The sequence below is a fragment of the Argiope bruennichi genome, chromosome 5 (genome assembly GCF_947563725.1).
Source record: "Argiope bruennichi chromosome 5, qqArgBrue1.1, whole genome shotgun sequence".
Lineage (NCBI taxonomy): Eukaryota > Metazoa > Arthropoda > Arachnida > Araneae > Araneidae > Argiope > Argiope bruennichi.
This window is the reverse complement of record NC_079155.1, coordinates 128,641,460-128,767,527: the sequence shown is the minus strand read 5'-3', so window position 1 is coordinate 128,767,527 and position 126,068 is coordinate 128,641,460. Positions and strand designations below refer to the sequence as shown.

General features: G+C 29.2%; 4 protein-coding genes across 6 annotated transcripts; 2 read left to right on the top strand and 2 right to left on the bottom strand.

Annotated features, from left to right (window-relative positions):
* Window positions 1-7,512: 7,512 nt before the first annotated feature.
* Window positions 7,513-14,442, bottom strand: LOC129968579 (gamma-aminobutyric acid receptor-associated protein). Of its 2 annotated transcripts, none has more exons than XM_056082607.1 (4): window positions 14,302-14,442; window positions 13,866-14,115; window positions 9,827-10,024; window positions 7,513-7,771 (listed from the first exon to the last, which is right to left on the bottom strand). In XM_056082607.1, exons 2-4 carry the CDS (start codon window positions 13,965-13,967, stop codon window positions 7,700-7,702), a joined length of 372 nt encoding a protein of 123 aa, XP_055938582.1. In that variant the 5' UTR covers window positions 13,968-14,115; window positions 14,302-14,442; the 3' UTR covers window positions 7,513-7,699. The 2 variants fall into 2 exon arrangements, with proteins under 2 accessions (XP_055938582.1, XP_055938581.1); XM_056082606.1 differs by having other exon boundaries at window positions 14,208-14,351.
* A 296-nt stretch (window positions 14,443-14,738) lies between these two features.
* On the top strand, window positions 14,739-28,792 carry LOC129968578 (50S ribosomal protein L20-like). 2 transcript variants are annotated; one of them, XM_056082604.1, is made up of 5 exons: window positions 14,739-14,900; window positions 15,542-15,652; window positions 23,974-24,051; window positions 27,239-27,304; window positions 28,620-28,792. In XM_056082604.1, exons 1-5 carry the CDS (start codon window positions 14,814-14,816, stop codon window positions 28,722-28,724), a joined length of 447 nt encoding a protein of 148 aa, XP_055938579.1. In that variant the 5' UTR covers window positions 14,739-14,813; the 3' UTR covers window positions 28,725-28,792. The 2 variants fall into 2 exon arrangements, with proteins under 2 accessions (XP_055938579.1, XP_055938580.1); XM_056082605.1 differs by lacking the exon at window positions 14,739-14,900 and adding an exon at window positions 14,956-15,094.
* Window positions 28,793-30,584: 1,792 nt separating this feature from the next.
* On the bottom strand, window positions 30,585-80,263 carry LOC129968163 (endothelin-converting enzyme 2-like). Its single transcript, XM_056081984.1, has 18 exons — window positions 79,186-80,263; window positions 72,487-72,549; window positions 71,850-71,966; window positions 64,920-65,006; window positions 64,692-64,816; window positions 64,155-64,258; window positions 61,278-61,408; window positions 58,547-58,648; window positions 52,933-53,004; window positions 51,383-51,486; window positions 49,429-49,487; window positions 49,292-49,343; window positions 46,835-46,902; window positions 45,894-46,018; window positions 44,282-44,347; window positions 41,299-41,394; window positions 40,065-40,141; window positions 30,585-30,839 (listed from the first exon to the last, which is right to left on the bottom strand). Exons 1-18 carry the CDS (start codon window positions 79,927-79,929, stop codon window positions 30,740-30,742), a joined length of 2,292 nt encoding a protein of 763 aa, XP_055937959.1. The 5' UTR covers window positions 79,930-80,263; the 3' UTR covers window positions 30,585-30,739.
* A 24,749-nt stretch (window positions 80,264-105,012) lies between these two features.
* LOC129968408 (cilia- and flagella-associated protein 58-like) lies at window positions 105,013-119,700 on the top strand. The gene is made up of 6 exons (XM_056082265.1): window positions 105,013-105,636; window positions 107,430-107,791; window positions 111,060-111,234; window positions 117,027-117,260; window positions 117,967-118,907; window positions 119,322-119,700. The coding sequence occupies exons 1-6, from the start codon at window positions 105,013-105,015 to the stop codon at window positions 119,698-119,700; spliced, it is 2,715 nt and encodes a 904-aa protein (XP_055938240.1).
* The last annotated feature ends 6,368 nt before the right edge of the window (window positions 119,701-126,068 follow it).

The window sequence follows — 126,068 nt, the reverse complement described above, 5'->3', positions numbered from 1 at the left end:
CAAACTCCAAAATTTGAAAAATATCATTTGCTACTACTTCGCAGAATTAAACTAGGAGAATTTGGGGAATACAAATAATCCTATATTGTTAGCTCAAAATGTATCACGTATTTATATAGTTGCATCAAATTTATGAACCTTTTTTACGAATTTTCTTCATTCTACGTATTAAAGTGCTTTAAATGACACACGAACAATCTTCTGGTATAATGACTTAACATGGAGAGTATTATGTAACAAAATGTCTGATGAACGTTGTTGCTGTACTTTAAAGCACTTCTAATTACTCTATCTATGTGCTTGAGTCATCTATTCCATTTTCACTTATGAAAACACTGAACAAGACTTCTTTTGTGTAAGTTGATTTTTACAATACATCTCAGTTTCGATGGTTGGATCAGATTTTGTTTACAATTGTCAATAAAATAATTTGAATGCTAAATTGAAAGAATACAAATTATAAATTTAACACAAATTCGCAAACAAGAGCAGAAAATTCGATATTAATAGGTGACTGGTTATGAACTTAATAACATTAAATGAAATTTAATTTCTAAATAGAACTGCAGTCAGCCCAACGAAAATTGCGTAAATGTTATTTCAGTCGCAATATTCCAAACGTTTAAACATGCGGCGTATAATGTTCCATGATAAAATCCTGTTGTTATAACTAAACGTGAATTCTAAAAATCAGAAAAAAAAAGTTTTTTTTTTCTATTGAGGGTGTGATAATATAGGTTATAGGTTGGTTACATTTCATAATCTTGTAACAGTTTCTGATCTACACTTAAAAGTAGTCTGCTGCCTCCTCATCTCAGAGATGACTGACATCATAGATAATACTTTTTCAAATTTTTCTCATGTAATTAATAAAATGCAAATGTAATGCAAAATTTTTAAAATGCATTATATGAAAATATCCATATTGAGAAAAAAGGGCATAAAATATAAAAAACACCATCAAAAGAAGCAACTGCTGCATTGAACTACAATACATACTAAAGACAGGCAGAAGCTCTAATTCCGTGGCGTAGCACGAAGTTCCGCCCAGGACGCCGCCCTCTTACTTAGCTATTTAAATCTAAAAGGCTTCAAAATTTACAGACATTTATAAAAATACAGGACTTTTCGGCTAGAATAAAGTTCTTATTGTGCAGGATAAGGTCACATATGTAATTATCACGCTTAAAAAAATAACAGAGAATAGAATATAAAAAACATAGATCAACTTCGAATTAAAACTATAAAGGTACATTTTTACGGTACAATTTTATTAAAAAATTAATAGAATTAAAAATAAAACATTTTTAATTTTTCAATAAACGTTTTACTGAAAAATTAATAGTCTTTAGCTAAAACTTGACTTATCTCCTGTTTCTAAGAGTAAACTTTTATTACACTATTAATGCTTATGGCAATCTCTATTGCCTTCTACCTTTTCAACAATTTGTTCACAGATTTCTGCAGCATAAAAATTTTATTGGGTGGTGGAAAAAAATATTGGGTGGAGGTAAACAAAATTTCTCTAATTATCCTTCAAAATAACATAAATTTCATACTATATTGAATTAATTAAACATTTAATATGTAATTTAAATTTAATTATTCGCGAATGATAGCAATTTTTATGGTGTGGGTAACAAGAATTGTACGAGCTAATGATGAGAAATAATAGAAAATGAAGAGAGAGAGAATTAAATGAACATAATTTCAAATTAAATATAACGCACGGATAATGTAAAGCAATTTTCACATTATTTAAATTTTATGACAAAACTAGCTGGTACCAGGAGCGTTGCTGCCTCAGAAGAAATAATTTTGGTTATATCGCTTGAAATTTTAAATAGCTATCTTGTTTAATTAGGAATAACAGAAAAATATTTATTTTCTTATCTGCACTGAATACATTCATTGAAATTTAATGATATATAAAGAAGAAGTACAGGTAATATTTATTCAATTTTTTTAAAACTTTATTATTTAAATGCTTTTAGAGTAGACAATGTTTTATGTTTTTCCGTCTTCAGTATAATCACATAAATTTCTTGGCTGTCCGACTCGTGAGCATCCAACATTAATTCCTTATTCAAGTGCTTTCAAGTGATTCAATATAATAAGTGATCACTTTATTATCACTTATTATAATCTTGATAATAAGTGATTACTTTATTATCACTTATTATAATCTTGATAATAAGTGATTACTTTATTATCACTTATTATAATCTTGATAATAAGTGATTACTTTATTATCACTTATTATAATCTTGATAATAAGTGATTACTTTATTATCATTATAATCTTGATAATAAGTGATTACTTTATTATCAAGTGCACCCAACATTACTTTATTATCATTATAATCTTGATAATAAGTGATTACTTTATTATCAAGTGCTTTCAAGTGATTCAAATGCATCCAACATTACTTTATTATTCAAGAGATTTTAGAGTAGATAATGTTTTATGTTTTTCCGCCTTCAGCACAATCAAATAAATTTCTTGGCTGTCCGACTCGTGAACATCCAACATACTCATAAGAAAAACACGGATTTTCTAGGTTCAGTCCACACTTGAAATGATTGACCTTGCGGCTTGTTGATGGTTATCCAGAATGTCAAATGAGGAACTGCAATCGTTTGAAGTCAAAAGGCATGTCGATGGGAATGCGTACATCTTCCCATTCGGCTTTCTGTTAAGAATAGTTGCCTCGATTCTTGCTGCTTGTTGGTCTTCTGATTCTAATGCGCGTGATCAGGTAGCACATAAACGTTGTCTTTCGATTCTTGCCGCATGTTGATCGTGAGATTCTGAAGCACGGGAATTTGCAATTCATAAACGATCTGCTTCATTGCTCGCTTGTAGTTCGTTTGTTTGAAAAGCACGAATTGGCTTATTTCTACGTGCAGAGCTGGAAGATTTATTAAGTGAGAAACGTTTGGGGACATATTTTTTGTCGAAGCAATCAACACGATATACGTTTTTAAAATCGAAATATCGTTTGTCGCTTCTCTGAATAAATAGAAAAATTACTGTTTGCTCTGGAAAATTTCCATTATATATAACTTAACTTGATCGGCATCGATGATAATAATTCTATTTTATATGTGCGAGATAAACTCTGAATAATATGTGCGGTTTGAAGCAGACAAAATATTGTGCACCATGAATGGCACCACCCTGTGTTGATGACAATTCATTAATGAAGAGACAGAAAAAAAAAAAAAAATAGTGCTTGCGTGAAATATTTTCGATTTTATTTCACTTACATTGATTGCATCAATCATAATAATTTATTTTGTTTGGTATATGTGCGATTGACTCTGAATGACATCTGTCGTTTGTCAATTTTAAAATATAACCTTCAAGCAAGTGCAATTAATATTTCGGCAAAGTTTCATCGGAATCGGTTGAACCGTACGGCAGCACATGAGGTACGAACAAACAAAAATTCATATTTATATATTAGATAACATAACAATCTAAACAACTGAAGATGATTTTTAACTTATTATTAAGCTTGATTATTGAATGATATATATATGTTAGGAATTAAACTTATGTTAATTTAATAAATATTGTTGAACAATATATGAAGGGAAATCAATCAGACCAACTGTACGGCATACGAATCTTTGAGAAATCAAAGAATTGATATCTACAGTTTTTAGATATTCAAGAACTTCCAATTTTCATGACATTGAAAATTTCCGAGCAGCCAATGATCCTTTTTTTTTCATATCCCGTGCAAAAAATAGGCAGTCTATAAAGAAGAATGTAAAAAATAGGAGTATTTGGGTCAATAATGAAAAAAATCCAGCCAGACATATAGGATCTTTGTTACTTGTAGATTTCGATGCAAGATATCATTTCTATTGCTCATCCAGCAGTAACAGAATTCTCTAGACACCTGTTTCTCCGAAAATTCTTAGGAAGTTCCCCATTCATAAAAAAGTTGAGGTATAGTTCCTTCGCTGGCGAACTTTCGAATAATATATATATATATATATATATATATATATATATATATATATATATATATATATATATATATATATATATATATATATATATGCGTTAGATTATGCAAGAGATTCAAAATCCCATGCGATCTTTCGTTATGCTCATTTTTCAACAAAGGTAAAACCTTTTTTCCCTTTGTATTTCATTATTCAAATGAGTCAAAAGTTTACAATTTATTTTTTCTAATGGATCTTTTTTTTTTTTTTGGAATAGATGAACAATTTTTTCCCCAATTTCAGTTTTTTTCATAAAAAATTTCTCGTAAAATATCTTCGACAGCAGAATGGCCGATTAGAGTTAAAATCACATATCCAATTTCGGGCTCTTTTTTTCTTATTTCAAAACAGAAAAGAATAAATTCAATTGCTTTGTTTGAAGGATTGGTTGAATGTTTTTCAAACATTGGACTATACTTGTTAAGATCAGCCAGACTCTGAAGGAACAATGCCAAATGCAAATGCATCCTTACAAGAGCTATACGAATAATCTCCCCCACTCTGGATTCTGCTTATAAAAATTATGGAAACACAATAAATGGCGTAATATTATCTCCAGCTGCGGGGCCCATTGAAAATTCTTTCATGCTGACTTTCTCCCAAATTACTAAGTCCCTTTTCTTCTTTTCCAGTTGGTTGAATTCTCAAGACAAAACCAATAGTTCAATCAAATTATTATGAAGTCAAAATGTGAAAAATTTTAACATTAAGCTATTAAATTGGTTCTTAAGTATAGCCTCTAAATATGCCTCCGATTATGTTAACAGATTAGATGTGGAGGGAAAATCGGGGTTTCGCTTTTAAATAAAAGGCTATTAATGCAAGAGGAAAAAATTTTATTCAAAAACAGATATTAAAAAGGCTTGTACAATTAGCTGTTGAATGTTAAGGTAGCTAAATTATATCAAAAATAAATTTTAGACGTTAAAATATAGAAATATAAAATTTTAGATTAAGATTTTTTTCTTCGAAAAAACAAGCAAAAAAGTTGTTAGAAAATGATTATAAGTACTAATTCGTAGACAGGGGGAAAAAATAATAATACTATTCAAAAAAAAAACTTATGATCTATGATTTCAAATGGTATAATAATGGTTGAATATCGGAAAAAAATGGTGAAAATAAAATTAAATGCCCATATATCTTACTTAGTGGAGATTGGTTTTCGAAAAACGTTACACAGCAGTGCTTCCAAGTGTAAATCATATTCAAAAAATGAGTTTATACGTATTCATTGTGACAAAATATTCATTTTAATGTTTACCTCTCTTCTCTTCTGAAAATTGACTACAGTATACTCCCGAATATGGTATATCCTCATTAGGTCGAATAACCGGCCTAATGTGGCGGATGGACTAGACGGATAACTAAAAAAGCCCTAGTTATATGAATTCATTTCCTTGCCACCATTATCAGAAAGACAAAGTTTTTATCCAAAATTCACTGTTATAATACGCATTTTCTTACCGAGTACTAAAGCCCTCCATTTATCTCACTGTGAAAGCAGCCGCAACCCGATGAATTATAGAATTTTCTTGCCGAGTTAAAATAGAAGGTTCTGTACTGGTAGTATGTATATATATTTATATACTGCATTGCACGTTTCAAGAATTTATCAGAGAAAAAGAATGTTAAAGGATTATGAACTGTTCACATTTTGACATAAATTCTGTAATGCCCAACTTGAATGCAGGAAACAATCAAAGCATTCATTTAAGTCGCAGGCCTATCTTAAAAACTGGCTCAAAATGATTTTATTTTTCGCTGATAAATGATTACATAGATATGAAAGATAACCTAAATGAAATGATATATGAAAAGATAACCCTAAGGTAAGAGTCAAAACTTAGTTTTTAGGTTTTGAAAAAGTCTTTAATACACACCTTGCCTTCCCTCATTTAATTACGATGAAAGAAAACTAATCCGGAAATCGGACACCCTGGAATGTGCATTATAATGCCATCTGAAATCATGCAGCAACATTTTCAGAACTGGAATTTTTTCCCCTCTTTCTTTTTTTCGATCCACAAATCAGAAAATGATGAAAATTTCGTTTAATTTTCAAGGAACCCCAATACAGAAGAATAAAATTCAAGATGTTTTCAAAGACAATAGGAACCTTGATTCATTGTACATGTGGACTTTCCTAATGGAGACCCACAATCTCATAATGCTATAAAAATGTAATTATCATATATATGTACCTTTTAACTGCATTTCATTTGATATTGTAATTTCACCTTCAGTTTCCTCAGGCAAAATGCACAAAACTTTCTAATGAAGAAAATCACGAGATTAACTACTTGATTGAGCAAGGAAAATTATTTGAATTTGAAGGCAACAGTGCAATTTCTTATTAAAAACTAGCCGCATTTGGCAACCAGCCGGTTCGCTAATCTTAATGTTCGTTAAAATTTTAATAATTAAATATTTTATGCAATTCCTATTTTAATAGCTTCTTCATTAAAATATTTTAAAACTTCAAATTTGGGATAGTCATATAATTCACTCATAATATTATAAAGGCCTTCAGTCATAACGTAATATGCATCTCTCTAATTTTCTGTTAGTTCCCGTACAATTTATACTTTAAATTGAAGTGGAAAGGATTAATCTGCAATTAATATAGTAATACTTTTTTACGGAAACAAAGCATTTTTTTGTAATATGAATACTGAAAACAGAGTCACTGAGCGTTTAAACCTTATAGGAACTAAAGAATATCTTTCTTAATTTATGTAATATTTAAAGAATTTGTCAACAAAATTTTCTCAGATTCATCATGACCAGAACGATTAATTAACAATGTTTAATTTTAAATGCATCAAACATTAAGAAAATAAACAATCGTTTGAAATAATCGGCCGAAAAATGTTAAGCCTAGCCTCATTAGAGTGGGAAAAAACTGAAGCCTTACTCATTTGGCGGTGGGGAAAATGAAACGATTTTTTGGCGGAAAAGTTAGTTTTTAATTAATAATTAAAATTCTAATTCAAAAAAGGGACCCCAGGTTCACATTCCCGACCTCCAAGGTATACATGTACCAAATTTGGTAGCTTTAGGTCAAATGATCTGGCCTGTAGAGCGCCAACACACACATTGAGCTTTATATAAGTATAGATTAGACAAAAATATGTTTTTTTAAAGCTTAAAATTTGGGAAAAAAACTGCATATCAAATGAATTGATGTCATTTTTTAATTTAAATTTTGAAAAGGAATGAAAATTGGTAATACTTTTTTTATATTTTGGGGTAATACTTGTGTTGCGTATAAAACTTCAATTTTATAGTTTTGAATTACATTAAAAAAATTGCTATAAGGTACACATTTTTTTCATCCTCCAAAGCATGCAGTAGCTTTAGGTAAACAATTTGCTTTGAAAAGTATCAATGCTTCCTTTTTTCTTAATCATTAGTAGAGATTTTTCTTAACACCATTGCTGTTACTGCAAGAAATTATGTCTATTAAAAATGAAACAAAAACACAGGATACTGATTTAAAACATCCATTTTAATCAAAACAAAAGAATGTAGGCATTAAAACTGAACAAATACACAGGCGAGAGAAAAGACACATTCCTTCAATAAAATTTATATCTGCAGCCTTATGGGAAGGCCTGTAATAACTTTCAAGTGATATTTATACAAACAGAAAAAGAAAGTAGAGAAAGTACATGTTCTAATTATCCTTTCCATACACACTCTCGTCACTATATGCTATATACAGGAAGGAATCCTCTTCATGGTGCTCCTAAAGAGAGAGAGAGAGAGAGGAGAGAAAAAAAAATGATCAAACTAATATTTTTACGAAAAATATAAAAATACTACAATTTGCAGTATCTTAAGGCACTTTATTTATTCAGAAATTTGGAAGTAAAAACAAACTCACTTTTAAACTTAAAAATTAAATATATCATCTGTATACATTCTTTGGTAAATGCTTGAAAAAGAATAATCCAAAGCTAATTTTTTAAAAAAAATGTTTACATTTCAAAATGGTGTAAAATTTATTTTTACATTCATTTAAAAAATATTTTTGGAAGCTACGGTAGAAAAATAAAATTTAAGTAAAAATGTAACAAAAAAAAAAAAAATCTATCTTCCAAAGTATATATGTACCAAACAGTACAGCTGGTAGAGCAAGCACATATGTGTGTGCGGATTCCACACATAAAAATTGCATCTGGCAACCTTTTTTGCTTTTATTCAGGACAAATACCAGCCGGACCACAGAATACTAAATTATCACTGCAGGTGAATTTTTGAGAATTTATCCCCTTCTACCAATTTGAAAAGTTTGTTCATCAAGTTAGTCAACTGTGATGGAAGTTATTATCAAGATGTTTTTAGTATCCAACCATTTCCACATATTGCTGATAGTCATCCAAAATGGTCCAAGAATTTCTAATTTGAAATTAATAGTTGATTTTAAGTTGATTAATAGATGAATCAAACTATTTTATTGTAATTTTTTACTGCACTTGGATTTCCAATCAATACATACTTTAGGCACAATTCATTTCAATCACAAAATCTTTGAAGCAGCATTCAATTGTTCAGGGGACTCCTATTGGGATTTATTATTATTTATAGACTTGGAGTCACTGGATAAGCTTTTTAAGTAGAATCAAAATTATGTGAGGAATTTTAAATTCTTAATCAATTTTCATGTCAAATATTCATATACAATTTATGAAATTTTGTGTGGCATTAGAATGTTTTGTTTCCAAAATGATTGCAATTATGGTCAGTGTAGTTTGTCTGGTACCAACTACTATTTCCAATAAGAGCTTTATTCCTCACCTCTCATTTCAGAATACAGAATCTAAAAAAAGCAGCTTTAGTATAATTAAAACAAATAATTACAGAATTCTTTTCACAAACGTATTAATATTAGCAGTATTCTATGCCAAGCATCTAGGAACTTACATCTTACTCAAATGGCGAAACCAATATTGCATTCAGCAAGTTTTAAAAAACATGCAAAATACTATACAAAAACTTAACATGGAATTAAGAAATTCCAGTGTTCAGGTGAAAAAGAAAATAATAGCACAATAAATTTAAAATAAGACATTTTATGCAAATATTATTATATATATATATTAGCATTTTTTACATTAATGGGATCCAGACAAAAAAGAAAAAACCCATATCAAATTTTTGTGATAGTAATTAGTACTAATATAATAACAGCAACCTTTATTAAGGTACTGCATACAAAAAAATAATAAAACTGCTAAGAAGTAATAAATAATAACAGGTATAGTAAATTAAAAATTACAAAGCTTAAGAGAAGCGTACAATTAAATATTATTTATAGATAACTGCACCTGAAATTATAAAATCAACAGGTTCAGAAAGTAAATAAAACATAATTTTCAAAGCAATTTTTTTAATTGAAAAATTACCTATTCATAAGCAAGATTTGTTAATAGCAAGGCTTTTTGAATATATATATATATATATATATATATATATATATATATATATATATATATTTCTATGATACAAAACTGTGAAATAGATGCAAAAATGCATTTTTGAAATCTATGCAAAATCTATGTCAGATTGATTTACTTAGAAATTTTTTAAGTGTCAAATGTTAAATATATGTAGAGAGGAAACCGAAATCCTGAATAGACGTTTTTTTTTAAGATCCCACAAGGATCTTGAAAAATAATTTTAAGAACTCTGCATTGAATAAAATCAAACAAGTCAAGATGAATTTAAACAACTACGATTCAAATTTTATATTAAAAAAGCCATCATCAGCAATTTTTTTAATTGATAACTATTGTTTTACCTGGTACAGGGTGCCCATTGATGCACTGGTGGGAGGAATGGCATTATTCACAAAAAAGAAGAGGGCATCTTCTGGCCGTAGATGAATGCGTTTTCGAATCAGGAAATAGAACTGCCCAACAGTTAAGTCTGAGGGAACCAAGTATTTCTTCTTGTCCAAATCTCCTATACGTGCTCTGGGGGCTTTCTCAACAATTACCTGGAGAAGCAATATTTCAAAGATTAAAAAATAGAAAAAAGTGAGTTACCAAGAGAATTAGATATAATACCAGGAATTTATGAATAAAATATGAATGATTTAATATAATTATACGAACTGTAATATTAAAAATAAGTTACAATAAAGTCCCAAGCCAGATATAGCAGATATATCTCTATGAGGAACGTGTTTAGATAAAATTTAATAAATTAGTGAATTTGAAAAATTAAAGGAATAACAGCAAAATGCAATGTTTAGAGAGACTCAATAGAGGTAGACTCGGTTGTTGCAATGCTTCAATCAGGATGATTTTTTTTTAAGTGCCAAGGAATAACAATGGAGTAGATAAAGAAAGAGGATAAAGAGTAAAGCAGTTCATACAAAATATATTTTTTAATGTTTAAAATGTATATATGATTAAGAAGTCAAAATTGTGAAATAAATCGTCCACAATTAATATTTTGTAGTTATCACCTTCCATTCTATTTTTTTTTAAATCACCCTTTAACATAGCATATATCAAAATTCAAAATATAAAGAAAATGTTACAGAATAAAATTTCAAACTATGTTAGTTAAATACTATATTAAAGTGAAATTATTTTAGTATAAAACCATGACACAGGCAACAATAACATGACTGATAAACTGAATTGAAAACAAAAATCATGTTTTAAGGAGGCAACACTTAGTGTTTTTCAAAATTCATTTCTGACAAAGAGAAGGGGTAAAAAAAAAGGGGGGGGGAGCTGTACTAGAAGAGCACACTGTTTTCTCTAGACTTCTGAACTAATATTCAGTTTTTCAAACATAGGCAGAAAAGCAAGACCTCACAGCATCATGTAAATCAGAAATTACTATTTTGAACAAATTCAAACACACGATGAAAATTAAATATTTTTTTCATACACTTGTAGCCAACACTAAAATAGAAATATTAATGCATATAATCCTTCTAAATAAACAACCCCCCCCCTTTTTTTTTGTAAAATCATATATGATTGGTTATCATTAGACTGTCTTTATAGAATTTGCCAAAAAAGAAATTACAGTATGATAGTCAAGATTTTATCTATAATTCTAATAAACACTGTCAAACTTATAAACAGAATTTTTCATAGGTTAAAATAGCATACTGTTAAAACTTCATAACAACATAAGAACAACTATTCAAATTAACACTTGTTTTACCAAATAAAATAAACTATACAACATCATTTAAATTAGAACAAATTTGCTGAAAGTAATAGCAAGTAAAATAAGTCAACACTACTTTTTTCTTTATATATTAATTCTTTGCAATTTATTAAGAATGCATGTTGTTGTTTCAAAATAAAATAGATGTTATACACAAGGATACTATCCTGTATTAAAATGAAACATTTCATTCATTTTATTTAATAGGAAAAGTTCACATTTATTGCCTAGTCATCAAATTCACAGGATGATTCTCTATATGCTATAAAAATTTCTACAAGTTTCAGTTATTTTTAAATTTATATATGAATTTATTTTCTATCACTTATTAATAAGTATTTTCATCCCTCCCATAGTTAATCTTTTGCTGTATTCTTCCCTCCCCCACCAATCACTTTATAGAAATTAACCTAATTTCTTATCATACCTACCTTTGATTAAGTAAGAATACATCTTTTCTCTATTCAATATCAACAATGACTAATTATTTAATATCTATAATATTAATAATAACAAAGACTTTTCCCACACAAAATTTCTAAAACTTATAGTGGCAACAAATGTACTCTGAAATGTTTGCAATTTATTTCTTTCCAAAACAAACCATGTTTAAAAATACAAAATTTGTATTATATATATATAACAATTCATCAGTTCATTGACTGGGAGAACATGTACTATAATTAATAATGAGAAGACTTGCAAGGGTGTCTTATTATTTACTTAAATTTACATCTATTCTAAATGATCCATACAAATAGTGCTAATAATACAAAAACTAATTTTTGAACATTAATAAATTATACAAGTCTAATTTAGTGCATTCTGCATGAAAGCAAACTATTTCTTGCATACACATTACATAGATTTTGTAAATGAATTTTGTCTTTTTGATCTTAATGTAATAAAAAAGACAGTATTAGCATGAAATTCACTCTTTTCTCAAATAGCTTCTTTAACTTTTCTTATAATCTTCACTAGATTTCTTTCAATGAACTATATCAAATCACAGTATGTCAAAAACAATAATATATAATTTTATCCTTAATTCTGTAGAGAATTTTTTTTTTCAGCCAGAAGTAGATAATCTGTTTAAAATTTACTTATGGAATATACTATCATCATGTCATCAAAGACAGCAATTGCCCTGTTGGACATACTGTAGAAAGCAATTTCCTTAAGTTTTCTCAAATCTCCTGCATTTTCAGCAATATTATGCAACATGATTAGCAAAACAGTACTTAATTTTCCCAAGGAACATAATTGATAATTGTCTTTTTTTCTTTTTGTAAAATAAAAAAGGGTATTTTGTGGTGCTTTTCCTTTTATTTCATTAAATTTAGAAGCAGATTCAGCTTTTTTCAGAATTCTTCTAATAACTAGACTATTTCTAACTGATCAAAATTCTGTCTATAAATTATCTAAATAAATACTACTGCATATTACTTTCACAACATTTTCATTTATAATATTATAAAGTTTAATGTTAATGATATAAAATCTCCATCACAGGTGCAGAGAACATTCTTGAATAAACTTGTTAATTCGCTATAACTTATAAAGAATTACTTTTCATTTATTACCAGCACTTTCAACAAATTTCCAACAATGCCTCAAATGGAATATTTTGCATTAATTAATTGCTCAGAGAAATTGATGAACTTTAACATTATATGTAAAACACCTTTCTTGCATATTAAACCAAATTTATCTATTCATTAAATTTATTAATACATTAAATTTCAAAAGCAAAACTGAAAGTGATTATAACTAATCATTAATTTAAAAATAGATGCTGAATTAACAGGAAATTAATTACAAACATTTAATTCCAAAAGATATTTAATAACCCTTCTCCAACAGATTCGTATTTATTGCCAAAGAAAATCATAAAATTCAATATTGGTTGGGTAACAAAATCCATTCTAAAAAAATCTGAGTTTTGCTTTTGATGATTCAGTGATATTTAATGAAACAAAAATGCATAACAGGAAAAAAAAAAAATCAATGTATTTAAATTTTGCATTCACAAAATACGAAAAAAGTAAAATATTTATAGCTACAATAAAGTAAAATGAAGAAAAAATTCAGTCTTTGTAATATATTATTTTAATCTGTAATGAAAAACGTAATAATACTTTATATATTTTCAAATCGTATTTACGACATGATTGCGCACATTCAGAATTCTTGCATTATATGCAAGATAATATGCATTATTAAAGTATTTTTTATCCATTTTTTGATTACAAATTTACGAAGAATTTTTAAAATATGTATACAATGGTTCTCCAATGCATAAAAGCAAACAGAAGATTCTCAAAAAAAAAAAAAAAATCATAAATAAATAAAAACAATAATAAATCTGTTACGTAAATCACATCACAATTCAGAACATAGAAGAATTACTTAACTTATGAAAAGTTTTAATGTGAAAATGATAGTTTAAAAATATAATATTTCGGATAAATAAAATCATGCAAAAAATTTTCTTAATTTTTTTTTCCTTTTCATGAATTCAAGGACATTTATATTAACAGCCATTTAAAATAGTTTATATGCAACAAGAATAGCTGCTATATTCCAGTCGTACTAATATTAACCAAAAGTGACTCCTTCGAATTCAAAATAAACAAAATACTTACGGGCACTCTATCAGGATATTTCCTTCGTATTTTCTCACCTTCAGCTCTCCTTTTTTCAAAGGGATGTTCTTCTTTGTATTGGAATTTCATGATGGCTACCATACGTCGTCAACACAAATATAAATTTAAATGGTTATGCTTACACAATAAGAACAATATAAACTGCTAATGGCGAAATTTACATTCAAAACGAGAAATTACATTCAAACGAGATTCCCGTTCTGCAGCTCGTAACAAGACAGCAGTTAACCTATGGAATAAGAAGAAAAGAGTTCGTATTATAAGAAATGATAAAAATTAAATACTAAATCAAATCAACATTGCAATATGAGGTAAACACACCTCTTTCTATTTTATGAGTAATTTGAAAGTCAAAATTATCTATTAAATAAACAGAAATATAGATTAAGAATTGCGTCAACTGGCGTAAACTTACAAACCAAAAGTCAGCGTCACGTTCCAATGATTTGATTATTTGAGAATCGAAAGTTGTAGTACGGTTCGAGATTTTCCTTAATCATATGATGTACTAACACTCAATAAATATCTTACTCTATTCTTTATGAAAAAACCATTAGCTTACGGTAGAAAGCGTCAATTTCAATTCATTTAATCTTAAAATTACATATCAGAAAACAAAATTCTGTGTTCAGGATGTAAATACGATAAACTTTTAACATTTATCATTGAAATGAAGTTGATTATACTTTATAAAGAGACCTTAATAAGACAGAATTTGTTTACGAAAAGAACTATATTATAGGAAATAGAATGTTCACAGATAGAAACATAGATAAAATTTTGTTACATGAACATCAAATACAATCATTGCAATAAATATCATTGTTTAATATTTTTTAACTGTGACCATATAATATTTGTTTTGTGCTACAGTAGAAAATAATCCGGCATGAAATATATTTAAAACATAAATAAATAAATATAAAAATGGTTTTCTTATCGATGATTAATTATGCTACAAAAAGAGCTTTCGATAAATCTTTTAAAAGACAGAAAATCTTAAAATTGACTGCGGTAATTCATATATCTGTGATTCTATATTACTTTAATAATTTTAATCCATATCTTAGAAATTAGTATCTATTAAAGAGAATGGATATTTAAAAATATATATATAGTTTTCTTGGTGATAAAATAAAATACGCGTTTAAAAGTTTTACATATATCGACCTTGAATGCCTATAAACTTAATGGTAGAACGGGATGAGGTAATTTTTGAAGTCACTGTATTAGATAAATTTATAATTGTGACCTTTTGTTTTTTAAAATAGGACATTGTATTACCAGATTGTGCGATACTGTTTTTGTGGTAGTAATATTTAATGTTGGGTGTTTATGTCTTAAATATATGTATTTATATACTTATGTGTTTATTGAATTATTTTATTTGTTTATGGGAAATTTTATTTCAAACTTTATAATTATATTTATATATCGATTAACATGTTCGCCCAAGAGTGTATTTTAAAGCATTTAACATGTTTATATATTTATGCTTTTCTGAGTTCTCTTCTAGTAAAGAATATTTTTTTAAAAAGTATCTTTGTACTTTAAAAATTATTTTAGAGGTATTGCAACTCTCTTGACGAATATTAATTTATTTTTATGTAATTGCTTGAATTTTTTTAGCTGTTATGAACTTTTTTTATATTTAGAAATACTTTGGCCGTAAAAGAAATTGCTACAGTATTGCCATAAAATTTCTACAAAAAGCTCTAAAGTACACAACTGTAGGAAGAAAAATAAAGCCAGCATATCTGTATCAGGTAATATTTTTTATATTTATAGTTTTTGTAATTGTGACAAAAATGTCTTTTTTTTTTTTTTTCAAATATGATTCATTTATAATATAAGCCAGGACTTGTTAAGCTTTTCTCTTTATAACTGGCTTTTTTGAGAGAGACAGAGAAAAATTGTAAACTTATTTTTAATATAAATGTGTTTCACTGTGATGCATGTTAATTTACATTTGAAATAAACAAAACATATTAAATAATGATAAATAACTAAAAAATTATTATAATTTTTTTAAAGTCTTTGCTGACTTCCTTATGCAACATATCTCCTCCCTTTATAATGTATGATAATAATTAGCAATGAGAATTAGAGTTTTTCTGATCACATAATTAACCCAGATTGGGCTTCAGGAACTTTCCTCTTCCATTCATCTTTTTAAGAGCAAAAGCTGTAAATGTATTAAGTAAAATAAAAAATGATATATTTTAAATTGATTAAAAAAATTATAAGAAATAATGAATTTTTTTAAAAGTGATATGAGAGGATTTTTAATTCTGTAATTCTCTTACTTTCTACATGACCATGTTTTGTGAGTTAAGTCAAAAACACAGTTGTGTCTCAACCCACAGTTTAAGAAGTCTTGCAATACATAATTTGATTGAGGATTTGAATTCATAATTTAACATAATAATGTAGACTTTTTCTAATGTAACCTTAATATATTTTTAGTATTTATGATTCTAGTATTTCTAAACTTGATTATGCTAAGAATACTTTCAGTTCATTGTCAATCTAATTTTTACTTTCCTGCAATCTTTGAGACTAGATTAATTATATAAAAATAAAGTTTTTATATATTCTTGTAAATATTAAAAATTCTCTTTTTTTTTAATGCTCGACTGTATCTAAAAGATATACAGTGGCTCAAACAATTGAGAATACACCTTACTTTTTTTTGATAAATCCGACTTCCAACATAAATAACACATTTCCGATAAGTACAAACATGTTTTTATTTTTTACACGTAATAAATGGTTTAATTTAAAGTAAAAATAAAGAACAATTAATCAAAAATTTCTAAATTAAAAAGTTTTAGAAGCATTTTAAATACACACATGCGGATTTTTTCCTCAAAAAATTGAATATATACCAATGAAATTTTTTTAATATACCGCATAGAAAGAGTGTGTCAATATTTAGTTGCTTGTCTTTTGGCTTTTATAATGGCCTCTAAATGTCATGGTACTGATTCGACCAATTTTTGGTGCTATCTGAAGATATTTCACCCCATTCTTCTTGTAATGTTTTAAATGGGTTTTGTTTCTAATTCTTTGTTTTTCGAGTGTGGCCCACAGATATTCAATGGCATTGATGTGGGGGTACTGTGATGGTGTGTGTAATTGCTGTTTACAATGAAAAAAAAACAACACTGGATTTTGATGTTGCTTGCATTCTGTTTGGGGTCGTTGACCTGCTGAAAAAAAATTTCCATCTAAACTCAAATTTTTAGCACTTTCCTTTAGATTGCTGTGAAGTATATCCAAGTAAACCATATGGTTTATAATGTCATCTATAAGAACTAAATTCCCTACCCTGGACAAAGCCATACAATCCCAAACCATAACAGAGTCACTACCATGTTTAACCGTAATGTCACCACCATGTCTAGGACATAAATTTTTTGGAACCAAAGCACTATTAGGCTTTTCCACACGTTGTATTGGCTGTCGCTGCCAAAAATATTGAATTTACTTTCATCAATAAATTCTCTCATTTCTCCCAAAAGTTAATGGTCTTCAGTTGATAAATTTTTGCAAACTTCAAACGCTTTTTCTGAATTTGCAAGTTGATGAATAGTTTCTCTATAACAATTCCACTTTTATATACAGCTTGTCTAATTACATTTCGCACAATTTCAGCACTTACACTTCTGTCTGTGATTTGAGAAATTTCTGCAGCAAGTTGGATGAATGAATTTCTGTAGCAAGTTGTTTAGATGTTGGTTGCAGCAATCTAAAAGAAAGTGTTAAAAATTTGTATTTAGATGGAATTTTGTTTTTTCTGAAGAAAATGACCCCAAACACACTGCACATAACATCAAAATGTGGTGTTTGTTACGCACACCATCACAGTACCCAGACATCAATGCCATTGAATATCTGTGAGCTACACTCGAAATAGTGGTTCAAAAACACAAAATTATAAACAAAACCCATTTAAAACAAGTGTTGCAAAAAGAATGGGGTAAAATATCTTCATATACCACCAAAAATTGGTCAAATCGGTACCGCGTCGTTTAGAGGCCATTATAAATGCCAAAAGACATGCAGCTAAATGTTGATACTTTCTTTCTATGTGAGATATTACAAAATTTCACCGGTGTATTCTCAACTTTTTGAGGTCAAAATCTGTGTATGTTTATTTAAAATGCTTCTGAAACATTTCAATTTAGAAGGTTTATTATTATTATTATTTATTTTTACTTTAAATTAAACCATTTGTTACGTGTAAAATTAAAAACATTCTTGCATTTCTCAGTAATATGTTATTTATATTAAAAGTCAGATTTATTAAGTAAAAGTCAGTTGTACTCTCAATTGTTTGAGCCACTGTATATATATATATATATATATATATATATATATATATATATATATATATATATGATATTTTAATATGTATATATATGATACTTTAAACTCTAATTTCAATTCTGATCAATTTCCAAAGTTTAATCGTAATTCAGCCCATATTAACTTCATTCTAAAATATTCTCTTATTTTCTGATCCATTCCACTTTTTCTATATAATTAATTCAAGAGAAACTTTGTAAAATGCATAAGTCAGCAATTCACATGCTAAGGGTGGAGGGATAAATAAAACTGCCCAGCAAGCACATTCTTTAAAAAGATCCCTGTGTTTCCCTTACCAGAAAATGACATGTGTGAAAAATCCCAAATAAAATCTCATGGTATACAAGACCTGGGATAATTAATTTTTCTCTCTTTTACGCTAATCTGCTCTTGTATTGTGCTGTGGGCGGATGTGCCTTGTCCATGCCTCTTGTAAATAAATCTCACCTCCCGGGATGAAATAATATGAACTTAAAATTCAAGGTGTCTTTCTGTCTTCGAAACTGCCTTCTGCTTTCAAAAAATTATGTCTACACACATGCATGCACGCACATACACACACACACATGCAATGTGATGACTACCAAAATAACAGAATATTGGATGCATTCTTCTTCCTTTCAACTTTATTGCTCACTGAATTTGGTTGATTTTGTAATGAAGAAAATTGTATGTATTTAAAAATCTGTCTGCCATTACTTGAATCAAATGACCAATTTTGATATCGAGGTTGCATACTCGGTTTTGTATATATAAGTAATATTAGTTTCAAATTATGTATGTTTAGATATATTACATATGGATTCGATCCAAAATTTGATAGATATCTACAATTCTAATGGTAAAACTATATGTTAAATATAATCCATCTGGCTCTTTTTATTTTTGAATTATCCTTTTCATATTCACATGAATGGAGGCACAAACAAACTTCTCACATAAATGATGTCACCTAAATTTAAAATCCAGACCTGTGATGGTTTTCCACTGTTTTGTGACTGGATAGTTAGAGGGGCCATAAAATCTATTGCAATGCTAAGCTGGCAGTACATTTTTTTGCATTATAGATATGTTCACAAAAAATAAATTTCCTTTAAAGAAAAATAAAAGAAACATAAAAGAGGAATGAAGGAAGAATCTGAATGAATGTGAGGAGAGTTAAATGAAATGTAGGAAAAATAAGCAAAAATGGAAATGCAAAATGATAATAAATAATTTCAACAACAGTAATACATAGCAAATTTCTAATTGATTTCTAATAAGCAGTATTATATGATTAGAATATTCTAATTAACCAAAAGAGGTGTGGCACCAATCTTTATATTCCAAGATAATAATCCAAATGCTTTTTTCCTGGAGCACTTAGTTGGATTACAAAATAGACAACTGCCTTAGGACCCCAGAATTTCCTTTAATGGCATTAGAAAAAAAGCATTTTCCTTGGGCCATTAAATGAAAATGTCTTTACCTTTTTTTAAAAAAAATTATTTACAAGAATATTAAACTTGAACATATTTTAATTAAAATTAACTTTCATTTAAATTTTAGAAAATTTTCTAAGGATGTATTTATTTTAAATGTGCTTGCCAATCAGTGAAGTTTAATTTGTTTTAGTTGTTTAATTTGTCTGATTCTCAAGCCAGAAATTACCAACTAACATAAAATAAAGTATGAAAAACTAATTTCTTAAAAAAAAAAAAATGTCAATTGTACTCACTTTACAGAAAGAAAAGTATGACATTGACTGCCTTTGACCTTGCACTGAGAGATAACATTGTCTTGTAAAGATTTCTGTATATTTTTGTTTCCTGTTTGTCCACATTCCCATTACAACTTTTAATTCTCACATAATATTAACTTTTTTTTTTTTTTTTTTGCTAAAATTTTGGAGATAATTAGTTTCTGGACATCTTCTAAAGTGTAGAGACAAACAAATGCAGTTTTTTAAAATTAAAAATCCATTTGTTCTCAGTTAAATTTATATTTCACATACTAGAAAGGGAAAAGGAGATGATAATTTAAATTTTGATGTTATCCTTACATTTGCATTCATTTAATATTTTTTTAAAAAAGAAAACATTCATGATTTTGTTTTAAATTTTCATAATAAACAAAGAATGTGTCATTATCAGAATTCCCCCAGAAATGAACTTTCTCAAAATACACAAACAAGAAATCTTAAGACATATCATCTTAGACTTATTCATGGATTTTCAAGATTATTTCTGGTATTAAACAATATTAAAAAATAAATTTCATGATATAACTTTCATCAAAATATATATTTAAAAAAATTATGAACATTTTATTATTTTGGTGTAAAAATCACATGGATATGTATTAATGAAGAGGAAAAAGTATTATTATTTAAAGGGAAAAGTTTTTATTATAGAGAATCTAGTTATGCAAATATTAGCATTTATGAAACTGTTATTTTTAGTAGGTTAATTTCTTTTCTCATTTCCAATTAGATTCGAAAGTTTTCTTTTTTTTTCCTTCCTGCAAATGATATTTAGATCCACAAAGATATTGATAAGCAGTAAGTTCAATTAATTATATTTAAACAAAGAAATATTTGTATTTTTGAAATATGCATCACTTTAAATATAGATATGTGTTATACATCAATATATGTTATGTGTAACATGTTAATAATTGCATTATTCAAATCTGAAATTATTGCAAGAAATTTATGAAGTGACACAGTCTTGTGATTGAATACAAACAATTCTTTCCTGGGAGGGGGGGGGAAGCTCAACAGCTCAAGGCAGGGATAAAAACAAAAAGTTTTTTTTAAAAATCAAAGCAGTTTTCTCATTATTTTATTATTTAAAATTTTTCTCATTATTTTATTATTTGACACTGATTTTATTGTATTAATTATTTATGTATAAATACCGGATTAAAAAATTTTTTTTTATCTAAGAATATTCAGAAAATATGAATTGTTAATAAATAATCATAATAAAATAAGTAAGATAAAAAAAAAATTAAAGTCAGTTCCTACTTAGGTCAACAAAGAAAATTTTTATTTTAATTGCTTTTTATTAAATAATTACAATTAATATAAATATGTGTATACATATGACAGAATTACAATATTAAGTGGCAAAAGAGAAAGCGAATTTCCTTGCAATTGTCCACTTTCTTTTCTATATATGGTATCAGAGTATTATTTTTGTTTCTTACTATTTATTCGCTTTCTATTTGTTTTCGTTTCAAATTTATGAAGCTGATGGTGGTCTATAATTTCTCATTCTATCCATCTCTTGTAATGCTTCATTATTGTAAGGAACCTTTCCAATCAGTTTCGAGCAGTCCAGTTCTTCAATTAATAATCCATCTAATGATTTTACACAATTCAAGGTGACATATGCTTGACCTGCTGTGAAGAATTTTCGTCCTAGATATATTACTACATAATCTACAGAGCTACCTTGCATCTTATGTACTGTTGATGCCCAGGATAGTATTAATGGTAGCATTCTTCATTCAGCAGGCGTTGACAGGGCGGGGGAATTGCACTGATATTGGCTCCCATATAAAACTAAAATAAATATAAAATTTGTTATTTATGCATTTATTTCATGACATTATGAAATATGATAATTTTCTGTAAGTGAGGGAAAAAATTATATGTGGTAGTATATACAGTCGCTCCAAGCCAAACTCGGACATCAGAAGAAAGATACTAATACAGTCAAAATTTATAAACTAAAAATTATAACAAACACAGTTAAATAAATATTTCAGTAGAAAAATAATTGCATAAAAACAAATAACAAAAATTATAAATTTATTCATTTTAACCAGAAATTATGGCAAAAAACAAAGCACAAGCCAAACTCGGACAGACAAAAAGATTTTGAAAACTAGTTTAATATTTCAAATAAATTATTATTTTGTATGTAAGTCTTTGTTTTTTATAACCATTTTAAGACATTTAGGCATAGATTGCACACATTTTTCACAAAAATTGAGTTTAATATTTTCTCATTCCTGCAACAATACTCTTTTCAATTCATCTTTACAGGAAACGACGTATTCCCAGACTTTTTCGTTAAGGTATTCCAGTAAATTTCCGATGGAATTTATATTAGGGTTTTGGGGTGCAATGTCCATGAGGTGAGGGCAATTATATAGAAGCCATGAATGCACTCAATAAGCTTTATTTTATGGATCATTGTTCTGATGAAATCACCAGTTGTTGCCAAGAGAAAGTTTCAGCACACATTATTTTAATATTTTTCTTTAAAATGCCGTGGTATACATTCTGATCCATTCTCCTTTCAATAAAATGCAAAGTTCCAGGACCAATAACTGAAAACAAGCCCCTGGCCATTACTGATCCACCTACATGTTTTACAATTGCTTTCAAATTTTTTTTGTGCGAAATTCCTCTTTAGACGTTTTTCAGACGTAAGGCTTGTTACCGAATCCAAAATTGTCGAATTTGCTCTCATCAGTAAATAAGACATTTTTCCAAAAAGAAAAATGCTTTTTTTTTTCTTTCACATTCCTTGCAAATTTAAATCCTTACTAAAAGTGATAAAAAAGCTTTCAGAAATGGTACGAAGAAAATTTTACATACTATCATTAAATATTGTGACCAAGAAGCAGAAAATGGGGAATTAAAATATTCCTGAAAAAATTTAATAACATATAAATAATAAACATTTTAATATAAAAAAGTAATTCCCAAATTTTATGAACATAAATTTTTTATTTATTCTTCATAATTTAATGTTTATATCTCTTATATTAAATGAAAATTGCTCTGAAATATTTTACTGTGCATTAGTACCTTTTTCCTTCTTTATTAATAATTATCTATAATGTCTCATAAAACTGCAAATCTTCATTGTTAAATGTAAACATCTCCTACTTTCATCTTTCCGCTGAACTCTATTTTGTCAAATTAAACCCATCCTAATACATGCGCAAAAGATGGGAGGGTTTACAATCGGTTGTCAAACAGTATTTTATCACTTCTCTTGATTGTACTATGCAACTTTGTATTCACAGTCTAATTAATATATATATATATATATATATATATATATATATATATATATATATGGTACTTTCCAAGATATAATTTTTAGTTCATAAGCCTCATTTAACGTTGAAAATATCATTTTCCATAACCCTTAACTCTCAAAATTATCATCAGAATTTCATAAAATATTATTGACAGGTTAATTTCATTACACGAGATCAATTCAGTAAAAAAATAAATAAAAAAATTAATGGTAAAATTTTGAGATAATTGTTGAACAGTTGTTCATTAAGGGCTTCAGAAACAAAAGGTTCCAAGTAATTTTTAAGAAAAAGTTACATACATCCAGCGTTATCCATGCAACTATCACATTTTGAATAATTTCTTGGTAAACTCTTCAAAAGTAGTTTCATGCAAAAAATGCCTCTGGAATAATGAAAAAAAAAAAAAAAAAAGGTTTTGCTAATGCCTGTATAACGATGCTTCTTTTCATGTTACAGTTTTCCCTGAGAGTTTTTTCCATTGTTCAACTGCTATTTATGCTAGTAAATAAAACTTAAAAGAATTTTTAATTGAAATAAATTTTTAATATTTATTATATAGGCAATTTAATGAAACGGAATTTGCATATAAAGTAAGAATTTTCAGTGTTTCAAAATATCAACAGTGATCTTATTATTGTGTTTTTACAACTACCTTTTATTTTGTTAAATGTAGTTGAGATCTACAAGAGTTGGGGCTGCTGCTTTGGAACATGAATTGGATTATTTTAAGTTAACTCAGAATTTGACTAAGGTATGTATTCATTCTAATGGGAAATAAAATATTTTCCACATACAAAATCAAATAGAAAGTTATTTTTATAAAATGTTGATGAAATCCATAAAACACTACATTAAACTACTGCTAGTGAAATTATTGGATGAACTGTACAGTTTCTCACTTTTAAAATTATAGATCCCATCCCTTGAAGCTTAAAAAACAAAAACATCTGGTATTTCATATATTTTTACAATTTATCCATTTTTCTTTCACTATTTTAATGCTTGGATATTTGCATGGTTGAAAAACTTACAGGTTTCATTGGATTATTAACTTGACTTGTTTCAGGTTTGTAGAGACAGAGTTCTGTAATCAATTTGGTTCTTATTTTTTGATATCTTGGAGTTTTGTATTCTTTGTACTATCCATCAAATACAATCTTCAAAACTAATTTCTACTTCATTTAAAAAATTCTATGAACTACTGAGGTTTAAAAATTTGATATAATTTCAAATAATTATGTAAGTTAATTTATCTTCATACATATCTGTTCATAATAGTAAACAAAACAAAAATAATTTTAAAAATTATATAATAACCAACTAAGATTTTTTTCATTATTTTTAAAAACTTTATGATATATATATGTGCATTCATATTTTCATACAATTTTATGTAGCTATTCAAAAATATAGTTTTGAAAATAATAACTATTTGCTATATATTACCAAAATTCAAATCTTTAAAGACTTTAACATTGTCTACATGCAATTAGTCCATTTATTCATTGTATGTCACTTTGGAAATACATTTAATTTTCTAAAAATTATAGATGCCTTTCCATCTATAAAAAAGTCAAACTCCAAAGATGATTTTCGGAATCCCAAACATCTATGTTTGAGATTTGGTCCAATGTTACGGTGATTTATTTGTTCCATTTGATGTGTGATGACAGTATGGTCTCTGCACCTATGGATAGCACTTAGAAATAGTCAATTTTCGTCTCTTTAAGGTTGCAGTAAAAATATTTGGGATTGCCGCATTTTATGAGAAAATTTTTTTATTCTTACGACCATCTTAAATTTAACATGAGGAATTTTGAGAAAATTAGTGAATTCTGGATTTTGAAAAATAAAAGAATCTCGGATAAATCAGGAATGTAATCATCACTGATTACTCTTATTATTTTCGAAGTATGATTCCATATAAATGGCAACTGCCTTATCATGAATTGGGGGAACATTCCACCTCAAGATTCCATCTCTGTATTTAATTATAATAAATAACTAATGAATCAATCATTCAGCCCCAACCGTTTGAATGATTCACTATATATACTATTTGTTTGTTTCATATGAAAACATATCCTCTAGATATATCATAATAACATAAATATTTTAGATGGTTCACCTAGATTAATTCTTCCAATTAAATATTTTATGTAATTTGGTCTCAATAATTTCATCAAAATATTTTTAAACTTCAGATTTTAATAGTCATATATCTCTTACTATAAACGATGTGCAGTGAACAAATGGAAAAATATGGTGACAGAAAATCGAATCCTTCAACATTAGTCTTATGAGCCCTGTGGAATATTTTTTAATAATTTATGCAAAAATTTAATTTAAAAAATTCCCATTCAATTAATAAATGTTTTCCGGAAAATAGTTATGAAATCTACGTTTTATACAGTCTTCCGATTTTATGAGTCGTATTCAGTAAAATGACACACTATCAATTCAATCTTCTGAGACAAAATCTGACTGACTTATAAAGCTTTGAATATCATTATTTTAGGACAATCAACAATTTCATTACTTCAGGCCAGTCAGCTTTGGACGGTGATCGGAATGCATTCTTTGAGAGATGGTTAATGTAGTTGTCTGAAACTGTGCGTTTTCACAAGATCCTTTCTTCAAATAATCAAATTTTCGTAATTCGATTATTTTTAGTCGCAATAGAGAGGGCCTTTCTTTCCTTTTAAAACTAGCAATCTTTGGCAACCAGTTTGTCTACCCAGAGACTGTTAAATATTAATGTAACATGCATATTTTTTTCAAATCAACTTTTTTACAAGATTGAAATGCATTAATTTAATTAAATAAACCAAAGCAAATAAATAGCATGTGCATATTTAAAAGTGTATATATTATGAAATAAAAACTGGAGTAAAAATCCCGCTTCAATAATCTTGAAGTAGGAGTTTTTTGGACATTAATAGTGTCCAAAGAAAGCATTTTTAGAAATTTTGTTTTAACACTGGCAAAAGTAATCCATTGAATGTTTTGATGGATGAGTTTGAATTACATAAGGCTAAAATTGCATGCTTCACAGGAACGTTTTTAAAGCTACAGTTAATTCAACGTTTCAATGAATCAAGCTGACAAATATTATTATAGCTACAAAAAGGTACCTGTGAAGCAGTCTGATTTGCTTATATTTGACTGTTGTCGTTCGAAAATACTTAATAAGAGTAATTTCTACGCCATCGATACCAAGTTCGAGAAGATGAGATAGCAAATAACAAAATTGCAATGGTATTTTTCTTTCCCTCTCTTTTGACCCTGTACATGAACCATTCTATTGGTAATCAATCCCATAACTTCATAGCATTATTGTAAATATCCTGTTAATCTGTCTTCTATGAGTCTTGTAAACTTCAGTTATTAAATTACACAAAAATCTTTCATTTTTAACTTTCAAAAATGGAAGAAAATCATGTGATCAGATAGTTCATGAATTAAGGAAAACTGTTTAAATTTCAGGGGAAGAATGTAATTTATTATTGGAAATCAGGCAAAAAGAATATTTTTTTAAAAATTGTCAAAATTCAGCAAACATTCACATGACTATTAAATTTATTTTTGTGCGATAATATGTTCGGAAGTTATCACTAAAAAATGCCAAAATATTTAATTTTTAATTAATTAAAATTCTATTAAACATTTCAAAAAATCGCCCAAGGTTTACAATCCCAACCTTCAATGTATATCTGTGCTCAATTTGATAGTTGTATGTCAAACAATTTGGCCTGTAGAGCATCAACACATACATTCATTTTTATTTTTAATATAGATTTTCATTCCAGCATCTCTTAATTTGTTATTTTCTAACTTCTTATTACTTTTTAACAATTTCTCTCTAAGGATGTCCAAAATTAATGATATCAATGAAAGGTATATAGAAACGTCAAACTACAATGCTCATTGTATTTCAGAGTGGACTTCAATTAAAACCAGTTGACTTACAAGATCTTGCCATATGGGAGCCAAGAACTTTCAAGGTAATGTTTCATTTAACAATTCTAAGTGCTATTACCTTATCTTTACTTTGAATTATGAATTGTCTTATTTTCAAGTCTCCTTGTAATTAATTATTGTTTAATAATATATGTTAGCAAAATTAATCCTTTTTTCTTTTCTTTCCAATCTACATTTTTTAATCTACCAGTCAACCTTTAATGTGATGTCCAATTAAAATGCCTCAAAAATGTTATATTACAAAACTGAATTTGATAATTTTAGTTTTGTATTATTTTTATAGTTACTTGAGTGATGGTTTTATTGTGTTATTTTTAATTGGGATATTTAATCTTTCGAAAATCTTCCTTAATGCTCACAGTTTGTAAATATTAAGTCTATTTCTGAGCTAAGCATTGACCTAAATGTCAAACCAATAGATGAAGTATATAAAGGTAAGGGTGAGAATTATATTGGTTTATTTATTAACATATTATAAAGCCATGAGGCCCTGGTAGTAAGATCTCGACTTCTGGACCAGAGTCGAGATCTTTCAAATTCATGTTTTATCAAAGAACCACCATTTAAGGAAAATGAAATGTCCCCTCTTGGTGTAATGCATACAATTAAAAGGTAATGTCATCGCTTGAGTAATAATTTACATGGATGAAATTTGGCATCCCAATTATAGATATGTGTTAAATTTTGCCCCAGATGAAAATGCATATTCAATTATGATCTCAATTAAAAGTTGACCTTAAAATATTGTATATTGTGGAATTATACAATCACAAAAAGGCTACTCAGTCCCCCTCGAAGACATTTGGGTAAATCTGAATGATCAGAACGAGATTGCATTGGGGGAACTATGTTTGAATCCTACGGGTCATAACCAGCCATGGTAAAACCACTACTGCAGGAGGTATTTCCCAAAATCAGTATGGACAACCCCAGATCATATCTGTACCTACCAGAGTGGTGAGAACCAACCATCTTGCCGGAAGTTTCTCATTTCCATTTATGAAGTGAATCCCGGTAATGGTGGTGGGGGATTGTCGAAGTATATAAGGAATTCGATACAAGTACATTTCTCTGCCTCATCTCAGAAGAGGTTCAAATATCAATTTAGATGTTTTTTCTTTGATGAAGCAACTTAAAATGAATAGAATAAATTTGGTGTTTTGTCCTGGATGCAATTTTAGGAATATGTTTCGGATGTATTAGAATATCTTAGTTATTCATAAGATATAAGATGTTTTAAATGGACTTAGATCTGGAATCAAGCTTATTCCATGTTGTAATGTAAGGGCCACAATACTTATGAGTTAAATTTATTATTATGTTTCCTTTTATTTTCAGTGTCTCTCTGATATCGCTAAAGCAAAAGAGAAACTTGATGCAAACCCAGAAGTGAGTGAAAGACTTCAAATACCCGAAAATGTGATTACTAGAGGAATGTTGTAAAAATAATGATGTAATTATGTTCTTATGCTTGTTTAGATTCAAAACTGAATAAAAACATTTCATGTGTCTTTTTTTTTTGAATTTTACTCTTAAAAACTATCTAATTAATTTCAAAAGGCCAGAGATGATGGTTTCCAACATGATTGAGTCTGATAATTTGTCAATATTTAATATCCTCCCACTTATCATAGGCTTTGGATGAATGGGATAACTCCGAATGTACAATTATGCTGAAATCAAGTTTCAACTACTGAAGTGCACATACAGTTATTAACTAATTTTAAGCCTTTATTCACTATAGATTATTTTGAATTACAATATCCCATGCAAAGCTATTAACCTTAGGAAGCATTTATCGATTCAGCGAGTTGTTGATGGTGATTAAAAAAGTGATTTGAACTAGGAATTGAAATGGCTTACTTGTTAGAATCACAGGAATGGATAGAGAACATCTTCAGCATTGAAAGGTCTTTTCGAGATTGTTGCTTTTACAATGTTTTTTTTTTTTTACTGCAAGCCACGGCGGTGAAAAGCATTGGTTGATAATTGGCATGCCGATTTTCAACTGCCACTAAGTGCAAGGCATCTCTGGCAGATTGAGTGAATTAAAAAATTCTGTTGGATAATTAACCACTTCACCTGCTTCTACAATACAACCGATAGGCTTGTATGTGACTGCCTTGATTCAAATGTTAAACTAAATAATATCATTAAGCTCATAAATGTATTTGCTCTTGACCGCAAGAATAGCTTGCTTACTCTGTCTATTGTGACTCTTGTAATTTCTTTGAATATTGGGAAATACTTTCTTTACCAATTCCTCTTTATATGTCACTAAAATGCAGAATTATGACGCAATGAAATTCATCCTGAGATCAGATCAACTAGCATCATTCTATTCACAATTTCTGGCAACTGATATGAGAATATTTCTGCTAATCAAACGTTCTGCAACTCGATATTTGTTAATTACATCTTTATGCGTTGTCATAAAGTAAGGGAAAGTAGAGGCAAGAATTTATTAGATCTGGTGATGTCAATCAAGGAATTACAGGCAATGTTTACCTGAAATCTCCTGCAAGCAATATTAATGCATTCCCAAATGATCTGCTGTTTCTGTGCAAACGATTTTTAATGTGCCATTGTGCATTATATTCAAATAATAATTTTGAATTTCTGATAATAATAAAAGAATACAGAAAATAAAAAACTTAAGTAAACTTCGGGTATTCCTTAAATTTTTTTAAACTCTGACTTGGAAATTTAATTAATGGAAAACTTGAGTAATGTACTTAATTTCTATGTTGATTAAGAAACACTGAGAAAGGTTCAAAATTATTTTCTATATGTTTCCTATTGTAAAGTGTATGGAAAAATGGGCTCTCCTTGATATTTTAGAAGGTACTAAATTATTCCAAAATCATCTATACCACTCTTGTTCAATATTGTAACCGGGACACGTTCCCACACCATGTGTTTAAAGCCACTGAAAAACTTCACAGTTCAGGAAAATTATACTTTGTCATGAAAAAAATATATAAAAGTAATTCTGTTGATTTAAGTTGTTGGGTTGACCATTTGAAATAGACTACAATGGTTGCTTCTGGATTTTGGACCAGATAAGGGAATCGGGAAGCTGTAACATTGGTTTCGGTATTTAAATAAAACAATTATTAATATTTGAAGACTAAGTTAGATGTATTTTAAAAACGGGCTGTTAAAGATTAAGATATATCAGGAATAAATTTAAAGAAAGCATAAATAATATTTTTCATTCAAATACTTGCAACTTCTCAGTCTAGATAACTGCTTAGTTGGGAATATGTCAATGACTATAGGTATGCTAGTAAGAACTCGGACTATGGATGGATGAATTTTTTTTATTCATGATATGCAGCAGAATATTACAACAAAACATTACTCAGTTTACATGACAATGATTCCACTCTATAAAAATAATTTAAGAGTTTTATAAAAATAATCAAAATTTATAAATCAAATACAGTTTAAAAAATTCACCACACATTGCAGAGCTGCTTGGAATTCATGGGAGAACTCCTCGAACAAGAAAAGACACTAGAGAATTCAGACAGTTGTTGCAATGTCCCCAAAACCCTACAAATATCAAAATGGATTATAATAGAAAACACTTATTGATGTATTAAAAATAAAATTTTTAGTCTTTAATTTATAATGCATAATTATGCACATTATGGAATCTTGATTTCAGTTTTTCTTTGATTTAATCAATCATATAGTATCTAAATTTAATTAAATAAATTAACTAACTGGTAATTAAGTTCTGAAGTATTAAAATACTGTACCATCATCAATAACACATAAAAATCAGATAAACTGAAAAATTGATTACAAATTCTATCATTACAAATATGAAATGAAAGTGCTAAAAAAATCGCAAACAAGACTAAATCTTTAAAATCATTAGGTTATGCTTTTTAATATTTTAAATGATTTAAAAGTTCTTGAAACTTTCCATTTTAGCTAAATAATTTTCTTATGGTACATTTTATCCAAATGAAGAAATACAACCTTTTTTGACTTAATATTTGTACTTGGCAGTGAGCTATGCCAAATTCATATCTCCATAAAGAATGGATTCACATTAAATGTAAACTCTTCCTTATTCAACTTATTATTATTGTTGTTCTCTCTACTGCTAAGAGTTTCCTGTAACTTGGCTCTCTAACAGAAACTCCCCGAGATGAATAAAACAAATTATTTTGATTAGAGTATAGAAAGTTATTGCATAAATTGGTAGTAATAGTTCTTGGTATGTGCAGTCATTAAATCTGAACAATCTAGCTAAATGTTTAAACTAAGACATACAATTCTCACAGATTATACAACCAAATTAGTTATGGTAATAGATTATTCATGGATGAGAGAAAAATCACAAACATTAAAATAACATTAGATAAGTTAAAAATATAAATGCTTAGATAGCTATAGAAAAGGCAAATAAATGTTTTACTCAGAAATATTTATTATAAAAATTGAACAATTTTATGTTTCTATTACCTGCAGTAAACTAACTAAATAAATGAAAGAAGATACCATTAAAGTGATTCTTTTATTCAATTCTATTAACTGAAATAAAATAAACTGAAATTTTAATTTCAGTGTACAAACAAATTTACTCAGACTGTATGACAATAATTTTATATCTTTTACTGAGATAACAGAACTAAAGAATGAGAGAGTCAACTTTTTAAATAGTTCTTTTAATAGTTTGCTCTAACAGTAAGTAAATAGTTGCTAAATAATAGTAAGATTATTGCTCAGGGTGAAAATATTTTCATACCTAATTTAGCAATTTTCTCACCTATATATGTACTACATTAATAGTCAGTTAATTTTAATGTTTTAGTTGCATTAGTATCACTCTAACTAAATTTTTGGATGAGTAAAGAATAATAAGTGGGTTGGTAGAGGGGAGAAAGATAGCAAGTAATACACTATATTTTTGCAGTTGATTTCGCTCTTGCATGAAACTTTTTAAAATTATTTTTAACAGATTATTTGATAAACAAATATTACTTGTGCAGATTTATATATTGTGATGAAATCATTGCTACAAAAACTGCATGAAAAAAATCCTAAAAATGTTTTTTTTTAAATTCATCCCGCAGCTTTTTTACGAAACTAATGGTGCCCCCTTCTAAGACGAAAGGGGCCCGTTTCCATTCCCATTCACCGGAATTATAATTTGGCATTATCTTTTCACTGTCGCAAGACAGGGGTTCATTCACATCGATGAAACAACTTTGGATTATTTTACAAGTTTGGCAGCAAGAAGGCAACATTCGATTAAAAAAAAAAAAAGACTGAAGACGTTTTGTTATCTAACAGATGGTGAGTGTAACGTTTTTTCTTTATAAATTTACTTTAAAAGAAATGTATATATTTTAAAACATTCAGTTGTCATTCCTGCATGGAAGATGAAAGGAATAAATTAGTTTATTTTGTATCCTTGATTCTCGCCAGAGAAGGAAGGCCAAGCAGAAGTCTTGCTGAAACAAATTTTTCCGAATAAGAATTGGATCGGTTCTTCAGTTTGAATTCTCGCCAAAGAAGCAAGACCAACCAATGGCCTTTGAAAGTTGCATTTCTCTCTGCGATTTACGAAGCTCCAGTATTCTCACCAGAAGAAGAAGATCAGTCAATGAACATTGAATTTTTAGAAATAAACATCGATGTACGTAGATAAAAGTGAATTTTGGCAAAGTCATCATCTGATTCTGTGACAGAAAAATTTTTGAACTCTAGAAACCTGCTGTCTTAGCAAACCAGTTCTGAATCGTGGCCAATTCGGTCTATAGTTACAATATTATATTGTTGCTATTGGCGATAGGCGAGGATCGAACTCGCAACCTTTGGGTTCGTAGCCGAGTAACAAGACCACTAGACAAAAGAAATTTCTCATGTCTCGTAGCTGTTATCTGGCTTATAAAGCGTCACCACATTACTCCCCCTTCAGTTCGTCGGAGGTGAGACGAACGATTTTTTGTCCTGTTTTTGCTGTTATTAGTGGTGATATATTGGCTGTTGCGCCTTATCCATTTCTTTTTTTTTTTTTATTGGCTGATTATTTATCAGCTTCATTTATTTATTGGCTGATTTTTTATCAGCTTCATTTATTTATTGGCTGATTTTTTATCAGCTTCATTTATTTATTTATTGGCTGATTATTTATCAGCTTCTTTTTTTTAATTTTTTTATTGGCTGATTTTTTATCAGCTTTTTTTTTCACTTATTTATTTCTGGTAGAGGGCGCCACAACAGTTGTATGAAGGTTTTTTTTTTTTTTTTGCATATCACGTCCGGGTCACCAATGTTGCTATGGGCGATAGGCGAGGATCGAACTCGCAACCTTTGGGTTCGTAGCCGAGTAACAAGACCACTAGACAAAAGAAATTTCTCATGTCTCGTAGCTGTTATCTGGCTTATAAAGCGTCACCACATTACTCCCCCTTCAGTGCGTCGGAGGTGAGACGAACGATTTTTTGTCCTGTTTTTGCTGTTATTAGTGGTGATATACTGGCTGTAGCGTCTTATCCATTTTTTTTTTTGGCTGATTATTTATCAGCTTTATTTATTTATTTCTGGTAGAGGGCGCTACAACAGTTGTATGAAAGTTTTTTTTTTTTTTTGCCTATCACGTCATCGGGTCACCAATGTTGCTGCTGGCGATAAGCGAGGATTGAACTCGCAACCTTATGGTTCGTAGCCGAGTAACATGACCACAAGACAAAAGAAATTTCTCATGTCTCGTAGCTGTTATCTGGCTTATAAAGCGTCACCACAATATAATAAAGTGCATATAAAATTTGCTTTGTGAAAATCCTTTTATAATTTGCATTTTTTAATAAATTAAGTCGCAGCAAATTAATGAGTTATTAAATAATTTTTATAAATAGTTGAAAGCTAAATCTTTTCATGAGTTATATTCTTTAATAACATTCACGAAACATTAGAACGTAATTAACGTATAAAAACCTCTATCTATCTATATAAAACGCTAACGTACGAGACACAGAAATCTCCTTTATTACTTACTGTCGAATGGCAATAGCTAAATATAAACAAAAAAAAAAATCACACGAATTCCAGACAGCTTCGTTGACTATTTTAATAGTTGCACTGATTCAACGTGTCGCATAGCTAATTAAAGGAGCTGCAAAATATTATTAGAAATGGTTCGCCGTGTCATCCAAAATATGCATTCAGTCCGAGGAAAGAGGATATGAAAGAAATAAAACAAATAGGCTTCAAACAAAAAATAAAATCGAGCGCAAAAAATAGACTTGAATGGTCAATGAACTTAGACACCAAATGGATATTAGTTATGACTTGTCTACGAAAATTGATGTTGATATCTTTCATTTCCGCTCCCCCCCCCCTTCCCTTCATAATATATAGACTTTTATAATTTACAGTAAGCTCTGATTCAATTGAATTCATGTTTTCTAGTCGTATTAAATAACAAGGGAAAATCTTTTTTTTAATGCATTCCATAAATTATTTGACAATCTAAAAAGTCAATAATCTGGGTGAACATCACTGCTGCACTTAATTCAACACTTCACTTCACTAATTAATGAAGGTGCAAAATGTTATTAGAATTTCTGAAGTGTGAATTTGATGTTTCATTAAAAGCTAACTAACTAAACTTCACTAAAGAAATTTTCTTTGAACTAGCATTTTCGCGTCCATCCATACATGCAATGACATGTCGCAGAGCACATTGTCTATATTCCACCTTGAAAAATTTTATAACACCACGATCTGATGACTGAAGATTTGATGTATTCAGAGGTGCAAATAGCAACATTTGCGAGTTGAGCTCCGTTTGCATGACATACCGCATTCTCTAACACAAGGAGAATTTTTATGGCTTGAATAATAATTTTTTCATCGAAGTTTACTAGTCATTCTTCAAAAACGGATGATATTATTCATGATTTTTTTGTTCACGTACCACGACACACCAAGACGGTTTAAATCTCTTCCTTTAAAAACCTAGGTTTTTAACATCTCCAAATGACGAGGGGCTCTTTCTCTCCAGCTGCCCTCACACAAAAATAAATGGTGAGCAATTCCTTCGGAATTTTTCCACCTTTTGGCTTCTTGGGATTTCTGAATCATACTTTTATTGGTAAAGCGCAAAAAGAGTGCCGTTTCATCCATGTTGAATATGTCCTTGTCATCATATCCAGCCAAAAGTGGAGGAAGACGCTCCTGCCAATCTTCACATGAACTGAAGTCGACATCGGCCGCTTCCCCATACAGTAATTGGAAAGTGATGTTATGAAATCTGTCCAGTCACCCATTGCTGGTTCAGAAATTTTCAATGCCCAGAACATCCACAAGTTCTTTTATTTTGTGTTGAATCATACGTCCACTGACAGGAATTTTCTTTGCACGAATAGCTTTAAACCATTCCCAAACACTCATTGATGTCGACACATTTTTCGTGAACCACGAAATATGAAGTCTTTATATCTTCAAAATCTAATCCTTTTCTTAAAAGATTTTGTTGATTTACGTTCTTCCATAGTTGAATAATTCAGCTAACTTCCTCGCCGATTTTCTGTTCTCATACTGACGCAGAAGAAGGCATTTACTCGAGATTTAGAAAAACGCGCATTGCCAGCTTTGCAACTCATATCAACGAAAGAACCAATAAAAGATGCATGAATGACATTTTTGTTCCAAAATTATTCGGAATCCACTAATAACCAATTGGAAGCAAGGAGTACAAACAGGCTTTCTTAACTGGACTTTGAACGTTTCAGCTCATAATTAGAAACAGGGATTACATTTTTCTGAAAAATGAGATGGGTGAATCTATGTAAGCAGCTATTCAGAAGGGGTTGGGTTCTTAGGAATTATTTTAACACCTTTACTTGATATTTATAAGTGAATGCTGGCTACCCAAATAAAGACATTGTCAGGATTTAAGTTAAATATTTTAAAGTCTGTTAAAAATGTGAACAGATTTTTAAAATATCTGTCTTTATATTTGCCTAAGAATTCTATTTAAATAAATAGTTCTTAAATTATTCAAACTATTTCTATATTATATATATAAACAATGAATCAAAGAAAAAGTTGAACAGCAGGCCTATATGATTTCATCTTTAATAATTTTGTACTATATTATACTTTTAAAATAAAACAAAATTCAGAAGAAAGACAATTACAAAAATTAATTAAACAGCATGATTTGATTTCAATAATGCATAAATATAAATTATAAATTTAAAGAACATTATGATGATATCACTTTTGACAACAAAAAAAACTTGCACATTTATACAAGAAATTAATTTCAGACAAAAACATTTAATATTTCATGTGATGTCCTTTGGCTGCTGTAACAGTTTCTAATCTCTTATTCATTAAAGGGATCAACTTTTCAGTGAAGTCTTTTGGTATACAATATCATATATTCTGAAGAGCACTTTTTAGTTCATTTTTATTTTCTTCTTTCGTAGTTTTTTGCACTATAAACAGCCACAGATACTCTATAGGATTCAAATCAGGACTTTTGTGGAGGATGGGCAGTACTTTATGTATGTTATATAATAACCATTCTTTCACGATGCAAGTGTTACGCTTAGGATCACTAGCTTGAACCAAAGAATAGTTTTTATTTAAATTCAATTTTTCAGCTGTGCCTGGTAAATTCTATTTTAGAATATTCAAATACAGCATTTTGTCCATCTACCTTCAATAAACAGTAAATTTCCAAATCCATTAGCTCCCATTGTACCCCATAACATATCACTGCCACCATGATATTTAACAGTTACTTTTATATTTGCTGGTTTTAGTCTTGTACCTTCCCTTCGCCACACAAAGTGGGCGTCATCGGATCCAAATAAATTAAATTTTGATTCGTCAATGAAAATAACAGACTTCCAGGAATCTTCAGGTTTCCCAACATAGTGTTTAGCATGTTCAAGACGTTTGTTCACATTTCTGGCAGATAAGTGTGGCTTCTTTTGTGGTGCACATGCTCTACATTCCTCAGAATGTAAAAAATTCCTCATAATCTGTGCATGCACATTGATAACAGATTCCTCCTTCAACTCTCTTGCTATCTTTCCTAATGAAATTTTCGGATTCTCTTTAATAAATCTCAGTATTCGTCTTTTTGTTTGAGTCAAAGAAATCTTTTTGAGTTGATCACTTAGAATTAGGTCTTCGCAAAATTCCATATCTTTTATACGTATTAATTATGTAATGCACTGTTGAAAGAGGCTTTTTCACAATATCTGCAATATCTCTTATACTTTTCTTTTTACGGTTCTACAATTAAGTTTTTCATGTCTGTAGAAGTTTTCTTTTTCGCCATTTCCAAAAAATTAAACCAAACAAAATAAATTAAAATAACTCCAACTCAAATCTTTGACTTGTGCCAAAAAATACTCAGTGAGCCTTTAAACTTTGCATATAGCAACGTACAGTGCAAATAAAATAAATGACGAGTGGTTTTTTTTTTCCTCCAATGAAAACCTCAAAATTTCTTCTTTACATTATTTTAAAATTAGATGCAATATTTTATTGAATTACATTAAAGCTATTTCAATCTGTAGAAGAAAGTACTTTTTTTTTTGTTTGATTTTGAAAGTACAACTTGATTAAAAAAATATTGAGTAACAAAATGGATTCTATTTGCTGCACATTTTTTTTTTTTTTTTAGTTTTTATTCACCACTTTGAATTATATATATATTAATCATTTTATGCTTTAACTATGTTGAAATCTATGTAAAATAATTAAAATTATAAATTAAGTGAGCAATATTATAATTCATAAATTGAAAGATATATAATACAATTTTAACACAATGGCAAGAGAGAACATAATAAGTAAAAAGCAACCATTGCTAATTCAATCTCTACTTTTTCATTCTGTTTCAGACTCATATGATGCATTTTCATTTCGGAGGCCACAATTTTACACAATCGACTAACATAATAACACATCATAATAAATTACAATTCAGTATAGTACAGTAAAATCCTTTTTATAGATTGTTTAAAGGATTGTTCTCCAAAACGATATATTAAATGGAATAATGATCAAACACGTAAAATACTACAGAGGCTTCATTGTAAGTGTTTTTAAATCAACTTCTCCCATGTTCTATATATCTCTTTTAAGAATTACAAATTCATTCTGCTGCATTCTTATTTTCCATAGATTGTATTTTTCTTTATCAAAACATAAAAGTTTAAAAAATACATTTGTCACACATCATTAAAATAAACTCTTCACCATCTAAAACGCTAAAAATTGGTTTGAGCAATTTTTCAAGTTGCAACAAATATGATATAGTAAGTATTTCATACTGTCCCTTCTGGATTAACAATCCAGTATTTTAATAAACTGCAATGCATATTGTTGAAGAAATAGGGAGTGAAAAAAAAATCTTTATGCATTATTCTGGAATCCTTCCCCAAATTCTTATTTTTTGTTGCTTTCTTTCTAGATACATCAGGTAAACAAACCTTTATAACCATGTTTTCGATTTATCATATTCAACATCTGAGGAAACTCTCCAGTCCAAAAAAAGTTTTCTTTGCACTTCTTGAGAAAATTAAGCACTTTTTGAAGACCCTTTTTCAAATTTAAGCACTTTTAAGAAACTTAAAACAGCCTTCAAATTTAAACATTTGTCATGATGACATGCATCTTAATTTCAGCTACATCAGATTCTACTACAGTTCCCAAAGATTACATTCATATAATTTCAACTATAATTATTAAAAAATAAGCGAAATCAGCCACCAAAGAAGATTTGAAATATATCTTATTTTTTAGATAAAAAAAAAAGTTTTTTTTTTTTTTTTTTTTTAAACTTGAATGTTAAATTGTTAGTCAGAAAATGCAAGCAAAAATTAATGATTCAAAATGACTGCTGGTAAACATCCCCTTATGAACTCAAAAGGACAAGTTTTAACTTTTACTGGTAATAAATATCAGGCTTTAAGACAGATTTATTTATTTTTCTGTTTTATAGATTACAGTTTTTAATTGATAGCAGTAGATTTAGGGATAAATATATCAAGTTTTGTAAATTTTACTATAAAATAATATTAAAATCCATTTTTTTGCTTATTTTTTCAGGTAATTTTCATATATATCATAATTAAAAGGTTTTTTTAACAGCTATATAAACATTTTTTTTCAATAGGAAGATTTATTTAAAAAAGCAAATTGTGCAGTTCTGCATGCGGCTAACTAAACTTCCAATATTACACCTTATGCCTCCATTTCTAGGGTGTATATATCAAGAAATAACTTTTTTCCTTCTTTGTCTCCAATTGCTCATTTCAAAATCACAAAACAGTAAAATACACTATTATTGAGGTATTGTCTATCTTATAAAAAATAATCACGTGGAACAACCATGACACATGTAAACAAATCATTTAGATTCCTTCTATTTGAGTTCAAAAATTTTTTTCTTTTTTTTGACTTCTTAGAAAAGTACAGCATATATATCATGACAATAGTTTTAAATTACAAAATGTAAATAATATTTTTGGAACCAGCTTAAAATTCTAATAATTTACAAATTTCGTCAGAAACTAATAGCTACTATATCACAAAAAACTTGGATGATTAGACATGGAATGAATCAGTTGCTCACAATAAAATATACTTAAGTGAAGAAAAAGGGTCTTTCAGCAATAATTTGAATAAAGGTTTCATTATAGCAAACAGTTATACAACCAGACATTTACTTTATGGAATATAAACTTATTAAAAAATTATGAAAAACAATATAAAAGATATATTTATTACCTTAACTCTTCAGGAAGCTGCATACTTGAATCTTGCAATGACATCAATTTCTCAGGTTTTATAATTTGGCACAAAGACTGAAGAAAGAAAGAATGTAAAATATCTTTTTAAAAAATGAAATAAGAGAAAAAAATAAACGTTTCTAGCACAGGGAGGGCTGTGACCTTATTTCAAATATCAGAATTACCGAAAGTAAAAATCATATATAATTTTCAGAATACAAATATGGACATACACACATAGATGTACAAACATATTTCAAGATATTTATTTAGTGAAACAAAGAGTAAATAAATAAAAAAAAATCACAACTTTTTTTTGTTTGCTATGAATTAATAGTTTTTTAACCATTCTGTTTTTCAACATTTTTTAAAAGTTCAGCTCATCTTTCTTTTAAAGGAATGGATGTTTAAATTCTGGTAATAGCTTTATTTTCTTTTTTTTCTAAGCAGATGAAAATTTTGGTATGACAAATAGACATTTTAACAAAGATAATGAAAATTCATCTTATTAACTTTTAAGCATATGAAACTGAAGTGTACATATTAAACAAGTTTTAAAAATACAAAACTGCAAACAATAATAATAATAATGGAGCATAGAATATATAGGTTACAGTTAAGTTGTCCAATTATTCAATAAATTATTCTAAAATAATTGTTATAGATAAAATCCATTTTTGAAATGATTTTTTTTAGATAAAAACTTAGCAATATTTTTCTGTTTAAATTGAATAAGTAATATTTCATAATGAACATTGAATTTATTAGTAATCAAGGATATTTTACATTCCTTTTGGTACAATTTCATCCATTTAAATAACCTTTAAATCATTTACTTTCTCTATAGCAAAATTTGAGAAAGATAAGAATACATTATGGAAATCTAGAAATTCTTGAATTAAGAATTTCAAAGAAAGAAAAGTCTAAAATTCTAGACATTTGGATTATATATCTTGTATACCAACAAATTTAGCAAATGAATCACAGCCATAAAAAATTATTCATAATTAATATAGTGGGCATTACGTAAAAACAAATTTAGTGTTAAAAAATCAGAAATAAAAACAATTTTTAATTTTTACTTCAATTTTATCAAAATAAATTTGAACTGCTGAAAATTTGAAATTAAAAATGTTTAAATTAGACAATTTCCATTATATCTACTGACGGATATCTGCCGAGTACTTCTGTATTCTTAAATTTCATAAATGTAATCTTCAAAAATAAATTACCTGAGCATAAGAAATGAAGAACAATTGTTGGTTATTATTGCCCAATCCAGGTAGCTCTAACATTTCCTTCTCCTCTTCAGCATGCCGCCTGTAAGCCTATCAACAAATAACAATATAAAATTAGTAAATATAAATACTTTACTATCAAAACCAAAAGCACATCATTAAATGGGAAGGATATGTTTTTTAATGCTATAATAAAGTCACCTTAATATGAATAAAAAATGTAGAAACATCATAAAAGAAAACAATTGCTATAATAAAGTTATTTGAATTACTAAATCATTTATGAAAGTTAATAAAATCAGCTTTTAAAAAACATAATGTATGATTTCTCTCATTATTTCTTAAACTCAAATTCATAAATATAAACTGAGGAAGAAATGTAAAAACACCAGCTACAGAAAAAGTGAAAATATAATTGAAATCATAAATAAAAAACAGTAGATTTAATGCTTATAATAAGCAAAGTTCCTCCCTGAAGATTAAACTTTATAATGTCAAATTTCAATTAAGTTTTTTTTTTTCTTTAAACAAAAAGGAATTGTAGTGTTTAGAAATGATCAGACTATAAAAAATTATCACATTTTACTTCAGAGGTTTAGTGAAAGACATTTTCAAACATCTCATATTTCAAAAATTCAATAAAAACTTACTTTTAATATGTATGTAAAAATAATTACATTTTTTAAATTTTAGCTTTAAAAAATACAGAAAAAATTGGTTATATATTTTATGAAGAAATGAAAATGACTTGACAATTTCTAGTCCTTGTAAGTAATGGAACTGGTTTATGAAGCTAAAAAGACACCAGATATGTAGTTAGAAGTAAAATGAAAATAAAAATGTCAGTGGAAAACTTTTAAAAAATTATTTTTGGAAGTTAGTGTAAGAAAATATATTGCATTGCCTCAAAATTTGACAACGTTCAACATATGAAGAATCTTATTGAAAGAACTGCTTTACAGTTTAATATAATTTAAAGCAAAGAAGTTATTTTTTTAAAATCACAATGTGAACAGAGGTAAAATCACTGACTCAGCAAGCTGATGAAGCAATTATGTTGTTTTAATTTTCATTGCAATAAAAATCATTGTTACAAATTGTGTTCAAATTTAATTTTTCAAAAATGAATAAAAGTTCATTCATTCAAACAAAATTGATATTATGGAAAACGAATTTTTTTAAACATTTTAGACAGTGCAGAATTAATTTTTATGTGATGGTATAATTTAATGATATAGTGAAAACACATTAAAATTCTATTTCTTTTTTCATAATTAAACTTCCAATGAAAACTTAGCTTTTAATATCGAAGAAGTAACTTTCTGCCAAATGCTTGTTATTAACTTCAGTGGTTTAAGTTGCATGTGTTGTTCTGTCAGTTACAACAAATCTTTATATGTATAAAGGTTTTATATGTAAATTCTTTGGGGGAAAAGGAATCTATAAGAACTACAAAAAGAGAAAAAGAAAGAATAATAAAAAATTATAGAATCTAATCCATATTTTTTTTTAAAAAAATTATTCTTTAAAATTTATTAGTACCAGATAAAAAAAAATTAAAAATTTGTCCAACAGATAATTTTCAAATGGTGGAGACATTTAAAAAGTAAATTGCAAAAGAAATTACTTGAAAACTTATGGCTTCAAGCTAAAATTTCATCATACCGGATGTTAACAATCAACTGACATAATTACAACTACAATGAATTACAGACGTACATTAACAAAGGATGATTGGATGTGTAACATAATAAAGAAGATTCTCTGTAAGTGTTATTAGAGTGTCTTCTCCTATGTTCAATACATTTAACTTTTAAGCACATCAAATTTATTGTACTTTATGCTTATTTTCTGTTGATCGAATCAATTTGCATATTTTTTAACAACACAGAAAAGTTTAAACATATAATTATTAGACAAAATTAAAATAAATTCTTCACCATCTAAAATACAAAAAATTGTACATATTTGTGTCGGAACGATTTTGACACAGTGCATATTTTCTACTGCCCCTTCGGGGTAACCATTCAATCACTTCAATAAAAGATGATATTCATTGCTGATGAAAGAGGAAGCAGGAAAAATGTCGGCCATTAAGCTTTATCTTCATATGTGTTGATACCAATGGATCTATCTTATTCTGAATTTTTCCTTTTCTTGGTTTTCTTTCTGGATACATTCGGTACACAAAGCTTTAAAACTGTACTTTCAATTCATTGCATTCAATATCTAAGAAAACAAGGACACACAAAAAAGTTTTATTTGTACTTCCTGAGAAATTCAGCACTTTTTAAGGAATGTTCTTCAAAATCAAGTACTTTTAATATGCCTAAAAACGTTCTCAAATTTCAGAGCTTTTCATAGTGTTACAAACCCTGTGATTAATTATCAACTTTTAAGAAAAGACACAATGAGAACCAAGGAGAATATCTATTAGCAGAGTTATATTCATTAATAACTATTCAAAATTGTGTAATTCTCTTCAGGATAAGAGATATTAATTATATGAAGTACAGATCAGTTTGCCACTATTCTACACAGAATAGGGCTACAAATCAAACTCTGACATGGCATATTTTTGAATAACTAATGGCAGCTTTATAATGTATGAAATGATGAGGAAAAGATTTGATTTTAATTCAACTTTTCCACACACTTGTGCATTCATTTGTTTTCTTGCAAAATCTTGAAATTATACTGAAAGGACATATTGCATATAATATCTTTTTATAAACTGAAAAGACCATATCACTCATTAGTAATACAAGTTTTGTATCATATCAATCACTGCAACTTTAATAATTGTGAATTAGTGAAATCAAGAAGTTTTTTTGAGATAGTTATGATAGATAATAGAATAAGAATTACACAAAGCTAAAATTTATATTTAAAGTTCTTTTTTTTTAATATTTAATATAAGTCCTTGTACATTAAACAAATTTACATTTGTAAAAAATTTTAAAACAAAAAAAATTACTTCATATGCAATCTTTACACCTCCAATATCTGCTATCAAGGAACCAATAGTGAGTTCTGGCATGGCCTGCAAGTAATAAACACACCAGCAGTAATTATTATATTCAATAATCTGTCACAATAGACATACATTAATAATGAAACATTTTATTGCAATACAAAAACTGAAGAAGAAAGTTAGAAGCTTTTAGATCACGTTTCTTAAATGTTTTATGCATGCAGCCCATATCTGTTTGGAAATAATTTTCTAAACTCTAATATTGATAACCATTTTTATAAATCAAAACATCAAATGACAACTAAGGAAAATTAACTGTTTACCAAATTTAAGATATCTTTTACAGCAAAATTTTTTTTCAATTATAATCATTTATATATGTTGAAGAATAAGAAAAATAATAACATAGCTTAAGAAACAAAATATAGTTTCAAATAGTTCAAGAAATAATTATAATATATATTATGTGCATGCATGTGCATATAATAAGTACATTTTAATCATATTCTTAAAATTAATACTTATGTTTTTAATTCAATATCATTTTAACATTCTGAGTTATGCATGTTTTTGTTCACTTGGCCCTGAATCTATATGCATTGAAAATAAATATTTTCTGACTTAAATTTGAGGAATCTCATTTCGAAGTTTAATAAATGGCTATATATTCCAATAGCCATTTATTTCGACTTTCTGTCTGCTAGTTCAAAGTGCTCTAAGCAATGGTCATGGATTTAACCATTTTTTTTAAATCCATCTAAAAATGCAACATATTCCACAACATCATGAACATAATAAAGATTCCATTTAAGAACTTCCTTTTCAGAAAAAGCATTTCACTTACATACATGCATTTTCAAAGGATTTCAATAATAAACCAAAAAACTCAAATTTAAAAAAGAAACTTAAATATCACTTTACATTTATTGCACCAAGTTATTTGTTGTTTCAATTTCTTAGCATTTTTCGAAAGTTCAGTTTGCAGTTTTTTTGAATGACATAGGCATTTTAGCTCTGGAAACTTCAGCATTTATATAGATATTTATTAAGTGCTTATATTTTGCATGAACACAAAACAATTTGATAAAATAAGAAAACAGGCTTGTGATTTTATCTTCCAAGCATTACAGGTGAAAATTAAAATGAGCGTATTAACTAATGTAAGAGATGGAAAACTGGTAAGAAAAGGATAATAGTTTGCAGAATGTAAAAACTTTATTTAAGATCTTTATTTATTCAATAAAATATCCTACAACATTCCTCCTAAATAGGAATTTGAGAAAGATATCAAAATTCCACTGAAATTTTTATAAGAATAAAGAATGTTCCTAATCTGTATAACATTTATATTATTAATATTTAAGCATTTAAGATATACTTTAATATAATATTAATTTGATTAATTGAAAAGGCAAATAAAATTAAATTGCTAAAACTTAATTTATGTAAAATAATTGTACATTTCCCAAATTCAGTTCTTAATGTAAGGGGGAGGAGATCTGAATTCCAGATCACAATCACTTTTGAGGAAAAAGAAAAGAATGTGTGTTCCATGATTGCGATATTTTCCTATATGATCCATAATTTAATCAATAATACATTAATTGATACTTACGTTTACACCCTCCAAAGTGTAATTTGATAATATTTTTTTCAAGCATGATTGCTTATTTGAAAAAGATACAACAGAGTTGTTGCTAACCCACTGTCGAAGGGTACCATAAGCATCATAATTGATTCCTGTAAATGTAAAAATAAAGCATATTTTATCAATGTGTCACACTCAGTAATCACAACAAGAAAAGACAACTTTGTAAGAAACATGCATTTCTTTAGGATTCAAATGGTATTCACATTCTAATATTTTATTTTATTTAAGGGTACAATTTTAAATAATTTCTAACTTTTATCTCTGATAAAAGAAATATTTACATACTAAACTGTAGTGAAGAGTGAATGTAATAAAACACATTGTATACAATTTTGAAGGATTCAAAATATATTTAATCTAAGAAATGGTAAAAAATTTAATAGAACTGTTAACAATCTTTACAATTATTGTAGAACTCTGAAAAGAGTAAACACAATACAATGTATTATATAAAAAGTTGTAAAACAGTACCTTCTTAAATAATAATCAGACATTTATAACTCTGTTTCTTTGTAATACAACTTTACACATAAAAATAACAGCCATAGCATGAAATGAATATGACTTTCATAACAGCTACATATGTTACATGCTACCTATGCCTTTGATAATGTGGCATGCTAATTTAGATAATAGAATGCCCATTCAGATGTTGTTTTTGTCATTTAACTGCACTTTAAAATAATAAAAATCTATTCCAGAACAGTCTTACAGCAATTTCAAAATATAACAAAATATAAAAATATCTTAACAAATGGCCACACACAAAAATTATCTTTTAAAAAATACTTTACATAAAACTAAAATAAATAAATATAAATAAATAAAATAAAATAAATAAATATAAATGAATAAAATAAAGTAAATAAATAAAAATAAATAAATAAAATGTGGGTCCAATTTACCTTTGTCATCAAACACTTCTGCAAGTTTATTAGCAACATGAGCAGCAAGAACTCCATACTTAACAGCTCTAAAATAATTTGATTAATTCTTTCAATGTACTTGAAAAAAAATAACTACTCAGTGATTTAAAAGCAGTTTCTAAGCCGTTTAATATTAAAATATTATGGAGATTCTCATATTTTTGTGAGTATGTAATGACTTTTCTCTTTATAATTTTGAGAGAATTAAAAAAAAAAAAAGATTTAATATTAATGGAATTTTCCCATTTGTGATCTGAAATTATCATATAAGAGTACCTTTCTTCATATATTTTAGGATATGCTATTTTTCTTTGGGATTAGGTACCAGGTCAGAGAAGAGATTCAATTGAAAATTTACCACATATGCAGACCTAGTTAATATTTTATTGTCATTGGCTAAATGCCTGCAATAATGTAGCATAATATTTTGGATAAAGGAATGCCCATTCAGATGCTGTCCTTGCCATTTAATTGTACTTCAAACTGAAGATTTTTGTTCTACAACCATCTTATTCTTGCTTCAAAGTGTTACATCATTTCAACAAACTTTACATCCATTAAAAATAAAAATTTTCCTATGGTTTGGTTTAGTTAGATTCCATAATGCAGAAATCATGTTTTTGACAAGTTTCATCAATCATATGATTTAATATAAGTCTCCACATATCCTCACTGTTTGTTCACAGCCTAAAAAATTTTCATGCTTTTCATAAGTACTGGACAAAAGACTGCTTAATTTAACTTTGAAAATAAGCTTTATACTGTTAGGAAAACATATTAATATTAAAAGTTCCAAGTATCAGACATAATATTTTCAATTACACAATGTGTCAAAAAAAATTTTAGGAATGGGTCTAGATATCTGCCTTCTTCAATCAAAAAGTCAGCTCATTTGTTAAACTACTCAAAAGATCCAATCATTCAACAGAAAAGCAAAATTTTTCATGCTGATTTATTAGGATAGAACAAGGCTAAAATTAAACATAATTCAAAGCTTGGTAAAAATACCTCGAGCAGTAAATGATAAAAAAAAAGTTTATAATGAGTTTTCATTCAGTAAATCAAAACATGACATGATTTCTGAAACATGACTGTTTTTTGTAGGAAGAGATATGCTAGAAAATGAAAAGCATATCAAAAGACTAGTTTCATTAGGACACTAGGAGATTATTATAAAAATGCATGATTTTACACCAAAGTCGCTTTGTATCACTAATAAATATCACTAATTTGTATAGCATTAATAACACCCATTTAATAGTTGTACAAATTTTTGCTGAATTTTAACAATTTTTTAAAATATTTTTTTAACCCAAATTCCATCAACAGGTACCAATGTTGTCTTGAAAATTTAAACTGTTTATTTTACTTCATCAAACATCTAATCACATGGTTTTTCTTCCATTAATAAAAATTAAAGAAGAAGGATTCCATTTAATATTTGGGTGGTTTACAAGACAAAAAATAAAGTTATAAGATTGCGAAATTTGGAAGATAGATGAACCGGATATTTTCTTTTTTAATAACACCGTGATGTCATAAGACCAGTCCCCATTAGAAAAGGTTCATGTGCACAATACAAAAAGAAAGTAAGACACGGCTTTAATGTCAAACAATTTGGTGAAATCATGTATATGAAGTTATATCAAAACAATTTTTCTGAAAACAAATATAATGAATATTCTAGACAAATAAAAGCTGGTCACTTGAAGCAATCAGTAATAAATAAATTTATTAAAAGCAATGATTAGAAACACTACTATAAGTGCATTAACCACCTTTCACAAACAGCTTATTTGATGAGGCATCAATAGTCCGCTTATTGATTGTGTCAAATATGAATTGAATTTCTTATGCATAAATTGAAATTCATGACTCAATTAATTAAGTATTTTTAAAATTCAAATGGTGGCAGACACCTAGGCCATAATATTTAACTAGGCTTGTATCTACATTGCTCATTTTGTACATGATCATGCCGAATGGAGTCAAATACACACACACATAAATAACCAGTTCCGCTTTTATTTAATTGTACTTTGTTAGAAATAAATTCATTTTTTTATTTTTATTTAATATTTTCTTTTGCTTGTTCCTTATTCATTTGATTCCAACATTTGATTGGAGCAGTGCATATTATGCTCAACATTATGTTAGCTAGATTGGAGCATGTTAATGAAAGAATTAAAATGAAACAGATATAATTATTCACCTCTCTAGATATATTGCCTAATGAACTTAAAATCTTAGAAGGCATTTATGAATACAGATCATGCACATAGACACACACACACACCAAAAAAACGAAAACTCAGAGAATGTAAACTTAATTGCAATGAAAAGTATACAATTAAATATTTAAAAAATACACAAAAACATAAACAGTATCAGGTTTTAAACATAAGTTTAATATTTCAAGAGAAAGGGAAAACTTACAGTGGCGCATCTGGGTCAAACAATGGAGTATCAAATAAACCAGCAGGTACAACTAAAACAAAATAAATGATAATTAATAAAGTGAATTTATGGTATTAAAATTTTATTAAATTGCTGATAAAGAAAATTCTATTTACTTAATTGATTGCCGGTGTACTTATAAACTACAGATGCCTCTTGCGGATAAACAGTCCAACTAAAAATAAAACAAACTCATTATAATTCCGGTACTACCTTAATAGAAAATTAACTGCCATAAAAGGTTCATTGAGAGTTATTAAATACTGCATTAAAATTAATTGCTAAAAGTATTATTGCCATTAAATATATCATTGACTTTGAAGGCAAAGTAATTTTTAATACAAAGATGCTTTTCTCAAAACAATACTTTGTTAACTCAATAATATTTGACAATAAAAATTGCCAAAAGAAAATTTCAAATCATGTTTAGTCAATCACAACAGCATTTCAAAACAATTTTCAATAATATAATTAAACATTTAATAAGATAGAGACAGTTCAGATGTTATACATACATAACCTTTCATACAAGACTAAAAAATATTACTCTGTATTGCAAAATATTTTAGAACAACAAAAAATTATCTTACTTTCTGCTAGCCAAAGGACAGATTTTTTTATCTCATTAGCTATTAATAAATTTGGCAAGAAAGTGAATTAAAGTTAATTCTTTAAAAATTAAATGATAATTCAATTCTTTTAAATTCAAATGGAATATTAAAGATATAGTGCAACTCTTCATTGAAAAGTTCAGTACAAATGAATACTTAAAAATAATTCTGGATCATTTAAAGCTCAATGATTCAAAGATGGTTACATCAGCATTTTGGACAGGGTTGCCACCTGTCTAATTCCCTGTGTTATTCCGCTATGTACATGCAATGTAAGAGACAATATTTGAACAGCACTCATGTGATAATAATACTGGAATAACAATACTTTATATTTTAAATGAGTAGAAAAAACAAACATTTTCACCAATTGACGATACTGCAGTCATGAATAAAATCAAACAATTGAATTTGAATACAGTTCAAAATAATTATTACTATAGAAGTAATAAAACTACCAACAAGCATGCTATGCACCTCAGACCCAAAGTTTGAAATCCTTGTAAACTGTTTTATTTTATTATTATTATTTCTTATACGTTTGTAAATTCCATACAAAGTTATTTTCGTTTTTCTACTGTAAATACTTTGGCATTTAATAAAATTCCAGTAACATACCAATCAAACCATTTAGTGAACAAAATGGTTATGGATACAGGAGTATGAGACTACGTTCTGTTGTTCTGTAAAGCAATAAATCTTATCTGATATGCACCTTCAAAGAATCAGTTGCTTTTAACTTTCATTCAATGGTGGGATGAAATTTCTAGTTTAAATAATACACCAATTTGTTCTCTTCTACAATTATGTTACGTAATTACGATGTTTATCTTTACCTTCAAACAAATTTTATTTGCTGCCCCTTCAGAAATTTTGAAGTATGAGGTATTATGCATTTTCACTAGACCACAATCCAGAATTAGAAAATACCTATATGCTGCCCTCAAACTTGAACAATTAATTAAAAAGGGATTACACATATCTCTTAATTTTCTGTAGTTATAATTACAAAAACATTTTTTTCTAATATCAAGAATATTATTCAACCCCCCCCCCCCCCACCACCACCACCACCAGTGAATGCTATTATAATACTTTAAAAATGCTTCAGCTTTTTAAACTTGCTACATTTATAAGACTATAGTAAAATTATGTTTTCTATCTCAGAAATACTTAATTTCAAAGTAACAACTGTATTAAAAAAAAACCTCAAGTGATTATTATATTTATTTATAGATTGCATTTAAAATTTCAAGGGTTTTAGAAAACTTATCTATTCTAAGAAATGAACTCTAATAAATAAAAATTATTATTATTATTATTATTTTCATTTCTTGTTTGTTAATGTTTTCTTAGTTATTGACTATAAGAGCAAAAATATCCATATAGCAAAATTTCATCTTAAAAATTTTAAATTTAACTTTGAAAATAAACAAAGAGAACACAATATTTAATATACCTATAGTCTGATAAAGCTTTATTTTTCAACATCTCTTCTTGTTTCTTATGTAAGAAATAGACTCCATCTTTAATGTTTTGGAAGTACTCTGCTTGTACTTTTAACTATTAAATATAACAAAAAGAAATTATTAGAAAATCAAATAGTAAACATCATAAATAAAATTATTTGTTAAACAGAAAATCATTCAATTTCAAAAAAAAAAAAAAAAAAAACTTTAGGTTTTTATTAATATGTTAAAAAGATACAGAAATATTTCATTTTATTATTTAAGTAAGATTTTGAAGCTCCACTTTATAAAATTATGTACATAAAGCAATAGAAGAATAAAAATAAAGAATTAGTGGACAGCTATAGATCAAAGATGAAGAAAATAAAAATAAAGAAAAAAGCAGATTTTTAGAGAAACATTAATGAAATTAAAATAAACTTACAAATGTCAAACCTTACTTAATAAGCACCTCTCATAACTAGTGATTCACATTAGGAGCAACACAAAATGTAAAAAAACTCCCATGATGATGCAAATGCAGTGATGTTTACAAAATAAGTAATGAGGGAGCATTTTAACATCACATGCATAATTCTACCTCAATCTCAGCATTAGTCTGTGTTTGTTGCTTATCTGCCAATGTTTTATTATTATTATTATTATTAACAACATAACTGCTAAATCTATAGTTAATTAAAGTGTCAAAAAAAGGGGGGTTGCACTTTGGTAAACATTATTGTTTTATACTGCAATATGAAGGGTAAAATATAAGCATAAATACATATATAGCCACCACCTGCATTCTGTACCACAACCAAAAATTGTCCAGAAATTTCATAAGAAAATTAGATAATGAAAAGAAGAACCTTCCAGTGAAATTAGGAAGATGCTGAAATCATGAGAAATTGCTAAATCGCATGTTGAGAAGAGACACTTTAAGATGGAAATTGTTATGTATATATTGCATATCATGCATCTCATATTTGAAAATTTTGAAGTGTAGACAAATGTCTTTAGATAACTTTCTTGTAAAAAAGCACGTAAAATAGTAAATTATATTATTATAAATTTGTGTATTTTTTAGGAATGGCATGTTGTTTCTGATTTTATAATGATTCTGAAAGAAAAATTTGTTTCACTAATGAGTGTTTCACATTGGGTGTAAATTTTTGGAAAAAAATTTTGCTCCTTAAATGAGGCTCCACTGCATTTTTTGTATAAACAATTTTCTAATAAATTTATATAGTAATGAAAATATCTAAAACTTGTCATTTTACAAGATTTAGATGTTTCCAAAATATTTCATATATATATATATATATATATATATATATATATATATATATATATATATATATATATATATATATATATCTCAATCTCAGATTATAATTGTATTGAGCAATCAGAACACAACTGCATTATTTAAAAGGATAATGCAATTTTATACACAGAGAACTCTTTTAGGTGATTAATATAGTTTTAAGCAAGATTTAATTAACTGATTTCACATCTCATACTTTTTCTTTCTGTTGCTTTAAAAACTATATATACTTACTTCTTTGTAATAAGCTGTAGTATGGTTACGAATGAAGTTTGGATATCCAGCAAACAAACCAAGAGATCGAATCTGCAAGAAAAGATAATAAAATATCAAAACTTTTAGTAGCAAACAAAAAAGTTTTATAATCACAATTTAATGTGATTATGGATGAATGTTGTTGATAATATGAGCTAAGTCTGAAATACACTAAATAAGATTCTAACAGGTTCAAAAATATTTGAATAAAATTGATTTTCAAATGTTAGCAACTCATATATTATGTAAATAAACTAAGGCATAAAAAATATGCATAGTTAATTAAAAATATAAGAAAATGACTCATACCAATTTTAATTATTAACTAAAACAGTATGCATGTTAAAGGACAACTTTTAAGAGCTTAACAATGCTAGAATATATAATGAGTTTTGAAAACTTACTGAATATTTTTTGTTGCTGTTAAAATTTATTAATAAATGGTGAAGATACATTTAGAGATTTGAAAAATAAAAATTTCATGATACAGAAACCCACAGTTAACTAATATCAAATACTGAAACATGATTTGCAAATTTTATTAAATAAACTCTCTCACCTTTTTTTGTCATAGTTTTTGGTCAAGTTCCTCAACAAGAATTAATAATTATATTTGAATTGATTTACTGAAATTTTCAGCAGAAAAAATAATTGATTATGGCCCTGTAAATGACCTGATGGAAAGTGGGGAATAATATTTAAAATTCTAAATTCAAAGTGCAATTGACTGTAAACAAACATAATTTATTTGAAATATCTCATTAAATAATTTTGGTAAAATGTTTATTGGTCTCAAACTAAAAATAAATAAATAAAAACAATTTTTAACAACACATTTTAAATTACTTTTATAACACTAAAAGTCTTGTCAATTTAGTCTGTATTTATCAAAGATTAAAAATAATTTTAAAAGACAAAAAAATTAGTTAAAAAAAATGTAAAAAGGGAATGGTATCAGAGTAGATATTTAAAAGGATTCCCTTACATAACAACCCTATTAACTGCCACGATCCTCCCTTGGGGATTTTGGAAATTTACATACACAATTACATATTTGGCACCAAAAATATATGTAGTACACTGGACAATTTAATTTCATTCTATATATATCAGTCACTATTGCATGTAGCAGAGAGTGTGTATTTTGCACTTCATTTCTTTACAACAAGCAAACAAATTTAAAATTCATGTGTAAGTTGAACATAATAGAATTGTCATATTTGGAGCATTATATTCTTGGTTTGGTTCTTATATCATAATGAAATATTGTACATAAATATATAATTTCGATATTATAGTAATGATCTGTTACTTACTCAGTCTTTTGTTTTTTATTGTAATGATTTTACTGATCAGCTGATTAATTTATAACAATACCCTTTTTCAAAAATATTTTCAAAACAAAACATAACATTATTACGTTACACAACTTTTTGAGCATATATATATATATAACTTATCTGGCCAAACATTTTTCCAAAAGAATTGGCAGTTAATGGGTTAATATTTGGATGACATGGAGAAGTCAATAAGTATGAAGTAAATTATTTCCTTTAGAAAACTCTGCAATATAACTAACCATGCTAAGAAATGTAATTTTTAAACAAAAGCAATTTCAACAAAGGCATTTTCTGGAAGTACAAAAATGCTCCAAATCAGCAATCTTTTTCTTCTTTCAATTCCTCTGGTAAAAAATATTTCTGATAAATATGGCACAATATTTAATTAATAAACCAAATTTTAATGAGATTTTAAGACACATTATCAAAATTTAGAATTATATAGAATGAAAATTAATAGTTTTTTAATATTCAATTAACAATTATTCATAGAATAGGGTGCATAGTGAGAGATAGATGTAAAAATTAAGCACTATTTAAACACCTCAGCAAAAAAAAAAAAAAAAAAAAAAAAATTAAGCATACTTGCATTGATATATAAATTTAAGTATTTTCTATGCACGGGATTTCTTTTTTTACCTTATAATAAATTATTTTTTTATAGAAAAATTTTAGAATTATCTATTTTTAAAATTTTTTTAATTGGAATCTTTGACATAAAACAACTTTTCAGATTTTAATTAAAATACTTAATTCAGATTATAATCAATATGATATGGGAATTCCAAAAATGGTTATCACTTTGTCTAGAGGTTGAATCTAATCTCATTTCAAAATGAGATTTAGACAATAATTAATACAAGAAAATTCTGAAAATTTTAGTTAAGAGCAAATTGAATAGAATCCATATATGTTGCAAACATTAAAGATTCAAATAATTGGCAAATTGGACAAAAAAAAAAAAAAAAAAAAATTGGTTCACAAAATTATTTTCGTAAAAGATTGGATAACTTCTATGCTTTGATCATTTTTATTTCCTTATGTGTACAGTTCTAAAAATTTACAAGTAAAAAGCAACTGACATATTTCCCCCCTCCCCGAATGCTAAACTCAAAACTTAACATTAAAATGACAAAAATCTAACAATATTATCTTGTATTGATGTATTAAATTGAAAGAACTAAAACATACAGCTTTTATTTTCCCTTTAATTTTTATTAAAGAAAAAACTAGATTATATAAATATTTATTTGGATAGAAATAATAAGCATAGGAACAAGAAAAAGGGATAGAGAAATTATTACAGTAAATTTTACTATTTTGGAAGAGGACGACATCCATAAAATTTGAAAGCTGATAATAGCAGCTTTAGATATTAACAGATATGAGCTATATGATATAATATAGATATAGATACAAGCAGAGCATCATATTTGAAAGCTGATAATAGGAAAATTTTCCTACTACTATTTCTTTGGTTAGAGCAAACTTTCCAAGTTTTGAGTTTCAGAAAATACTCACTATATACATAAAACCTTTAAGAAGGTAAAAAAATTTCATGCAATATAGTACATCCCCCAGTATCGGTTCACGACTCTCCAGCCTAGTTTTCTTTTATCATAATTAAATGAGAAAGGCAATGTGTTTGCATTGACAACATTACCAAGGCATTGGAAGCGGTATCTGCTACAATCCTCTTACACATTGTATGCAAAATACAAGTTGTGACAAGAAAAGAGCAGTGTTCTGCTCTTTGATAATCATTTTGACAGTGTGTAACAGACCTCAATTGTTTCTGCTGTTCCTGATTATAACTGCACAGTACCTAAATATTCGTTTGATTCATTCACAGTTCATACAGCAACTGTTCTTGGAGTATGCTTAATATTTTAAGTGTACCACAATGAAATTTTCAAAATGGGTATAAGTCACCATTTTGGCTTGCAGCAATGCAACCATCAATCACAAGCTTAGGTTTACGATAATAGAAAAATCTGAGAAACCTAGAGCTTTTTCTTAAAAACTTCTGGAATCACTATCCATATCATACAACAACAACAACAACAACAACAATAATAATAATAAACAGCTTTTATGATTTACTGGCCACTGCCATGTTTACATTCTCAGTGGCTTGAGATAAATTGAGAGCTTAGTACTCAATAAGAAGTGAGAAATATGTATTGTAACAGTGAGTTTTGGTATAAAAACTTTGTCTTCTGATATTGGTGGACAAAAAATGAGTTCATAGAACTCAGATCTATCCGGTGTTTTGTTATCTGACCTGCCCTTCTGCCACATTAGGTCGGATATTCGGAAGTATACTGTATATTCCTTGATGTTATGGCGAAAATATGTTAAAATTTTTTATTTTTTAGACTGAATTTCTACTTAAAATTTTGCCATGCCATTCTAGCCAAAATTTTCTACTTAAAATAGAAAAATCTGAGAAACCTAGAGCTTTTTCTTAAAAACTTCTGGAATCACTATCCATATCATACAACAACAACAACAACAATAATAATAATAATAAACAGCTTTTATGATTTACTGGCCACTGCCATGTTTACATTCTCAGTGGCTTGAGATAAATTGAGAGCTTAGTACTCAATAAGAAGTGAGAAATATGTATTGTAACAGTGAGTTTTGGTATAAAAACTTTGTCTTCTGATATTGGTGGACAAAAAATGAGTTCATAGAACTCTGATCTATCCGGTGTTTTGTTATCTGACCTGCCCTTCTGCCACATTAGGCCGGATATTCGGAAGTATACTGTATATTCCTTGATGTTATGGCGAAAATATGTTACAAATTTTTATTTTTTAGACTGAATTTCTACTTAAAATTTTGCAAAATCTGTCCTTAGTGAGTCACCAACATCCAAAAGATAAAATCCTGCTAAATTTCACATTCCTAACTTCAGTGGTTTAAGCTGTGTGTTGCTCTATTAGTCAGGTAAACTATTATATATTGACAAAGAGTACCTCCAAAGAGAAAGAGTTTCAAAAAGAGAAAAAACAGAAACATTTAAACTATATGATCTAAATAATAAAAGGTTTTTTAAAACCTTTTTATTTCTTTTACATTTTAAATATCAGACCTAGTAGAATTTTTTAAAAATAAAAATGGATTGAAAATAATAATGGATCATTTATTGAACAAATTTTGTTCAATAAATTATAATTTTCAATGGAATGGGGACATTTAAAAAAGTACACCACAAAAGAAATCACTATTATTGAAAACTTGCGTTTTCAAATTAAAATTACATCAAACTGGATTTCATGCAGTCGGTTGAAGTACAATTGCAATAAATAATTGTACAGTAAAATCCCTTTTGTAGATTGTTCAAAACAATATATTAACAAGAATGATAATTTAATGTGTAGTGTGTTCAATAGGTTTTACAGTAATAAGAGTAAAAACAGTTAAATATCATACCTTTCATGTGTGCTTTTAGGGCATCTTCTCCCATGTCTGATGTACCTATTACTTTTGCACATTATACTTTATTTTTACTTCTCATTGATCAGAGCCTATCTGCATAATCTTTACAAACTAATTAAAAGTTTAAAAAAAGTGACCAGGCATAATTAAAATAAATTCTTCGCTACTTAAAACATTTAAAGTAAAAGAAGTTCCAAAATTTTTTGAGTTGCAAGAAGTCTGGCATATTTTATTCTTTCAGAATAACTTTTCCAATATTTCAATAAGTGGCAATGCCCATTGTTAAAGAAAGAAGGAGAGGAAAAAATGTAAATTAAGCATTGTCGTAATATGAGTTGAAACTACTGGATTCCCATTTAGCAAATTCTTCCCTTTCATTAGTTTTGTTTCTTGATATATCTGGCAAATAAAGATTTATGACTGTTTGGAATTTATCATAGTTTGAAGTAAAAGGAAAAAAAGGTGTGTTTTTTTTCCCACTTTTAAAGATCTTTTTCCAAAATTTAAGCACTTATAAGGTACATAAAAATAAATTTAAGCACTTTTCGTGACATTATGCACCTTGTAGAAATACAAATTAACAGAAAACTACAGAGTCAGCAAAGTGTTTCATTAAGTATCACAATTTCCAATATTAATCACAAAATAAATGGCTTGCCTCAAATGACATGTCAGTTTACTAAATGTCAGCATAATGTGAATATAGCATTTGGGGATAGTTTTAAAAACAGAACATTCATAGAAAAGAAAAAAATATATATATTCCAACATATATAAATCTCAAGATAGATGGGTTTAGAACTTACCTTCATTTGAGCTTGTTCACGCATCTCTTCATCATTCAACCAAGGAATGTGTCTAGCTACCTCACTCAATGCACCAATAAGCTTATTAAGGTACACATGAATCTAAATTAAAGAAATACATTAACTTTCTTATATAAAATAAAATAGGAAAATAAAAATCACATATAATGTTACAGAAAAAAGTTCATCAGAAAACCTTAGAAAAAGTTGAGTAAATTTTTCAAATGTTTTATAAGAATATCAAAAGATTTTCTAACTAGTAAATATACATAGATTAAAATGGCATTCTTTCTCCTTTCAATCCATTTAATAAACAGAAGCACACAGAAAACAAGAATTTCAAAAAAACAAGAATTGAAACCAAACTTTTTACTTTTTGCAGGTGGAAATGAAATATTAAAAAAATATGCTGAGCTAAAATACAATTTTTAAAGACTTAAATATTAAGCATTACAATATAGTGACATAAAATTCAAAATTATGATGCCCAAATACAACTGAAAGTATTTAGAAAATAAAGGAACAATGGCATTGTAAACTCCATAATTTCATTCTTAATTTGAATTATAGAATTGAGCTAAACTCCAACCCACAGAAAAATAGACTATAAAATAAAATAATGAAGTTTTAAAAAGTGCATCATCAGCAATTTTTTAAAACTCGATTACTACATTTTTGAAAACTTGATTATTAATTATTTTTTCTTTTATGTTTTATGAAAACAATTGCATATCAAAATATACATTTTGGAAAGAGATTGCAGAATAACTTTTTCATCCAGATGTCACTTAATGAGGAAAAAAATGCTGAGTAATCTTTAAAAAGAGCAATTCAGATGATAAATAAATCATAGATAGAAATAAATAATAGATGACAAACAACTTTTATGAAAGACTTGTTCAACACAACAAATATGAGAAGCAGGATCCTTTCTATGTGCTATATATTTGAGTTCTGTTCTTTGAAAATGTTCAGAGCTTTTTCAGAAAATTTATAATATTCTAAGTATGAGAAGGCAAGAAGTGCCAAGAGTTGTGCTCACCAAAGAAAACAAGTAAAAGGTTTGCAAGGTGCTCACAAAGTGTCTTTTCAATTTCAAAAAAAGCAGTTGATGAGATATATTAATCAAATTTGTTTCCTGTACACAATCATTATCAAAGTTTGCAATCACATACTCTTGTGAAACTTTCATAAAAAAGCAAACAAAGTAAAAAGTAGTTATTTTTTAAGAACCATCGCATCATGAAAAACAAAAACAAAAGACAGTAATGAGCTAAAAGATCATTTCAAAATTTATTTTAAAAAGATTTTACTGTCTTGATTATTACTATCATGGTGGAGCAAAAATGGCCTTAAAAAAGTAAGATTTTAGTTTAGTACTAGTGAAGGAAAGTAGCCTTTTAGGTTCAAAAAATATATTAAAAAATTTGGATGCTATATTAAATTGTCTTAAGGTGCTCAAAAAGCTTAAAGTTTGTAAAAAATTTGAAAAAAATATAAACTTTGATAAAATATAGCATTACAATTGGAAAAAATTATTAATTACAAAATATAATAATAATAAAATATTTTTTAATGTCAAATTTTGTTTCTTGCTTCTGCATCCTTAATGATTATAAATGCTACAACTGCAAAATGTTTGTTTCTACTTCATGTTTTGAATGATTCTAAAAAACAAAACACTTTCTTTGTTTGTTTCTTCAAAATGTTTGCTTCTACATTAAATAAAAAAAAAAAAAAAAAAAAAAAAAATTGGCATATTCACAGGTGAGTGAGTTCTTGCTATTGTGAATCTGGTTGGTTTGCCTCTTCTTGTATAGAACACTTTTGTTCTCTAGCATTGTCACTGTCACCAGTAACTATCTCTGACATACTAGTATTTTTTTGTCCGTTCTTGATTAAACTTAACTATTATCTGTAGTTCTTTACTTTTTCTTGCAGCTTTCTTCCTCAAAGTGCTTGTGGTAGCTATATCAATATTACTTCAAAATATTTTGCTGTTAGAGTATTGATATATAGAAACTATTGTTCCATAACTGGTACTTTTTTATTTGTACAAGTATTAAAATTTACACACTTACAGTAAAACAATATCAAATAAACATTTAGCTTCTTCTCTAAATTTTATAAGGTTGAAATCAAACTTATCTGACCCTTTTTTGCTTTTAGATTTTAATAAATTCTTATATTTAACATGATAGGTTTTCATCATCTGTAAAATTCTTTTGCTAGGGTTGTTGTTCTATTTTGGGAACTAAAGCATCACATATTTCACTAACAGAAGGATCCTTCTTGGAAGCAATTTTGTGGTTACATCTAATATAATAGTAGCATATCATAACAGATTCGTAAGTAAGCAGTTCAAGCAAATCACTAAACTTCCCAAAAAATAAAACATTCTAGCATTTGTTTTATGTTCACCAATTTATACTGAGCCATTTTTACTTACAACAAAGCAAGCAAACTAACAAATCAGTTACGTTAATCTGTTACACAATAGACAGAGCGAAGTCATCAATTCAACTGATTAAAAATTATTACGAAACTTGAAAATTTATTAATGTTTTCTTCTTCTAAATAAATTCAACCAATTCTGATAAAATCCAAGAAAAATTAAAGAACAGTTAACCATCACAATTGCCATTATGTTCATCCATTGATTAGACACCATACAGAAAGGTATGCAAAAAGTTACAGCCATGAAATTTATTACATAAGGTCAGTTTCTTACCTTATCAAATTTTGACTGTGGAAAGTAGTGCTGAACGTACATGGCTCCTATTGCGTGGCCTAAAAACTTACTAGTCATTTCAATACAAGCTTCCCAGTTATCCTCATACCTTAAACCCAGATCCATTGTACCTGTAATTAAAATAAAACATGGTATATAGGTCATGGCATAAAAAACATTGTCATATTACAGAACGACTACAGGAACTGTGAAAAATATTTCCCTGACTTATAACTATTAATTATATTAGAGTACTGGGTTTTTCCCTACTTAAAATTACTGTATTTGTACAATATATATTACTAAAAACACTTTCATGAGCTATTTAATATGAAATGATATTATGATTTTGTATATATTTGTATTTTGTATATATTTGCATATTTTGACATATTGTAGCAATAAATATAAAAATAGTATAATTATACACACTTAATAGTATACATTTTAGAAAAGATTTAAACAAGAGAAACAGTCAAAATATTATTTGAAATATCTTTAATAAATCATAAGAAATTAATTGTTCTAATAAAAACATATGATTTTTTAAATGATTATAATTTTTTTTAATTTCATTTATTATTATAAATAATGCTAGACAAAAAATACCAATTTAAAGAAAATAACTCCAACAACAAATAGCTATTTCTTGCTTATTACAATTAAAATGAATTTTTTTAAAAAAAATTTAATTATTAATTTCAAAATTAAAACATCAATTATTAAAATACTAATACAAAACACTTGGTTTAAAACAACCAGTCCTGCTTTAAGTGAATTAAAAAGTTTTAAAAGCTTTTTTGACAAATTTTTGAAGCCTGCAATTTCTTTCTCAGCTCCTTAAACTCTCTTTCTGAACTGCCCCAAGAATTTCTTTCTTTCTTTTATTTTTTTAAATATTATTTATATATAACTGCAAAAAAAAAAAAAAATTAAACATTACCTGAAATAATAGTATATTAAATAAATGCATATGTCTTCAAGTAGAGGAAAAAAACTCTTCACTTATTACCCTAGCATTTAATAAGATAAGGGGGGAGGGGGGAAACTCTTCACCTATTGCCCTAGCATTTAGTAAAGTACAGATCATAAAATGTAGGACTCATCATTAATAGTTATAAATAGTGAAGAGCCTGAAACATCTATTCTAAGAAACAATAACAAATGCCCTGGATGTCACTGAGAAATTTCCCCCTCTTTCATTAAATGTGATTGATTGAAAACCCAAGGGGAGTACTTTGTTCATTAGAAGCACTTAGGCATATGTGTTTTAGGGACAGGGAGGGGAAGGGGATGAAAAATCTCAAAAGATGTCTGAACACACATTTGCTTAGAAACAAAACTTTTAAGTGGGGTTCTCTTTTATATATCAACTTTTTAAGAACTAGGCTATCATTCTGGCATCTGAAAAGGCACATATTTTTTTATCCCTGTGGGGGAAAAAAAAAAGTGTTTCAGTACTTTAAACTACCTAAATTCAAATATCTCAGGAATGAGAGGGGAAGGGTAGATATTGATCACTTATAAGATGCTGTCTAATTCAATCACAAAAAAATTAAGAATTCAAAACAAAATAAAACAAAAAAAAAACATTCTTGCTATCCTTATACAAACCATTTAATGCTTATTTAATAACAAACATACATTTTCGAGGGGAGGGACAATTTATAAATTTGAGTATTAGTTTCTGCAATTTAAAAAGAACCCTTTTCAGATTTTCACATATTTCTTGATATTAAATCCATTTTCCACAGCCACAGTGCCATGTGACAACATGAGAATTATTTTTACAATTGCCTGAAAATCAGAAAATTCTTTGAACCTCAAAACATTAAAATAGAAATCACCCAAACTAGTTTCTTCATTAAATTAAATGTTATTATGCACTCTTTATATGTACTTTTTAATTTTTTTCAAGGAAATTTCAAATTGGATCATTGCAATTCTGAACATGTAATGGAAATATTTTATTTGAAGTAAAGAAGTTGAAGGAAATCAAACATTTGCTTTTCACATAACATAATATAGTTTTTCAATAAATATAGATTTAAACAAGACACAACTTTTAGAATAGCACAATTTTTGGACAAGCATTCATATTACTTATATATATATATATTAATAATACTTAAGTAGATTGTAATCACTATTCAGATACCAGTATTTTTCCTCTCAATCTGAGAAATTGAAATTGGTAATTTATGTAGGAAAAAAGGGATATGCTTTTCATGTTTTTTATGATTTATCAATCACATTTTTTTCTTTTTTTTGAGTTATTGTGACAATTTTTTATTCTAAAAATGTTTTAAAGAGATGAAATTTTTTAGATGGAAAAAAAAAAAAACACCTAATAAATATGAAATTCCCTGTTTTATAGTTGTTTTTATTAATATTATTATCTAAAAAAAGAATTTTTCCTTAAATTTTTCCAGTTTTTCTAGTGTTATGACAACTCTGAAATATTTGATGACTAGAATTTGTCAAATATGATAAGAATGAAAGCAATGATGGAAATAATAGATGTTTGTTGCATAATAATGCAATCAAATACGTATATTGGAATGTGTAACAAATCTACAATGTTTTTTTACCTTCTCTTTCCTCAGTTATTTTAATAATTAGCAAATTCATTTAAAAAAGTCATTATAATTATGCAAGTTAAATTTATACTGTTTTTTCCTTCCTTCATTTAGGGGGGGGGGGAGAAGGATATTTAGAAAATTGATTTTCAAAATGCTCAGATGAATTATATATAATCCATGAATGTATTTTATCAAAATGCATTACTAAATTATTTTATTGGTGAGAAATTTTAATAAAAACTACATACAAATAAAATATAAGGGTATTAATAATATAATTTTACATATAAAATACCTTCAAATGTTTGCTTGAATTTATTGGCAACCAGTCGAAATTTTGAAGATGAATAAGGTGCAAATGTGTGCATCAATCGCCACATGTAATAGTTGTTTAAGACACTATTGGGAAAAATAAAAAATTAATTATTATGGTTTAGTTAAAAGATGAAAGAATATATATATATATAATAGTTAAAACAATAATAGCAAATTATAAGTAGTACTTATACTGTGAAAATGCTAAAAGATTTTTTAATAAAATTATTAGACATATAAGTAAGTAGCTCTCCACAAATACAAAAATGACATTTTGTATTTTAGTGTATTTAATGATTTGCATTGCAAATTATTAAATATGCTAACCTTAAGTAATGAAACTAGCAAGTAATAAAATATTTTGGAACACAAGATTGTTGTACTTGACACAAAATAGAAAAATTAGTAAATTAACATTTACACTTGGCAAAGATGTGCTGTCTGTCTAATGAAAATGCAACAAGAAAATAAATTTATGACAAGTACAACAAAATTTATTAATACTGTTAAAACTTACGTATCATCTGTTGATGAAATTATTTCAGAAATTTTATTGAAATAATCTTGAGACAGAACAGCAACTTCAGTATCAGGTGTGACTACATTTGGGAAATACATCTGTAAAATCTCAGTCCATGATATCTATAAAAAAAAAGAGATAAATATTCTATAAAATTAAGCAATTATCAATATATAATTTAAAAAATATACACAAAAAAATGAGGAAAAATAATTATGAACCCACACTATGAGATAGTTGATCTAAACGTTCCAAAGTCAAAACTGTATATAGGTCTTTAGTATTCCTTAATGTTTCTGGTGTTGGAAAGATCTGAAATAAAAGATTATTATTACAATTAATTAATAACTTGAAAAAAAAGCATTTAAAAACCATTAAAATATATTTCAGTAAAATGAATATAATAAGATGCCTCAAATTCTTCATCCGATACCAAAATTACAACTGCTGATAACAAGTAAAAGATTTGCATATCACTGGAAAGAGCACCAAGTTTTGTTTTATAATAATGAGGGATCAATTAGATGCCCCCAGTGGGTGGAGAGATCTTTAAAAAGCTACCAAAAATATTATGAAATGAAAAATATTATGCTATGAAAATCATGCCCTGAAACATGAACTAAATGAAAATATTTTAGATAGAGATGCACTAATATTTCAGTTACAGATTCTTCAACTTGACAGATGATATTAAGTAGAAATTAAGAATTAAATTAAACATAAATCAATGAGAGTAAAAAGCAATAATACAAAATAATTTAATAAAAAAATTACTCAAAAACAAACTCTCACTTTTTAAAAAGACAAAGAAGGAAGGACATGAATTTATCCCTGGGGTAAGACAATGTTCAGAGTGGGCAAACAAGGGAAATCCAAAATAATCATTAAAATACCCACTCACAACTTCCATGATTCACATGGTTAACAGCAGTTACCATAATCTTATGATAAATATATAGTTTTAGTTGATTACCATAACCTCTGTGATAAATAGTATCAATAGTATTATTCATCTAGAAGCAGAGCAAAAATAATGCAATCATTTCAAACATTTAATAATTCTATAAATTAAAATTATTCCTGCTCAGAGTTTCCGTTGAAATTCCATTGTACAGAATTCTCTATTACTTTTCAGATAGCCTGGATATATTTGCTGATTATCTTTAGTAATAGCAATAATCTTTAGTAACTTTGCTTTTATTATTATTATTTGTATGCTACATCTTTCCACTACTACATTCTTGTAATTGCATTAAATTAAATAACTTGAGTTTGTTTTACTTTGCACTTGCTAAAAGGGTGATTAGGCAGGTTTTTAATGTTTCTGACATGTATCTTGTAATACATAATAAAATGATGTCTCATCTTTTAATGAAATGTTAAATCTGCAGTTTATTATTTATAGATTGTTAGAATTAAAATAAACCAGTACTTAGCCATTTATGAACTACTAAATCCAAATTCACTAGCGTAATAAATTAAATTCTTACAAATGTTTTAAGATGAAAGAATTGCAATTATAATGTTAAGACTAATGGCATCTCATATATGATTATCTAATTTTTCAAATTAGAATGCATGCATTATAAATGCAATAACATGGCATCTTTTTATTAAATTTCTAAGAAACTGTAACCAATTTTTTGACTTCACAAATAAATAATACAAAAATACTGACAATTACAAGTAGGTATGATAGCAGATGAGTGGTGGTGACTACAAATAATGTTATCAGATAGAAAATGGAAAGATGTTCTTTGCTGAAGGCATAAAATTAAATTAAATCTTTTGGAAAAACTGCATTTAAAAAAAAGTTTCCCACTTATATTAATGTAGGAGCTATTTGTACATTTAGTAGCGTATTATTATTAAATTTGATATTAGTATTCATGATTTTACTATTTATTTCCAAAACAATTATCTACAAAAATATTTTATATGCAATGTGACACAATATTTTTAAAAGTATTACATAAAAACAGCACATGTTAAACATGTAAAAAACATTATTTTTGTATTAATGTTATTACGAATGTTTGAAAAATTATTATTGCAGTTGGTGAAGTGCAAGGATGACCAATTAAAAAAGAATAAATTTAAACTTGTTATTCTTTCATATTAAGAAGACATTTTCCTTCCCCTCCCCAAAGGTTACGATGTTTTCCCCTTATTGCCCCAAAGCTTTCATTGAGATGTGGACAGTATTTTAATTGAGTACACATGGAGTTATAAAATTTGTCTTCCAAAAAATATCTTCACTGTTTGTTACAAAACCTTAGTCAAATTTCTTACATCATTATTGGCAATTTCACCATCAAATATTCAGTCCTTGGTGCTTCCTGCCTCAGTACTGTTGAAGATTTTTTTCCCCCTGAATCTTAACTGAAACTGACCTTAATATATTAAATATATACATTCCCTCATAATCTTTACTAAATTTGTGTATCACCAACTTATCATTTTTGTGGTCCATTATGATCTTTTTGACAATGATCATTTCCCAATTCTGCATTCAAGAAACAAAGCACAATATTTGTGAAAAAATTTAATTGTATAAAAATCTAAAATTTTCTACAGCATCAATTTATATATTTATAAGATATTTATAAATATATAAATTGATGTTGTAAAAAAAATATTTTTTCCTTGAAGTTTTTTTTTTTTTTTTGAAGACTTTTGCAAATCAACTCTTAGTTCATACACTTCAAATTCAAAAATCCACACTCATTTAACTTTTTCTTGGAGAAATGATGGTTGTAATTTCAACTTCAATTCCAATCATAAAAATAATCTATGATTTATCAGAAATCATTTTTTACATCCCTATTTGACATTATAAACTATGCACTCAAGTGAGAAATCTCACTTCAAAATTGCAATTACATCATTAGAACAGAACCAAGGTAGCCAACATTTCTGCTGTTTGAATTTCCCTGTGTTTACCAAGTTTTTTAAAGAAATTTCCTAGATTTTTTTATAGAGTATCTAATTTCCTATGCAAATTTACTTTATTTTCTTTATTATTGCAAAATACATTCCTAACTGTATCTCAAAAAATTTTCAACTCTTTTAACTAAAATCAATCTAAAATAACTATAATGTTCCCTTAAAAATTATGTAAAGTCCTAATATCTTTCTTTTCTTTTTCCAAATATATTAATCAACACCAGAAGATACATGCCCATTTAGACTTAGATTGATTTTTAACCAATCAGTCATATCTCAGAACTCATTTAACCAATCAATCATATCATTGTCAAATTTACTCACAAAAACTGCAGTACAAAAACATATGCACATTGGCAGAGTGCTTAAGAATGAAACGATTTGTTTCCTTCTAGTGTGTTCTTCCCTATCTATAACTGTTTACCAACACACAAATCAAAATTGAACAATCATTTTACAAAAAAAAAAAAAAAAAAAAAAAATTACAAATACAAAATGAATATCCACATTAAAATAAGGAAAATGCTTCAGTGATATCAAAATTCCACTGAATTTTAACCCACCAACTATAATAAAAAAATTGTCTGAATGCTGGGAGAATGCTTAACCCGTAAAATAAAATGGAAAATTGATCCTTATTGTCAATTTTTTTTTCTTAATTACATTAAAAAAAAATGTTTTAGAGGTGCAAATTTCTAAAAAGACAGCATGAACAATTTTTGTAAATTTTTGTAGCAAACAGTTTCATATACATCAAAACATACAAAAATAAATGGTGCCCATCTTTAAAAAAAAAAAAAAAAAAAAAAATTTGAAGAAATTACAAGAGAAATGTATACCTATAATGTATCAAATAAATCAATTTCTTGTATTTAATATTATTTTTAAATTATATAGCTTTCTATGGAACGTATGGAGAATTTTTACAAGAGCATAACATTTAAAAAAAATGTTAAATGAAAATATTAGCAATAAAGTCCATATCATCCACCCATACAAAAAATTTAATAAATAAATTTCCATAATGTTCAAAAAATAAACAAAAAAAAATGTTTCAAAAATTTTAATTCCAGTTTAAATAGTTTTGAATATTAATACTGAAAATTCATACTTTCACTTTTGCAAACATAGTATGATCAATTCGAAGGAAAAAATAGCTTCATATATATATATATATATATATATATATATATATATATATATAAATTTCCTTTTAAATAAAAGAGACCCATTAAAGCTTAAAATCTTATCAGCAGTTTGGCTTTAATTAGACTGTATTTTCCTCATAGAATGCAAAATAATTTAAACAAATTATGTCAATAACTAAACATTGTGGAAAAAAAAAAAAAGCAAACAAGAATTTTGAGGAGAAATATATATATATATATATATAGATATACAATAAATTAACTTTGGTGATTAATCTTTCTTTCACATTATAGCTTCAAATGTTAATTTAACCTATTTTACTGTACCTAAACTATTGTGGCTAATACTAAACATAGCCTCAATTGCAATTTGATCTATAAACAATAAATTAATGAAATTACGATACCATCAAATCATCATTGTAATACCATAAATAATGCAAAAAATGGGATAAAGAAATTCATTGGTTTTTTTTTAAAATATTAGTACATAGAATATAAATGTAAGGCAAATAATAAACTCGCTAATAGATTTGAAACAGCCAGAACAATTTGAATTACAGCCTAGATGCAAAAGTGTTGTTCAAAACTGAAAAAATTTCCCAAATATAGCACTGACGATGCTACATACTCAAAACTTTGATCCCTCAGAAATGTAAATACAAACTTTCTGCAACCTGGTTCATAGGCAGAATCACAGATGGCCACTGTTTTAGACTATTTTTAAATGTTTAATTTTCTTTAGTTGCCAATGATATTTTATTCTAGTTATGAAAAACACTAGAGAATTATCTTTTTTGATAAAAATGACGGATTTATAAAAAAAATTGCAGTTTTATGCTAAATTCCCTGTTTCTTCCTAATCTTCTGGAATTCCCTGACAATTCCCGGTTTCCCAATTTAAGAAATTCTTAAAGCTATCAAAAACAAATTATTTTTCTATTGGTAGGAGAAAGAAGAACTCTAAACTACTTTAACAGAAATATTTTCACATGAGTCAATCTTTTTGAAATAGTCTAAAAGGAGCATGCTTGTTGAATATTTCAAAAAGATACTCCTTTTTTTTTTTTTTTTTTAACAAATGACATATTTGAAGTCATTCATTCTTAAAATGAATACCGAAAGTAAACTGATGATATTCTGCAAACTGGTAGCAGCTCAAGTTTCTTTTATCCATAGAAGCCTTTAGTTATGTTTTAATAAAATAATCTAATAATATCGAAAAATTGAAGTAATTCTTTTCTCTAATATTAGATAATTTCTTGAGGTAATTTTAAAATAAATGGTGCTGAAATTTTGTAGGAACAAAATGAGTAAAACTGCATTTCACAAGAAAAGTTTAAAAATTTCAGATGTATATGAGTTAAAGTAAAAAAATAAATTCCTCGTTTTAACTCAATAACAATTGATACATCTATTCCAAAATATTTTCCAAACCTTTTTATATGCCAAGATAAATAGCAACTTATTCATTGGACTCAGAAACACTTCCAAGAAAAATTTCCAAAATTGGTTTGAGAAAATAAGAACATAAGTATAAATTTTAAGTATGATCAAATAATGTGTATCAGATGATTAGAATATTAAGGAATTTTGAAAATAAAATAAACTAATTTAAATCAACCTTCTTCTCATTCAACATTGAAAAAGAAATGTTAATTTGGTAACATGGTACTACTGAGAAGCTTGAATTTTTTCCAAATAGGAATTTAAACATACAGTTTAATTTAATATTAGATTTAACATGATTAAGACCTAACAGTTAGTAAATAGCTGGAAAAATGCCATGAATTTGGTGATGATAATAGTATTGATCTCAAGCATAGAAAGTAATTTCTTAAAACAAATTCCAAATAAAATTATCCATATTACTATTAAAGGAATATTGCCAACTTCATGATTTAACAATTGCAATATGGTCAAGAGAAATGGATAATACCTTAAAATGGGATTTTAAAGATGGGGGGAGGGACAGGAAAGTGTTTTCCAGCTCTTTTCTTTCTGTGAAAGTTTCAGATTGCATTGCTGTTACTTATTTTGGTCTTTTCCCATGAACAGTAAGCCTGTATGTTACGAAAATCTCTAAATAATTGAACAAAACAGTAAGGATTATTAAAAACTCAGTAAATTAATAGGTGAATAAAACCCAATTTAAGCTTGCGAAGACATACTAACACAAACCACAAGTTTTGAAGCAAAAAAGTATCTTTTGTCAAATTCATCACAATCACACTGTAGGCAAAAGAATTATGAATTTACTGATAAAACTTAATTGTCAGTAAATTCATGATTCTTAATTAGGGTTGGATTAAGTATAATCAAACCCTAATCACTTATTGATACAACACATATACAATCTCATATACAAAAGTAAATCTATAAATACAATAGACAGATCCGTATAATGGAAAATATTCAAAAGAATGGCAGATAATTTTTGTGCTTTATAAAATTTCAGAAGGAAAAAAATCGAATCTATCACACTCTATACTGCTAATTACTATTAATTCCTCATCATTCATATTAAATTCTAAATTTATCTGATTAAAGAAATACTAAAAATTAAAGTAAACCTTTTTGTAATGCCATAAGTAAATCTGAAGACTGAATGCAACGAAGCATTCTTATGTTTCATATGTCAACAGATTTTAAAGTTCAATATACTTGCAGAAAAACATGTATATGCAAAGCTACTAAATACTTTTTAACTATTTAATATTCAATATATGGCAACTCATCTTTTTGTTCAATTGATATTATGCAAAAAATTTCAACACTAATGTGTTATTGGATTGAAACTATATTGTCCACTTTTTTTTTATAGATTGTAAGAGATAATGAATTTTAATTTAATGATTCACTCACAGTTTGACTTATGGTTTCTATAATATGCAATTAGTATTAAAACTTCTAATATGCTAATGTCACATAGTGATTTCAATTTTTATATAACCAAGAAAAATGTCACTGTTTTAGAAATTAAGTTATAACTTTAATATTTAATAAACAATGCTTTAGATGCAATGATTTTTACACACTAATAATAAAAATAACTACTTACCTCAGCTATTCTTCTTTCATAATTGAAGACTTCTTCAGCAAACCTTCTAGCATCAAACAAATTCACATCCATTGTTTGTATAGTATTCATAATAAATTCCTTATATGCCACAACATACTGAATAAAGGAAAGGTTAATATTATTATAAAACCTCAATTTATAAAATATGTCTTAAGTTTATAGATTCATCAAAAAATAATATAAAAATAATGTTTCTAAATCTATTGAGATATAATTTTACAGCTTTCATTCTACAAAATAATAATAATAATTTAATTTATCAAAATATATTAAAATTTAATTTGCAAATATAAAAATAAGAAATGAGAGTTCACTAAAAAGGTTCAATTATAAACTATTCCATAAGAGATATCAAGGTTCCATTTTTTCACTAAATCTGAAACTACAACAAATTTAAAAGATTTTAACATTGATCTTTCTTATATTCAATTTAAATTCTATTTTTATATATTAATCACATGCCATTGACAAAATGTTAGCTTAACCCCATGTCGGTGAACACAAAATAACTTGACATTTTTTTTGCATTTTTGGGGTGATCAATCATTGGCATGTGATTATATAGAAGTGTCGCATATTCTATCAAAATAGGATAAATAATGTTAAATTCAAATACCTTGTCATCATGAGGTTTTGAATAATAATGAGGTGAAGGTAAGCCAAGACCACTGGGAACAAGCTGAAAGAAATGTTTAAAATGTAAATATTCAAATAATAAAATTTAATAGCTTGAATCGCACATGTCCTTTTTCTATAATATTTATTTAGATTGACTATTTATATATATATATGTAAAGATAAAATTTTGCAATTGATCTTGCACTTCAAGATATACGTAAGTTTTGAAATTATGAATACTAAAATATTTTTAAAAACACATTATCTTAATACTTTCAAAAATTTTAATTTACCGGTTCCAATTAAATTTAGTTTCTATATATGTGAAACCATTTTTAAATTGTAAAATTTTTAAACTGATCTGAAAATTCCATAATAAATATAATAAGGAATTATAAATTTAAAACTAAAAAGTAGGAAATAATCTAGTATATTAATATTTTAGAACACTAACAAACTTTGTAATAAGCTGTTTTCTGAAGTTACTAATTACATACAAGCCTTAATATTTAATTGCCATTAGAAATTGTTACTTTTTTCCCAATACTAGACAAATAATAATAATAGCATTTTAAATTTCCAAGAGATGCAAGAAATATGAAATATCAAGAAAATATCGACTAAAGGAACAGAATAAACAAAATAATACCTGTTATTCTACCAATTATAAAGCATGAACAGACATTTTTCATAAACCTGACTACCTTCCATTTTGTTATATCAAGTCTCCAGCAAAGATTTTATTCTAGACAATTTTTCACCATTCTGCTACTTTTATTTTGTCAAAAAATATTCATTAATTATAAAAGTAGAAATATAGAGACTAATTTTTAAAAAAAGGTTAAAATGCAAATAAAAAAACCTTTAAAGTAAAAAGTTAGCATAAATAAAAATGGAAATTGCAAGATGGATATCAATATAATTTTTCCAAGAAATTGAACTTGCTCATCCAGACCTTGTAGCTATCTGCTCATTTAGCCATCAGTTGGCAGCTTTCTGAATTTTGCTACCAGGAGAGAAACTAATACTTACAAACTATTTATACTTTATCGTTCAATACTTACATAAAAAAAATTTTAATTGGAAAATAAATGAGTTTGATAAAGAGGATGAAAACATACTTCTCCAAGTTTTGTATAAAATCATAGGTTTGTCAGGAAATATGTGAACTGCATTCTCATACAGATGGATGACAACACTATTCAATTTATCTGGTTAATGTATGTTTAACATAAACTTAAATTATCTGATGTTGAAATTTTTATGGAGAAATATTTTAACTCATAAGAAGCATATTAAGTTTTGTACATCAATGTGTCTCATATACTCTTAATACATGCATTTTTTATGCAAATAAATAATATTTCAAATACAAATGTGATTTTGTGAATATCAGATATCACCTTTTTTTACATTATCCTTGTAACATCTGCAAGATCTCTCAGCCTCTGGCGTCCACAATAGAAATTAGTCATAGTCATGATCTAAAATGATCCCGAAACTACAGAAGCATAGAGTAAATCGAACACCAATCTACTATTAAAAAAAAATGCACCATCTCTTTCTTCTCTTACCTGCTGCTCTAATCTCTTTCTTTTAAATCCTCATGAATGTACATGAAACAACAATTGTGTTTCAAAAAATTCTCATAATTACTTTGAAAAAGAGAGAGAGAGAAAGAGAGAGAAATAGTAGAATCAGAAAGTCATTTATTACAGAAAATGTAAAGAATGCAGGATTAAACTTTCTTTAAATAAAAATTTTAATGATTCTAGCCTATGATTATCTTAAGATCTTCATGGGCAGTTTTAAAATGTAGATAGAATTAGCAAAGTCATATTTTTATGACTTTTATCATATTTTAAGTGACTTTTCTTTCAAAAAATTTATAGAGCAATATCCTAGTGGGCATGAAAATAAAGAAACACATTTTTGTAATTTTTTTATGATGGATCTAGTTCTCATCCATATTTAGGGTGAAATCACATATATGCAAATGATTGTTATAATCATACTTTCCATGAATGTGTTAAGAATATTATGCAAAAAATGTTTATCATTATGAAATATCAAATGTAAAAAGCCAAATTGGTGATTGGTCATTTTACCACTTTGAAGCAGTTATGAGGAATGTAATAAATAAATAAAAGTGGATGTTAGAGGTCCAGGAAATTTACCAGGAACAGATGAACAAGCTGAGAGTCAAAACTAATAAAAATTATACTTTAAAAGGACCTAAATAAAGTAATTTATTCAAATATTTAGATATGTATTGATAAATGTCACACATAGGCTTTGAAATCATTTTTTTTCATGTTCTCTAAAAGCTACCAGAACATTCCATAAAAACATTTAGCATAGCATACATTTTTTTATGTTTCAAGTTTGATATTTTCTATAGCATCTGAATTCTGAAACTTGTGCAAAGTATTTTATTTATATATTAATTAATTAATTTTATAATTTAAAAGTGATGAATTTGATAAAAATACAAGTATTTATTTCAATTAAAGATAGTTATTTATATCAGAAAACATAAATATTACAAAATCTAGCATTAAGATTTTTTTTTTGGGGGGGGGGGGGCTTTATTATTTTTTTTTAGTCTTTATATGAAAATTTATGACATTTTAAAGAATAATAAACATTTTGATCTATTACAATATTACATAATCTTCTGTCACAGTAATATGTATCAAATTGGGTCAATCATTAAATTGTATTTTTATTAAAATATTTTAATGATTTTAAAAACACTGTATGCCAAACACTAACATTATGATAAGTTGCCTGTTTTCAAATTCTGTAACAGACTTTTAAAATTTTCCTATCTTATACATGGATTGCATCATGCAATAATAAATGGATCATCTTTCAATCATAATAATTTCCAATTTTGTCAGTCACTGTTCTGAAGTCTCAGACTATTGCAAGAGGGGAACAAAAAAAAAAAAAAAAAGATTTCAGTAAATTATTAAGCTCTTATCATTCATTAAAATATTTTGAAATGTAAAATTCTTCATTTGGATGTACATTTCATAACAATAGCACTAATGAGAAATGAGGTTATAATATCATTCTTTTAGTACTTTGTCTTCAACAAGAGAGTTAAATATTCAAAACTACTTCCGCAAGATTTTCTCAATGTAATTTTAATTGTAACAGAAGATCAACTGTTGCCTAACTTAATTCTGATTTTTTTTAAAAATTGGAAATATGACCAACTACAAAAAAAATTTGTTCAATAATTGTCAAATCTTAGTGATGCACAGAGAAATGAAACAGCAAATATTCAAACTGAATGATAAATGAGACCTCAAATAATAATAAAATATATATATCTCTTCTGAAGAATGGTATTTAAAAGAATAAATATACATGAAATGAATTGTGTAAAATAAGCCAAAAGGCAGAATTTGAAAAAGAAATGCAGAATTTTGCATGTCATTATATTACACATTATTTTATTAAATGTTAAATTTGTCCAATTATCTTTCCTACATAATTTTGTAAGTTACTTCTGTAATTCACAACCATAGGAAAATGCTGGTGAAAGTACAAATTATTATAAAAGTAATTACTTTACAAAATTCATTTCATCCATTTACCTCATACAACAGAATAAATTTGTTATTTTTTACAAAATCCATAAACATTTTAATCAAATCCAATTTCTAATACACATTCAATTAATTTTTTTATATTCAGTGATATTAAAAAAATTTTAGGGAGCAAACGTCTTTCATATCACTTATAATTATTATCTCATAGAAATAATGGCTTATAAAAATTTAAGCCATTAATTAACTTTCAATTTATGAACTTACAGTGAAGTAATTATAATTATCTAATGAATAATCAAAAGCTGATGTTACAAAATTTTCAATCGAAATAAATTTTTAAAATGTAGGAAAAGAATGAATCAATTGTGTAGATATTAACCTTTTATTCTATATATAATGGAAAGATATATAAACAAATTTCTCCAACAATTGAATAATTAAATTCAGTCTATGATGGTAAGTAAATTAAAACAGTTACTGCAATAAATATATTTTTCATAATTTTTTAAGCAGTAAATATTTTTAACTAATTTAATTTTAATTCTGTGACCATTTTTTTTCCCTTCAAAACTTTATTATTAAGTGCTGCCATTAGTACAGAATCAAAATTTAGGTTAATAATAAGCTCTAAATAAAATTCAGAAAATATAAAAAAGTTTATTTTTAATCCAGAATATATAAATATGAAAAACTTTAAAATTCAAGTATATCCAGGAGTGAAAAGTCAATTACAAGATTCCCTCTTCAAAAACATAAGGTGCTTAAAATCTTTTTCAGACATTATAGAATAAATAATATTTCATTTATATCCAGGTTTTAAAAAAATAGATGGTGTATTTAAGATTTATTTAGAATTCCAGAATTTAATGATGGTTCACCATTGATTATAAATTAATATAAAATCAATGTTTTGTGACACAGTAATAATCAGTATTATTAAACTGTTTTATATAATAGTAACAGCTGTACATTTATAGTTTACATATACTCAATTCAAGAACTATACTATTTTTTGATATAAATAAAAATTTATATTTATATACAATAATACCAAAATTTATATAGGTACTGAGAAATATTTCATCAAGAAACATTAAAAAAAAGACCCTATTCCTTCTTTTTTCAAGAAGGTCAATTATTTATACAATTATAAATAATCACTCAACAAACTAAACACAATTATTATATTCAGCAATGACTTTCACCCATGAATGTTTCTTTAATATGCATATAAAAGTTTAAAGAAAATAAAATAATTTAAATATATTTAACAAATTCAATAATATAGTAAGAAATAAAGAAATCATAAAATAATATTAAATTTGATGTAGAAAAAGAAATCTGCAAAAAATATTTTTCATTTTGATTGATAATTGGTCTTATAGTCAAAATAAATATATAATACCTATTTATACATTGAATTTTTTAATGAAATAAGGAGTTTTCCTTGGAAGAATGTTTCATTCTAACAAAAAGAAAAAAAAAAAAAAAAAAAATGCAAGCTTCAAGCTTATATTAAATTTACCAAACTATTAAATGTGTTAAGATTCAAGAAATTAAAACAAAAAAATATTTAAAACAATCACAAGAATATCAAACCTCATTTTAAATATAACACTTTTTATAAATAAAATATAAAAAGTTTAAGAGTTTTTCAAATGTTTAGATGCTAATTTGTGTTCTGAAAATTTCCTTTGTGAAATATATAATTAAATATATGTTAGACAATATTCTTGATTATCTCTAACTTCGAAAATTTATGGTATTATACTATATAAGTTCAGGATTTGACGAAGACTTTTCTCATAAAGGGATTAATTACTAGAATTAGTACATTCACAGAAAGGATAAGTACATTCACATAAGGATTTAAAAACAGAAAAATGTACAATATTTTCAAATATATTCAATATATCATGAAATTCTTTATTTTTTAATGATCCTTATAGAAAATGAATATAATGAATTTCAGTTGAAGTATTAGTTTTCAGAAAAAATTTTGTCTGTCTGTTTTTCCTTTAAGGATAATATAGTTTCTCGATTAGTATATTAAACTGCTGAGAATAAAATACCTATCTAAATTATTTTTTTAATTATCTAAAAAGTTATTTAAAATTATAAGAATTTTTTTTCCCAATTATGCTTTTTCAGAATAAATTTTATTTAAAAAGATAAGTTATCATCTGTGGTAATATATACAATAAATATTTAAAAAAAATATAAATTAAAAATTTTCGGCAATTCCAAACATCAAATTTCCTAAGAAATAAAAATGTCTAATAATAAAAGTGTAAAATTGTTTTGTTAAAATCCAATTACTTGTAGTTATGAGGAAAATTTAAAAATTCATTTTAATAATAAATTAGGAAGGTATACTGAAGTATTTACAAAAATACCCAGATAACTTAATAATGTTTAACTAAAAAATAATTATAATACATGTTTGAATTGATGAATTTAAAAGTAGTATATTATAATCAATATATTTCAATGTATGTATAATATGCTAAGGTTTCTGAAGAACTTAATTTTTTGGAGGGAATATGATTAACTTAACACTAAACAGTGTGATATTTTATAACTATTTTTTAAATACAAAATCCATTTGAAAATTTTATACATAACATAAGAGATTAATTAAAGAAAAAAAAAAAACTGGGATTTTGCAATGCATTTTTTATTTTCAACTTGAGAAGTAAGCATATTTTACAGCCTTTTTACACATGCATAAAACAATATTTTCAAATATTATGTAGATATGTTTCCCTTACAATTTTTTACATGGCAGATTAATACATTATGAAATATCTAAACTACAGAAGGGAACAATTTAAGTACAGCAGGACTTTTTTCTACTGAATATGAAATATTATATTAAAGAGTACATTTAATTTTACGACATTTGTAAATGATTTCAATATGAAGATTCAATTCACAGGTAACAATGTATTATTGCAGAAACTGGTGCCTCAGTTATGATCCTATAATCTATTATAAATATTGTATCATCCTTTTCAAATTATTACAATGAAAAGAAATACATATTTGGTAAAAACGTGATATTAATATATGCATGCGCAGCTTCCGCATTACATGACGTTAATTAAAATTCCACTTATGAAAAGGTCTCTTACCTTGATTATATTCCTCATTGGGTTCCTGTCGTCTGCTTCTACCAGTACTTTAAAAAAAGGCTCCACGCCATAGCTCACTTGCAACATTTTCAAGACATCATTTCTTCTCCATAAATGTGAGGGGGAATCATTGATAATTGCCCATCCTCCGATTTCGTGAATGGCTTGCTTAATTTTTGTCGGTACCCAGTGCTCAATCTCTTTCAAATCCCGGCACGAGTCGTAGAAACTTCTGACTTTCCTTTCCGGGGCTGCACTATCCGAATCATGTGGAACAAGATCAATTAAATGTCGAATTTTCGAATGGGTGTTCATTTTCAATTGATCAATTACAGAGAAGGATCCCCTGTTTTTAGGAAGGGAATTCCTAGCTTTCCATCCATTGCAACTATAAGCCCAGAAATCATCGCAAGGGTCCAATGAAGTGTCTGAGCGTTCCACCACCGCCGCCGCAGTGCCCAGACACTCGGCAGTCCGGCATTCGAAACTGACCGGACAAGAATAAGTGCCCAGCTGGACAGCTAAAACTATCACAATAATAAAAAGAATGAAAAGGAGGATGCATAGTAGCACAATGATAAGATGATAACGGTTCGAAGCGAATTTCTTAGCTCGGCCCCTCCATTCGTCCACCCTCGAATTTTTTGGGGTCAAGTCCTTCTCGTGGTCATTATTCTCCATCCACTTGTCGTTCTCTTTGGGTTCTGTTTTTTCGTCCTCACCGTTTCCCTTACTATTTTGCATAATCTTCTAGTGAGACACACGACTCCTGATGAATGAGGCAGACCTGTCCTTCAAATGACAGACAATTATCTAATCCGTGAAGTAGGAAAAACAAATTGAACAAAATTCGAGTGTTCAACGAGTGTTGGGCAGATAAATTACACCATGGATCGCAAATTCCATTTCGGTAGAACACTAATGAATGACTCGGGAGTTGTAAGGATGCAAATTCACAACATGAACTCGGCGAGGGGGAAAAAAATTTCGTAATCGATAAAACACTAACTAAATGCAACAGGTTTCTCTCCTAAGGAAACTCAAGTCGTGGACGGAGTGAGAGAAAGTAGTCCAAACAGCCGCGTAGACTGAGGTTACCATAAAAAAAGCCGCGCCACTTTTCACTACTTATCGCTCTTTTAGGCAGGGTCGACATACCTGTTTAATCTCGGTATTTGTAATTCGCTGTCTAGGCATTATATAGTATACCTAGGCATTTAGTGCCTACTTTACTATAGATTAGTAAACACTTTTTTGCTAAAATAAAAATATTTGACACCTTTAAATTAAAGTCAGTTAACAGGTGGGTTTGCAAGCCTTATTAATCTATAGATTAGTAAGACATTTTCTTATTGCACTAAAAACCTTTGATACCAAGAAGTGGAATTTGACAATATAAGTCCACTGGTGTCCTCCTTGGTAACTTCTATTGATAACAAGAAAGCAACATGAGCTTAATTTGTTTGAGCTTATATTTTTATGCTTATTTTCTAATAATATCATTATATAATTTGAAGACAATTCCTATATGTTATTTAATGCATCTATAACTTTTATTTCTCCGTATTTGTACTGTGACTATACTTTTTATCGACACAATCTATGTTCGTTGCCATTTTTTTCAATGATTCTGCAGCAATGAATTCTGTATTTCATGTATAGAGAGCTATATATACATAACATAATTTGAAACAACAGTCTTGGATTTCCTTGGAGATTTTTATTTTTCATAATTATTATGAAATAGCCCAATTTTTATATATGATCAAAGTTTTTTATTCAAGCCCTATTGAGGTTGATGTAACTTGCAGATAGGAAGGAAGAAAATAGGAAAGAGAGACCGTGATAAAGTATTCTGAACTTATATAGCTTTAGAAAAAAAATTTCCGATGTAGTGTTTAAAATAATATAAAAGAATGAGGTGACAGTGATAGATCTTTGCTTTTTTTTAATCGAATGGACGTAGCAATGTTCAAGCATTCAATTATTATTATTATTAAACAGGAACAACTATTCTTAATAAATATGGCATTTTTTTTTCTTTATTTGAATTTAAAAAAGGAAACTTATTCAATGTAAGCAAGGATATTAGTCTCCCTGAAAATTTCTAATATACTCTTTCACAAAGGTGACACCCCTTCTCTTCCCATAAAATCGTAGACCTTGGGCAATGCCGTGAAGTTTAAATTTGAGTGAGTTTTCAGAGTTTTATTTTCAAACACTCACACATGAGAGTTTTGTGCGTCATAGAATTGTGAAGTAAACCAAATATACATTGCGAATGTCTTTTCTTCAATCGGTTGGAGTCAAAATTTAACACAGAACTACAGTTTTAGCATCATGATGACATACCAAATTTCATTTATGTAAGTCGCTGTGTGTATGTTTTTAACTATCGCATGCACGCAGAAGTACAAACCAATCGACGGTCAACTCTCCGACGGATTTAATTCAAAATTCTATAAGTAACTACTCTTTAGATGCTAAATTTGTGTACCAAATTTTATTCATATTGTTACTTACGTTTTACAGATTTCGTGTTCACTTGTACTCGGACAGCCAAATGGACACTCGTCATGTCAACGGATTTTCTTCAAACTTTGATAGAAATCTATAAACTTAGTATGAAGATCACACGTCAAATTTTATTTGTTCATGGACATGAAGACTGACATAATTCCTGAAAAGTGCTTCAAGGACTTCAGAGAAATTTGAAATACTGAGATTTGTCAAAATCTGGAATTCGAATTTCTTTACAATTATAATATTTTTTTTCTTTGTATATTTCGTTATAAGAATAAGTAAAAACGGGCTTTAGTTCATAAATCACTAAATTGTTTCAGATTTATAATAAATTTATTATAAATAAAGGACTATTAAGTAAAAGTTTTATGTTTTTTCTGAACATCAAGTTGAAATAATTATTGCTAATTTCCTATAACTAGAAGACTAAATGCCATTATCTATATTCTAGAATATTTTCTGATAAAAAACTAAAGTTAAATAAATATTTTTGGAAAAATAATAGAAATATTAATGCCAAATAAAAAATAAAACTATATAAAATTTTAAAGGAAGACGTAAAAATGCATATCGAGGCGCATTAAATTTATACATTTGGAACGGTAATAAAAGAAATGAGAGTAAATTTTTGCAAATGTAGAAAAAAATATCGAAAGGCATCAAAATACAAAAATGTCACTTTTCTAGCTTTTAATTGGGAGAATTTGTCTATTATCTATTGATAACATCATTTTCAATAAATAAGTGAGACAATTTATTAACATTATTCCTATGACTCTTGACTATTTTAGAATAGACGATGATCTCTGTCAACTTGCTTTACAAATTCGCCATGCTTTTCGCTAGATTTCAATTTGGTAAAAATAGAACATAAAACAATCAAATAATTTTTACTTAAATATTAAATTATCATTTGTAACTTACTGCATTTATATTGTTAGGGGAAAAAATGTTGCTATCCTATTTTCACTAATTTAAGTAATCGGATATTATTAAAAATGAAAGTATCCGGCTTCAGCGAAGATGAAGCTTCTCGGGAAAAGAATAGAAAGGGGGAGGGGACTGCAGAATTCTCTCAATGTGGCAACACAGAATTTAGCGGGAAAGAAAAAATCACACTACAAAATCAGATCTGAGGTCTGATGAAGATCTGATGAAAAATGAATTACTGCTCAAATTCTTCTTCATTAGATAAATAAAAAACTGATAAACATTCTTTTTATGCTCGCCTACCTTGTTAATGGTTAAAAGCTAGCCATGTCAATTAACTTTGATTAAATGAATTTCCCCGTAATAAATGAAAATAACATTTTAAAGTATTTCGACATAATAAACACAGATCTGAGTTGCCATGCATGTAAAGTGGTGAAACTAATTGGCTAATAAAATTGACGAAATCGGTCTGGGGTGTTATAGTTTTATTTTGCAATAATTTTCGAAGTGGGTTGATGAGGGACAGGCAATCACAGATAACTTATCTAATGATCCTGAGCTTTCATGTGAAGTAGAAATTGGCGAAATCAAACGAGTGGTTGAGGCTGGGTGAATGGTTAATTTTTTTAACTTGATATTTTAAATATATAGTTTGTTGATTTAATAATATCAGTTTCTTTTGTCATATTTATAACTTAGAAACTCCTTAAATACAACGGCTTTCAAAATTATTTTGTGATCTGGTTTTTCTTCCATGTTTTCGTAAAGTTAAATGCCCGTAAAAACGTCGAAATAGACTTTGAGGCCCCTACAGATCTAGAGACATGAGACAACAGCATCTATAGTCTTTTACGAAAACTGCCAATGTTGATACTATCTTCAAGGTCCGTCAACCTGTGGGATTAAGAGCTTTGGATGAACTGAAAGACTGAAATAAATAAATAAAAAAATCTTAATTTATTTATGAAATGTAGCTAATTTACGAAAAATAAATCTGAATCTTGCGAAGTAAAAGTGGAAATAAATCCCTAATCACTTCCTAATCAATAAATATCTAATTAATTACCCACACATTATAATATTCTTTAAAATCGACTAGCAATATTATAAAAGATAACTATAAGCATCTAAAAAATTCTTTCATAATTACGATAGCGATGAAATTAATTTCCCAAGAAACCTAAAATTTCTCTCTAGTTGCGCCCTCTTTGAATTGAAATACCTTAATTCGAAACATGATGGTCCCATAAAGAGTAATCACAGTTCAAACGGATGCTATTTTTTCCGGAGTTGCCTTATTCAACTTCGAAAGGGAGAATTCCTGTACTTTGTTAAAATAACTACAATAATTAATCTACAATTTTAAAAATTCCTCTCGGTAAGCCGAAAGATTCCTTACAGTTTAATTGGGGATAACAGCCATTGTTGCTATAAGTCCCTACCTCTTACTTCTTCCAAGTTCCGATCTAAGTAAATATTTTCAAATTATTTCAATCCTTAGGTAAAGACAGTGAAATATTGCATTTGCACCAGTACCAGAGACGAAGCAATGAATGCACAACTTCTGAAATTTTCTAAAGCAAACTTTTTTTACACGATGTTACCGGTATATATTTATGTTCTTTTATTTATATTAAATAAGATTTCTGCAAATTATCAAATTATAATCCGCATGCATTTAAGCAATTTCATATTAAGTAAAGAAAGCAAGCGTCTAAGGCGTAGAAGTTTTTTTTATGTGTTTATTTAAATATTTTATATAATTTGGTCTTGATGACTTCAGATTTTCCTAATCATATAATCATGCTATATTAGAAACCTTATACAGTTCTCCTCATTGTATTATGCATTTCTCTAATCGCGTATTGATATTAAAATCAAGTTACTCCCAAGAGATGGACACAGTGCTCTCCGTCTTGTTCCCTGTGTTAGCAGGCGTACTGCTCCTGATGAAGAAAACTAAAAGAATACAAAACCATAAATATCGAGATGAGCATAGCATAGATTAGGTTCATATATGGCTCAGGTTTATGCATTTAGTCTTGCTCTTGTTGGAAACGAAAACTTTGAGAAGTTATATGAAATTAATTCAACTATTTTAATGGAACACGAGTTCAGAAATGTATCAAATAGCTTCCATATAAGCACAAAATGAAGAATTGTGAAGAATCATCAAAACACTGAGAAAATCAAGGAAATTATTCGTTATGCCAAAATTAATGAAGAAGTAACTTATTGTATTTTCCCATGACTTTTTCAGCCATTTCGGTGCTGAGAAAGTCAGTATATTGATAAAACAACAATTCTGGTTTTCCTGGAGTAGTGGAATACGTCAAATAACATGTACAGCAAAGTGTTACATATATCTTTACGAAAGTGTGCGTGGAGGAAAAATTCAAGGAAAATTTAATTTTATGCCACCAAGTAAACTACCTTTTGATATAGTTCGTCTATGGGCCTTGTACTGCTAGTTTAAATCATAACACAGAACTTGAAATATCTGCAGAAAATTTGACAAAATTGGTACATTTGTGTCCTTGTATCATCAAATGTGTTTTACCTTAAAATAATACTTTACAATTACCTTCAAATAATTCGCTAATGACTTTGAAAGGCCCAATTGAGTCGTAACAGATCGCGGTGATTGATTAACATAGGAGGGATTTAAAGAATTTTGTATAAAGTATAATATCAAACACACTTTGAATTGCAAAGACCAGCCACTAATGGTCAAGTTGAGAAAATAAGTCGCATTTTTATATCTATGATATCATCAGACATGAGAAATGAGTTACACAGAGATTGGGACAAAGCATTATTTGAAATTCAAAGATGTATTAACGGGAGTCCTAGCAAGTCAACAGGAAAACGACGGAACTACTAAATTGTTTTAAGTCTATAAAGGATTATTTTATTAGAAAATCGCTTCCTGCCACTGAAGAATATGCATATTCTTTGGGTAATTAAATAAAAAAAAAAGAAAAGAAAACATCCATAGAATTCAAGATAAAATGAAGACCTCGTTTGATAAAAGGCGTTGTACTGTTCATAAATACAATATTGGCGATGTCGTCTTTATAAAACATTTACATGAATCTATTGGAAACCTCACGAAAATTTAAAGTAAGTCTGGAGGACCCTCGTTGCCATGTAAGTACTTCCATCAGATGTTATAAATTTCAGAAAAACAGGACAAAAACGTTCTAGGCGTTCTTACACATCACAAATGAAACTGTTTCACGTAGTTAGTGATGAAAAAGAAAGTAATGCACGTGTCACCAATATGTATGCAATCAAGGAACAAAATAATACCAGCGAACCTACAGACGCCCCAGATTTCTCTCTACAAAATTCCGTTTTGTATAAAGAGGACGACTCTTCCAGTGAAAGAACAATGTATTCAATGAGAACATGAAAACTACTTTTTCGTTTGAAAACTTATGTAATTCATTGAATTCTTAGTCATGGTAGCCCATTTGATAGGATGGACAAATGTAACGTGACTTTGATACATGTAAGCGTATTTCTGATGTCTTTCCTGCATGGACATCTCGTATTTGCGTGAATTTAACTATTTTTGGATAATTCCCGTTTGGATCCTTACAACGTAGGCCGCTTTTTTCTTCGCGTCTCGTTATACATTGGAATTTCGAGTAAAGTTTATTTACTCTATCTTATAGATTACGTTACATTCCTATTAGATGTATTTTCCTATTATTAAAGATTTAGAAATAGAATTAGCTGGTTGGCCCTAATTAGAATTAAAATTAATTAGTATATATTAAACCTTTTATACAATTATTAGTATATATTTAAAGATGGTTTATCTTTACCGAAAATTACACAGAATGATGGAATTAATAATGCAAATATTTTTAAAGTCAGAAAACCCTTTTTCTTGCATTTGTTTTTTTCAAAAGAATATCATGTTTCATTCATTTTTTTTCTTCTTGCAGATGCAATCTAAAAGTTACACTTTTTTATGTTTGTTTTGCACTAATAATTAATTTTTTTAATTTGAGCTTTTGTGATAATGATGGTAACACGTTGATGAAAGATTTTCCAGCAAGCATAAGGTGCTCGTGCAGGTTAAATTTTATTTTTATTTTGTGAGAAATATATTATTAGAAAATATGCTTAGAATATTCTTTTAAACTGAAAAAAATTATGCTGCAAAATAATAGGTATCATTGAAAAGGATTTTTTCAAATTTAAGATTATGTAAAAATTATTTTTGTACTGTAATATGTTTTGAAATTATCATTAGAAAATACTAAAATTTCACATAACTTGCAATTAATTACAATTTTAATTAATTTTATATTTTGAGTACTAACCACCTGTGTCGACAAGCTATTTTGCTGGGAATAATGATCTCTAAAATTTCCAATTAAATATTTTATGTAACCTGGTCTCTTAATAGTTCCTTCTGCAAAATAGTTTTTCAGTTCAAAATTTTGATAGCCATTTAATTCATGCTATTATAGAAACTTTAAAATCCGTTCTGTCCATTGTACTATATGTCTCTCTCTAATTTTCTGTCATCTCCTTTAAAATTTGAGATTTAAATTGAAGTGGAGATGATTCAGTCATTAAGAAAAAGTATTTTTCATCTTTATTATAAGGATAATCGTCTATGGCGACCGGCTGGTTCGCCGGAGATATAGAATATATTTAATTCCCCTTAGATTGATTAGAAGCAGTTTCATATCTTTAATTTCCAGACATTAAAGCCGTGTTATTTTAATTGCCTTACATATTATCTGTTTATTGCGTACATCCACTTTTCTAAAGGATACCACCTCCGTGACATCATGGCATTATTAAGCATGTCCAGTTCATCTGTCTTCTAAATTTAACCGTATTGCAACTTTCCTTTTTTTTTTTTTTTTTTTTTCTGTAAACCACGTAGATATTAAGCAAAATTCTTCTTTAGCTTTCAGCAATGGAAGAAAATCACGCGATCAAATACTTGATGAAAGAATGAAAACCGTTTATCGAAATCGAAAGCAATTAAAACACTGTTGTGAAATTTTCCTAGAAATACGTTTAAAAGTTCATCAGATCCAGACTAAAGAATTTTACAGCAACTAAATCGGCATCAACGGAAAGATAATTTTTTGGACAATAAATTGGTATAAACATCCTTTACTGTCCATTTTTGTGCAAAAATATTTTCGGAAATTATCCCGAAAAAATCAAAGTCTAGCTTAATTTAGAATTAATTAGAATTCTAATTAAAACTTCAAAAAAATCTATCCGAAATGAATATTTCTACTCTTTAAAGTGTACATGCGCGAAACTAGGCATGGCATGCAGAGCGCCAACACACACTCACACAGGTGAATGAGCGTGTATTTACGTTTTGAATAGCGCTATGATGAGACTGTCTTCTTTAGAAAAGTTGGCGTAAAAAATAAACAGAACTTAAATGAAACCATTAAAATAGTGCTACTTTAGAGTCAAACAATTCAACTAAATAATAGACATGAAGTTATATATAAACGATTTATTTGAAATCAAATATAGTTAATATGTTCGGCGAACTAGTTGGTTGCCCGAGGCGGTAAGTTACAAATAAAAATAAAAAATAGATTTTTTAAAAAAAATTATCTTCTATTTTTTAGCCTTAAATCTTTAATTCATTACTATAAAGATTCAGAAATCATTTTCCCCCTTAAATTCACTAGCAGATGATGTCACTGCTAAATGGAAATTTAGTAAAAATAAATAAATTCATTTTGCATTTGAATTCTTAAGCTATTAAGATAATGTTTTGTTATCAAGTTCGCTCAAAAGTTCAAAATTTTAATACTAGAGCGTTAGAAAGAGAGTGAGAAATCGATTACAAAATTTTGTCTTTACAACCGTGAAATAAGTCACTGAAAATAAAAGTATCGTGGAAATGACCTATTTTTAGGTAAAGTGTTTTAAGTTTTTTTAAATGCCGAATGATATTTTTAATTTACAACAGTGAGGCTGTTCTTTACGAATAACTGAGATAATTGACCTTATTAAGTACAGCATCAGTGACATCCTCGTTGTTTAGTTTTCTTGAAAGTGAATGGAATTAAACTTGCAAGATTTCACTTAATGCATTTGGCAGCTTTTCTCGGAGTGATTGAAATTAAATTGCATTTTATCTGGCCTCACGGACACTGTCTCCAACTTACTTCAAGGCTGTTCGCAACAAGCATTTAGGAAGATATTTAAATTAGAACATCATTCTCACAAACTGAAAGAAAAAAAAAGAATGAAACATTTCATCAAATTTTTCTTAAATTTTATCTAAAGGGTAAGAAGTACTAAATATATTTTTTTAATAATTTACACTTATTTAACTAAATAATAGAATTAGACTTAACTTAATAGTGCGCTTTAATAATAGAATTCATTTCTTATAAAGCTAGAATTTTCAAATTAAGCGTCAGGATGTTTCATATATAGCCTACCAAATGCGTAACAAATGTATTTTGGAGGGTGAAAACATATAACTCAATGAGATTTAAAATAAATTCAAATTGGAATTTCAGTTCGTTAAATTCAAAGATTTTTTGTTTGTCCATGATAATTTCAGAAAATATAATTTGGAAAAAATAATTTTTACATCATTTTAAAATTCAAAATAGGCCAACGGATCTCGTGCGATTTCAAAACAGAAGTGTTAATGCACCAGCTATTTTCTCTCAATAGAAGTGGTTGACGATTCCGAAAAGATTTGGAATTTGGTTTCGCTTTAAATCGAACTAAGGTTCTTACATTCAGCATCTGCTGTTTCACTAGAATTAATCGAGGAATTTTGCATATCCCGTTTTCGCAAGTCTTTCAATATGCAAGTACAAGCGAGAATAAATGTATTTTCAGCCATTTATTAAAACACAATGTCAAAATATATCTCGATGCCCTGTTTGATTTCCATCGGTTTATTAAAAAAAAAAAAGGATTAGCAGATTATTGACAATTTGCGTCAAAAATAACGTTTGTGCATTCTTTTCCAATTTTGAAACAACTATGAAAGAGAAAAGATGAGTCATCATTCAAATACTCTATGAAAAATGTGCGTCCTTGGGCTTCCAACTTTACTGCAAAATATTTGGTCCGGAAAAATATTGAATGTGTGCTTCCGTACAGTTCAAATCTAACTCTTAGTTTTTTTTTTTTTTTTTTTTTTTGTCGTTTCAAATGGCAAGTTCTGGTTTCAATGGCTAGAAATTCGACTCATCAACCCCTTTTTGAGACAGGCAGAGTCGGTTCTGAAGACGACACCGACAAGTCAAGTCCTGAACTGGCAGGCACGACGAGTCAACTGGAAGGGAATTACGAAATATACTCTTTCGAGTTAAATTTTAGTTTATTTAAAGTAGTTTTTTTTTTTTTTTTTTTTTTTTTTTGCCTGTCCTTTACACGTTTAATTTTTTTTTATTTCGTCCTTCGGAATTACTATTTGTAGCTACCGTAACTGTTCATCAAACATTAACATTACGCTAACTCAAATTAGACGAATGAACTTATTTGGTATTTACACCAAAACTGTAAATTTCTCTTAAATAAAGTTGGGCGAAATCATTGCAGGACTGCATCTGATTATGGATTAAGTCTGTGAAGGGACTGGTCATTTATCAGTGTGGTTAACTGTAATATAACTCCGAAAGGGAAGCTCGGCGCATGGCCTTGTTATTAAAATTGTGTCACATTTTAGATTCAGTGGGCCAGCGGAAAGACGCCCTCTAAGAATATTCGGTTTTGCTTCGAAGCGCATGAAGAGCTATTCGAGGGAAAACATTCTCGCTGGCTTTCAGGATGCTAATAATAAAAATAATGCGAATGCTTATCTGCTAACAATAAAAACAAATGCCCTCTATTGCCTTCTTCCTAGAAGATAAGACCTGGCCAAGGAGAAGTGTGAACTCACGTTGGCACAAACCCCACGTTTCTGAAATACCTGTGCCACTAATTGATGTTGTGAAAGAAAAATGCCCCTTTTTCTATTTTTTTTTAAATGCGAAAAAGGCAAATATTTGAATGTTGTGCCGCTCTTTGTGCACTTTTCATGTCAGCCGATCCAAGCCTTAGTAGCGTTGTTGATAGCTTGCTCGATTGCTGCTCTAGTCTAACTCGGAAGTGTCATTTTTCTTTTAAGAAAACAGTACAAATGTTTTACAAACTTCAAACCTCTGTTTTGCAAAGAAAAATAAAGTTCTTCAGGCAGTTTTTTTTTTCTCGACTTAATTATAAACGCATTCAATATTAGACAAGCGTATGAGCACCAAAACAATTTCAGGTAAAATGTTTATTATAGTTCAATTCTTGAATATTGCAAAGACTCGGATAAGTTTTTGAGATTAAAAAAACACACACACACAATTTATCATTGAATTATGCCTGCTAAGATCAAATTAACATCAATAATATAAATATACATAAATAATTTATATGATTTTATCTTTATTTTGTTTCTGTTCCGAAAATTACAGACAGACATGCAGAAACGTCATCCTTAGGATTGAAAATAATAATAAAAAAATTATGAGATCTAGCGTTAGACAAAAACCGATTTCTTTTCTTACTTATTATATCCATAAGATCACAATTATCTATAACTTTCCTGTGAAACTAACAAGAAAATGAAACAAAAATTACATATTATGAACTTTTCCAAGGAATTCGCTATTTCGGCATTTAATAAGTTTATGGAGCAATTATTTTTGTTATATCATTTATTAATATTTATTTGTGTGATTAAATATTAGCTTCAAAAAGTAATTTAATTATTTATCATTTTTATGCATTTCTTTAATCCTTAGTAGACCAATACGGGGAACGTAAAAGAAACTAAATTAAATTAATTGCAGCTTGAAATTTGTTTCAAAACCTCCCAAGACTGCTTTGTACCAGCCGCCGTTTCTGTCGTGCCGTCAAAATCTACCAGTTCACATTTACGAAGTTTACCTGTCCATTACAAACGTCACAGTTACGACAACTACATTTGTCATAGATACAAGTTTTTATGGTGGTAATCTGATCGAATTATCACCCAAAATTTCAATTTGAATTTTAATCAATTCAAAATAAACTGCTATGTTTTTTTGTTTTTTTCTTCTTCTTCTTCTTCTTTTGCTATAGATTCAAAACGTGTTTCGATGAAGAAGCTCGATTTTCTTGGGATTTTTTTCAGGCATTTAACAAATTTTAAAAATTACTTTTAAGTATTTTTTTGCATTGACATTTCAATCTTTTTCACTGTCTCGTCAAATCATAGAGAAATATATTTTCCATTGCTTAAAAATTTGCTTTAATTCTAGAATAGATTTCCATTTTCGCTTTCATTTACACATTCAGTAATATATAATTTACAGTATACTTTTAAAATATAGAATTTGTTTTGCTGTTCGTCTGAAAGGGTCAAGTATTGCTTCTCGTTTTAGCATTTTTGATTTCCTAGTTTATCTAATGGGCCGATGGCAATCTTTTTTAAAATCTAATTTTTAACTTCAGTTCATTGAATTATAAATATTTTTATTTCATTTGAAAAGTTTTAATATATATATTATTGGTTTCAAATTTACACTTGTTTAAATGTATTAAAATGCCTTTATTTGTGGTCAGAATATTTTTTTAATTTTGTTTAACTTCGATAATTGAGGAGATTTTCAGTTTCTTTGGGTCATTACAATCAAGAACTGGCGCGTTATTTTCTTCCTTTTGTCCGTATTTTCATTGTTCGTTTTTCTTTTGTAAGTTAAATCATTTAAATATTGTTTATTTTTTCATATTATTTAGTAAGCCATTCTTTATTAAATTTTTTTAAGTATTCAACTTCATGAAATTGACTTTAATGTTTTTAGCAATCTGCGTTAATAAGAAAAGCGAGTGTGTTTCTGACGTCGTGCACAAACGAGCAGACTTTGGCAGATGTATTTTGGAGGCGAGTAATGAGCATCTCGAATAAATTATAAAATTTTTTAATTAAATAAATATTAAGTAACATTTTGACATTTTTTAACCAATAATTTCAGAAAATTTGAGCCTAAAAAAGTTTTGCATATCTTAAAATTAAATATAATTTATGTTATCAAATTAATTATTAATTTTTTTTCCTTTAATGCTGGCAATTTAAAAAAAATATTCTATACACATTTTGAAACTATATGATTCATTATTAGAATGAAATGAAATGCAAATCGTTTTGAAATGATGAGCAGGTTTTTTTAAATAATTTGTTCAATTCTAAAACTGCTTCTTCTTCCTGTTGTAAAATTTGAAATTTAGAATTTTCCAATCGATTCTTCTCCGCTCGCCTTTGCTTTGAAAAAAATTATAAAGAAAGCGAATACTAATCCAATTCTATTGAATATCCGACACAACCTCTTTCATTTAGTTTTTCAAAAATTTAATTGGTATAATTTGAATATCCCAGTACTTTTTTATAGAGTATGAATGGATGCACAAGAGATCCAATGTTGCTGCTGATCCAATTAAGTTTTACCAATACTAAAAGCCGAAGCATTTTATTCAGTAGTCGGATGAATTTCGGGCATCTTTTGAACTCGTGTCGAAGTATCGAAGTCACTAAATTGCAAATCACTTTATAAAACTACATTTTAAAATTAAAATAAAAGTTTGCAGCTCTGGAAATTACGTTTAAAGAAAGTGAAATTTCTTTTAGAGAATTTTTGCATCTGTTTAGTCGGTAGCAATTTTTCTGGCTATTCTTCTGTATCGCCACACAATAAACAGTGAAAGATATAGATTCCATTTAACCATCCTGCGGTTGTTTGCATAGCAATGCCATTCGATTGGACAACTCTGAAACATATTATTCGTTGATAAGACCTCGCAAAACTGTTTTGCAATAATGTGGAACTGACTTTCTGAATAATAATGTCTTCATACTTGTTGAGTAAGTCCCTTAAGTGTTTCATAATGGATTGTTTTACAGCGGAGAAAAATTTAAATTCCCTGTCGGATCTTAATCTATTTGAACTGCGTCACGTCGCCAAATAAAAACTTTTCGTCGCCAACCTCTCCTCAAAAGGAATGCACTTGCAACGCATGTGCACGAAATGAGTTTTTGGTTCCATCCAGTAGTGCTGCCTGAAAGTTGTAAACCCTCGATGAAACTAGTAAGACGGGATGGTCACAAGCGGAAAGGTATAAATTTGCCAACGATCTTATTGATAAATGAAATCCAAGACATATAGAACTCCTTAAAGGAAGTAAAAAAAAAAAAAAAAAAAATTAATCATTGCAAGAGCAAACTAATTTTTTTTTTTTCTTTTCGAGTCATGTGAGTCGAGGAAGTTATGCAAAGTGGCTGATAGAAACATATCCCGTATTTTTTCTAGTTTTGGACAAACTGTCACAGTTTTTTTATATTTTTAAATGGTATTCCATAGCAACTTAAAAAAAAAAAATATTAAGTAAAATTGATCGAAAAGCATTCGAAGAATTCTCCTTTCCGTCTCTTATTTTATAATTCTATAATTAGTATGTACGGATTGGTTAGCGCACTTCTTTTAAAATTTCCTTTGTCTACGAGTATCTTGCACTAAACTAAAGGGGAATGATCAAATGACAGATCATGAGCTGAAACAATCCTGACGCTCCAGCCCCTCCTTGATTCCCATCATTAAGGAAAAAGAATCACAAATGTAAGCTCAGGAAATTAGATCATTTTGTTAGAAGTAATAAGACAAAATGGAGTTCAGCAGTAACAGAAATACTGGCATATTTGTATTAGTCCAAGATGGGGGGGGGGCGAGGGACCCTTAATGCCCTTACCTTTGCTATTACCTTTCTTTTTTTACTACCATGTAGTTATTTTGACATGCCGTTTTGAAGCAGCACGCCTCATAATGTCAGATGAGACTACAACTTCCTCTCCGAACATCAGCCGAGTTTTGCAAGCACAGCAACTAAGCACATTGTCCAATAATGCGCATGCCGTGCTGTAGCAGATGTAATTATGCTTTTAATTTAAATCAGAAAAGAACGACCCAAACTAAGAAATCTTTTGCAGTGTAAGAATTATGTGTACAAGAATGCAGGGAAGAAGAAAAATCCGTGCACTTCTCTCCGATAAATTTATATAATCATAATTCTCTTCCCTGTGGAAAAGCAATGACGTGAAGTCGCGTTACCTCCACTTCGATGAAGGAAAGTAACCCCCTTGGTGGGGATTGATAGTTTTCCCTATGCTCTCAGAGACGTACGGCAAGGCAGAGGGTAGAGGGGAAGGGTTTCGGGGAATGAGGAAATCATTGAGCCAGCTCATCTACTAAATCTAGAGTAAATATTTGGTTACATAAAATTAACAGGTATTAGTTACAATTTTTAGGTATCAGGGGCGGCATTAGCGGAAGGGCAAGGGGGTAATTGCTCCCTCTATTAGTGATTACTCCCCCCTCCCTTTCCTCAGATTCAGAATTCACTGAATAGTTTAGAAAAGAATAGACGTTTTATTTATCCAGTTGTTACTTCTTTGGTAATGAATTTGTAAGCTTTTCTTATTTATTGTGGTTATTTCATTAGGGTAATTTTCTGACTAAAATCTGTTAATGGTTAAGGTAAATTTAATAAAACATAGGCAACTATTGCCGACACTCTTTTGCAGTATGTATGCTAAAACAAGTTGCTTTCTTATTGTCAAATTAAGTGAATTCTGTATAAATCATTGAGATAAGTAAATGATGTAATTGTGAAATAGGTTTATTTAACAGCAAAATATCTATTTTTTTGCAATCTAATTTATTAAGCTGCAATCATTTCATTAATGCAATTCTACCGATAGCAATTGAAAACAAAATAGATAAATGGATATGTGGGATGCAGTAGTTTTTTAGCTATACTAAAAGAACTTTTCCACGCATGCATCGAACTTGTTAAATGAATTAATATTTGAATTGTTTCCAGATTTTATATTCAATATTATAACTATGCAGTGAGGGAATGTAATTTTATTTTTCTTCTCTAACTCTTTGTTCAATTGCTCTTCACGACGAAAACGATATAATTAACTGCAAGTGTATTTAAATTTTGAGTAGATTTTGAATAAAGATGTCTTAATAAATCGATAATTAAAACTGTTATCATAGAATATTCGTATATTTTATGAATAATATTCATATATAACATATTAAGAAAAAACAATACATACAATTGAGGAGGGAACCTTTTTTTTTTGGGGGGGGGGAGAATATTAACCTACAATAGCTCCGAGGAGGGAAAGAACTCAATTATAAGAACACGTGCTTAAAAAATGATGTTAGGGGATTTCACATTCAAGATCTTATTGTTTTTCAACAAAATTTGTGAGTCTAAATATACACATATAAATAAGTAAATGGGGAATTTAATGCTTAAGTTGTTGATTTTTTACGTGTGTCTTTTTCATATCTTACTAAGCATTAAATGAATGAATAAGTTTGTAGATATATTTACGAAATATCTTCTCCAGACATCTATTCCTTCTTTATCACCGTCTATATTGTAAATTTTTGTTCGTGTGCATGAACTTATTCACTTTAGACATTGAAAAGTTCTTTCAGATAAGTGATTACGCTAACAAAAATAAATTTCTAATATTTCCACTCACTCTTCTAACATGTCACAATCATTTATGGTCTTTTGAATAAAAGCATCCATTTTTGAGGCGCACCCACAATAAAAACAGCATGCTCAAAAATAGATTTATGGTCAACAATAGCACAATCATTTATAGTCAGCAATAGCACAAAGTTATCTGAAATTACTTGTTATCATCCATTCTTTTCTGATTCACTTTGAGCAAAGCCCTCAGAACTCACCGCAAAAGCATCCTTTCAAAGATGCGGGAGTTTGTCCCAACATGCATAATCAGGCATAATATACACAAATGTAATACAAAATATTTATTTTTGTAAAACTCTTTTCAGTAATATTAAGTTATTAATCAGCACACATTTAAGCATTAAAAATTCAACACCCGTAATTTGTGTATTTGTACTTCAAGAAGAGAGATGCATTTGTGCAGTCAACACAATAATAAAAGTCTCTGGATATGTAATTTTTAGTGTCTTTGAACAGAGATACTCTTCGTTTAAGGGAGATGAAGGGGATTCGCAGTATTTGAACTGCAGCGGGGAATTAATGCAGAAGGAGCTTCCCGACAAACTGGCGTGCACACAGCGACCGGGCAGAGGGGCGCCCTGGCATGGAAGCATCAGAATGACGGAATCCCAGTTGAAATGAGGGTGGGAAAGCTTTCATGACTTTATGTTTTATTTCAAAGACAAACGAAATAAATAAAATAAGTCAGAAAACAATAAAATACGCCATTTTCATTTTCTCATGACTAGAGCAAAAGTAGAGAAGGTATTGTTTTCAAAACGTCGCTTGGATGTGTTACTGCATATTAGAATTTTTTGAGTCGAAAACAAATTGTACAGTTTTGAAATTATGTTTGTCCATGTGAATAAGAGAATTGAAAAAATACACCAAGCTCGATGTTAGGAAGTGAACCCTTGGTCATTGCATTAAAATTGCACATCGGTTTCCAGTTTTAGACTAAATTACTGTGAATCCAAATTTTAACACATTATCATTTAAAAAACAACGGCCCACAAACGAATGTTCTTGCGAAAAAATAAAAACTATATGTATAATTAGAAATAAAATACACTCTATAGGTCTTGACATACTCGTCTTCAAACTAATTTGCGAGGGGAAAAAATCATGGGGCTTTTTCTAATCTATAGATTATGCTATCTGTTTTATCAAGAAATTGTTTAGTAGCAAACAAGACTTTAAATTCGGAAATAGATGATTAACTTATTTGTTTAACCATTTCCAGTTCTTGATTTGAACTTCGTGGACTCTGTAGGTTATTGTTTACTCTTAAATAAAACGGATGAAATTGAATAAAATTTAAAAAAAGTCCCACACGAAGTGAGATAAAGTAATAGGAGAGTCCATTTAGTGTTTTTCGATTACTGGCATAAAACGGAGAGTTTTAGATTTTGTAGTGTCGCATTGCTCCTTTCTTTTGATTTGCTGGATCCGAAATGTCACACATTTTGGAGGGCGACTATTCAAAATGCATCGTGGCAAATATGGATCTGGTGAGAATCTATAAGGCAGTTTTGTAAACTTTCTTTACTTTCCCCACAGCACTTTAAATATATCTTCTTTCTCCCCCCCCCTAAAAATTAGCTATCTTAAATGAGAGTTTCCATACTTTTTAGTATTTCTTCAAATGCCATCGTAGATTCAAAATTTAAACACATTAAAAAGGAACTTCGAGGATAATTATGAATGATAATTATTCGACAGAGGAAAAAACACATCTGTGCACACTTTAATCGATAGCACCCCTACCCCCATCACCCATCCAAATCTTACAATAGTTTTCTGTCTTCTGCTGTCTCACCTTTTAGACTATGGAGTGTCTTTTTCTGAAGGGAAAAGAAAAGAGAATCGATTTTACTCTATACCAGCTTCTAAAGAGGTGATACTGTAGGTCGAATGTATCTGACAAAAGAATATCGATACAGAGGAATTCAAAATTGCATTTGAGTATACAAGAATTCTTCCGGGCCAAAGATATTTTGGTTATAATTAGGCTTATGATTATAGGCAGTATCGTTATACATAGGTTTCATTGAATACTTAAAAGTATAAATGAAATCAACAAGCCTTGTTGAAATACACTTTCATAATTGAAAGTTAGACGAGATTATGACCGAAATGCGCAAAATCTGCCAAATCTAATACTCTACTATTCACAGATTTTATGGCTCGTTATTAGAAATTATAAATATTCAAATATTTTTAAAAATAGATTTAAATTTTGGAAAATTTTATTAAAATTTTAGTTGCTTATTGATACATTCCCAGGGTGAGAAATAATTATCAGGAACCGAAAAATTCAACTTGTTGCTTCTAGATTACAGCCATATTAAAACATGAACAGTTAAAAGTTAATTTAGAACATCTGCTTTTCGATATTTGGCAGTACCCCTGTTTTCAGAAAATGAAATTAGCATTCAAAATATTTCGTGAAAAGAAAATATTGAGTGCAAAAGAAACTGCTTAAAAATTTAACTGCTTTGAGAACAGAGAACTTTCTTGCATGAATCATAATGATTAGATAAGTCGAAAGTTAAAGTGACAGCTTTATCGTGAAAGGTCACGCTCTTTCATGTAGAGATAAGGAGTACTGCTCAACAGCTGATTACTTATAGGCAAATTATGCATCCATTTAAGAGTGCAATTATGAAATGCCCCACAGTTTCATGTCACTCATTTCACTGTCGTCACCTGATAGATTTTCAAGTTTAAAATAATATTTTGCGGAAAATACAGTCATCATCATCAACAACAACAACAAAAAAAGTACCTCTATAACTATATTATTTATTATCGCATCTTCACAAAATTGATTTCGATGGAAATTATTCGCCGAAACAGGTTTGCTTAGATCTAAAAACTATTGAATCAAGTTAGTTAACATAGTTCATTAATTAATACATCTGGTTAATTAATGCGCCTCGGAATTATTCCATTATGTCATCCAAGATTTTTTAATAATTCCATCCGCTTCTTCTATATGTGCGTCGAATTTCTTTCCAAAATTATCTGTATCTAAGCAAATATAATCAACTTCATTCGCTTAAATCTCCGCATAAAGTGAATTGAGGACCACATGCGAATTAAATCTCAGCGCGATAAAAGCAGAAAAATAAGTATCTTTTTACTTTTCACCATTTCGGACAATTTTTCAAACGATTCAGAATGAACTTTAATACGAATATTCATTTTCAAACTCCAACTATAATATATTTCAAAACTGACACATTGAAATTGAGAAAATACTCTCAAAGATAAATTAAGAATAAACTTTAATTTATTCGTACAAGCATATTACTGACTAAAACATTGCAATCAAATTTATTTGTTGGTTGCTGTAAGTTCAAATAAGCTGTATCCTTTGTACAATACATTAAAGTTATTATTATCAAATTATTATCGGCAGAAAATTCAAAGTGCTTTTGTTTTTCAAAGTCATTCAGATTTTGCAACACTTGCACTTCGTATGGAATCATTTTCAGCTTCTTTTACAAAATTCTCCAGACGATGGACTGAGACAATTGCGCTTTACTACTCACCCTCTGCATTGATTTTTCTGGGCTTCGTTGAATGCGACTACTTGCGATGCAGTCACTTGCGCTGGTCATACCTATGCACAAACAGCCCATAGTTTTAAATGTTTCATACCATTGATAGATACATTTTCTAACTGGTATTTCTTTTCCTAATTGTGATCGAAAATGCTATTGCACAATAGTTGCAGATTCCGTTTTGCTAAATTAAAGAACACAAGAAGCATTCTCCACTGCAGACACCGTCATTTCGACTAGCTTATTACATGACACACATGCTACTGGCTATTTAACTTTGGTCAAGGGGGAGATACAAACTTTAAGAGCACGTATACTTTACGATTTGATAAGGTGGTTAAGTCTTAGGCGGTTATTGTTTTGCAGCATCTGGAAAGTGCATGCTTTTTTATGAATCATCCCGTATATTAAGTTTATTTCGTTTCTTTCTGGTTAGTGTTGGGTAATTTCTGATTTCGAACATCATCAACAGGAGTATCTTCATTGGGAAGATTAGCGAATTATTGAATGTCAGAAAAAGAACATTTTGGGATTCTGTATCAGAGATGATGGTGGGTGAAGGCTGATTAGAAGCTTGAGATGTGGCATGAAATTCCTCAGGAAAGAAAGCATCTGTATATTTAGGGCTTGAAGAACTGTTTGGACGGATCTGATCAATATGTGCAAAATATCCATCCATGTGGTCACCATCTTGAAGTAATTTAAGGATTTCTTTACGATCCTGGTGCGTTCCTCTATTTGGTGCTCAGTCAAATTACGGGAAATCCAACGGCATGCTATTTTCTTCATGAATAATTTTTTGTATAGGAGCGGATGCAATGTTAAGTTCCTTCTACATCATTTGGTAGCGGCGGCGATTATCATCGATTGACAATTTTCGCATAGCAGAGAATTGCGATTTCTGTGAAATTCTGTTCTCGAAGACACGAGGACGAATCTGAATACAGTAGAACGAGATGGATCTTCATTTCTAAATGTTAACTGAAGACACTGAAGACATTCTTCTTGATTTAATCTCACTTTAAAATCATAGGAAACACGATAAAGTTCTAGCGTCAGCTTCATATTTCCTTCTGCTCAAAATTTATTCTATTCTAAAGTACTTGCAATTAGCCGATAGAAAATTGTATACTAGGCTAAAATGGCTTATATTTCAGAATGACCCTCATATAAGAGATAGCTTATGTAAAGAGGTTTCGTGGTTTTTAAGTGCATGGTTTTTAATTCATTCAATATAGGGTCCCAGACGAATGTGAAATCTTGAAATTATATGAAGTGCGAGAATTGTTGAAACCTGTAAAAAATTAATTAAAAAAAATAAGAAATGATGTTTTAACTATGAATTTTTTTATAAGTTAAAGCACATTCTTAAAAGTTTTTATCCCTATAGGTAGCATGCCGACTGGATGATCCTGGAGATCGTAGATTACTGAAAATGCAAGGAATTTTATACTCTTTTATCTAATATAAGCATGTAGTGTGAAAACTGAAGAATTTTTCAGATATTCAAGAAAAACTAAAATGGGTACTAGAAAACATTGCTGCAACATAGGTACAGATGTTTGTAAAGGATGTTACCAAATTCGAAATATAAATTCAGAGAGATGATAGTAGTCTAATGACTACTATCATTAATGAGATGAAAAATTATCAGAAAACATAGGGTCAGAGGTAACGTTTATTCGGTGCAAACCGCAAAAACAGACGACAATGAGCCTGGTGAAGAGAATGGTCCTATGAATGCGAGAATTAGGAACAAGACAGTCGATAAAAAGAAGCCTCCTGGTGTGTAAATTTTGTATGCGTTCGAGGAAAATAAAAGCATCGAGTGAGTATTCATCTTCACTTCGGGTGGAGTTCACACGCTTCGATGCCACACAGGAAGATGCATACTTTTCTGCGAGAGTTTTTTTTTTTTTCTCAGATGAAGACTGCTTTACGACAGAAGGCGTCTTCTACACGCACAGTGCACATATTTGGCTGTTCAAAAATCCCCACTCAGTATCTCGTCGAAAGTACAACACAAGTTAAATATTAACACTTGGGCATGGATTCTCGGAGATCATCTATTGGGACCGTATCTTCCGCACTGGCTCAAAGTACCTTGTTTTCTTGCAGCGCATCCCTCCGAATTTACTGCAGGGAATACCAAACACTTTATGACAGAACATTTGGCTCCTGCATGATGGCGCATCAGCACAATTTAATTGCATTCGTGAAATCTGATATGTTGTTTGCGAATGAAGTTCAATGACTATCAATTCTGCAATTCTCATTAATGAATACTTGCTCGCTGAATTTTATTTTCCTCGAACGCATGGAAAATTTACATAACAGAAGGCTTCTTTTTCTTGACTGCCTTGCTCCTAATCCTCGTATTAAAAGTGCCATTCTCTTAGCAGGCTCATTGTCTTCTCGACGTTTGTTTTTGCGATTTTCACTGAATAAAAGTTACCTGCGATCCCATGTTTTCTGATAATTTTTCATTATTTTAATGATTACTGTCATCTCTCTGAATTTATATTTCGAGTTAAGTAACACCCTTTGTAAACATTGGTACCGATGTTACAGCGATGTTTTCTTGTGCCCATTTTAGTTTTTCTTGAATATCTGAAAAACTCCCCAGTTTTCACACTACATGCTTATATCAAATAAAAGATTTTAAAATTCCTTGCACTTTCAGACTTTTATTTTTCTTCAAGTTTTAATGTTTTTGTCGATAAGGATTTTAAATTACTTTTTCGTTTTCAAAAATTTATGACCCCCAGGATCATCAAATCGACAAATCATCCACATGGAAAAAAACGTTTAAGAATGTGCCTTCACTTAAAAGAACATTCATAGTTGAAACATCATTTGTTATTCTTTAATTAACTTTTTACAGTTTTCAACAATTCTCAGCCTTCTTATATTTTTGCGATTTTTACCTATTAAATGTCGTTTGGGACCTCACGTTGTATGATGATTTTTTATCATCTTGATGTCTACTATCACATCTCTGAATTTGTCGGACGAATTCGGAAACAGAGAAAAATTTCCACCGATATCAGCAGTCGGAAGACAATATCTGGAACAAAATCTTTGGGAAACGACTTACTTTTGTGAGCTACGCTGCCTGGGTTTCTGGTTTGGGTGATCTCGAAAGGGAAAATCTAATGCAGATTTTAAAGTTAATTGTCTGATTTTGAGGAAATCTCCATTCTTTAGATAAAATCAAAGATATGGACAATTTTATTTTTAGAAAGTTGATGTTTCGTGCTGGAAGTGAGCCATGCTTTTTTTTTTTTTTTTTTTTTTTTTTTTTTTGCTTTGGACTAGAGTACATTTAAAATGACAAGAGGTGGTAAAGGAGCAAAGAGGGACGTAATGGAGAAAGATGTTCAAAAGTGCTGTCATGCATTGAGCAAAGTGACGCAGGTACTTAGGGAAAATTACGAAATATACGAATTCCTTCTCCATTTGTGTTTTTACAGTTTGTAATGATATCATGTGCCTGAGATCCCACAGTCCCAATATTCCCGAAAGTTTACTGTTGCTCTTCCCCTCGCTTCTAATTTTGCCCTTCTTCTAGGTAGTGGAATATTTGTTGGTCGATAACTTGTAGATATTATAACATTCTTCGCCAGTTCGCCTGCTTTCTCAATCCCACAATATCCCACATGTGCATTAATCCGATTCAGTCTGACATTGGTGTTGAGAAGTAAGTTTAGTTTAGTTATATTAACGTCCCGTTTTAAAGCAACACTAGGGCTATTTTGGGACGGACCTCGTAATTTTGAACCTCGGGCAGATGATGAGGACGACACCTGAGCTGGCACCCCCTCTCCACACCACGCCACACCAGTAGGAGGACGTAGAGAAGTAAGAAATTTTGAATTGTGCTTGCAATGTGGTTCTGCTTTTTTTTTATTTGTTGTTGTTTTAATGCTTTCATTCCATATTTGCTATATCCTGACAGTTTGGTTAATAGTTTCTTTAATGCCGATATATTCTATTTGAAAGAATTTTTTGGCCTGAAATTTGTGATCTATTATAATGTTATTTCTTATCGGTCTTTGCATGTATGTAGTGTTTATTTTTTTTAATTTGGTATCCCTCAAATGGGATGAGGAGAGAGGAGGAAAACCCTCTAAAGCCAAAGCAAAAACAATAAACGGAATATTTATTCCCTCCTACTTTTATGTGTTCTGAAATTATTTGCCACTTTTCCATATCGTAGTATTGGATAAATGCTATTAAGACCATCATTTAATCCAAATTTTTCAATTTGAGAATCAAGACTGCTGATTTAATTTCGTTTTTCTAAATCCTTGCTTATTTTTTATTATCTCATTCACATACATTCAAATATGTAGATCAAAAAATGATCGCTTCTTTAAGGGGTTTGATTCCTAATTTAATACAAAATTATATCTCTTATGAGAAAAGTATGCACCAAATTGGCGCACATTGAATTGTTTATTTCTTTTTTAAAACGTTTTTGAACTATTTTGACGTAGACGTAGTTCGTAGCTACAATAGACCGAAAAATGAGTTTTTTCGAAATTATTCCAAAATGCATGGCGATTCATAAAAATCTCTAATTCTATACTTCTACTAGAGAAAAAGTCGTATATATGTACGATGTCGCAACGAAAATTTATTATAACATGCTTATATGAGTTTTTAAAGTTGACTAATTATCTTTCGAACGATTTTAATTGCCGGTATTCATTTTCTAAAGAATAACTTTGTAACAATGAATATGGGCGTTTGTAGATGGACCTTCTATAACAGATATGAACTAAGCAATGAAATTTCCTATTGTAGTTAAATTGTTACAAAAATATATTTTTTTCCATTGTTCTATTTCTGAATAGCAACAGCGGAAAACTTAGGATATTACATACCAACTATAATAACTTAGGAACATTTTAGTTTACCATAGAAAGAAGCAATCGGTTTTCCCTTTGTTCAAAAAAAAAAAAAACTGATAAATAGATATTTAATTCCAATCCTTTTTGAAAATAATGAGGTATCTGTATTTGGAAAAGCTATCTGAGAAACCAACTTCTTAATTTTTTATTGTTTACTGAATTTTGCAAATAACCCAGAATCTAATTTTCCTCTGTATTTGAAACTATAGGCCAAACGTCATTCCAGTTTTGTTTAATAACATTTACTTAAAATATTTAAACAAATATTAACGAGCACGATTATAAATAGCAAATATACAATGAATGAGGAAAATTCGCCTCCAGAATTCATACCACAAATCTCAATTACCGACGAAGAAAATGTCGAAGTGCCTGCTGAGAGCGAAGCGGAAGAGCCGCTGTCAGGCATCCCTGGACAGGAACAGCGGGGAGAAGCCGAGGGCCGCCACCCTTCTGTGTCGCTTCAGTTGATGGACAAGCAGCACGAGTGGTTGGCCGAGATAGAAGCAAAATGCGCGAGTCTGGAGACGGCCTTCATCACAAAGATGCAGTTCGTGGCTCTGAGCAACCACTTTCAGGAATATTTAAAGGAACTGGAAGAGAAGGAGACCCTGGCACGAGAGAAAGGGGAATTCGCCAATCTTTTCAACAAGTTCCGCACTTGCTATGCGAGCAGTCAGAAATTTCACAATAAGCTGATGGAAGTCAAGGGTCGGAAAGAACTCGTCGAAGCCGAGAACAGGATTCTAAAAAAGAGATTGTTTGATCAACAGATTCGATTGGACGCTTTGCAGGTTCATTTAGGAAATGCCAGAGAGGAAGCTGAAGAAAAGGAAAGAGAAAAACTAGCTGTTCAGAAACAGCTAATCGACTTGAAGGAAGAAACAGAAAAGTTAAAGAGTCAACAGCACCCAGAAAAAGAAGTAATTTTCTGACACACCTCTCATTTTACACATAGATACTTTGATAAGATTTTTAACTTTTTGCAGCTCTCAAGCTTATATTCAAGCCAAGCAAAAAGAAAAAAAAAAAAAAAATCAATTTTGGTACAAATTTTTTTGTGGCTCCGAGAGTAAAAGTTGGTAAATGACTAAAAAGTAACTCGTTAAGTCAATTAAAATAAAGCGATTGTTTGTCCTAAATAACCTAGAATTGTTCTAAATTGACACTTTTTGATTACAACTAAATGCCCTAGATCATGCCGTTTCTTACTAATTAATTAATAGATCACATTAAGAGATAATCCAGATATATATTCTCAAAAGCAGAGGAAGTGGTTTCGCCGGAACTTCTTTGCGTATTCGCTAATACAGATGTAGTCTCTCCCCCCCCTCAAAAAATTGTAAATTTTGGACAAGGCTGTGAATCGCGCAATTCAGAGTTTTGTGTTCCGTAGTATGATAAAGAAAACCGGATATGCATTCCAGAAACCCTTTTTTTTTTCTTTTGACGATGAAAATCAATACTTAACAAGGCACCATAGCGAAATCACATTCAACTTATTTAATCATTGCCTTTCTGAGTCATCGCGTTATGCGAAAATACAGACTGAGAAACGGTTAACACCCCGTCGGAATTGATTGAAATTTGATTCAAACTTTAGAGACTAAATCTGTGTATTAAACTTTATCTATTCAGCTCTAAATTCTGATGTTATGGCGCCCACATACCAACTAGTCAACCAGACTTTCTGCTAATGAATTTAATTCAATATTTGATAGAATCTGTAAATTTGATATAAAGACCACATCGTGCAAATTCAATTTCATTCGTATATCTCGAAGCGTTTTTGAGTTATCGCTTTACGGACAGACAAATGTGGTTCCAAAAATGCGTTTTTCGGATGTCTAAAAATGAAAATTCGTTAAAACTTAATCTCAAGCTTGAGAGTTGCAAATCTTTCTCTTTGTGTATTTGATGTACGAGAAAAAAAATAATGAAATGTTTTAAGAAATCTTATCCTAATTTTTAGTTTTGCCAGAACGTTGTCTCCCTTCAGTGACCGACCTACATTGAATGAATAGTAGTGGAAGCAAAGGCAATACATGTTATTTTACTTACTTTATCTCTCTTGCTGTTTTTAATGACATTTTAAAATCTATTTCAATATTCCAGGGCTTCTATTTGTGTCTTATTATTATTTTTATTTTATAGAAAACTTCCACCTTCCCTAGTAAGTGATCAGAATTGTACACGCAGATTCTACAGCAAACCGGATTGAAATGCAGAAAATTTAATCCTTTTAGTTAAAATAGAATCTGCCTCCCTATTTACAAATTAAAGACATTCAATATTGCGTAGTTCCCATTCTGCGTGTAAGAGCTTCTAACTTAATTTTGCCATTTGTTCAAAATTAAAACCAAATTAGTTTCACTTCTGAATTTTAATTTAGCGAAGAATTTTATTTTAAACATTTAACGTTTTACGCATAAATATCTAAACCCAAAACTTTACACAGAAAGTAATTTATCTTTACGATAATATTTTAATATAAGAGTATTACTGGTTTAAAAAAGCACATCTAAGATTTTAAACAAGTATATATTCCCACTATTATTTCAAATGAAATGTTCCTTGTTCGGTAACGACTCCCGAAGACATTTCTTGGAATACCAAAATGTACTTTCAACCAGGTAATTCTTACCTCCTTCCAGTCAAATTCATATTATTTTTTATTTTAAATACCCCTGAAAAAATATGTTTTTGAGCATTTCAGGAAGCTGATGAGCCACCAACCAGAGTAGCTGTAACGGGAGACACGAAAGAAGAGCTGAAGATTCGTCATCTGGAGGAAGAGGTTGAGAGCTTGAAAAGCGACCTCGCCTTCAGCAGCGAAAGAGAGGCCACACTCTCGGCGAAGCTCGACCGTGCCGACAAGACCACAGCATCCCTGAAGAACGAGCTGACATCCGCCAGATCCGAACTGCAGAGACAAATCAGTCAGCGCGAGAGAGTGGAAGAGGCATTCGCTCAGACTTCCGAAAATCTGAGCAAGAAAAGCGAACTGGCCTCTGAATTGGCCCAAGAAGTTCAGGAGTTGAAAAGCGAATTGGAAATGTCCAAAAGCAAGTCTAGCAGGTAAACTTAATGTCTTTCACTTACTAGAACTGAAATTGACAAAGGTTTGATACGAAAGCAAGCCTATTTCCGACATATAGGATAAATCGCTACCATGTGTACAATTTTCTAATAAGAACAGCTTATCGAAAGATGGATAAGGATCAAAATGCAATGCAGGGTCGGAAACATAATCGTAGCTGGTTAAAGGGATTAATTAGGATCCATAAAGTGTCCACGCAAGAAAACTGTCAGTCAATATTTACCCTTAAGAACAGTGAGAAGAAAGATTACGTTAGAATAAATGCATCTGATGTATAACTGTAACGAGTGATCTGAGAGTCTAAATCCAGAGGTGATAATGACAAGAAGCACCTACTGGTTAACCTATAATGCTCCTATAATGTACCGGCTACATCAAAGGTAAATTTTTTAAAGTAAAGTTTTTTTTCAAGCTAAAGACTCGCTTAGAAACCATCTGGCAGATGACTCAAATTTAGCATGCATTCTGGGAAAAATAACATCTTGCAATCCTCATGTAAGTTATAAGTTGTCATCCAATCTGCAACAAAAGAAGTCGCGCTAATGATATTTTAATTTGAATTACACATATAATTAAAACCTTTCCTACTATATAGTGCAAAATGTATTTTTTCGTAGTAAATAAAGAGCTGTTAGTATTTAGTTTTATTATTTTCCCAATAATCACAAGTCAAAATTATTTGACGGCACGTCTATACCTCATTAAACATTTCTTTAGAAAAAATGGCACGTTGATCCATAAAGGTTCGCCACCCCTGACCTAGGGTCTTCGAGTCGGCATCAAGCTGCCAGAATGCAGAACAGAATTGTGGTGCTTTTGCGTTCTGAACTGAAATAAAAAACAATTAGCGGGAGAGTTCTTCCCTCGATTTTCTGGTATGATAACTCATTTTATGCTTTATAGCACAGTGAATAGAATTGAAACTTCGTTTGAATAATTTTTCTTTCTCTCAATCAGCACCAAATTTGGATACGCAACAATATGCTAGGTCGCAGGGCTAAATACCGCTAGACCAAAAAATATAAGAGTCAGCCGTTTAATATTTTTTTTTTATTTTCTGCGTTCACATACATATGAATTAATAAATTGATTAACCCTTGTTATTTTGAATATTTCGTAATCGAGAAAATAAAAATATAGCTATCATGCGCTGATTTTTAAAATTTTTTGCAAATTATTATTATTCACATGAAGAATATTTCGTTTATCTTTTCCACTTCCCAAAAATAGAAATACTGTTTCCAAACGGAATGAAATCTGCGTGACGGAAACAGCTTTTGCACCGTCTGCTCTCTCTCTAAAGCGGAGTCTCGCGATGCGTTGAACCTTTAGGCAAACCTTTGAACTATTAAATCAAACAAACATTCAAATTCTTCAACCACAGTACTAGAAATAATTCCAATTTTATGATTTGTGCAAAAAACAATGATGATTCAATAAAGCGGTGCCAAAGTGAGCGCAACTCGCATTAATATTTGAAAAATACCTTTTATCTTTCAAATCAGTTAAAATTTTCCAAAAGACTTTTTGTTTAATAGCATAGAGGTCTTGCTGAAATAAAATAAATTTGAATTCAGAAATGAATAACGTAATTAGACAAGAAAAATCAGCATTTTCCGGAAAGTAGAAGATGCATTAGTCCTTTTTCGCGTTCACAACGCGTTCCTTTTACCATAAGTGGTAAAAATGATTAAACTTTCATGAAACGCAGGATAATATTCCTAGTGAATATTTTACTTTCTCTTCGCGCTCTTTTTTCTGCGCTAACTTCTTTCTTGAATCATCGAATGATGGAAATACCCTTCTTTTATTACATGTACATGTATTCTAAACTCCCTGTTAAGAGGGGCGGTTTCTCCGCCTGACAATTCCTGCTGTAAGTGCCGTCGACACCAACAACCATTAGCTAGGTATTTAAAAAAAATACATGTATGCCATGTATGTTCCAGAAATTAATCTGCGTTTGCGGATAATGGGCAAAAGTGACTTCATTCTTTTGGTGCTGTACTCACTCAGGTATTCACAAAGCACTAATCAATGGAATGAGAGAGAAATTTGCTTGTCCACTAGATCATTAGAAAATGAATGATGGATAGAAAATCCTGCCAAATTCAGTATGCATATAATAACACTCTTGTGCGAAAAATCTTTCGGCATCTGGGACTCTGTGCAGTTTCTTACCTATTAGCTGTACAAAAGTAAATCTAACCAATTAGGCAAGAAGTGCTTCAATTAAATAAGCAGAAACTGAGCACTCTTTGGGCAGAATGTTGCAGATATAAATACTTTTGCAGACATGATCGGAAAGTACAATTTTAAATTAATTGCAAAATGCTGGTGATTTGCAAATAATAATAATAATAACAATGTCAATATTTTATTTGGCACGGTTGCACAAAAGTAACACATGTTTTCATTGATTCTTAAGGGAAATCTACAACATCAAATGTCTTATGTGGGTTTCATAAGCATGCCTTCAAATTTTCAAAGTGAAGTGGCTTAACCATAGGGAAGAACGGGTTGGGAGAAATTTGTATTACAAGGCGCCGTAAATAATAAGCCTGTCTAGTTCATTTTATTACACCCAGTTTGGCAAGGGCTGGTTTGATCGCAAGGAACTCATAGGAATCAATAATGAGAATTAGTTCATTTGGACAGTTAAATTCAAATTCGTCGGTAATTTAATTTCTCTCTTACGCGTCGAATTTCTTAATAACTGAACGCAAAAAATAGTTTATAATTCAGATTTATTTTGGTTCACATGGAGTTAAAACTAAAAATCCTAAGAATTTGTTTTTGTATCTGAATTGCTTTCATCATTTAAAATAACCGTACTATTTGTCTGAACTTTCATTTAAACTTTAATTTATTCGGGGATTTAATAATTCCAAAAAATTTCAATCAATAAGAAATAGTTTTTTTGTTTTTTTTGAAAATTTCGCATTTGTTACCTGTGAATCGCAATTGTTTATTTTATTTATTTTTGGCACAATTATTATATTTCGTGCAACAATAGTAAAGCAAATCCAAAATTAACAATGCTTTTAAATTTTTTTGTTCATTTTTGTCATCATTGTATTCTATATTAAAACCATTGACTATTATTTATTAAAGCCGTTAAATATTTAAAAAAAATACTTCCATTTTAAATTTTGAAAATTGATGTTCCTTGCTTGATTGCTTTATTTATTTTTAGATTCTGTTCTTCATTCGCATTTTTCTTGCACTCACGTTCCTTTGTTTCAGCTTGCTGAAGGACCTGCGAAGCAACAGCAAGAAGCTGGATGCTGCCACACAATCCATAGAAAAGCTGAGGAGAGATCTGGATATTCGCGAGAACCGACTGAAGGCGGCGGCAGAGCAAAGGAGATCCCTGGAGGCAGAAATCACGAACAAGCAGGGAGAAATTTTCGCTTTGAAGGTGAGTTCGGGTGGATGCGAAAAGCTGCACCGCAAACAATCATGAAGACCTATGTTACAGATATAAGTGCGCGTGTGTGTACTGATATCTTAAAATTTAATTTAAATCCAAATTAATTTCCTATTCCTTAGCTTAAATTAGCCCTCGTTATTTTATTCTAAAATTTTCTCTTACTTCCAGATCCAAATCCCACTTTTTCATTTAATTATTTCTAACACACGCTCTAAAAATTACTGAGCTTGAATTTTCATCTGCAATAATCGGAAATGCCAAAGGCATCACTTCAAAAGATTCCCTTTCCTAAACCTAAAATAGTTTCATAATAAAAGCACTAAGAGAAAAAGTTTCTCACGCACTTTGTTCTTGTGTTGCTCCGTGTGCAAACCATGCAATTCATTGGAAAAATAGGATTTAATTTCATTTTTTTTTTTTGCCCTGCAATTACAAAATTATGTTACACACACACGCATAATAATTTGCAACAATGCAACAATACTTCCATTGTTTTAATCGTCAAATATTTTAATCATCGTTTCTCATTTTTAAAGCTATGGATAAAATCTGCTTTCTTACTTAATTAACTACAGCAATTCCAAAATAGATTTTCTTTTTCTCGCAGTTTGTTTTTATATACTTCATCAAATATATTTCTCAACTCAAGCTTATAGAATGCAGTGATTTTTTTTATTTATTTATTTCGTCTGATAAGTTTTGCTTTGGGCGATATTATTTTGCATCAACTTCTGATTGAAAATATTGTAAAGTGAGATAAGAACTTTGTTTCCCTTTTTCAGTACAGATTTTTAGTTTTATTTTAACTTTTATCTACCCCATGCGTCAGAGCACTGGTAAAAATGCAAGTGACAGTCTAAGTCAAATGAGTTCTACCAAGAGTATGGTAAATTTGACTTCACGTGGGACATGCTCTGCCGTTTAGATACTGGCGGCCTTATCTTAATGGGTAATCAAGGATTTCATAAAGATTTTTGTCCATCTAGCAATGCTACGTCTTTACTCTGTGTGGGCGGGAAAAGTGACCACCATTTATTTCACAGGGTTTCTGTGAGCATGGCTATTAATTGCAACATCTACCCCTGCAAAGACACAATTGAGGTCTAAGCACTGCAGAAATTTGCTGGAAGAAAGCGTGTTCGACTTCTATCTCCAACGCCGTCCATTTTAGAGGCTTCTGCTTTCTGTTTAGATAGCGCCTGGTATTCATAGTGGATTTGGTATTCATTGGTGATTTAGCGTTTCATAGAATGCATGCTTAACCGAGTATTAGTTGTAATTCTACCTGGGGGTTCAATAAAATACTAAATAGAGGTTTCTACTTTATTGACTAATGCTGCATTTAGCATTGTTTAACTAGGCGTAATGGTGACTGCTGTCAACTTCAACATACTGCTCAATCCTCGTTTGTAGAATGCCCCTTTTGTAGAATGTTTCTTAAAGTCATGTTTCCATATCCTATCATGCGTCTTGCCGGAGTCTTGACCGTCCTCTGTCACTCGTGGTCAATCGGAATCTGTCATGCCTTTCCCATTGTTTAATAAATTCATAACTTTGGTAATATATTTCTTGTTCATATCAAAGAATGTGGTGTATAGGGCATTAAATGTTTCAATTTGAGAAACAAATATCTTGGCGGTATTTAATTCACAAACAAGTTCTTTTGTGAAGAATAATATAAATTTCGACTGGCTTTTATTTTAACCAACCACCTTCGGCGCTATTTCGCCGGGTATATTAGACGTATTTAATTTCAATTAAATGTCCTAGGCGTAATTTCTTGTCAATGACTCAATCAACAAAACATAATTTCATTTAAAATTTCAATAAGTGTTAAAATCTTAACGTTTTAATAATCTTACATACGTGCTGTTTGTTGCGTAAAGCAACCTTTTAACAGAAACCCCTCACATGATATCACAGGATTAAACACGTAAATGTCCAGTCCATTTATATTCTAAATTTCGCAATACTGTAATTTCCTTTTTTTTTTTTTTTTTTTTTTTTTTTTTTTTTTTTTTTTATTCTTTTTGTAAACTGCACAGATGTTAAATAGGATCCTTCTTTCTTAATTTTCAACAATGGAAGAATATCCCATGATTAAATATTTTATGAAACAATAAGAAGGGTTTTCAATAGATTATTTTGTTGGAAATGAATCAAAAAAATATTTTTTAAAAATTTACCAAAGTTTTGGAAAATTCTGCATGATTATTAAAAAGACAATTTGCCAAGTTTTGAAACAGCATAATGTATGTTAATGTTAAAACACTTTTATTTATTTATTATCGTATTTTATTACATTTTGAGATTAACAACGGTAGATAATCTCGGCCACATTTAATAATATTATATAAAATATTCCTCGTCTCATTCCTGGAAGCGTTTTTTTGAGCCATATAAGCAGCCAATGCGCAATTTTGAATAAAAATAAAGCAGAACAGTCGAAAACAGTTCGAGACTCGCATACATTTGAAAAAAAATTAAACGAAAAGGTGCCTCCAGCCTGAGACAAAGAAAAGGTCCGAAGGACACTTGCATCTCTACTTATGAAATCCCACGGAAACGCCTGACGTCCAGCGAAAAGTTCCAATGAGTGGAGAAGAAAATTTATCCACTGACCTCCGCGATGAAACAATGCGAGAACGTCTCTTTATGACCGGCTGAAGGGCAGGCATATTTCAAGCCGCAACGGATTAAAATAAAATGAGCCATTTCTTATGGAAGCAGTCGAAAAGATAATTTGCATAAATCATTGGCTGCGCACGAAAGGGGAATCGAAACAAAAGCAGAGATGAAATTATTCGTGTTCGAAGCAGCAGCGCTCGTTCTTTTAATAAATTGTAATGTTAAGTTTTAATTTTAGCACATTTTTAACTTTGATTAAGTTAAAAATTTTATTCATTTCAGATTATATTTTAATATTTTAGTTTGTTTTTCAAAATGTATGTTTTTATATTTATAATAGCTTCATGACATATGGTTCATAATATCATATAAGTAGAAATTGAATGTTTATAAATGCTGTTACAATCAAGTGAAAGTAATAAAACATCTATAAAACGGCCAATTAAATTTGACAATATATTAATTTTTTTGTAATGTCCAATGGTAATAATGTGTTCTGCAGAGCGCCAACACATGCACACATTCATCTTTGCTAACAATACAGATGAATGTATCTGTAGACGTGCTTAGATGAAAATTCTACTTATAATAAATGTGTCTGCGTTAGTGTTCTACAGGCCAGATCGTTTGCACTAGAGTTACCAAAATTGGCATACATATACTCTGGATAATGGGAATATATACTTCAGAGCCCTTTGTTTGAAATTTTAACTAAAAATCGAGCGAAATGTTGAAGTTTTTTTTTCAAAATAACTTCCAAAAATAATATAAGACAAAAAGGATTTTTGCATTCTCTAAAAATTTAAAATTTTTAAACACTTTTAATTAAATTAAAAACTAGATTTCTTTCACTTTTAATTAAATCAATTTTTTATAATATTTTAAACAATATATTTCATTGATGACTTAAATCTCAAATTTATTTCCTTGCTGCTATTAATATCTCATCCCAACTTTTTTTATTTTACATTTTTGATGATCAAGAAACGAAAATTCGGCTTATTGTTTTAAATTTTAAATAGGCTTATTTTAATTTAAAATATTAGTGTCTCAAGAATATTTTATTAAATATTATTCAAAGAACAGGAGATCTACAAAAAAAGTTCAAAAACTTTAATTCTCTAGAACATTTATTGATTCAAACTGCATAAAATATAAATATTTACTTCATTTATACTACTTTCCATTCGATTTATATGTCTATAGTAAACGTTTTAGAAATTAGCTATTGGGCCCTGATTAGAGTGGATATGTGGTATTAATTATAACTATGTTATTGAATTAACAATATAAATATTATTTTAAAAGGTCATAGAGTGTTTTTTGTTTTATCAATTTTTCTAGAATATATATATATATAATGAAAACAAATTATCATACGAATTTCTGCGTCATTCAACGTTTTCAAGCTGCACTGAATCCAACCCTTCGTTTAGTTAATTATTGTAGCTTCAAAATAGAAATATTCGGAAATGGTTTTCTGTGTCTTCATAAAGCACATTCAGTTAGAGAAAAGAAAATATAAAAGAAATAAAAAAAACATAGGCTTCAAACATAAAACCTAAAAATAGATTTAACCGTCGCCAGATAAGTAATCATTATGACTTTCCAACAAAAATTGATGTTCATATCTTCCGAAACAATTGTTTTCCAAAAATAGTCTTTGAAGGTCTGAAAAAAATTAATTTTTTGTTGATATCCATTTCATTTCCGTACACTCCTTTCCTTAGTTTTAATAAAAGTTTAAATTCAGTTTGATACGATGTTTTAAATGCTATAAGAAAATTCGCACTCATCAATCAAAACATTCAATTACGTCTTTGAACCAATCATTCCGCAGTAAAATTTTGTTCGCTTTTATTTCGTAATATTTGCACTTTTTTATTTGCAATAAATTTATTCAAGAAAATTCATATTTTTCAGTCGCATCAAATGCATACCATATTAATCATTTAGCAGCTGAAAAGGCCGATAATATAAGCTAACAAACTGACCGCCAAAGACGGCTAGTATCTATTTCATTTTATATTTACATTACTGAAAATTATAGCTTTCTGGATTTATTTTCTAATGACAGTTAACTTAATTTTTTAAGTTGAATGGTTTTAATGTGATGAAAATATTTTGAAAAAGTCTAATTTCTCTCATGCATGCGTGAGTTGCTGGTGCAGGTAAATTTTATTTTTATTTGGTATAAAATAAATTTTTGGAGATTAAGCTTAAATTATTTTTTGGAAATTTATTATATATAGGAAAGTAATTTAACGGCAAAGTAATAAGAATCATTGAAAAAATAATTTTTTTAAGTTTTAAGATGATGCCGAAATTATTTCTTTGCCGTAATATTTTCGGAAATTATCTCGGAAAAGGCAGAATTTTGCTTAATTATTAATTAATTAAATTTTCAAAAAAAAAAACGTTTCTAAGTGCACATTTCAAACCTACAAGTTGTACATGCTCCACGTTTGGTAAGCCTTGGTCAAACGATCTGGTCTGTAGAGCGCCAACACAAACACTTTTATTATAAGCAGAGGTTTCATCTACACACATCCAGCAAAGCAAATGAAATCACACTTTCTAAAATATCGCTTGATTATAGATGTGGTCTAAAAAATCTGAAAAATAATTTTCATATTTCAATCTGCATCCGCGAAGAATTCTCAGAATGAAAGAGGTTTGTCAAAAAATGTAATTTTAGTTTAAGATTCGTGATTCTCACTCTTCACCTTTCCTCTCTTCAAAATTTATGTTTTGAATTGCCATTACTTGGTGAAACTTGTTTTTTCCCAATTTTTAATTTTGTCTTTTGGTTTATCTGTATTTTAATCTAATATTTTTGCAAAAAAATGAGTGACAAATTGTTTTTGATTTCAGTCATCACTTGCTTTACTTTTTGAATTTATTCATAATGTTTGCATTTTTTTTTTTTTTTGTTTCCTTTGTATATTTTATGTAATTCGAAACTGACGGACGTGGTTTTTTTTTTTTTTTTTTTTTCCTTTTTTGTTCTATAATTTTGTTTTTACATTCAAATTCCCAATCTTGCTCTCAGTATCAGTGCCTTATAGCTTCTGAGTTGAGAAAATAATTAAATACGGTGTAGGGTACAAATATGTTTGAAAATTTTAAATATTCCATTTTCTGCTTTACAGGTGGACTTGGCGAATGTCTCAAAGCAAAAAAGTGAGCTGTCACGGCAGGTGGCTTTACTGAAGAAAAAGGTTCTTGAAATGGAGGCGGGAGCGCAGAACCTCCAGGAGCAAATCGTCTCCAAGCAGAAACTTATTGATGCCCTGGAGAAGGAGCATGTCGAGAACGAGGACAAAATGAAGGAGCTCACGAAGCAGAAGGACGCCTTCATGCAGGAATCGCAGAAACAAGAGCAAGTGGGTTGCTTAGGCTTCTCGAGTGTTACTCAGGTCGATTTTCGCTATTTCGGCAGCATGCAATTTTAAAAGGGGAAAGACAAAGCATACATTACATGGCAGGATACACTCGCGAAAGATCAACTGAGGTTTACAAAAGCATTGTGTCTCTATTAGAATCAATGTCTCCGTTCGTCGTGAGGAATGAGTTTACTGTAGAAGCATTTGAGTAAATATGGAAGAGAGGTAGAGTTCAGACCGATGTCGATGGCTTTGTTAAGGAGTGGGTGTTAGCATTAGAGTTAATTTTCTTTTCTTTTGAGACACAGTCGAGTTTCAGTGCAATGATTCAAATTAGACTAATAGATGCATTACAATCAAGATTAGAGTGATAGTGCAAAACTGTATCATGTTAATGCTAGCAACATCAGTATTATTACTATTGAATTTTTAAAAACTTTTTTTGGCATGATAAACAATTTTAATCTTTTAGTTTTGCTATTATAAATCGAAATAAAAGACACCACGCCAGATCCAAAAGTTTACTTGAAAATAATCATTGCCATTAAGCAGAAATAGATTAATTTAACTAAGTAACTGTTAAAATAAGCAAAGAAATTTTATTTTTAATGCAAGCCATTCTAAGTTTTTTTTATCTTCTAGTATAAGATATATGTATTTTAGCAGCATATATTGGACGAGTTATTTATTATAAATTTGATTTCAGATTATAATAAATTTACGCCTCGACATCAAATCTAGCGAAGAAAAAATCGCCGATATAATAAAGGAACTCAATGCTGGGAAACAGGAAATCACACGACTTCAAGACATCATCAGGCGATTGGTGAAAGCGAAAGATAAGATGGCGGCAGATGCACTGGAACTGAACAGGAATATATCACATCTGAAAGGTGAAATCAAAGGACTTCAAATCCAAATGGACGATTCTAAGAAAATGGTCATGAAACTGAGCCGCGAAATTGAGGAAGAACGTGCCAAATATAAACTCTTAGCAATTGATGAAAGATTTTATCGCAAGTCGTGCGCCGATGCCAATCGAATGATTGAAAAACAAAACGAAGATCAAAATCTTCTAAATAAGCACATTCTGCAACTGAAAAGCTATAACCAGGAACTAGATGACCAAAGAAAGAAGCTGGAAGTCCAGTTGAAATGTTCTACTGAGCAGCTGGAAAGTGCTAAAGAATTCTTAAAACAGAAAACAAAGATAACCAAGGAGATGTCCGAAACGATCCAACGAAAGGATGACGATCTGAAAAGTAGGCTGAAAAATATTTCAAACCTCCAACAAGAACTTGACAACTTGAAAAAGGAACTCGAGAGCACCACAAAAGATAAAGATGCTCTGAGCAAAAAACTCAGTGAAAGCGATGCTCAGATCGCGTCGTATAAAGAGAGAATTGAACTTATGGAACAGGATTTGACTGTTTCGAACCGAACTCTAGCTGAGAGAGAGGACGACATCAAGTTATTGAAGTTGCAATTGTTGGAAATGCATAGAATCCATTCTCTAATGGAAAAGAAAGTGGAAAATATGCACATGACTCGCCAAGAATTAATTGAGATTCAGCAAGAATTTCAAGATCAAAAGTTTAAATTCAAACGAATGGAGATGGAAGTACAACGACCAATTAATTTTCACAGGTAGCTTCAATTTTAGATATCTTCTGTCCAGGATATGCTTAGTTATAATATAATTAAACATATCCTGACATAATTATTTAATTCATGCATTTTCAAAGAGAAGGAACATTTTAAAAATAGAGAGATGAATTATTATAATCCAAGTACTAAAACATTGCTTTAAATTTTAAGTGAAATCTAGCTTCAAAGTATTTAGAAAAAAGCTCTCAAACTAAGCACATTTAAATTTTTAAACAACGTTGAAAAACCAAGTCACTGCAACTTTATCACTTGAACAACACAATCAATTAACTGAATGCAATTTTCCCTAAAGTATTAAATAATTAAGAAATTATCTAAATAGCTTTAGTTAAGAAGATTTAAACAATAAAAAAATGAATTAAGTGGAACAGTTTTATTAAATTTTTCACCCAGGTGGCGCATTTTGGAAGGCACTGACCCAGATCACGCTATGCTGGTGTCCAAAGTGCACGCTCTGCAGAAGCAACTCATTCAAAAGGTATCTGAGATGGATGCTAGGGAAGTGCAGCTGCGGGAAAAGGAGCAGCTGATCCAGAAGCTGCGCGAGATGCTTCGGAGACGGCCAGACACTGCAGCTGCGGGGGAGCTCATAGATTGCAAGCGAGAGCTCAAGTCTCGGATGGAGCGACTTAAGTGTCTGACCACTGAAAGAAATATGTTCGAGAACCTGGTGGAGAAATACAGGCAAGAGACGATGGCCCTGCGAGATCAGCTCAAAAAATACAAAATGGAAGAGTTTGAAGTAAAGAGAAAGAAACTGGTGCGAAAGTAAGATCGTGTGCGTTTATATCTGGTATTACTAAAAGTAATAATAAATAATATTTCACTTTTTTGCAGTTCTTTATTTAAAGATCCTTTTAGGAGCATGTTGCAATGTTCGATAAAAAAAAATGTGTACGCATTTTAAAAGGAAATTTTTTTTATTATATGTTAGTACTAAATTTAATTATAAGTGTAAGGCAATCAAATATAATTTTTTAGTGATTGTCATCAAATTATCCATTTATAATAATGGATCTAACAAATTCTCTTTCGGTAAAATATGCAGTGCGACAACCATTTACAAAATGCCTACAAATTTAAACATTTTCAATTCTGACCTTTATCTTTATAAATTTGCAGAGTGGTTAAAAATTCAGAATAGAAACTATTAGGGAAGGTGGGAAGAACAAAAATAAACCATAATCACAAATATAATAATCATAGGAGTGCACGATCGGAAAAGGTATCCAGGCAAACAGGCTTAAACAGTGTCATCATTAGGCTTCTGATATTGAGGATCGTCGAATCCATCCACTTCCCTTATCAACGTCATCATTTCAGTGCTGCTCTAGCGACGAATTTATGACGTCGTATCCGTATTTCAAGGGCGAGTCATTCCCCATAGAAAATTGTCTCATCCTTTCTTTTCTTTTCTAATCAATATACATATGAAGTTGGGGGGGGATGAAAAACAACCTCAATATGACCTCAAGTCATAAAATAAACCTCAATATGACATACGCATATCATCACCTACTATCAACACCTACAGTATACTGGCTGCTGATCGCACGGGAAACTACACAAGAAGAAAAAAGGATAAAGCTGCAACATTGTTTTTTATCATACCGCTCACTGCAACTCAGGTGCAATGATCGGCTAATTGCTTTTACTAGTTTAGGTTTTTGTGAAGGAGAAGTACTCTTCTTTCATTGCCCCGTTCGATTATTGAAGAAATGATTATTAAAACTAATGTGAACACATTTTCCAGACTTGACGTGACATCAGGCCTTAATTCAACTCTTAGAACTGAGGGTTAGGGACAAAAGAATGTCATTTCAGGATTTCGCAAGCCTTCTGAATTTCCATTGACGGATTGTATAACATATTAATCGCCGTGTTGTTGCTTGCTGACTGATAAAGCAATAAATTTACATATTCATGACCAGCCCCAAATAATTCATTAATTGAAAGACGCAGCAATTTTACAAAGAGAAATTTTACTAGAAATGGAGAATATTTAGATGCCAGAAGATTCGCGTCCGAGTACCAAATATGAAACAATACCAACACTAAACAAGCAAGTGTCTCCACGCAAACTCGAAATCTGAAAAGTTAAGTATATAATTTCAGACATTTTTATGTTACTGAGGAAACTTCTGCCAATGCTTACCGCTTGCATGATATCCAGAAGCGGCATCTATTGTACTTATAGTAATATAATTTCAGAAGGGAACTTTAAATTACTTATCTAATTGAAAATAGGAAGCCAGGGTTTAATTGTAACAAGCAAGTTATGATGTGGATTCGAAACTTTTTGATTAGAATTTTCACTAAACATAATTCATATGATATGCCCTATTAATTCAGTACAGACAATGTCCAGCGGAAATGAGCAACGAGAAGTTGTGAACGCGCGTTTCAGTCTAGCTAGTACATAAATAGATAAAAACTAATTCGTAAATTCTTATTTAAGATAAATTAAATGATCTTTTAAAAATATTTTTACACAATTTATTTGTTATATATAAACATTTTTAAAGTTGCTTTAATTTTTTTTATTATTATTAACAATATCTGCAGGCTTATATGGACTCGGTCCTTTTTTTATTAATCGTCATTTGGCAACAGATGTACCGTTCGGGTTGATTGCGTGCTTGCCTCAGTAGAAAATCTGAGGCAATGATTTTTTTATGTAGATAAACCGTAATTGTCACAAATGAGAAATTAGATCAAATGAAAGACTTAAAGAATTATTCGAAGAAGATCCAATCGGAATGAGTGAAATATAGGTGTAAAGTGTTTTTGTGTATGAGGCGAAGTTTCCAAACTACAAGAGTATTGAACCGCAGGAATTCATTACTTAGAAGTGTAGCATTATTGCTCAAAAATAATTTAAAATAATATGATACAAAATAATACGATGGGGTTTTTTTTTTTTTTCTTCTTCTTTCTTTGTGATTTTTTTTGTGTGATTCAAACTGATTGATATTACTAAATTAAACTTATTAGTATTCGCCGTCTTCGTCAATTATTTCAATGTTATGAATATTATGTTGGTGAATTTCGATGAAATGTACCTAATCAAAAAAATAGAAAAAGAAATAAATTTAACTTTGATTTTAAATATGTTAGAATCTTACAAGGTGGTCATAACTAAATTTGGCCTAGTCAACGCAATCTGTAGATCTAACAAAAATGCAGATTGATTCGAAAATTTGTAGGTAGACTATTCAAAGAATGCACTGAAAGAGTAAAAAAAAAGCATTAGAATGTGTACGACATCTAAATGAAAACAAGCCTCAAATTTCTATACAAAATATCATTTATTTGCAACAGACTATTTCGCGATGTAAATCATATTGCTCAATGTGGGCTCTGTGATTAAGATGTAACATGTGAATGGGTTCAACAGCTGATCGCCAGTGATCTGTCGCAAATGTAATGTTATATGGTCCTTCAAGTCAGCCAGAGTTGCAACATTCCCCCAATAAGGGGCCCCATAACCAAAAATCACACGGAGTATGATCGGAGAAGGGGTCGGCCTAGGAGTGGGGAAAGGAACGGTTAATCACCCTCTCGTCGGTAAAAATCTGCAGCAAAATCCTCTGCACACAGAAACAATTATGTGAAATGATACCATCCCGAAATAAAGTAGTAGACGCAAGGCATTGTAGCTGCTGAAGTTGAGGTAAGAATTATAACGTGATTCTTGGGGGGTGATGAGAGCAGCAAGCAGCTTATGCGACTTCCTAGTTTTTAAAAAAAATTAACAAAAATGTTTGAAATTATGTGATGAAGCAAATTGTAACAACACCCCAGGGCAAGATATAATATATTACAACTTGCGAAATTTATAAGATAATTATAATTAAACTTGCTCTTTCAAAAGTTTATAATAAAGAACCACTGGTCAGAATGATTTGATTTTAATGATTTGTAGTAATGAGAATTTATTTTGCGAAAGAAAACTATTTCAAAAATTAACAGACTCTGTTACTATTCAAACTATTTCAAAAATTAACTTGCTCTGACTCATCATAAGAAGTTAAAAGCAATTGCTTTAAAAGATATGTTAATTTTAAGATGCTGATTAAAAGACTTAACATGCCTACTACACATTACACTTCTGATAAAAAGATGGGGAACATCCTGTTATTCTGCGTCTGAGAAAATAGTCATGATTTAATGATTGAAGGATCGGACTCTGCTTGTGAAGCTTCTTTACAAAATTACTGTGCGGCAACTGCCTTGAAGAAATTCCGGACATTAAGAGGCTTAAGAAGCAGTTCTGGTCTGTCAACCGCATTCGGTTTGGAGAAAATGATTGATAAAGAAGAAGAGTGGATTCATTTAACGAGAAATGTGGCACAAGGAGGAAAGCAATTGTTTCGACATTAGTGGAAGATATGGCTACAACATTGTAAGAAATGTCAAGCAGTGCTTTCGAAACAGGGAACTTTTAAAATTTTAGACATGCCTGTCAGCACAGTTCGTAAAATTTTATGAAACATCTTGCAATGCTATTCTTTCAGAATTAGACATGCCCAGGAGTGGCTTCCTGAAGACCTGCCAAAATGAAGAGCCGTGCAGTTTCTTCCGTGCAGTTTCTAACTCCAAGTGGACAGTGCATGGTCATGGAATATTTTGTGGGCAGACGAAGCTCATTTCCATTCCCAAGGTTCTCTCAGTATTGAAAAATGGAGAATATTGGCAAGAGAAAATCCGTTATAAATGCTACCATTGACTTTTCAATCTCAGAACATCTACGTATGATGCGAGTTTACAGTATCGTTTATAGTTGGCTCTTTCTCTTTCGAGGAGTTTAGTCTTTCAGGCCTTGTGACGCATGCAGTCAACTAAAACTTGTTATGAATGTCTTTTGTCAAGTAGCTCATTGCAGCGCTGTAATAGGGTGAATATATAGATAGCGCAATTTCTATGCAAGATGATGCTCCTCCACACAATGCAACATTAGTGAAGCAGCTGTTGAATCTGCATTTTGGAAATAACCGAGTTGGTAGTGACCATTTCCCAACAGCCTGGTCGCCACGATCCCTTGATTTGAATTCTTGCGATTTCTGGCTGAGGGTTTATCTAAAAGGTGTTGAGTACGGCGGTCCGTTTGCGAACTTAAGTGAATTTAAAACAATCATTACTCAACATATTCACAATATCATTACTGAAACATTCCAATCTGTTGCGGAACATGCTGTTTTGAACTCGTAGGTGAAAATGAGAAACAGCATATTAAATATTTTTTAAGCAAGCAGTTGCCGGTTTCCTTTTCTTGATGATTTCATCAATTGTTGAGTTTCTTTTCGATTTTAAGCCTAGGCTCGGTTTAGGAACAATTATTAAACATTTTTTAAGCAAGCAGTTGCCGGTTTCCTTTTCTTGATGATTTCATCAATTGTTGAGTTTCTTTTCGATTTTAAGCCTAGGCTCGGTTTAGGAACAATTAAAAACAGATTTCAGTTTTGCTTTTTCTACTGTTTTGATCTAAGGACAATTGACTTTTTTCTATCTGTTGTGTTTAGTTTTCTTCATCCTTTTGAAAATACAACTTTCATTACTATCACCCTTAATTTTTGTTTGTATTTGATTCGTGTTAGACTTCCTGCTTTATTTATCAACACGCACTTCTACAAATCACATGTCTTTCAAATAAATCATCTCTGAACGAGTCTAACGATGGCTCGCTTAATAAAAAAAAGAAATTTTTATTCCTGGCTTGCCAATCTGATTAAGAAGCATTGTAAAAAGAAAGCACTGACTTGATTAATAAGAAATGAAAGGAGGGTGAAATTATTAGAGAAAGGGAGAATTTTAAGAAAAGATTCCTAAAGAGAAAAACAAAAGAATAAATGGCGAAGAAGAAAATTTTGATCTAATTTGCAGATTCTGAAAAAGAAAAATGGTTTTCTGTAGTTTCCGGAAAGGCGTACCGAAGATATATCTTAGTATATAACATTAATATACAGTAATAAAGTAACATTAGGGTTATTTGGAACAAACCACATGGTTTTGGACAGTGGTTAGATGACGAGGATAGCGCCTCAACTAGCACCCTCTCTTTCCCTCCATGCCGCACCAAAGGGCACATGTTCAGCCCCGATAGGTTTGGGTACATTAAATCTGCTTACATTGCTACTTTTTAGTGAAATTGCGTTCAAACTATAAACGCTGGGGAGTGCTGGTACACTTCCGCATCTCTCAACTAGTAGGGCTGAAATATACTCCAGAGCAGTAAAGTCTAACGAGCTTATCTACTTTTCCAAGGAACGGATAACAGAGAAGAGAGAATCACACTTTGCTGTAAAAATTGTATTGCAGTGAGAATTGCCAACGTTAATCGTTCATAAGTCCGTTGGATCGCATTGCAAAACTTCTACTTACAGCAGATCCAGCATGCATGAAAAGCAGAAGCACGGTGAAAACAAAATGAAGAATCATATATGTATGTATATACACTTCAGAGAGGACTGAAACACAGCCAGTTAAAACTACTGATAATTTATTCCGTATTACTTTATAACCCATGTGTGATTACATGACTTTTGCAGCGTACGCGTTCGTAATTACTCTTTCCCAACAAATTATCCGATTAAAAAAAAACCCGTTAGTGGACATCGAAAAGCAATATTTAAACAGAACCTAATTTATAAATTATTCTACAAAATAAATACGAACTTTCACTCGAATGTATTCAGCAAGTCAGATGTTGCGCTCAGAGTATGCTTTGGGAAATGCGGGGCATGTTTTAAATAAACAAACCGGCAATAATCAACTCGGTCATTTCGAGAAAGCACGCTGCATTTTGTCCTAAAAAAATGAAACTATTAGAAAAATAGTTCTGTATGAGCGCTGGAAAAATTAGGAATATCTTTATTTTCAGCAGATATGCTTAAAATAAGTTCATGTCTGGCATCTGCACGTTTAAAGAATTATTTTTTTCCTTGTGAAATATTTTATTTTATTTTATTGTTATATGAAATTATGCATTATTTTGTTTGGAAATGCAGTTATTTATTAAAAAATACTCCTTGATGGTTATTTCTAGAAAAAAATCATTAAAATTTATATGAATAAATGAAAGTAACAATAGCCTTCAATCAAAACTAAAGAAACATCCGCAAATTCAAATGCAGCCTCCTA

Excerpts from the sequence above, each read along its gene's own strand:
- LOC129968579 (XM_056082607.1), bottom strand. The coding sequence starts at position 13,967 with ATGGTAGCCATCATGAAATTCCAATACAAAGAAGAACATCCCTTTGAA. Across the intron at positions 10,025-13,865 it reads AATATCCTGATAGAGTGCCC|GTAATTGTTGAGAAAGCCCC; the intron begins GTAAGTATTTTG and ends TTGCTTCTCCAG. Across the intron at positions 7,772-9,826 it reads CAATGGGCACCCTGTACCAG|GAGCACCATGAAGAGGATTC; the intron begins GTAAAACAATAG and ends CTCTCTCTTTAG.
- LOC129968578 (XM_056082604.1), top strand. The coding sequence starts at position 14,814 with ATGGTTTTCTTATCGATGATTAATTATGCTACAAAAAGAGCTTTCGAT. Across the intron at positions 15,653-23,973 it reads AGCCAGCATATCTGTATCAG|TTGAGATCTACAAGAGTTGG; the intron begins GTAATATTTTTT and ends TGTTAAATGTAG. Across the intron at positions 24,052-27,238 it reads TAACTCAGAATTTGACTAAG|AGTGGACTTCAATTAAAACC; the intron begins GTATGTATTCAT and ends ATTGTATTTCAG.
- LOC129968163 (XM_056081984.1), bottom strand. The coding sequence starts at position 79,929 with ATGCAAAATAGTAAGGGAAACGGTGAGGACGAAAAAACAGAACCCAAA. Across the intron at positions 49,488-51,382 it reads AAAGCTTTATCAGACTATAG|TTGGACTGTTTATCCGCAAG; the intron begins GTATATTAAATA and ends TTTTATTTTTAG. Across the intron at positions 30,840-40,064 it reads CAGCTTCCTGAAGAGTTAAG|GGTTTTGGGGACATTGCAAC; the intron begins GTAATAAATATA and ends TGATATTTGTAG.
- LOC129968408 (XM_056082265.1), top strand. The coding sequence starts at position 105,013 with ATGAATGAGGAAAATTCGCCTCCAGAATTCATACCACAAATCTCAATT. Across the intron at positions 107,792-111,059 it reads TCCAAAAGCAAGTCTAGCAG|CTTGCTGAAGGACCTGCGAA; the intron begins GTAAACTTAATG and ends CCTTTGTTTCAG. Across the intron at positions 117,261-117,966 it reads AATCGCAGAAACAAGAGCAA|ATTATAATAAATTTACGCCT; the intron begins GTGGGTTGCTTA and ends ATTTGATTTCAG.